We start from the raw sequence: 128,445 nt of genomic DNA on the forward strand, positions 1-128,445 counted from the left end.
ACCGTACTTGAACCATCTCCTCTTTAAAGGCAGCCCATTGCTCTGTAACAGTTTGCTAATCTTTGATTGCAATCTCTCTGCGCCAGATCTGTTCTCACCCCACTGAAATTGGCCCTCCTCCAATTAAGTATTTTTAATCTGGATTGTTGCTTGTCTTTCTCCATAACTAATCTAAATCTTACGATACTATGATCACTGTTCCCAAAATGTTCCCTCCTGTCACTTGATACACTTGACCCACCTCATTCCCCAGAACCAGATCCAGCAAAATGCCTCCTTCCTAATTGGGCCAGAAACATACTGATCAAGAAAATTCTCCTGGCGCCCTTCAAAAACTCCTCTCCCTCTTTGTCCTTTACACTATTGCTATCCCATTTTATATTCAGATAATTAAAGTTCCTCACTATCACTACTCTATAGTTTATGCACCTTTGTAATTCTTCGCTCAAGTTGTTTTAACCAGACTCCAGAAGCTGGCTAAGCGTGTCCATCCTGAGGCACAGTGCGGCTTTCGAGTAGAGAGATCCACCATTGACATGCTGTTCTCCCTTCGCCAGCAACAGGAGAAATGCCGTGAACAACAGATGCCTCTCTATGTTGCATTCATAGATCTCACCAAAGCCTTTGACCTCGTCAGTAGAAGTGGTCTCTTCAGACGAATAGCAATGATCGGATGTCCACCAAAGCTACTAAGTATCATCCCCTCATTCCATGACAATATGAAAGGCACAATTCAGCATGGCGGCGCATCATCAGACCCCTTTCCTATCCTGAGTGGTGTGAACCAGGGCTGTGTTCTCGCACCTACACTGTTTGGGATCTTCTTCTCCCTGCTGCTCTCACATGCGGTCAAGTCGTCAGAAGAAGGAATTTTCCTCCATACAAGATCAGATGGCAGGTTGTTCAACCTTGCCCGTCTTAGAGCGAAGACCAAAGTACGGAAAGTCCTCATCAGGGAACTCCTCTTTGACGATGCTGCATTAACATTCCACACAGAAGAGTGTCTGCAGAGACTCATCGACAGGATTGCGGCTGCCTGCAGCGAATCTGGCCTAATCATCAGCCTCAAGAAAACGAACATCATGGGACAGGACATCAGAAATTCTCCATCCATCAATATCGGCGACCACGCTCTGGAAGTGGTTCAAGAGTTCACCTACCTAGGCTCAACTATCACCAGTAACCTGTCTCTCGATGCAGAAATCAACAAGCGCATGGGAAAGGCTTCCGCTGCTATGTCCAGACTGGCCAAGAGGGTGTGGGAAAATGGTGCACTGACACGGAACACAAAAGTCCGAGTGTTTCAAGCCTGTGTCCTCAGTACCTTGCTCTACGGCAGCGAGGCCTGGACAACGTATGTCAGCCAAAAGCGACGTCTTAACTCATTCCATCTTCGCTGCCTCCGGAGAATCCTTGGCATCAGGTGGCAGGACCATATCTCCAACGCAGAAGTCCTCGAGGCGGCCAACATCCCCAGCATATACACCTGGCTAAGCCAGCGGCGCTTGAGATGGCTTGGCCATGTGAGCCGCATGGAAGATGGCAGGATCCCCAAGGACGCATTGTACAGCGAGCTCGTCGCTGGTATCAGACCCACCGGCTGTCCATGGCTTCGCTTTAAAGATGTCTGCAAACGTTACATGAAGTCCTGTGACACTGACCACAAGTCGTGGGAGTCAGTTGCCAGTAATCGCCAGAGCTGGCAGACAGCCATAAAAGCAGAGCTAAAGAGTGGCGTGTCGAAGAGACTTAGCAGTTGGCAGGAAAAAAGGCAGAAATCCAAGGAGAGAGCCAACTGTGTAACAACCCCGACAACCAATTTTATCTGCAGTGCCTGTGGTCACTCTAGAATTGGCCTTTAGAGCCACTCCAGGCGCAGCTCCACAAAACACTGACCACCTCTAGGCGCTTACCCATTGTCTCTCGAGACAAGGATGCCAAAGATAGAGATGGAAGATAGTAATTTCCCTACAAATTTGCTCCTCTATATCTTTCCCACCAGTTGGTAGCCTATATAATACACCCAGTAGTGTAATGGTACCTCTATAGTTTCTTACCTCTAACCAACTAGATTCTGTCCTTGACCACTCCAGGACATCCACTCTCTCCTTAATCAATATTGCCACCCCTTCTCCTTTCTTTCCTTCCCTATCTTTCCTGAACACCTCGGGCTGGATTTTCATTATGGAGGTGGGAAACAGGAACCAGGTCTGGTTTTAAGTCTGAAACCTGCCTCTCCTGGTAAACTAATTCAAGATTGCAATTTAAAAAAAATTCTTTCAGGGGATGCAGGCGTCACTGGCAAGTTCTGCGTTTGTTGCCCATCTCCAATTGCCCTTGAGAAGGTGGTGGTGAGCTGCCGTCTTGTACTGCTGCAGTCCATCTGGTGTAGGTACATCACAGTGTTGTTAGGCAGGGAGTTCCAGGATTTGATCCCTCAACAGTGAAAGAGCAGCAATATAGTTCCAAGTCAGGATGGTGTGTGTCTTGGAGGGAAACTTGCAGGTGATGGCATTCTCATGAGTCTGTTGCCCTTGCCCTTCTAGGTGACAGAGGTCACGGGTATGGAAGGTGCTGTCGAAGGAGCCTTGGTGCGTTTCTGCAGTGCATCTTGTATATAGTATACATTGCTGCCTCTGTGCGTCGGTGGTGGAGGGAGTGAATGGTGGTGGATGGGATGCTGATCAACTGGGCTGCTTTGAACTGGATGGTGTTGAGCTTCTTGAGTGTTGTTGGAGCCGCACTTAATCTGGAGAAGTGTGTGGTAATGTATTATGTGTGGAAAACAAGGATTTGGAGTATGAATGCAATAAAAAGATGCTTACGTGTGTGAATCAACAGAGAGACCAATAGACTTTACTACAAAATAAGCCTTAATTTAGTGGTTGCCTGTCAAGAAGATTGCCCCCCTCAAATCTAAATCAGGGGACACAATCACTGACCAAAGTAAGCAAATGGACCGCTGGGTGGAACACTACCTAGAACTGTACTCCAGGGAAAATGTTGTCACTGAAACCGCTCTCAATGCAACCTTGTCTCTGTCAGTCATGGATGAGCTGGACTTACAGCCAACAAAATCGGAACTCAGTGATGCCATTGATTCTCTAGCCAGCGAAAAAGCCCCTGGGAAGGACGGCAATACCCCTGAAATCATCAAGAGTGCCAAGCCTGCTATACTTTCAGCTCTGCACGAACTGCTTTGTCTGTGCTGGGATGAGGGAGCAGTACCACAGGACATGCGCGATGCCAATATCATCACCCTCTATAAGAACAAGGGTGACCACAGTGACTGCAACAACTACCGTGGAATCTCCCTGCTCAGCATAGTGGGGAAAGTCTTTGCTCGTGTCGCTTTAAACAGGCTCCAGAAGCTGGCTGAGCGTGTCTATCCTGAGGCACAGTGTGGCTTTCGAGTAGAGAGATCCACCATTGACATGCTGTTCTCCCTTCACCAGCTACAGGAGAAATGCCGTGAAAAACAGATGCCCCTCTATTTTGCTTTCATTGATCTCACCAAAGCCTTTGACCTCGTCAGCAGAAGTGGTCTCTTCAGACTATGAGAAAAGATTGGATGCCCACCAAAGCTACTAAGTATCATCACCTCATTCCATGACAATATGAAAGACACAATTCAGCATAGCAGCGCCTCATCAGACCCCTTTCCAATCCTGAGTGGTGTGAAACAGGGCTGTGTTCTCACACCTACACTGTTTGGGATCTTCTTCTCCCTGCTGCTCTCACATGCATTCAAGTCTTCAGAAGAAGGAATTTTCCTCCACACAAGATCAGCTGGCAGGTTGTTCAACCTTGCCCGTCTAAAAGCGAAGACCAAAGTACGGAAAGTCCTCATCAGGGAACTCCTCTTTACTGACGATGCTGCATTAACATCTCACACTGAAGAGTGTCTGCAGAGACTCATCGACAGGTTTGTGGCTGCCTGCAATGAATTTGGCCTAACCATCAGCCTCAAGAAAACGAACATCATGGGACAGGACGTCAGAAATGCCCCATCTATCAATATCGGCGACCACACTCTGGAAGTGGTTCAAGAGTTCACCTACCTCGGCTCAACACTCGATGCACAATTAAACAAGCGTGTGGGAAAGGCTTCCTCTGCTATGTCCAGACTGGCCAAGAGAGTGTGGGAAAATGGCGCACTGACACAGAACACAAAAGTCCAAGTGTATCAAGCCTGTGTCCTCAGTACCTTGATCTACAGCAGCGAGGCCTGGACAACATACGTCAGCCAAGAGCGACGTCTCAATTCATTCCATCTTCGCTGCCTCCGGAGAATCCTTGGCATCAGGTGGCAGGACCGTATCTCCAACATAGAAGTCTTCTGGGCGGCCAACATCCCCAGCATATACACCCTACTAAGCCAGAGATGGCTTGGCCATGTGAGCCGCATGGAAGATGGCAGGATCCCCAAGGACACATTGTACGGCGAGCTTGTCACTGGTACCAGACCCACCGGCCGTCCATGGCTCCGCTTTAAAGACGACCGCAAACGCGACATGACGTCCTGTGACATTGATCACAAGTCGTGGGAGTCAGTTGCCAGCAATCGCCAGAGCTGGCGGGTAACCATAAAGGCGGGGCTAAAGCATGGCGAGTCGAAGAGACTTAGCAGTTGGCAGGAAAAAAGACAGAAGCGCAAGGAGAGAGCCAACTGTGTAACAGCCCCGACAATCAATTTTATCTGCTGCACCTGTGGAAGAATCTGTCACTCTAGAATTGGCCTTTATAGCCACTCCAGGCGCTGCTGCACAAACCACTGACCACTTCTAGGCGCTTACCCATTGTCTCTCGAGACAAGGAGGCCAAAGAAGAAGAAGACTCTCATCTCTGTCAGAAGGCCATGGTTTCAAACTCCTGAGGGAGTGCTACATTTCTGTAGGCACAGCCTTTTGATGGAAGCCCTTTCTGCCTGTTCAGGTTAATGTAAAAGATGCCATGGCATCTTGTGGAAAATGGAACTTCACTGTGTAAAAATTGGCTGATGCATTTGCTTTCAAAACAACATTGACTACACTTCAAAATATTCACTGGCTGTGAAGCAGTTTGGGATGTCCTGTGGACATGAAATATGTTCTATCAGTGTTACTCAAAAGAAACTGCTGGCTAGCCACAGGTGTGCCTATGACGATACCATTTTAGGCACATGCATTAATCTTTAGCAGAAAATGCCTTACATACACACATAATACAGGTAAATTTGCTTCACACATATACTTTTACTAAACGAACACCTACCTTGGGAGACCTTGAAGGTGAAGGCGTGTAGTAAGAAAAGAATAATTTGCTTAATTCATAGCCTCCAATGAAAGAATTTTGTTTTTTGTGTGTTGTCGGTACCTGATGTTGTCAAAAGCTTCCAAAGGCTCTCTGGTGCCACTGTGTGGTAGCAACAGAAATAGTTTTACTTCTGTTCGCTGCAAATTATCAAGTATTGCACTGTCTGTAGTACTGTGTCAGGACTTCACTGCCACATGGGGCCTCTGTTGTTCAGGTGTTAATTTAACCTTTAGCTAAATGCGAAAGATGCTCATTGAAGTGACCAGCACTCCTCAAGGTTTTGTGTTCTGTTACAGAAAATCCTTCAATATGATGCATTCCAATACTAACCTTTCTTTCTAATAATAAAGTAAACTTGACAGTAAATTTTATCAACAAATATAATGAGATGTATCATGCAGTGGTTACAGCTGTCACTGGAAGTAATATTAGCATATGCATACTGCCAGATGCATTATACAATAACCAACAGAGTAATTGCCTCCATTCTGCACTGTTTCTATACTATTATCATAGATTTAATAGGATTTGTTAAGGGCTTCCTAGTTGCCTTGCTCTTGAATGCACTATTGACAGTAGAAATGAGGCACAAAAGCCATGAGGGCTCCAGTTTCCATCCTAGTTCTGTGTTGAGCTGCTTGGTCTCAGCCAGTGTGATGCTGCAGCTACTCAAGGCCGTTAGAAAGGAAAATTCAGTCAGAGTTTCTATTCCTGATCGCTATTCAGAGAGTCTGCTGGAAGGTATTCATGTGTGGATCTTGGGCGAGTTATGATGCCGCCATGCTTGCACTCTATTGGTAACGAGAGCTGGATTTTCCTGATTGCAATGTTGTAAGGGCCAAACTTCTGTCAGCAACCGTAACCACACTGTGAAACTCACTCGGTTTCCTGTTCATGCTGAGATCATGGCCAGCAAGCAGAAGCCCATCAACGAACCCTTGGGATAATAAAGACAGTGCTGTGTTGTTAATGACAGGATAGGGTGATAAACATAGGTAGAGGTATCCATTAACCATAGTACAGAAAGAAACGGTTGTTTTTCAAAGAGTTGGGTACAGTTATGTCAGGAACTCTTGTTTGATTGAGGGAAGTAGCTTTGGAGTAAACAGCTACAACTGTATAGATGAGTAGACTGTTTTCAAATGATTTGGAAATAGATACATCATGAGGTCTTTTCTATGGCATGTACTTATGATGTAGGAAAAATATTGTGCATAAAGTAGTATGGTTTTCAATAGTTTTTCCAGAGAGGTTGAAAGATACCAAAAAACTGCTCTCTCTGTTCCATATACTACATTAGTATGTTCCTCCTGCTTACTCAAAATGTGTTATTGTGAACCATAGAAGTAAAGTGGTTGACTACCAAAATGTTGCAGCAGGACCAGCACTCTGGTACCCAAAGAGGCAGAAGCTACATAAAACGGACCACAGGGAGCTTTGGCTGAGGCTAACGCCTTCAGCAAGTAAGCAATTGAAAGAGAGGGAGGTCTCTATGAGCCCATCTTCCTCCATTTCCTTCAACGTGGGGCCATTTTCCACTGCTATTCCAAGTCTACTACCATGGTTTACCAGAGAGTGGTGGGAACACGAGGTAAATTTTCCAGGAACCTGGGCAGCTGCCCTTGCATCACTGACATTTGCATGTGGTGGATGTGAAAGGGACTACCAGCATTGATCACAGTAGATGTGGGGCTGTGAAATCCAGATTAATGAGGCGACAATAGGGCACACTGCCCAATATCAACCTTTTTTCACTGTTATTCCACCTAATTCAGTCTAGTTCATGCATGAAGACTACCTACTTCGATGAGGCACCAAAGGGCAGCTGTGGAACCATACTCCAGCATGAGTTGCCTTCTGGAGAGATGGGAATATTTTAGGCCATTCAAATCCAAATACTCATTAAACACTCCCACTTTTTATACATTTCTCTCACCCCAACTACATTACAATTTGCACATTTCTGCATTACATGATTATAGAATCATAAAATGGTTACAGCACAGAAGGAGGCCATTCAGCCCATTGTGTTTGTGCCGGTTCTCTGCAAGAGCAACTCACCCAGTCCCACTCTCTGGACTTTTCCCCATAGTCCTGCAAATTTTTCTTATCCAATTCTCTTTTGAAAGCCATGATTGAATTTTTTTCCATCACACACTAAGGCTGTGAATTCCAGATCCTAACTACATGCTGCATAAAAAATGGTTTTCCTGATATTGCTGTTGCTTCTTTTGCCAATTTCTTTAAATTGGTGTCCTCTGGTTTGCGATCCTTCCGCCAACGGGAACACTTGCACTGTCCAGACCCATGATTTTGAACATCTCTATCAAATTGCCTCTTAATCTTCTCTTCTCCGAGGAGTAGAGCCCCAGCTTCTCCAATCTATCCACATAACTGAAGTTCCTCATGCCTGGAACCATTCTTGTGAATCTTTTCGGGACCCTCTTTATTGCCTTCACATCCTTCCTAAAGTGTGGTCCCAGAATTGGACACAATACTCCAGTTGAGGCCGAAGCAGTGTTTTATACAGGTTTATCATAACTTCCTTGCTTTTGTACATAATGCCCCTACTTATAAAGCACAGGATCCTGAATGTTTCTCAGCTTGCCCTGCAACTTTCAGTGATTTGTGCACATATATCCCCAGGTCCTTCTGCTCCTGCACCCCCTTTAGAATTGTACCCTTTGTTTTATATTGCCTCTCCTTGTTTTCCTACCAATATTAATCACTTCACACTTCTCTGCATTAAATTTCACCTACCTCTTGTCCGCCCATTCCACCAGCCTGTCTATGTTTTATTTATTTAGAGATACAGCACTGAAACAGGCCCTTCGGCCCACCGAGTTTGTGCCGACCAACAACCACCCATTTATACTAACCCTACAGTAATCCCATATTCCCTACCTACACTAGGGGCAATTTACAACGGCCAATTTACCTATCACATGCAAGTCTTTGGCTGTGGGAGGAAACCGGAGCACCCGGGGAAAACCCATGCGGTCACAGGGAGAACTTGCAAACTCCACACAGGCAGTACCCAGAATCGAACCCAGGTCCCTGGAGCTGTGAGGCTGCGGTGCTAACCACTGCGCCACTGTGCCGCCCTCACTGCGACTGAAGCAGTCCATGGGACATCTTGCCTCAGAGGGGCGGAAGTCACGACTGCAGACAATTAATTGACGTTTATCGCTGTCCTCCTCACAGTTTAGAATACTTCCAAGTTTTGTGTCATCCGCAAATTTCAAAATTGTGCCCAGTACACCCAAGTCCAGGTGATTAATATATATCAATAAAAGCAGGGATCTTAACACTGATCCCTGGGGAATCCCACTTCATACCTTGCTCCAGTCTGAAAAACAACTGTTCACCACTACTCTCTGTTTCCTGTAACTCAGCCAACTTCGTATCCATGCTGCCACTGTCCATTTTATTCCTTGGGCTTCAACTTTGCTGACAAGCCTGTTATGTGGCACTTTATCAAATGCGTTTTGGAAGTCCATGTACACCACATCAACTGCATTACCCTCATCAACCCTCTGTTAACTAATCAAAAAACTCAAGCAACCCTCAACAAATCTGTGCTAACTTCCCTTAATTAATCTACATTTGTCCAATTATCGTTTCTAAAAGTTAAAATCCAATTCTATATCAGAGTCTAATTGGCCTTATAAATAAAATTCAGTTAATAAGTCAGTTTCTGTACTATTGAGCTCTTTTTCTGTTGGGCAAATGAGATAGTATAACGCCCTTACCTTGTTATTTTATCAGTAATGTTGGCCAGAATTTAACACTGAGGCAGGAAAGCTGGGGGCGAGCCCGCCTCCCCGGCTCTGGAAGTCATGCTGCTATTTTGTGTGGCTCAGGCAATTAATTGTCTGCAGTCGTGACTTCCGCCCCTCTGAGGCAAGATGTCCCATGGACTGCTTCAGTATCTGAGGAGTCGCAAATGGTGCTGAACATTGTGCAATCACATATAACAGAGTTTCCTTTGGTTGCAGAAAGTGTGTGGATAACCATGGCTCTTTATCTGATAAGACCAGACCATTACTCTTGCTCCAGTGTCGAGTTTAAAATTGTTGATATGTCTGTTGATATATATATATCTGCAGACCAAAATGCCTAATTCAGATCATTGATCTCGACAAGAAAGTGTTTCGATAGCTCTCTTGCAGGAGTTTGTTTAACTTCGTTAATCACGCTATTCTTGAATGCTTTTTCTTTAGAACTTGAGGGAGTCGAGAATTGTTTTGGCATATTTTACCAATGCCCTCTTTTCCTACAGAGGAAACATTCTGCTCTATTTGCAGGACGCTGCTTGCGCCTGTGGGTACTTTTGACGCCACATCACTGGCAGGGTTTAATGGTGTCTTTCATTTCCACCCCCCCACCCCGTCCCTCCTCTCCAGCGTATCTTTTTTCCTAGTGCTTCTTTTTCAGCCCTCTGGTTAAGGAACTACACAGTTGCTAGAGGTTTCCTGAACCAAGGTCTTTCTTCACCTCACAGGATTGCTCTATTGCTCTTCTAGATTTCTGCTTGTCTCACCAACTGAATAGCTTTGTCCATGGTGTTGTTTTCTTTAGACTGCAAAAAATCTGATAGGGATTCATCAGCAATACGATCTCTTATCAATTCTGCTTTAAGGTCTCCATATTCACATCCTTCAGCTAGCCTGTAAAGGTCATTGATAAAAGCATCGACTGTTTTGCCTGGTTTCTGGACCCTTTTATTGAATATTGCTCTTTTTTAAATCTTATTGCTCCGCAAGTTGAAATTAGAATCAAAAGCTTTTAAAACTTCGTCAAATTTGACAGATATCTCATTGTCTGGCAATCCCATCATCTGCTATAGCCCCAATAGAATACAACAGTGTATTCACTTGCTCTGCTTCAGACTGATTGTCCAACTTAGATGCAATGCTGTATCTGAGAAATCTTTTTTGCCAGAGCGATCAATTTTGGGTTTGATTTGGTCCTGCCATGTGTCCTAACCTCTCTGGAACTGAGAACTTAAGATCCATTACTTAAATTTATTCTACTTACATATTTAAGCTTTTCCCTCCAGTATCAGAAATTTCCTTCAATTTTTCAGCTCCACACTGATTCCCGCTATGGCCAACATTTCAGTCTTCGAAATCCCGTGGCTAGACTAAGGTTTAATTTCCTCCTTGTATGAAACTCTGTTTTATGGTGTTACTGCTATACTCCTTTAATTCCCTTCTCGTGGAGAATCGAGTAATTGCAGCCTTGTTGCTTGCTTTTTTTTTTCCGCTGCGGCGCTACATGTAATGGTGTGACCTCAGATCGGCCCTCACTAAGGATGTTGCTTGTACTGCCTGCCTAGTGCTGTTAGGGATGAAATTTTTTAACGTTTTTCAGGGTTGCTCACCAGATCCTGGAATGTTGCTTGGTTCTCCGACTCGAAGTCTGCGATCGCTGGACCGAATTTATACAGCCAATTCCCCGACTTTATGTCTGTAGGTCTTCCAGAGCCTCTCCTTGAGTTCTGCAGTTTTTTGGTGCTTTTTTCAGGTCAAGCCTTTTCAACTAGCTGCTTCAAATTCTTCTTGGTGATCTCACCACTGATCACCATGTTATATGTTTGTTCAGTACGCTGCCACCTTAATTAGTCTAGCTAGAGAGATTCTTTAACCTGGAGTAGTTGAAACATTAAACTTTACTACATTATAACTATTCACACTTCACACCAGTCTGTATGATTCCTCCAAAGCCACGCTGCATCTATCTTTGAGTCTCTCTCATATGTGTTCTCTTACATCATCATGGTAGGAGGTATTCTTTACACTCTTTCAATATTAACCCTATTAGATGCTTATACGTGCCCGATCAGGAGGGCCACCCTCCACAGCCCGCAAGGATGCCACCAAGTATTACTGGACAACCTCCTCAGGTAGTGAAGTGCCCATCCGCCACTGGTAAAATTAATTGGCCACTTAAGAGCCTCAATGGCCTAAAGGCAGGCAAGCTGCCTGCCACTTCAGGGGTGGGTAGATGACAGGCAAGGCGCCCCTGCCCCCTCCGCCTCTCAACCCACACCTGGGGGGTGGGGGGTGGAGGGAGTGGTGTTAAATTCCACTCGTTGTTCTCGTTACACATAATCACTATTCCACCAGTGAAATCTTTAATTATAAATATATCAATCTTTCTGTACCATACAACTCCAGCTAATTACCCCATTCTACAGAAACTTTAATTAAAATGATCACATTTACTTAGATGTTTCTCTTTGGCAAACTAACTTTTGTCCTTGCACCCATTATCAATGATTACAGCTGTCTGAAATTTAGGAACCAGCATGCAATTGCACACCTTTAATTAATTCCCATATTAAATAGGTGATTACTTCACACTGAAAGCCAGAGCTCTCGGGCCAGTTTCAATTCAAACGTTGTGTGGTCACTACTTTAAAATTGAATACTTCCCTACTTAGCAAACAAAGGCTAAAAGCTAACATTATTTCAAATAAAGAAAAATCGATAGCACTATTACATCAGTACACTTCAAGTCAGTGTGATTAACCCTTTCGTTACGTGGGATATTACAAACTGAATCAGTGGGCTGGATTTTATCCGGCCAGTGGGAGTGGGAGTGAAGGGTGTGGAGTGAGGGGGAGGGTGAAAAATTGTGGTGGACACACTCACCCGGAAATCCAACGTTGTGATGTCGGTTCCGGATTTTGTCAGTGGTGGAATGCTCCAAGGCGGCGTTGCCACCACAAAACGCCAGGACTGCAATTTGAATTGGTGAACAGCTAGTTAGAATGCATTTGCATTGAATTGAAGCCAATTTCACAGGGGGGTTTCAAATTTAGTAAACGGCACATGGGGATCACACGCCTTCAGTTTCCCGGCCGTTTAAATGTGGTGGCACCGAGGAGAGGCCTCGTGGCAGCCATGTGAACAGTGGATAAGGGAAGAGGTGGGAGCGGAGGCCATTGTCAGCCTGTGGTGCTGGGCTCTCTGCAAGAGTGGGAGCAGTCTTGGGTGCAAGGGTGGCCGCAGTTTCGAGTATTGAGATCTCTGCAAGAGTGTACATTGAGGGACATTAGCATGTCTTCAGAGGGGATCTTCAGAGGGGACTAGCAACAGGAAGGTCTCAAGGCAAGATCACTTCTCCAAGGACAGCTCTTGGGAGGAGCAGAGATCAGCTGGCATGGGTCTCATATACCAAGACTTTGTGGACCCTCGTGCTGCACAGAAATGGCTCAGAGGAAGGATCTGGCTGGGCATGCCCATGAAGCTCCAGTAGGTGAGTGGCAGCAGCCAGCCACATTAGGAATGGTCTATCTGCGCCAGAGAATGTACCGGACTCGCCTCAACTGCCTGCAAGTGTCCAAGTGGCAGTGCCAGCGAAGACCACAGCTGTCCAGAGAGGCCATCACTGACTTATGCACCATGCTACAGGACAAGCTGCAACCCATGGGCATCAGTGTACACACAATGCACGGCCGTTAAAGTCACCGTGGCACTCAACTTCCAAGCCTCTGGCTCTTTCCAGGGATCCACTGGGGATATGTGTGGGGTTTCCCAGGCAGCAGTCCACCGCTGCATCAAGGAGGTGACCAATGCCATGTTCAAGAGGGCTGATGACTCTGTGTGGCACTGAACCGACCCTGGTAGTCAGGCAGAGAGGGCAATTGTATTCAATGCCAACACTGGATTCTTCTAGGTGCAAGGTGTCATCGACTCCACGCATGTGGCCATCATGGCTCCCATGGACCAGCGAGCCGCCTTCCTCAACAGGAAGGGCTTCCATTCCACCAACATCCAATTGGTCTGCGATCACTGAAAGCGCATCCTGCAGGTCTGTGCCTGCTGCCCGGCAAGCAGCCATGATGCCTACATACTTCGACAACCCAGGTGCCACAGCTTTTCAGGCTGCTCACTCGCCTTCATGAATGGATTCTTGGAGACAAGGGTGAAGATATGGCTACTCACAAGTGTAAGGGACCCTCACACTGCAGCAGAGGAGTGATACAACACCTGTCACGGGTCCACCCGAGCAACCACTGACCAGGCCATCGGGCTGCTGAAGATAAGATGCTGGTGCCTCATTTGATCTGGTGGAGCCCAGAAATCTGCCCCAGCGACGGTCTCGTGTATCATGGTGGTCTGCTATGCTCTGCATGATCTAGCACAACAGAAGCAGGAGGCCTTGCATGAAGAGGACATGATTGATCGCCATTTCCTCATCCGATGACGAGGATGTGGAGGTGGCTACTGAGCAGACAGCGCAGGATCTTGCATGGCATGGATGTACTCCTCCATTGTCCACTCATGGCCACACATTGCCACTGGCAGCTCCACCAGATGTTGCCTTACCTCTCTCTGCAACTGCAGCATGTTCTGTGCTGCTTTCACCTCAGGCTCATCATCAGCCTGCGGTGCAGCATAGGCCTGGCCATCCACAGTCTCCGACTGTCAGTGGCCTCCGCTGTCACAGCCTCCGTCAGCTGCTTGGGCGCGTGTGTGGTGGTCTCACCAGCTTGTGACCCTGAATCTAAGCCCCAGCGCATGCCCACCGACATGAGAGTATCTGTTCTGGTGAAGGGTGCAGGGGAATGATGTGAAGGTGCATCCTCTGACTGTTCCCCTTCCTCAGAGGTTGACGGCTGGCCCCCTGGGCCAGCGGTTGAACTTGCCTCCGAAGTGCCACGACCTGCATGACAGAACACAAACATTTGTGGTTTAGGTTGTTCAGATGTTCTCATACTAACCATAGTGATGTGGATCTTCAGAAGTGGGGTAGAGCACACATGAACGCAATATCTCCTCACTTTCTTGTGCGGACACTCTAGTCTCACCATCAGCAATTGCGTGGATGCCTGGGCCCCCACAGGCTCCAGGGCCTCCTCCTCTGCCGGATTCAGAGCATGCACATCAGGGATCCCACTGCCAGTTCTTGATGTCTCCCTGGTGTTATAGGCCTGTTTTGCCTACAAGTGGAAAGAGGGACACAGTTAGACCTCACACGAAGAGCAAAGGAACACTGATGCTGGTGAAAGGCCCTCATCCCCTGATGGGGTCTCCCAAATAGCTCATACTCGTGCCCACTCTTTGGTGACTTAATAGGGGTGAGCTCTGAAAGAAGGTGGTCTGCTGCTGAGATGTAGCCATGCATCTGACAGGATGTGCTGATCCCTTACCCCCTTGTCACCACCTTTATGGTCACTCCCTCCCCATGTTGCGCTCCTTCCTGCATAACCGCATGCAAGCCCCAAAGAGCTTCTAATAATTTCTCCACAGTAACTGCAATTATTTCTTACCATCATGTCACTTCTTACCTTTGTGCCAGCTATCTTACTGGGTCCAGTTGCTAACTGGGTCCAGTTCCTAATACTGACAACATAGGAACATAAGAAATTGGAGCTGGAGTAGACCATACAGCCCCTTGAGCCTGTTCTGCCATTTAATAAGATCACAGTTGAACTTCTACATAAATTCCACTTTTCCACCCTATTCCCATATCCCTTTATTCCCAGAGTGCTCCAAAAATCTATTGATTCATTTATGAGGTGCTTCCTGAGTGACGCAACGTAGAAAGGTAAGTGGCTCCACTCTCAGCATTTCTTACTACACCCATGCTGGTTGAGTGGAAGCCTGACCCTTTTTGAGGGCCAAAATCAGCATCATTGATTTATTTCCTTAATTTAAGTAAGGTCCCTCACAAGAACACAAGAAATAGGAGCAGGAGTAGACCATATGACCCATTGAGCCTTCCCCGTCATTCAATACAATCATGGCTGATCTTAGGCTTCAAATCACTTTCTCGCCCACTTGCCATACCCCTTGATTCCCTGAGAAACCAAAAATCTTTCTATCCCGGCCTTAAATGTAATCAAAGATGGAGCATCCACAACCCTCTGGGGTAGAGAATTCCAAAGATTCACAACCCTTTGAGTTTTTTTTTATGCATTCATGGGATTTGGCATCGCTGGTCAGGCCAGCATTTTATTGCCCATCCCTAATTGCCCTTGAGAAGGTGGTGGTGAGCTGTCTTCTTGAACCGCTGCAGTCCACTTGGGGTAGGTACACCCACAGTGCTGTTAGGAAGGAAGCTCCAGGACTTTGACCCAGCAACAGTGAAGGAACAGCGATATAGTTCCAAGTCAGGATGGTGTGTGACTTGGAAGGGAACTTGCAGGTGGTGGTGTTCCCATGAGTCTCCAGCCCTTGTCCTTCTAATTGGTAGAGCTTGCAGGTTTGGAAGGTGCTGTCTAAGGAGCCTTGGTGCATTGCTACAGTGCATCTTGTAGATGGTACACACTGCTGCCACTGTGCGTCGGTGGTGAAGGGAGTGAATGTTTGTAGATGGAGTGCCAATCAAGCGGGCTTCTTTGTCCTGGATGGTGTCGAGCTTCTTGAGTGTTGTTGGAGCTGCACCCATCCAGGCAAGTGGAGAGTATTCCATCACACTCCTGACTTGTATTTTCTCCTCATCTCAGTCCTAAATGATCGGATCCTTATCCTGAGACTGTGCCCCGTGTTTCCCCAACCAGTGGAAACAATTGCTCAGTGTCTACCCTTTCCAGCCCCTTCAGAATCTTGTATGTTTCAATGAGATTGCCTCGCATTGTTCAAAATTCCAGAGAATATAGGCCCAATTTACTCAGCCTCTCATCATAGGACAACCCCCTCCTCCCAGGGACCAATTTAGTGAATATTCGCACCTCCAATGCAAGTATATTCTTTCTTAAATGTGGAGACCAAAACTGCACACAGTATTACAGATGTGGGCTCACCAAAACCTTGAACAATTGGAGCAAGACTTTATTCCTGTACACCAATCCCCTTGCAATAAAGGCCAACATGCCATTTGCCTTCTTAATAGCTTGCTGTACCTGCATGGTAACTTTCTGTGTTCCTTGTACAAGCATACCCATGTCTCTTTGAGCATCAACACTTATAAGTTTCACACCTTTTAAAAACATTCACTTTTCTATTCTTATGACTAAACTGAATAACTTCAAACTTCCCTACATTATACTCCACCTGCCATCTTGTTGCCCACTCACTTAACCTGTCTATATCTCTTTGTAGCCTCTTTGTGTCCTCCCTACAGCTTACCTTTCCACCTACCTTTGTAACATCTAAGCAAACTTAGATGCATTACTCTCTGTCTCTTCATCTAAGTCATTAACATATATTGTAAATATCTGAGGCCCCAGCTCTGATCCTTGCGGCACTCCACTTTTCACTGCCTGCCAACTTGAAAATGCCCCGTTTATGCCTTTCTTTGCCTCCTGTCCAAGAATCAATCCTCTATCCATGCTAGTGTAAGTTGAGGGTTTGCCCCAGTACCCAACAAGTATCCCATGATCCTCATACGCCAGTCTCCCCTTACACTAATATATTACCCCCAACTCCTTGAGCCCTTATCTTGCCTATTAACCTTTTGTGTAGCACCTAATCGAATGCCTTTTGGAAATCCAGGTATACTACATTCACTAGCTCCCCTTTATCTACCCTATTAGTTACATCCTCAATAAACTCTAATAAAATTGTCAAACAGGATTTCTCTTTAGTAAAACCATGTTTACATGTTCGAATCATACTGTGCTTTTCGAAGTGCATTGTTAAGACTTCCTTAATAATATATTCCAGCATTTTCCCAACGACTGATGTTAGGCTAACTAGCCTGTAGTTCCCTGTTTTCTCTCTCCCTCCTTTCTTGAAAAGCAATGTAACATTTGCCAACTTCCAATCTGATGGGACCATTCCTGAATCTAAGGAATTTTGGAAAACCATAGCTAGTGTATCCACTATATCTGCAGCTTTATTATATTTTATATTTAGAGATACAGCACTGAAACAGGCCCTTCGGCCCACTGAGTCTGTGCCGCCCAACAGCAACCCATTTATACTAATCCTACATTAATCCCATATTCCCTACCACATCCCCTCCATTCTCCTACCACCTGCTTACACTAGGGGCAATTTACAATGGCCAATTTACCTATCAACCTGCAAAAATCTATTTAGGTTTTGATGATCTGTATACTGCCCCACTATTTCTTTTACCTGTATCTCCAAGAGTACTTTTCTTCAGAAGGGTTATTTCAAAAGTTTTTCCAAATGTTCAAGGATAGCTGGCCTTTCAAGGCCAGAGGTATCTGTGTGTAGAATATTTTGCACAGACCTATATTCTGGATAATATAGATGAATTTTACTGGAAAAATATTTTCCACTTTTTGGCTTTGTGAAGCGTATGTCAGAATTTAGCTCTGCAACACTTGTCTCAGTATATATGGTATGTGATTAGCTTCATGAACATCTTCAGTTAATGCATTTTCTTATTACCATCTACCTAAAATTAAAATTGTTGATTTTCTTTTCTGGTAAACAGGACCCTTAACTAAAGGAGCAACACTCATTTTTGAATATGGAAAATTGCACGGTTTTGTGAAGGGTAGGTCGTGCCTCACAAACCTTATTGAGTTTTTCGAGAAGGTGACCAAACAGGTGGATGAGGGTAAAGCAGTGGATGTGGTGTATATGGATTTCAGTAAGGCGTTTGATAAGGTTCCCCACGGTAGGCTATTGCAGAAAATACGGAAGTATGGGGTTGAAGGTGATTTAGAGCTTTGGATCAGAAATTGGCTAGCTGAAAGAAGACAGAGGGTGGTGGTCGATGGCAAATGTTCATCCTGGAGTTTAGTTACTAGTGGTGTACCGCAAGGATCTGTTTTGGGGCCACTGCTGTTTGTCATTTTTATAAATCACCTGGAAGAGGGTGTAGAAGGGTGGGTTAGTAAATTTGCGGATGACACTAAGGTCGGTGGAGTTGTGGATAGTGCCGAAGGATGTTGCAGGGTACAGAGGGACATAGATAGGCTGCAGAGCTGGGCTGAGAGATGGCAAATGGAGTTTAATGCGGAAAAGTGTGAGGTGATTCACTTTGGAAGGAGTAACAGGAATGCAGAGTACTGGGCTAATGGGAAGATTCTTGGTAGTGTAGATGAACAGAGAGATCTTGGTGTCCAGGTACATAAATCCCTGAAAGTTGCTACCCAGGTTAATAGGGCTGTTCAGAAGGCATATGGTTTGTTAGCTTTTATTAGTAGGGGGATCAAGTTTCAGAGCCATGAGGTCATGCTGCAGCTGTACAAAACTCTGGTGAGACCGCACCTGGAGTATTGCGTGCAGTTCTGGTCACCGCATTATAGGAAGGATGTGGAAGCTTTGGAAAGGGTGCAGAGGAGATTTACTAGGATGTTGCCTGGTATGGAGGGAAGGTCTTACGAGGAAAGGCTGAGGGACTTGAGGTTGTTTTCGTTCGAGAGAAGGAGGAGAAGAGGTGACTTAATAGAGGCATATAAGATAATCAGAGGGTTGGACAGGGTGGATAGTGAGAGTCTTTTTCCTCGGATGGTGATGGCAAACACGAGGGGACATAGCTTTAAGTTGAGGGGTGATAGATATAGGACAGATGTCAGAGGTAGTTTCTTTACTCAGAGAGTAGTAGGGGCGTGGAACGCCCTGCCTGCAACAGTAGTAGACTCGCCAACTTTAAGGGCATTTAAGTGGTCATTGGATAGACATATGGATGAAAATGGAATAGTGTAGGTCAGATGGTTTCACAGGTCGGCGCAACATCGAGGGCCGAAGGGCCTGTACTGCGCTGTAATGTTCTAATGTTCTAAAAGTCTTTGGCTGTGGGAGGAAACTGGAGCACCCGGCGGAAACCCACGCAGTCACAGGGAGAACTTGCAAACTCTGCACAGGCAGTACCCAGAACTGAACCCAGGTCACTGGAGCGGTGAGGCTGCGGTGCTAACCACTGCGCCACTGTGCTCCTCCTATCTCTTTTAGAGCCCAAGGGTGTAGGCCATCAGGTCCTGGGGATTTGTCAGATTTTAGTCCTTTAAGTTTCTCCAATAACTTATTTCTGCTGATACTAATTTCCTTAATTTCCTCACTCTTTTTAGCCCCTAGATTACCGTCTCGTTCTGGTATGAAACTGTGTCTTCTGCTGTGAAGACAGACACTAAATATTTGTTCAATTCTTCTGCCATTTCCTCATTCCTCACAATAATTTCTCCTGTCTCTGCTTCTAAGGGACCAATGTTTACTTTAGCTGCTCTCTCCCTTTTTATATACCTATAAAAGCTCTTACAATCATGGCTTTTATATGCGCAGGTAATACTTATTCGCCAGGGATAGGTGGTAAATCTGTAGTGCAGCATCTCTTACAGGACTGAAAGGGAGTAGCTTATTTAGGTAAAGGCTGACTGCTGTTGAAAAGAGACTGGAGGTTTTCAAGAACTGCCCCGTTTATTGAAGGGAGCCTGGAGATCCCATTGGAAGAGGTGGTGATTGGCAATGTCACCATTTTGAAGCTGGGCATTCCTAAGTGCTGCTTTGAGGAAAATTGGGCCTTACAAGTTGAGTATCAATCTGACACAGTTTTGGAATTGCAACGGTGCTAAACTTGTGGGATGTAAATTGGATATTAAGACCCAAACTGACACTAAAATGAAGTGGAATGAGACTCTCTCCAACAGGCTTATGGCACGCTTGCCGTCATCGGCCGAGGCATTGTGTACAAGAGTTGGGACGTCATGTTACAGTTGTACATGACGTTGGTTAGGCCGCTTTTGGAGTACTGTGTGCAGCTCTGGTCGCCGCACTACAGCAAAGATGTGATTAAGCTAGAGAGGGTGCAGAAAAGATTCACAAGGATGTTGCCTGGTTTGGAGGGCTTGAGTTATAAAGAGAGATTGGATAGGCTGGGTCTGTTTTCCATGGAGCGAAGGAGGCTGAGATGGGACATGATAGAGGTATATAAAATTATGAGAGGCATAGATAGGGTAGATAGCCAGAGGCTGTTTCCCATGGTAGGGGTGACTAAAACTACAGGGCATAGATTTAAGGTGAGTGGGAGGAGGTTTAAAGGGGATCAAAGGGGTAAATTTTTCACACAAAAAATAGTGGGTATCTGGAATGAGCTGCCTGAGGAGGTGGTGGAGGCAGGAACAGTAGCGACATTTAAGAGGCATCTGGACAGGTACTTGAATGAGCAAGGCATAGAGGGATATGGAATTAATGCAGGCAGGTGGGATTAGTATAGATAGGCATTATGGTCGGCATGGACACGGTGGGCCGAAGGGCCTGTTTCTATGCTATACAACTCTATGACTTTACATCACTCTGATGTCAGGTCAGGCCCTGTCACCAATTGAGGTTAAATTTACTATAACTGCAGCATTGGTACTTCGGTATCAAGTGAACCCACTTTACACAAATACTAGTAAAAAAAAAGTTGGTAGTTTTTTTCAGAATGTTTCCTTTTAATTTTTTTCATTGATAGATTTAGGCATGTATGAAACATGTTATTCGCTCCTGCAGTGCTGAGCTTAGATACGATTACTCACACGTTATGGTCTGTTTCCTATGTCACATTTGCTACCAAATGTCATGGCTCAATAAAAAGTGGTAAATTAGCATATTTTGTCTAACTGACAACTAGACATTGTTGCCCCAAGCAGTAAATTACTTTGCTGTAATGTAAATGACACAATGCCTGCAGCTCAGTAGTGTACACCCTCTGTGTTTTTAATGTTTACCTTTAAAAATACATTATTACAGGAACATGCAGAATGGCTCTCATTGAGATTGTTCATAGTTCATTGCCTTATTACCAATGAATATTAATGGCTTGCTCTCCCTGGCTAGTATTAGTGAGCTGCATGTTAAATGCTTTATATAATTTTGTCCACATAATAACATCATGTCTTAGCTGAGCTTTGTTAAATCTAACAGTGAGATTAATGGTGTGAATATTAATTACAGCATGTTCAATGGTTAATTTGAAATTAATTTATTGCCTACCTTTAGATGTAAAATCCTATTTCAGTTTATTTTCATTATTAGCTGTCCTTGTTCTTGATGGATTGTTTAATATCTTAGATTTGCTGTCTTTACTTCTCACATTAAATAATGGAATTACATACATCAATATGCAAGGATGTGCAAGTGGCAACACCTGTCTCCTAGTCCAGAGTTAAGTATCAACAGGCTTGCTTTAGAGTCTCTTCTAATATAGCAAGTCAAATTCAGTCCACATAGACAGGATTAAAATATCTCCTTCTGACAGCTATTAAAGCTTGCATGTGAAACAGTCTTAACACAGCTCTCATGGGATCCGCCTTCCAAACACAAAGTAGACCATAATTCGGTACTGATGGTGCAATTGCAATCAGACAGTGTATTTGGATAGTTAGTGTTGGACATAGAAATTGTGCATTAGTGTTGTGAGAGCAGAAGCACTTTGTAGGTGATTAGGAAGACTTCTGCCCCTTCCAGAGAAATGGTTACTTTTGGTTCTGACAGACCACTTGGTTGCAAGCCTCATCACAGTTGTGATCCAGATCTTGATGCAAGATCAGTGCTGTATCTCTAATCTAATCTAAGAGTTGAATGCCAAAGAGGTTGCTGCCCTTGACATCAAGGAAGCATTCAATTGAACATATCACCAAGGATCCGTAACAAAGTTGAGGTCAATGAGGATCAAAGTGAAAAACGTCCAGTGGCTGGAATCAAAACTGACACAGATGAAGGTTGACAAGGTAGTTTCAGCTGCCAGGAAGGAGATCACTGTAGGGGTTCCTTAGATCAATATCTCAGCCCAACAATCTTCAGCTGCTTTATCAATGACCTTCCCTACATCATAAGGTCAGGAGCGGACTGTTCTGCTCTGTTCTCAACTTCTCCAGAACACAAGAACACAAGAAATAGGAGCAGGAATAGACCATATGGGCCATCGAGCCTATTCTGCCATTCAATACGATCATGGCTGATCTTAGGATTCAACTCCACTTTCCCATCTGCTCGCCATACCCCTTGATTTCCTGAGAGACCAAAAATCTTTCTATCTCAGCCTTAAATGTATTCAACAATGGAGCATCCACAACCCTCTGAGGTAGAGAATTCCAAAGATTCACAACCCTTTGAGTGAAGTAATTTCTCCTCATCTCAGTCCGAAATGATCAGCCCCTTATCCCGAGACTGTGCCCCCGTGTTTTATATTCCCCGACCCCAGCGAAAATAATCTCTCAGTGTCTACCCTATCCAGCCACTTTAGAAACTTATATGTTTCAATGAGATCACCTCTTATTCTTATAAACTCCAGAGAATACAGGCCTAATTTACTCAGTCTGTCATCATAGGACAACCCCCTCATCCCAGGGACCAAGCTAGTGAACCTTCATTGCACTGCCTCCAATGAAAATATATCCTTTCTTAAATGTGGAGACCAAAACACAGTATTCTAGATATGGTTTCATAAAAACCCTGTATAATTGTAGCAATACTTCCTCATTCCCATACTCCAATCCTCCTGCAATAAAGTTCAACATGCAATTTACCTTCCTAGTTGCTTGCTGTACCTGCATGATAACTTTCTACATTCCTTATACATGCACACCCAGGTCTCTTTGAACATCGACACTTACAAGTTTCACACCTTTTAAAAAATATTCTGCTTTTTTATTCTTATGACCAAAGTGAATAACTTCACACTTCACCACATTATACTCCATCTGCCATCTTGTTTCCCACTTACTTAACCTGTCTGTATCTCATGGCTGCAAGGTGACCAGGGATGGGAAATGACAGTGGAGTTGTATTGCTGGTTAAAGAGGAAATTAACGCAATAGTGAGGAAAGATGTTAGCTCTGACAATGTGGAATCTGTATGGGTAGAGCTGAGACACACTAAGGGGCAAAAAACGTTAGTGGGGGTTGTATATAGACCCCCAAACTGTAGTGGTAATGTTGGGAATGGCATTAAACAGGAAATTAGAGATGCATGCGATAAAGGAACATCTGTAATTATGGGTGACTTTAATCTGCACATAGATTGGGCAAATCAAACTAGTCACAATACCGTAGAGGAGGAATTCTTGGAGTGTATACAGGATGGTTTTCTGGACCAATACGTTGAGGAACCAACTAGAGAACAGGCCATCCTAGACTGGGTATTGTGTAATGAGAGAGGAATAATTGACAATCTAGTTGTGCGAGACCCCTTGGGGATGAGCAACCATAATATGATAGAATTCTTCATCAAGATGGAGATTGACGTAGTTGATTCTGAGACTAGAGTCCTGAATCTTAGTAAAGGAAACTACGAAGGTATGAGGCGCGAGTTGGCCATGATGGATTGGGAAATGTTACTTAAAGGGATGACGGTGGAAAGGCAATTGAAAACATTCAAAGAGCGCATGGATGAACGGCAACAATTGTTTATTCCTGTCTGGCGCAAAAGTAAAACGGGAAAGGTAGCCAAACCATGGCTTACAAGGGAAATTAGAGATAGCATTAGATCCAAGGAAGAGGCATACAAATGTTCCAGAAAAAACAACAGACCTGAGGATTGGGAGCAGTTTGGAATTCAGCAAAGGAGGACCAAGGGATTGATTAAGAAGAGGAAAATAGAGTACGAGAGCAAGCTTGCTGACTGTAAAAGTTTCTTTAGGTATGTGAAGAGAAAAAGATTGGTGAAGACAAAAGTAGGTCCCTTACAGTCAGAAACAGGGGAATTTATTATGGGGAACAAAGAAATGGCTGACCAACTAAATGTATACTTTGGTTCTGTCTTCACAAAGGGGGACACAAATATCATAGCAGAAATGTTGGGGAACACAGGGTTTAGTGAGAGAGAGGAGCTGAAGGAAATCAGTATTAGTAGAGAAATGGTGTTGGGGAAATTGATGGCATTGAAGGTCCATAAATCCCCAGGGCCTGATGGTATGCATCCCAGGATACTTAAGGAAGTGGCCCTAGAAATAGTGGAAGCATTGGTGGTCATCTTCCAAGACTCTATAGACACTGGAACAGTTCCTACAGATTGGAGGGTAGCTAATGTAACCCCATTATTTAAAAAGGGAGGTAGAGAGAAAGCAGGAAATTATAGACCAGTCAGCCTGATGTCAGTAGTGGGGAAAATACTAGAGTCCATTATCAAAGATTTTATAGCAGAGCACTTGGAGAACAGTGGTAGAATCGGACAGAGTCAGCATGGATTTACGAAAGGGAAATCATGCTTGAAAAATCTACTAGAATTTTTCGAGAATGTAACTAGTAGAGTTGATGAGGGGGAGCCAGTGGATGTGGTTTATTTGGACTTACAGAAGGCTTTCGACAAAGTTCCACATGAGGGATTAGCGTGTAAAATTAAAGCGCATGGGATTGGGGGTAGACAATTGGTTGGCAGATAAGAAACAAAGAGTAGGGATAAACGGGTCTTTTTCCGAATGGCAGGCAATGACTAGTGGGGTACCGCTGGGATAGATGCTAGGATCCCAGCTATTCACAATATATATTAATGATTTAGATGAAGGAACTAAATGTAATATCTCCAAATTTGCAGATGACACAAAACTGGGTGGGAGGGTGAGTTGTGAGGAGGATGCAGAGAGGCTTCAGGGTGATTTGGACAAGTTGAGTGAGTGGGCTAATGCATGGCAGATGCAGTATAATGTGGATAAATGTGAGATTATCCAGTTTGGTAGCAAAAACAGGAAGGCAGATTATTATCAGAACGGCGAGAAACTGAGAGATGGGAATATGCAGCGAGACCTGGGTGTTCTCGTACACCAGTTGCTGAAGGTAAGCATGCAGGTCCAACAGGCGGTAAAAAAGGCAAATGGTATGCTGGCCTTCATAGCGAGAGGATTTGAGTACAGAAGCAGGGATGTCTTGCTGCAATTATACAGGGCCTTGGTGAAGCCACACCTGGAATATTGTGTGCAGTTTTGGTCTCCTTATCTGAGGAAGGATGTTCTTGCTATAGAGGGAGTGCAGCGAAGGTTTACCAGACTGATTCCTGGGATGGTGGGACTGACGTATGAGGAGAGATTGAGTCGGTTAGGATTAAATTTGCTGGAGTTCAGAAGAGTGAGGAGGGATCTCATAGAAACCTATAAAATTCTAACAGGACTTGACAGGGTAGATGCAGGAAGGATGTTGCCGATGGTGGGGGAGTCCAGAACCAAAGGTCATAGTCTAAGGATACGAGGTAAACCATTCAGGACTGAGATAAGGAGAAATTTCTTCACCCAGAGAGTGGTGAACCTGTGGAATTTGCTACCACAGAAAGCAGTTGAGGCCAAAACATTATATGTTTTCAAGAAGGAGTTAGATATAGCTCTTGGGTTTAAAGGGATCAAAGGATATGGAGCGAAAGCAGGAACAGGTTACTGAGTTGGATGATCAGCCATGATCATAATGAATGGCGGAGCAGGCTTGAAGAGCCGAATGGCCAATTCCTGCTCTTATTTTCTATGTTTCTACCCTCCCCCAACTCTTTTTCCGGTACATTGATGACTGTAACTGTGCCGTTTCCTGCTTCTGCCCCGAACTGGAAAACTTTATCAACTTTGCTTCTAATTTCCACCCTTCTCTCACCTTTACATAGTCCAACTCCGACACTTGCATTCCCTTCCTCGACTTCTCTGTCTCCATCTCTGGTGATAGGCTGCCTACGAATGTCCATTATAAGCCCATTGACTCCCACAGCTACGTCGACTACACTTCTTCACACCCTGCCTCCTGTAAGGATTCCATTCCATTCTCCCAGTTTCTCCATCTCTGACGCATCTGCTCTGATGATGCTACCTTCCATGACCGCTTCTGATATGTCTTCCCTTTTCCTCAACCGAGGTTCCCCACTGTGGTTGATAGAGCCCTCAACTGTGTCTGGCCCATTTCCCGCACCTCTACCCTCATCCCTTCCCCGACTCCCAGAACCACTTGTCCTCACTTTCCACCCCATCAGCCTCCATATCCAAAGGATCATCCTCTGCTATTTCCGCCACCTCCAGCGTGATGCCACTACCAAACGCATCTTCTCCTCCCTTCCCCTGTCATCATTCTGAAGGGATTGTCCCCTCAGCGACACCCTGGTCCACTCCTCCATTACCCCCACCACCTCATCCCCTTCCCATGGCACCTTCCCCTGAAATCGCAGGAGGTGTAATACCTGCCCATTTACCTCCACTCCTCACTATCCCAGGCCCCAAACACTCTTTTCAGGTGAAGTAGCGATTTACTTGTACTTCTTTCAATGTGGTGTACTGTATTCGCTGCTCACAATATGGTCTCCTCTACATTGGGGAGACCAAACGCAGACTGGGTGACCGCTTTGAGGAACACCTCCGCTCAGTCCGCAAGCAGGACCCTGAGCTTCCAGTTGCTTGCCATTTCAACACTCCCCCCTGCTCTCATGCTCACATCTCTATCCTGGGCTTGCTGCGGTGTTCCAGTGAACATCAACGCAAGCTCGAGGAACAGCAACTCATTTACCAATTACACTACAGCCTGCCGGACTGAACATTGAGTTCAATAATTTCAGAGCATGACGGGCCCCTCATTTTACTTTTACTTTTAGTTATTTTTCTCTTTTTCCTTTTTAAAATTTTTTTTTGTGTTTATTTTATTCTATTTCATCTTAGTTTGTTCAGTTTGCTTACCCACTGTTTTTTTTACATGTTTGTACTTGCGGCTGTTCAATTTTCAGTCCATTAACACCCTATCTGTACTAATGCTTTGTCTTTCAATACACTCTTAACATATTGTTTGCCTTTGCTCCACGACCTTCTGGTCAGCTATTCTGTGACCTTGTCCTATTTACACCTTCTCCTTTGGTATCTCTTGCCCCACCCCCGGTTTACTTCCTTATAACCTTTTACATTTCTAATATTTGCTAGTTCTGAAGAAGGGTCACAGATGCTGCCAGACCTGCTGAGTATTTCCAGCATTTCTTGTTTTTATTTCAGATTTCCAGCATCTGCAGTATTTTGCTTTTATTCTATGTTTCAATGTTTCTTTGCAGCCTCTTTGTGTCCTCCCCACAGCTTACCTTTCCACCTACCTTTGTATCATCCGCAAACTTAGATACATTGCTCTTTGTCTCTTCATCTAAGTCATTAATATAGATTGTAAATAGCTGCTTGCCAACTTGAAAATGCCCCGTTTATGCCCACTCATTGTTTCCTGTCTATTAACCAATCATCTATCCATTCTACTAGACTGATACCTGGAATGGGCGGGCTATCTTATGAGGAAAGATTGGAAAAGCTAGCCTTGCATCCACTGAAATTTTGAAGAGTAAGAGGTGACTTGATTAAAACATATAAGATCCTGAAGGGCCTTGACAGGGTGGGTGTGGAAAGGATATTTCCCCTTGTGGGAGAATCCAGAACCAGGGATCACCCATTTAAAACAGAGATGAGGAGAATTTTTTTCTCTCAGAGGGTCAGGAGTCTTTGGAACTCTCTTCCTCAAAAGGCAGTGGAAGCAGCATCTTGAATATGTTTAAGGCAGAGGTAGATAGATCCTCAATAAGCAAGGGGGTGAAAGACTATTGGGGGTAGGTGGTAATGTGGAGAAATCAGTTCAGCCATGAACTTATTGAATGGCGGAACAGGCTCGAGTGGCCGAATGGCCTACTCCTGCTCCTAATGCGTATGTTCATATGCTCATATGTAATATATTAACCACAACTCCATGAGCCCTTATCTTGCCAATTAACCTTTTGTGTGGCACCTTATCAAATGCCTTTTGGAAATCCAGGTATTTTCTTCTTTGGCCTCCTTGTCTCAAGAGACAATGGGTAAGCGCCTAGAGGTGGTCAGTGGTTTGTGAAGCAGCACCTGGAGTGGCTATAAAGGCCAATTCTAGAGTGACAGACTCTTTCACAGGCCCTGCAGATAAAATTGGTTGTCGGGGCTGTTACACATTTGGCTCTCTCCTTGCTCTTCTGACTTTTTTCCTGCCAACAGTTAAATCTCTTTGACTCACCACACTTTAGCCCCGCCTTTATGGCTGTCCGCCAGCTCTGGCGATCACTGGCAACTGACTCCCACGACTTGTGGTCAATGTCACAGGACTTCATGTCGCATTTGCAGACGTCTTTAAAGAGGAGACATGGGTGGGTCTGATACCAGTGACGAGCTCGCTGTACAATGCGTCCTTGGGGATCCTGCCATCTTCCATGCGGCTCATATGGCCAAGTCATCTCAAGCGCTGCTGGCTCAGCAGGGTGTATATGCTGGGGACATTGGCCGCCTCGAGGACTTCTGCGTTGGAGATACGGTCCTGCCACCTGATGCCAAGTATTCTCCGGAGGCAGCGAAGATGAAATGAATTGAGACGTTGCTCTTGGCTCAATTCAAATCCAGGTATACTACATCTAATAATGAAGCAACCTGTACCAGCTACAGTAAACACATGGCAGGTATGACCTGCACCACATCAGTGCCGAAAATGATAATTCAAAACATGGAAATGTCCATTCACAGAATCACAGAATTGTTACAGTGCAGAAGGAGGCCATTCAGCCCATCATATCTGCACTGGCTCTCTGAAAGAGCAATGCATTTAGTGCCACTCTCCCGCCTTGTCCCCGTAACCCTGCACATTATTTCTTTTTGTATAACTGTCTAATTCCCTTTTGGATACTTCAATTGAACCTGCCTCCACCACTCTCAGGCAGTGCATTTCAGACCTTAACCACTCGCTGCGTGAAAAAGTTTTTCCTCATGTCACTTTTGGTTCTTTGACCCATTACTTTGAATCTGTGCCCTCTTGTTCTTGATCCTTTCATGAGTGGGAACAGTTTCTCCCATTCTACTCTGTCCAGACCCTTCATGATTTTGAATACCTCTATCAAATCACCCCTCAGCCTTCTCTTCTCCAAGGAAGACAGTCCTAAATTCTCCAATCTATCTTCATAACTGAAGTTTTTCATCTCTGGAACCATTCTCATGAATCTCTTCTGTACTCTCTCCAATGCCCTCACATCATTCAGCTCTCCCTGATTTTTAATGGCACCACCATTGCCAAGTGCTTACTCCATCAACATCCTGAGGGTCACCAGAAACCAGACGTTTAACAGGACCAACCATATCAACATTGTGACTTCAAAAGGCTAGACAAATATTGGGTACTTCAATGATGAACCATTCAGCTCCTGACCGCTGAATGCCTCTTTATGATCTACAAAGTTCAAGTCAGGAGTGTGATGGAATACTCACCACTTGTCTGGGTCGGTAATGTTGCAACAACACTCTGTAAGCTCAATACCATCCAGAACAGTACAGCCGCTTGATAGGCACTCCACCTACTGGATTCAATAATGATCACGGGTGCACTGTGACAGCAGTTTTAAAATCTACAGTATGCACTGCAGCAATTCACTGATTTTACTTCGACAGCAGTTCCCTGTCTCACATCCTCTACTACTGAGAGGGATGATTAGCAAGACTATGGGAATATCATCATCTCCAAGTTCCCCTCCTAGTCACAAACCATTCTAACTTGGACATATACTGCCATTGAAGGGTAAAAATTCCCTACCACCTTGGGAGCACAAAGACTGCAGCAGATCAAGGAAAAGTCCCACTTCAGGAGAACTAAGAATGGATAATTAATGCAACTTTATCAGTGTTTCTCACATACTGAGGGAAAATTTTTAAAATGACACTTATTTTCCTCTACATGTTTATGTCACATTGCTGGTAACGTGGTAAAAGAACTTTTCTCACCTTCACTTTCTTCCTTTATTTTTTTGATAAATAATAACAGAATAGTCTTGAAAAATGTCCTCAGATTTTGGCCCGGATTTTGCAGTTGTAATGACAGTGAAACTGTCAGCATTCGCTGTCATTACTCTGTGAAATCAAAAGTAACCTCTGACATTTGCACATACATAGTTAAAGGCAAAAAATTCAGAAGTTGCTGTTAATGATTCCCCGCTCCTCCACAGGGTGCACTGTTGAAGTCCTCAGAGATGGAAATCTAAGAAATCACTTGAATTAACATGAACTTCCAGTTTTTACATTATTATGTTCATGGAAAAAATCCTTGGAAAAGTTATGGTTTGTTGAATGAGCTGTAACTAGGTTTTTAATGGCTTACTAATTCATAATTACTGCTGGACAATCTCTCTGGCCCTGAAAAACTATTTTCATATTTCTGGAATGTAAAATTTCTTTATTATGATAAAACATTGCACAGATTTTTAAAGTAATTACTTTTTTGCAAATTTATGATATTTCATCTTCCACTTTAATGCCATGTATATGTTTCAATTATTTTGTTCTCTGTAAAACGATTAAAAAGTGAAGGATGATCATACTTTTTACTTCCTTGCTTGCTGCCTGTGATAATTCCTTAATGTGACTGGTTGCTTCACCTACTTGACATCTCTATTGCTGGATTCCTGAAATCCCTTATAACTGGCATCAGAATGAAAATAATATTGGGAAAGATGAAATCCACACCACAGACATTGCTAGATTTGTGGGCAGTTTTTTTCAAAGTCAGCGGTGAGTGCCATCACTTCGCCACTGACCTCAAAATCCAGGCCATAATTTTAGTAGTTTGTCTGTACGGATTGCAGTTATGTCTTATTAATATGGTGGTAAAGTAACTACTTGTTGCAGCTGTATACCTTCCTGATCCTATAAATGACTCCATTTTACAGGCCATTTGAACAATTCGGCCTGTGTGCAGGTGCTAGCTCTTTAATTGGAGCTACCTCCTGTAATCCCATTTCTCTTCCCTTTCCCACAATTCTTTTTTTATTCTTACTTTTCAAACAATTATCCAATTCTATTTTAAATGTTATTAAATCCTGAATTTTGGTGGGGGCGTTGTCCAGGTCTGCCCCCAAATCTTTGGTGGGAGATCAGTGGAACACCTGGAGAAACTGTGTAAATGACTGTTTTTAGCTAATTGGCACTGTTTCTCTGGGAGTTCACAAAATCTTCTGTTGAAATTATGGAAATCTCACTTGAAAATTTCAACTGACCTAGCAACCACAATGTTTTTTGGGAGAGTTCCATATTTTTACGACCTTTTATGTGAAAAAGTGCTTCCTGATGTCACTCCTAAATCGCCTCGCTCTAAATATAAGATTATGGCCCTTGTTCTGGATTCCTTTATCAGATGAAAGAGGAGTTGAGGTGTGGGACAGATCAGCCATGATCTTATTGAATGGTGGGGCAGGCTTGAGGGGCTGAATGGCCTACTCCTGCTCCGATTTCTTATGTTCTTATGTATTGGATTTCTGCTTTTACCTGGGCCTGTATGTCTGCACTTAAGTGGTAAGGATGCTGTTTTATAGGAAAGGATTCCCTTACATCCACATCATGTGTGGCTAAGGTTGTACATCCTGGCTTGTCCTCACTGGACTCTTTTAAATGCGGTGAGTAGCCTTGTTGTTCTGCATCTAAATACGAAAGCATTGTGTCCAATCTTCCTAGCAATTCCATATTAGCTAACCGGATAGTCGGAAGTTCAATTTGAGATTTGTCTGGGCCTCCTTCTGCCTCATCCTCACTATCCCTTTCATTCTTAACTGTCCCTATTACCTGACATATCTGTACTTGGTTATCCTTCTCCCTGCGATAATATTGCTTTAACGTATTGATATGACACAGTCGACTCATTTTTCCGGCGATCTGGGTGTCAATCAAATAATTTACCTTACCAATTCTTTTGACCACTTGAAGCAGACCACTGAACCATACGTTTAATGGTTCACCCTATAAAGATAATAATACTAACATTTCATCCCCTGGTTGAAATGTTCGGGTCTTTGCATACTTGTTGCCCATCTTTTTTCATAGTGGTTTGGGATACTTTAAGGTGTTTCTGAGCCACATTGCAAGCTTTCGTGAGCGGTTCCTGGAGCATGGATACTTAGTCTAGTACAGAAGATTCATCGCTCTGTGCTAAAAACCTTTCTTTGATTAGTTTTAGAGGACCTTTTATCTCATGTCTGTAAACTAATTCAAAAGGACTAAACCCCGTAGACTCATTGGGTGAATCTCCAGTGGCAAATCAAAGAAAGTCTTTATCCCAATCATGGGGATATTCATGACAGTATGCTCTAATCATTGTTTTGAGAGTTTGAGCCTTTCTAAAGCTCCCTGTGTCTGTGGGTGATATGCGGAGGACTTTAACTGTGTGATATCCAACTTACCCATAACATCTTGAAATATCTTAGACATAAAATTGGAACCTTGATCCAATTGAACTTCAATTGATAATCCATATCTCATAAAGAACTGGGTTAACTTCTGTACTACTACCTTAGCAGTAATTGTCCTGAAGGGAATGGCCTTTGGGAATCGAGTGGCCATATCCATGATAGTGAGTATATATCTGTGTCCTGCTTTTGTTTTTGGCAAGAGTCCGACACAGTCTATCAATACCCTACTAAATGGTTCTCCAATAACTAGTATGGGAATTAGAGGTGCCGGTTTTATGGCAGGTTGCGGTTTTCCCACAATCTGTCACGTATGGCCTGTTTTACAAAACTGCACCAGGTCCTTTCTACAACCTGGCCCGTAATAATGTTAACTTATACGCAATTTGGTCTTCCGGATGCCCATATGCCCTGCTATAGCAATGTCATGTGCTATCCTTAATAATTCCTGGCAATATTTAGGTGGTACCACTATCTGTCAAACAACCATCCATTCTTCGTCTGCAGGTCTGTGAGGTGGTCTCCATTTCCTCATCAGAACCCCAGCTTTAACATAATAGCCTTCTGGAACTCCCTTTGCCTCAGCTTCTGTCAGAGCTGATTGTGCTACTTTATTAAACTCTGGATTAGCTTGTTGTGCTGTGATCAGAGAAGATTTGTTAAACATCTCAATTGGATTAACTGAATCCCCAAAGAAAGTTTCAGATATTCGGCTATCTGTCTGTGGTGTCAATTTTACCTCCGACATTGGAACTTGTTTAGTCATTGCTCGGGTTACTACACATGAAGGAAATATTCCTGTAACTTTTTCCTGTAACTGTTCTGTTTATTTAACTTCACTTAGTTTCTCTGTGGCTACGGGAGAAACTAATACTTTCGTTCCAGCCAACTCATTCCCTAGCAGTAGGTGTGGGAAAATGGCGCACTGACACGGAACACAAAAGTCCGAGTGTATCAAGCCTGTGTCCCCACTACCTTGCTCTATGGCAGCGAGGCCTGGACAACGTATGTCAACCAAGAGCGACGTCTCAATTCATTCCATCTTCGCTGCCTCCGGAGAATACTTGGCATCAGGTGGCAGGACCGTATCTCCAACACAGAAGTCCTCGAGGCGGCCAACATCCCCAGCTTATACACACTACTGAGTCAGCGGCGCTTGAGATGGCTTTGCCATGTCAGCCGCATGGAAGATGGCAGGATCCCCAAAGACACATTGTACAGCGAGCTCGCCACTGGTATCAGACCCACCGGCCGTCCATGTCTCCGCTTTAAAGACATCTGAAAACGCGACATGAAGTCTTGTGACATTGATCACAAGTCGTGGGAGTCAGTTGCCAGCGATTGCCAGAGCTGGCGGACAGCCATAAAGGCGGGGCTAAAGTGTGGCGAGTCGAAGAGACTTAGCAGTTGGCAGGAAAAAAGACAGAAGCACAAGGGGAGAGCCAACTGTGTAACAGCCCCGACAAACAAATTTTTCTGCAGCACCTGTGGAAGAGTCTGTCACTCTAGAATTGGCTTTTCTAGCCACTCCAGGCGCTGCTCCACAAACCACTGACCACCTCCAGGCGTTTACCCATTGTCTCACGAGACAAGGAGGCCAAAGAAGAAGAAGAAGGTGAATTCCATCTAGTGGCAAACTATGGACAACTCCTATAGTTACCGGACCAGACATTAAGGGCTCAATTTTACCAGCCCCTTGTCTTCAGGGGTCGTGGCAGGGTAAAATGCTTGCGGGAGTGGCCTGCCATGACCCACGACACCAAGAAGGCCCTGCCACATACTACCGGTAGCAGCAAAGCCTTGGTGCGACATCCCTGCCACCAAGTGGTGGGGCCTTCATTTAAATATTAAAATTAGTGGAATAAACATGCAGATTAACCTACCTGGTCCCAGTGGCTTCAGGTCGATAACCTCTGGAGTTCTGAGGAAAGACACTGTTGGAGAGGGGGGAAGGACAGAAATTATCAGGGCGGGAGGGGTGGGGGAGCGGTGAAAGCTGCTTTAATTGGTTGCGGGGATGGTGGGAAGGGGTTTAGGATCAAAGGGAATAAAGTGCGGGAGGTAAAGGACATGAGTGATAACTCACATGTTTGGGGGATATAGGGCAAAGAATTAACTGTTTATTCATTGGGGGGGGGGATGGGAGAGGGGATTACAGGTGTGAACAGATTTTTATTTCAATTTGTAAACAAACCTGTCCCTTTAAACATTTTAATTGCTTCTGAGGGCTTGAAGCCCTTTAAAAATGGCGGCGGTGTCTACTGACAAATTGACCTATTGATTCCTATGACTGTTGCCTTTAGGACATCAATTCCTGGTGATGAATTCTAAAATTCACTCATAGCCGAAACTAATCTTCTAGCACTTCCCTATCCTTGCAGGATCTTTCTGGTCCTCTTCAGATAAGCCAGAGGTGTTGATTCTGCATAACTCCTCATTTCCAACTGCTATCAATATTTTCACAGTCTGCTTTTCTGGTTCTACAACCACTTGGTCTGTGAAGCATAACTGCATTTTTTGTTTAAAAAGTTTGAACTCAGATAGGATATCGATGACCTTCCAGTTTACACTGGGAAATTTGATATCCATCTTTCTGCTTTGTATTTAACTTTGTTCAGTTCTGTGTCTGCCTGCAGCATTGTATTTATTATGACTTTTCTGTTTATGGTATGAAACTGGTTTGAAAACTTGTTCTATTAACTCTGCTGTTTCCCCTTTAAGAAATTCTCTTTTGTTTAGACTAGCTGCTTTGATGGAGAATAACAGTTGCTTGACAGTATTGTCTGTTTATTTTGTTTTTAGCACTTCATCTTGTATGTTTACACAGCTTTCAATAGGCAGTTCAAGGGCTTTCCCCTTTGCTTTTTTTTAGAGCTTGTTTATTTTCTTCATGCTTGTGTGGTTTAATGATTTTTCTTTTAGCTTGACTGCTTCAATGAAGACTCTGCAGTGCTCAAGGTTTCCTATGCTTTTTGTTTTGGATGCCTCCTGTAATGGCGCCGACCTCGATCAGCTGAGAGACGAATTGGGTTTTCCCCGTTTTTTTTCTCTCCCACGGAGATTTTAAATAAATAATTTTTCAAGTAATACAAAGCTTTTTTTTAAACCGGGATTCCTTGACCGTCAGCAAAATGACTCATCGGATCACAGGAATTTATTTGCTGCCTGTCATTCAGTGCTCTGTCTCCCACAGCTGGAGGTACGTTTTTTTCTTCTTTCCACTGTTTGAGCCAGTATTTCTTTCACTCTTTTCAGGTACTTGTTTTAAAGTTTCTTCACTGGTTTGCTGTTTTGCCCGTGGTCTTCAAAGTTATAGTTGGTATTTTCACCACAGCTGCCACCATGTCATGTGTTCTTTGTGTTATATGAAGCAACACAATGAGGTATGTGGATTCTAGTGCCTTGAAGATCTCCAACAGGTTTATTAACAGCTAAACTAGTGTTTACAATACAGAGCGGCACAGTGGCGCAGTGGTTAGCACCGCAGCCTCACAGCTCCAGGGACCCGGGTTCAATTCTGGGTACTGCCTGTGTGGAGTTTGCAAGTTCTCCCTGTGTCTGCGTGGGTTTTCTCCGGGTGCTCCGGTTTCCTCCCACAAGCCAAAAGACTTGCAGGTTGATAGGTTAATTGGCCATGATAAATTGTCACTAGTATAGGTAGGTGGTAGGGAAATATAGGGACAGGTGGGGATGTTTGGTTGGAATATGGGATTAGTGTAGGATTAGTATAAATGGGTGGTTGATGTTCGGCACAGACTCGGTGGGCCGAAGGGCCTGTTTCAGTGCTGTATCTCTAATCTAATAAATTTACAGAACCTTTGTCTAGGGTGCTACAGTTGCAGGGTGATGCTGGCTTCTAGTCACATGACCACATCCTGGTACTTAGCTCACTAGCATACTGAGTTCTTAAAGGGTCATCACTCTTGAGGCAATCATACAACAACTAATCTATTCTCATACATGAGCAAAATCCCAAGGATGCTGGAAATCGGAAATTAAAAACAGAAAATGCTGGAAATGGTCAACAGGTCTGGCAGCATCTGTGGAGAGAGAAACAGAGTTAAAGCTTCAGGTCGATAACCTCTGAGTTCTTAGGAAAGGTTATCAACCTGAAATGTTAACTCTGTTTCTCTCTCCAAAGGTACTGCCAGACCTGCTGAATCTATGCTCATTCACTGTCTTGGCCTTTCTTATTCCCTTTTTTAATCTCCTCTGTACTTTCTATATTCAGCTTGCTTCTCTACTGTATTATGAACATTACAATTGTCATAAGCCTCCTTTTTCTGTCTCATTTTAACCTCTTTTTCTTTAGCTTTGGATGCCGTATCTTTCCCCCTCGTGGGAATGTGTCTACTTTGTACCCGAATCATCTCGTCTTTGAACACCTATCATTGTTTAATTAGCATTTTGCCTACCAATTATTGATTCCAATCCATCTGGGCCACATCCCTTTGCAACTCACTGAAGTTAGCACTTTTCCAGTTAATTATTTTTACACTTGATGGTGCCACTCTCATTCTTGCTGAGACATGTTCCACCTGCCTCTCTTTATTCCCCAGAACTAGATCCAGCACTGCTTCCTTCCTTGTTGGGCTGGAAACACTGATCAAGAAAGTTCTCTTGTACGCATTTCTGGAATTTTTCCCCAATTTGCCTTTACACTGTACTATCCCAGTTTATGTTAGGACAATTGAAGTCCCCCATTACCACTAATCTGTAGTTGTTGCATCTTTCTGTAATTTGCTTGCAAATTTTCTCCTTTATGAAACGGTGTGCAGATTGCAAGCTGAGTGTGGAGATTCGAGTTTGGTGAGTGGCGATTTTGTTGAAGGAGTGAGGAGGTGTTCCATTTTTCTACTTTTTTTCCCAACATTTTAACCCTCCAGTATTTGTTTTTTGCTTCGGTGCAGTGGAAAGAGCTGGTTGGTGAGTAATTGGTAAGCTATTCTACTTATAATAAATAGTCTGTAAAGTTAAGGTATGGCAGGGCAGCTCGGCCAAGTGGAATGTACAGCCTGTGGCATGCGGAAAGTCATCGACACAATTTGTGTCCTAGACAAACACATCTGTAGGAAGTGTCACCTGCTGCAGGAGCCTGAGCTCCTGGTTTCAGAACTCGAGCGGCAGCTGGAGTCACTGTTGTGCATCCGTGATGCGGAGGACTACGTGGATAGAACTTTTAGGGAGGTGGTCACACCGCAGGTTAGGAGCATGCAAGCAGATAGGGAATGGGTGACCGCCAGGCAGTCTAAGAGAACCAGGCAAGTAGTGCAGGAGTCCCCTGATATGATCTCACTCGCTAATTGTTTTTTTCCATTTTGGATACTGATGAGGGTGATGGTTCCTCAGAGGAGTGCAGTCAGACCCAAGTTTGTGGCACCATAGGTGGCACAGCTGCACAGGAGGGGATGAAAAAGAGTGGAACAGCAGTAGTGATAGGGGACTCGGGGGAACAGACAGGCAGTAAATGTGACTCCAGGGTGGTCTGTTGCCTCCCTGGTGCCAGGGTCAAGCATGTCACGGAGTGGCTGCAGGATATTCTTCTGGGGGAGGGTGAACAGCCAGAGATCGTGCTCCACATTGGTACCAATGACATAGGTAAGAAGGCAGATGAGGTCCTGAAAGCAGATTTTAGGGAGCTAGGAAGGAGATTAAAAAGCAGGACCTTAAAAGCAGTAATCTCGGGATTGCGTCCTGTCCCACATGCAAGTGAGCATAGGAATAGAAGAACTGAGCGATTGAACACGTGGCTGGAAAACTGGTGTAGGAGGGAGGGCATCAGATTTCTGAGACATTGGGACTGGTTCTGGGGCAGGTGGCACCTGTACAAGAAGGATGGGTTGCATCTTAGCAGGACTTAGAAGCTCTTACCTTCCGGGAGTGGAGTGGAGCGGAGCGAAGAGGACCTGTGGGGAGAACGCCGAGAGCGGAGCCTATAAATCCAACCCGAGGATTGAGGCCCAGTCTCTTACCTTCCAGGAGCGGAGTGGAGAGGATCTGTGGGGAGAACACCGAGAGCGGAGCCTATAAATCCAACCCGAGGATCGAGGCCCAGTCTCTTACCTTCCGGGACCGGAGATGAGCGGAGCGGAAAGGAGCTCTTCCAGCGCATCGGAGTTTTGGAAAAAAAAAGCCAACAGTGACGTCAGATGAGAGCTGCAAGGTGAGTGGTTGGGTGAGTAGCAGCTGTTAGTGCATTTAAATATCTTTCAAAAAAAAAGGGGAAAGATTTTTTTGTTGAAAAAAAAATCTCTGGTGATAAGGTGAGTACTACTAAAGTGTTTTTTTTTAAGGACTTTAGATTGAAGTGGGTAGAACAAGGCCCCTAGTGTAATTAGTATTTTTTAATTGAGGAAGTAACTAATTAACCTACGGGTAAGTCATGGCAGGAGAGCTCAGCCCAGTGATATGCTCCTCCTCCACTATGTGGGAAATCAGAGATGCTTCCAATGTCCCTGACATGTGTGCAGGAAGTGTATCCATCTGCAGCTACTGGCTACCTGCATTACGGAGCTGGAGCTGCAGGTGGATTCACTGTGGACCATCCGTGATGCTGAGGACATCGTGGATAGCACGTTTAGTGAGGTGGTCACACCGCAGGTAATGGCTACACAGGCAGAAAAGAGATGGGTGACCACCAGACGGAGTAGTAGGCGCAGGCAGGTAGTGCAGGAGTCCCCTGTGGCCATCCCCCTCTCAAACAGATATACCGCTTTGGAGACTGTTGGGGGGATGACCTCCCAGGGGAAAGCAGCAACAGCCAAGTTCGTGGCACCACGGAGGGCTCTGCTGCACAGCAGGGGAGGAAAAGGAGTGGAAGAGCTATAGTGATAGGGGATTCTATCGTAAAGGGTGCAGATAGGTGTTTCTGTGGCCACAAACGAGACTCCAGGATGATATGTTGCCTCCCTGGTGCTAGGGTCAAGGAAGTCTCGGAGTGGCTGCAGGACATTCTGAAAGGGGAGGGTGAGCAGCCAGAGGTCGTGGCCCATATTGGTACTAACGACATAGGCAGGAAGAGAGATGAGGTCCTGCAAAGTGAATGTAGGGAGTTAGGCAGAAGGTTAAAAAGCAGGACCTCTATGGTTGTAATCTCAGGATTACTCCCTGTGCCACGTACTAGTGAGGGTAGGAATAGGAGGATAAGGCAAATGAAAGCGTGGCTGAAGAGCTGGTGTAGGCGAGAGGGCTTCAGCTATTTGGATCATTGGGATCTCCTCTGGTGCAGAGGTGACCTGTACAAGAAGGACAGGTTGCATCTGAACTGGAAGGGGACCAATATCCTTGCGGGGAGGTTTGCTAGTACTACTCGGGAGGGTTTAAACTAGTCTTGCATGGGGATGGGACCCAAAGTAGTAGTCTCTCCGATGAGATAGTTGAGGCAAATGTAGAGGTTAAAGCAAGCAAGTCCAGTAGGCAGGCTGGGCAGGGACAGGGGCAGGACAGGGAGAGTGGAAGGTCTGGTAGGCTAAACTGCATTTACTTTAAGGCAAGAAGCCTTACAGGTAAGGCAGTTGAACTAGGAGCATGGATCGGTACATGGGATTGTGATATTATAGCTATTACGGAAACGTGGCTGAGGGATGCGCAGGACTGGCAGCTCAATTTTCCGGGATACTGATGCTTCCGGCGTGACAGAGGTTGAGGTAAGAGAGGAGGACATCACGACAGTAGTTAGAGAGGATATCCCGGGGGGAACGTCCAGCAAGGCCATATGGGTAGAACTTAGAAATAAAGAAAGGGGTGATCACTTTGATGGGATTATACAATAGGCCCCCCAATAGTCAGAGGGAATTGGAGGAGCATATATGTAGGGAAATCACAGATAGGTGTAGAAATTATAGGGTTGTAATAGTAGGTGATTTTAACTTCCCTAATATTGACTGGGAACTGCCTTAGTCCTAGGGATCAGATGGGGAAGAATTTGTTAAGTGTGTCCAGGATAATTTTCTGAAGCAGTATGTGGATGGCCCTACTAGAGAAGGGGCTACACTCGACCTCCTCTTAGGAAATGAGGCTGGGCAGGTGGTTGATGTGTCAGTGGGGGAGCACTTTGGGACCAGTGACCATAACTCTATTAGCTTCAAGATAGTTATGGAAAAGGATAGGACTGGTCCTCAGGTTGAAGTCCTAAAATGGGGGACGGCTAATTTCGATGGCATCAGACAGGAACTCTCAAAAGTTGGGAGAGGCTGTTTACAGGTAAAGGGACGTCTGGCAAGTGGGAGGCTTTTAAAAGTGAGCTAGGAAGAGTTCAGGACTGGCATGTTCCTGTTAGATGGAAGGGCAAGGCTGGCAAGTTTAGGGAACCTTGGTTGACGAGGGATATTGAGGGAAAATTTCTTAAGGGAAAATCATGTTTAACTAACTTGCTGGAGTTTTTTGAGGAGGTAACAGAGAGGGTTGATGAGGGCAATGCTGTTGATGTGGTGTACATGGACTTTCAAAAGGCGTTTGATACAGTGCCACACAACAGACATGTGAGCAAACTTGTACGGACAGCAGCAACATGGATACAAAATTGGCTGAGTGACAGGAAACAAAGAGTAGTGGTTAATGGGTGTTTTTTGGGCTAAAGGAAGGTTTGTAGTGGAGTTTCCCAGGGATCAGTGTTGGGACCCTTGCTTTACCTGATTTATATTAATGACCTAGACCTTGGTGTACAGGGCACAATTTCAAAGTTTGCAAATGATACGAAACTTGGAAGCATTGTGAACTGTGAGGAGGATACTGTAGAATTTCAGAAGGACATAGACAGGTTGGTGGAATGGGCAGAGAAATGTGAAGTGATTCATTTTGGTAGGAAGAACATTGAGAAACAATGTAAAATAAAGGGTACAATTCTAAAGGGGGTTCAGGAGCAGAGGGACCTAGGTGTAGATGTGCATAAGTCATTGAAGGTGGCAGGACAGGTTGAGACAGTGGTTAATAAAGCATACAGTATCCTGGGCTTTATTAATAGGGGCATAGTGTACAAAAGCAAGGAAGTTATGTTGAACTTGTATAAGACACTAGTTTGGCCTCAGCTGGAGTATTGCATCCAGTTCTGGGTGCCACACTTTAGGAAAGACGTGAAGGCATTGGAGATTGTACAGAAAAGTTCATGAGAATGGTTCCAGGGATGAGGAATTTCAGTTATGAAGATAGATTGGAGAAGTTAGGACTGTTTTCCTTGGAGGAGAAGGCTGAGAGGTAATTTGATAGAGGTATTCAAAATCATGAGCGGTCTGGACAGAGTAGATAGAGAGAAACTGTTCCCATTCGTGAAAGGATCGAGAACGAGAGGGCACAGATTTAAAGTATTTGGTAAGAGAAGTAAAAGTGACATGAATAAAAAGCTTTTCACGCAACGAGTGGTTAAGGTCTGGAATGCGCTGCCTGAGAACATGGTGGAGACAGGTTCAGTTGAAGCATTCAAAAGGGAATTATATGAAAGGCAAGAATGTGCACGGTTACGGGGAGAAGGCGACGGAATGGAACTGAGGGAATTGCTCTTTCAAAGAGCCAGTGTGGACACAATGGGCCGAATGGCCTCCTTCTGCACTGTAACGATTCTGTGAGTCGTCTCGTTCCCAACTCTTTGGAGGCCTATAGTACACATCCAATAGTCAAACAGCTCCTCCAGTTTTCTTCTAACCAAATAGACCCTTCAACTACTTTATCCCTCTTCAGTGTCTTTGATCAATTCCGTCACCCACCACCCCCCCTACCTGTTCTCATTTCTTTTCCTTCCATATCTTTCCTCAATACCGTACCTAGGATATTAAGTTCCTAATCCTCCACTTCTTTGAGCCAGGTCTCTTTTATTGCCATTATATGATAGAGCCTGCGTGTCTCTCTCTCTCCCCCTCCCTCTGTGTTTAACGCATTAACCCCCATCTGTCTCTTTCCTCCCTATCTGTTTCTCTCTTGCACTCTTACCGTTTTGCTCTCTCTCAATCTCTCTTTTTCTCCCTCTGTCTCTTCATTAATTTTCTGCATCTAAAAAATCTGTTTCGGTCGGCCTCATTGTAAAAGCACAAACCCTAGTTGAGTGCTGACCGCTGATGGGGATCCCACGGCTCCGCTCCTCACTCCGCCCGCTGCTATGCTAACCATGTTACTGGTTCGAATCCTACTCAGTTATGATGATGTCTGTCTTTGATGCAAAAAAAAAGCCACATGATGCACAACATAAACCCAACACCTAAGATACTGCACGACCCGAAAATAGCTAAGACAGTTGTGCAAAAGACAGGAAGATACTGCGCAAATAAACACTGGATCAACTTATGTCAAGATATCCAAACTGCCTGTGATAATGGTAATCTACGAGCTATGTATGAAAGGATCAAGAGGATGCTTGGCCCTACCATCGCCAAAGTTGCTCCCCTGACGTCGGCAGATGGTGAAGTACTCACCAACAGAAGTAAATAGATGTCCCGCTGGGCTGAACAATACTGAGCTGTACTCCTGCGAGTCGGATATCTCCCAGTTCACGCTTGACGCTGTCCTGCAGATTCCTGTCATGGATGAGTTAGATGAAGAACCCTCATCACTTGAGCTCAAGAAGGCCACAGACCGCCTAGCGAAAGGAAGGACACCCGGCAACGACGAGATCTCAGCCGAACTGCTCAAGCACAGAAAGTCCCATCTATCACCATGCCTTTATGACCTTCTTCTTCTCTGCTGAAAGGTAGGCTCTGTTTCACAGGAGATGCGTGATGCAAAAATCATTACACTATTCAAAAACAAAGGCGACACTGGAGACTGTAACAACTACAGGGGGCATCTCACTCAATCTTCATGGGGAAGGCCTTTGCTAGGGCCATAGTTAAAAGACTCCATCTACTTGCAGACCGAACGTACCAGGAAGCACAGTGCGGTCTCTGTGCTGGCAGATCTACTGTGGTAGACATGATCTTCTCTATATGCCAGCTACAAGAGAAGTGTAGGGAACAGGGTATACTTCTTTACCTTACTTTAGTAGATCTCACTAAGGCATTCGACAGCAGAGCAGGGCTCTACAAGATTTTGGGGACTTAAGCATCAAGAAAACCATGGTCATGGAACAAGGTGTTGTATCTCCGTTCCTGATCACACTAAAGACCACCCCACTGGAAGTGGGTTAGCAAATTCTGCTACCTCAGGTTCACGATGACAGACAGTCTGTCCCCTGATGCAGAGCTTGACACATGCATAGGGAAAGCAGCTACCACCTTTGGCCAACTCCCAAAACATGCATGGAATAACACCAAACTAAACCTTAGGGCCAATCTGATTGCTTATGTTCTCACTCAATCTTCATGGGGAAGGCCTTTGCTAGGGCCATAGTTAAAAGACTCCATCTACTTGCAGACCGAACGTACCAGGAAGTACAGTGCGGTCTCTGTGCTGGCAGATCTGTAGCCTGTGTTCTCAGCACCTTGCTGTATGGCTGTGAAACATGGGCGACTTACAGTTACCAGGAAAAGAAGCTCAATAATTTCCATCTTCGCTGTCTACGGCACATTCTGGGTATATCCTGGCAGAGCAAAATCACAAATGTGGCAGTCCTCTCAAAGGCAGAGCTCCCAAGTGTGTTTGCACTAATCAAAAATAGGCAGCGTTGGTGGATTTGGTAAGTCCACAGGATGGAAGACAGGCATATACCCAAGGACTTTCTGTATGGTGAGGTAGCCAGGGCCAGGCAACCAGTGGGGAGCACAAAGCTCTGCTTCAAGAATGCCTGAAAGTGTGACATGAAGGCCCTAAATATTGACTATTGCACCTTGGACTCACTAGCTGGCGAAAGAGGGAAATGGCAACACCTCTTGTGGACTGGTATGCGCCACCATGATGATCAGTGGCTACAGCAGCTTGGCAACAGGTGCCAACGCTGAAAGCAACAACCTAAAACGTCACCTAGCAGCTTTATACACGGCACTTGTGACAAAATCTGCTTCTCAAGGATTGGCCTTCACAGCCATCAGCAAACGTGCACCAAGAGAAGAAACCCCACCTAAATGGATTATTTGTTGCGTGTCCATCATCTCTCATAGATGGAAGGATACCAACATGATAGTCCCAGGTGGCGACGTATGCCTGCAGCTCACCAACCTTGTTTACCACACACAATGCATTTATGTACGTGCACTCCAAACCTATCTTACCCTGCTTCTCAATTGCCTCCTGTCTGATCTCTCCTATTTCTGAACTATTCTTTACTTTAGTGCTATTTGCCTCACCCAGTCCTCTGTACACCTTGGGCTGAATTTTGTTGAGATCCCGACGTCGGGCTTCATGGCTGGGGGATGGAAGATTGTTGAGGCAGATGTCTGCCACGGAGCCTGACGTAGGATTGCTGGGCCCAATCTTCCCGGCAGCGCGAGGCTCCGTGGCGGCCCTACCCTGCCGCTCGGCGATGGGACCCGACTTTAAATATTTAAATAAAGGACATGAATACATTAACATATCTTTCACTGCAATCTTGCCGGCTGTCCGTGATCTTGCGTGCAGCGGCCGGCACTCACGTACTTTCACTTTCTCGTTCAGGGAAAGCTGGCGTCACTGAGGTGGTGAAAGGGGAACTTAGGATTTTTGGTGCAGTCAGGGGGCAGGGGTGGGAACAGGGTCAAATCTGCATGTGTAGTGTAGGGGAGGGGGGAAGGGGTGACCTCTGCACTTTATGTAGTTGGCGGGGGCAAAGGTCACATATTAAATAGAAGTGTTTTTTTGGGGGTTAGGAGAACGGGCCAGCCATTTATTTTCTTTGCATGGGCAGGGGGTACAGGCAAAAAATCAATTCACGTTGTTTTTGGGTGGGGGTGGTGGGGTACAACCTTCAACTGTGCAGGTCTGGCAGCCCTTTAAAAATGGCGCCAGCTCCCGGCAGCAGGAGAATAAAATTCAGCCCCTTATTATTCCTAATGTTTCATCCTGGTGCCCCTCCCCTTCTAATGGAATCTTTAATGGACCTTTGTTGGCACAGGTAGGAATGGAACCAAAGCAGATTAATTGCACAAAAATTGATCATAAAAGAGAGATGATGCAAGAAGCTTGAGTGATCAACTGTGTTGATCATGGAGGGGTGATCAAGGATGACAGCACACCATAGGCATAAAGAGCATTGTTGGTGAATTTGACGAGGGCATTCTGCAGAAACTAGATTAAAGGGATTTGAAGAGAGAGTAATGGAAGAGATCTGCAAGGAGATAGGTAGCGATACACATTCAAGGACTTTAGAAGGAGAAGAGAGATAGAAATAAGGCGGTATTTGACAAAGATGGATCAGTGGGAATATTTTTGGGATGAGATCATGACATTCGTTTTGAAGGACAGGAAAAGAACCAATGTCAGGGTACAGAAGGTTGGTGATAGGTAATTGTTGTTATGACCGAGGAAGGAGGAGTGCACCGTTTATTCTAGTTCCATTTCTCCACAAGTCACAACATATATTTAAATTTTCCCACTTACCGATATGGTTAATCCTATACTCTATTTTTTCCCAGAATAAAAGGCATTAACCAGGTTTCTTTGATGAACAAAATTATCAGTTCATTATAAACCAAGTCTTACCCAGTAATGACGTAAAGCATAAACACACATTGAAATATTAAAGTTCCTTTTTTACCTTTACCCCTCACACTCATACACACACCCATACACCAGTTTACTGGGAAAATAAAAGGGATTTTCGTTCAGAGCTCTGTTACAGACAAAAAACCCCACTTGGGATGAATACTTGCTCATTCTTGAAGAAAACAGTAGATGAGATATGTTGTGTTTCAAAACTGGCATGCAGTCTAGCCTCCAAGTACATGTAGACGGGTCACTGGGATCTTTCAGAACAGTTCTTTCTGGCAGCATTGAGAATTAATTTAGCAGGCTTTTCTTCAAAGACAGAAGACGAGATGAGTTGCCACAGTGGACTTCTCAGGGTCTTTTAGAGAGGTGCTGGAAAGCTGAGCTGGGTTGTGGTCTTCTCTCCTTTGGGAATTCTCTCCTTCTTCTGCAGGCTTTTTTAAAGAGATGGAACAGTCTGGGCTGAGCTGGGATTCTGACCTATCGGGGGCACACAATTGACACTTCTCTGCACACATCTTTTACAGTTACCAGGGTTTCTGTTCTAGTTTTAGCTTGAGTCAGGTGACAACCAATAAATGTTGTTGCCCAACTAATTCTTTCAGTATCCTCTTGATGACCCTCTTGAAAACAAAACTGGTCTGACATTTCTTCGGCTTGACTATGAATTCCTCAAAAAAGTTTTTTTTTGAAAAACAGAAGCACTTTCATGACATTGTGTAATGAGGTGTTAAATTGAAAGGGGGTCAAGAGGACAACAGATGTTATGTTGGAAGGGGGCGGGGGTGGTGGTGGTGGTGGTGGTGGACTGGTTGAGGGCCTGACAGAGAAATAGAGGAAACGTTACATTAATGGTAATGAGGTTGGCACAATGACATGGGCCAAGGGACGTCCAGGGAGGGAGAGGAGGCAACTGAATGGAGGATCTTTGAGATGAAATAATTGAACAGCTTCTCATTTTGTGTTGGAAATGAAATTGGGAGGAACAAAGTACGGGGTTTAGAGAAGTAGTTTGTTGTCGACAAGATGAACATGGGACTTTCCTTGCCCACCTGCAGCAATGGAAGGGTTTGGATCTGGAGAGGGTCGCTAAATCCATGGTCACAGCCTACTTAACACCAGAAGGAACAAGAACGACATTCCCGGGAGAAGATAGTATTGTTCCACTTCCGAGTCAATTTGAGCCTTAACATATTACTTATAATCCAAGTTTAAAATCATTGTGAAACCAAAACCACTTGCCACCGACGTAAACTTATGTGAATGCACACCTAAGGAATATAGTAAGGAAATATTGTAAGTGAATCTGTGATCAGATTACACAAACTGACACAGATTGTAAACCGGTCTAAGTGCAGGATCCATCGATATTTTTGACAGATAATTTAGTAGGCTTCATTTGTTTCAATACGAACGAGGAATTGCACACTATTTATGGTCACGCCCTCCTCAGGTGCTGCTGACCTCTGGCTCCGGGTTCAAACTGCCCGCCATCCGGGGGGGGGGGGGTCAGAGGTCAGGGGTTAGTGCTGGGTGAAATAGTTCCGGGAGCGGATGGCGGCTCGTTTCCCCTTCGTGCGGAGGATGGGGCCCTTCACTTTCATCGGTGAGTGCTTGATGGAGAGAAACAGAGAGTCCCGGGCTGGGGGACATTTTATCTCAGTGGGAATGAGATCCGCAGCTCCAGCGGCGGAGGCCGGGCTTTGGGCGGAGCTCATCCGCTTTCCAGCTGCTCAGGTCGCCGGCGGAGGCTCCTCACTGTTTCAGTCAGTATCCCAGCGACAGCTGAACCTGCTAAGGATTGGTGACATTACCCCAACCTGGCTCATTAACCAGCGCGGAACCTCGACAGCTCAGCAACCCCCCCGCCCCCCCAAATTCCAGCATCAACTGGAGGATTTCTGATTTTGCTTTACTCAGACATGTAGTCCAGATGTTGATTACTCTTTAGGACATCAGTTCTGAATACTGCCCTTTATCTGTTTAAGCCATGTTTATTTGCCCTACTACCATGGTTTTATTTAGATTTAGATTTTTTTCCCGTTTCGGGATGTTGGTAGCGCTGACAAGTCTGTATTCCGCCACCTCCCCACGCCCGCCCCATCCCTATTTGTGCCGGGAGGAGGTGGTGGTGTTGAGGCCTTTCTTGAACGGCTGCAGTCTTTGGGGTGAAGGTGGTTCAAAATTAAAACCAAAAAAGTGCTGGAAGTGCTCAGTCGGTCTGGCAGAACTGATTCATCTGGTTCATTTCTGATGAAAGGTCACTGACCTGAAACGTTAATTTTGCTTCTCTCTCCACAGATGCTGCCAGACCTGCTGAGTATTTCCAGCATTTTTGGGGGGGTTTATTTCAGATTTCCAGCATCTGCAGTATTTTGCTTTTATATTAAAGAGTTCCAGGATATTGACCCAATGACAATGAAATGTGTCCAAGTCAGGGTAGCATGGGACTTGGAGGGAACTTTGTGGTGATGGTGTTCCTTGACATTGCTGATCATGTCTGTCTTGGTTTGTGGTAGAGCTCACATGGGACAGAACCGCTGTCAAAGTAACCTCGATTAGTTGCTGCAATGCAACCAAAAGATCATATATGTTAGAAACAAAAGTCATGTAAAAACAAAGACTAGACAGTAATGTAAACAGAATGGTTTAAATTGTGTTCTTGAAAAGATTGGCAGAGATGAGAGGGCCCCATACTGTTACGTCCCATCATTGCTTTCCCCCTAGCCATAGCTTTGTGGGTAATGGTGTTGGGTAAGGAGTTCCAAGATTAAAATCAAAAAAGTGCTGGAAATACTCAGCAGGTCAGGCAGCAGCTGTGGAGAGAGAAGCAGAGTTAACGTTTCAGGTCAGTGACCTTTCATCAGAACTGATCATCTGGTTCAGTTCCCATTAATGCAGCTGATAACATTACAGAAAGATGAATTTCAGGACCAAGGATATTGTACTGTAAAGATAGGCAGATGGAAATGGCTAGGTAGAAAAATATTAAGATTAAATAATTATTAAAATTCAAACAGGCTTTGCATTACAGCATAGGGTAGTGCGAGAGCAGGATATTACTACAGTATAGAAAGCAGCATATTCCTTTAGAGCAAGCATCAAAGGTTGTTTACAACAAAGCTATAGCTAGGGGAAAAGCAATGATGGGAAGGAACAGTATGGGGCCCTCTCATCTCTGCCAATCAGTTCAAATAACTGGGTGGTCATCAGCCATTAGGTAGTGTTGCATCCAGCAGGAAGAAAGCCATAAAGAAAATGGTATGAAGAGGGGTGCCATGTTTGTACTTGGCTAGAAAGAGGTCTCTCTCTTTCTTCAAAGCCCGGTGGTTTGAATAGGCGTGGAGACGTCATCTTCAGGGTTCCTCATTAAATCTACACACACACAAGTTTTAGACGTTAGGCTAATGTGTGCTGATCTTTTAGGTTGTTTAAGATTATTACTTTATTAATAAATTAAGTGAATTATCAGACGTATTGCTGTCTCTAGCTTTATGAATCTTTAAGGGGTAAAGGACTTATCCAACAGTATGCTGATGATGGAGGGAGTGGATATTGAGGCCAGTGGTATAATATCTTAAACTTCTAAAGGATCCCCTTCAGTCACCCTCTTTTTCAAGACTGAAAAGTCCTAGTGTTCTCTAATTATCCCTCATAGTTCGGTCTCTTAATGCTGCAGAGTAGCTTTGTTTTTGACTATATTGCTTGCTCCCAAGGCTAGAATAATTCCTTGTGGCAAGGTATTAAAACTCAATACATACTCAAAGTGTGGGTTAACTTTAGATTTGTAACAGTTCAGCATTCTACGTGACATTTTAAACCAAAATGAGTGGATGCCTTTCCCATAAGCGCAATTTGACATGCCGACGAACTAACTGGATGGAAAACCACATGGATACAACCCTTTAGCAGCAAGCAATTTTGAAGGCAAATGTTAGCCATTATTGCAAGAGGATTTGAGTACAGGAGCAAAGAAGTCTAGCTTCAATTGTATAGAGCATTGGTGAGGCCGCACCTGGAATATTGTGTACAGTTCTGGTGCTCTTGCCTGAGGAAAGATAAACTTGCCATAGAGGGAGTGCAGCGGAGGTTCACCAGACTGATTCCTGGGATGGTGGGATTGTTCTTTGAGGAGGCTGGCCTAATTCTCTTGAGTTTCAAAGAATGGGAGGTGATCTCATAGAAACTTAGAAAATTCTTAAAGGAATACACAGGGTAGATGCAGAAATGTTGTTTTCCCTGGCTGTGGGGTCTAGAACAAGAGGGAGCAATCTCAGAATAAAGGGCAAGCCATTTAAAACTGAGATGAGGAGAAACTTCTTCACTCAGAGGGTGGTGACTCTTTGGAATTCTCTGCCTTAGAGGGTGGTGGAAGCTCAGTCACTGAGTAAGTTCAAGACAGAGATTGATGGATTTCTGATTGCTAATGACATCAAGGGAAGTGAGGATGATGTGGGAATATGGTGTTGAGGTAGACGATTGTCGATGGTCTAGAATGGCGGGGCAGGCTCGAGGGACTGAATGGCCTACTTCTGCTCCTATGTTCCTATGTTTAACCAGAACTGAAATGCTGGAAACTGTGACTTGGTGCAATGCTGTCCTGGATTTAGTTTGGATCTGTCAAATGCTATTCGTTAGAAGGGGAGTCTCTCATTTTGGTTTTGATGTCCATCACCTTAGAAAATGGTTAAATGGTTGTGCTATCTGTGTCAGCTCTAAAATGTCTCTATTGCTTCCAATGTTGATAGCTCTGTATCTTTGAATATGTGGAGTATGTGTGATATACTGTATAACATGCATTTGTAGTTTTGTTTTGCACATATTTACAAATAATTCAACTGGGCCCAAATTGGTAAAAGTAGTCCATGCGCTATTGAGCCATGCAGATCTCACAATTGGATCCTGGGGGGGAAGTTTTCCCTGACAAGGAGTCCTGACATCATCCTGTCCTTTCCTGGGTTTCACCAGGCAGGATTGAAGGCGAGCAGGGAACTCCTTTGCAGCTGTTGGGTAAGTAATTAAAATATTCAAATAGGCCATTAAGTACTGTTTCAACCCTCAATCCTGACTTTCAACAGCCAGGGCACCTGTTTTCCGATTTGTCAGCAACTCGCCAGGGTGACCGAGGCCCAATTTATGCATAGTAAGATCCCACAAATAGTAATGTGGTAATGACCAGATATTCTGTTTTAGTGATGTTGATTGAGCAATAAATATTGGCCAAGACACCAGGGAGAACTCCTCTTTGAAGAGTGACATGAGATCTTTTATGTCCACCTGAAAGGGCAGACATTAACATTATATGCGAAAGCTGGCACTTCTGATAGTAGTGCACAGAGTGTCAACTTAGATTTTTGCACTCAGGTTTCTGGAATGGGACTTGAACTTGCAATCCTCTGATTCAAAGGTGAGAATGCTAATAACTGAGCCACAGCTAACACCTCAGATTGAGACCTTGTGCTTCCTAGTGACTGGCCAAATAGGGACATTGACAGAAGTCTTGTTGCAGATTGACATATTCTCAGCTTGAGAGTGTGTGTGGAGGCATCTGAAGAAATACAGAAATGGATTACAGTAGGAAAAAAGTATGCGAGGAAGAATTTATAAATTGTCATGGTGCTTCTAACAAATGAATAGCATCCAGGACGGGTTGCATCTAAACTGGAGGGGCACTAATATCCTGGCTGCAAGGTTTGCTAGCGTCACTCGAGAGGGTTTAAACTAGTGTGGCAGGGGGGTGGGAACCAGAGCAGTAGGACAGCTAGTGAAATAAATGAGGAGGACATAGTAAATAAGGCCAGTAGGACTAAGAGGAAGAGCAGGCAGGGAGATGTTGCTGAGCACAGCGGGACTGGTGGTCTGCAGTGCATTTGTTTCAATGCGAGAAGTATAACAGGTAAGGCAGATGGACTTAGAGCTTGGATTAGTACTTGGAACTATGATGTTGTTGCTATTACAGAGACTTGGTTGAGGGAAGGGCAGGATTGGCAGCTAAATGTTTTAGGCTTTAGAAGCTTCAGGCGGGATAGAGGGGGATGTAAAAGGGGTGGGGGAGTTGCATTACTGGTTAAGGAGAATATCACAGCTGTACTACGGGAGGACACCTCAGAGGGGTCATGCAGCGATGCAATAAGGGTGGAGCTCAGGAATAGGAAGGGTGCAGACACGATGTTGGGGGTTTACTACAGGCCTCCCAACAGACAGCGGGAGGTAGAGGAGCAGATATGTAGACAGATTTTGGAAAGATGTAAAGGTAACAGGGTTGTGGTGGTGGGTGATTTTAACTTCCCCTATATTGACTGGGACTCACTTAATGCTAGGGGCTTGGATGGGGCAGAATTTGTGAGGAGCATCCAGGAGGGCTTCTTGAAACAGTATGTAGATAGTCCAACTAGGGATGTGGCCATTCTGGACCTGGTATTGGGGAATGAGCCCGGCCAGGTGGTCGAAGTTTCAGTGGGGGAGCATTTCAGGAGCAGTGACCATAATTCCATAAGTTTTAAGGTACTTGTGGATAAGGATAAGAGTCGTCCTCGGGTGAAGGTGCTAAATTGGGGGAAGGCTAATTATAACAATATTAGGCAGGAACTGAAGAATTTAGGTTGGGGGCAGCTGTTTGAGGGTAAGTCAACATCTGACATGTGGGAGTCTTTCAAACGTCAGCTGATTAGAATCCAGGACCAGCATGTTCCTGTGAGGAAGAAAGACAAGTTTGGCAAGTTTCGGGAACCTTGGATAACATGGGATATTGTGAGCCTTGTCAAAAAGAAAAAGGAAGCATTTGTCAGGGCTGGAAGGCTAGGAACAGTTGAAGCACTTGAGGAATATAAAGACAGTAGGAAGGAACTTAAGCAAGGAGTTAGGAGGGCGAAAAGGGGTCATGGAAAGTCATTGGCAAACAGGATTAAGGAAAATCCCAAGGCTTTTTATACATATATAAAGAGCAAGAGGGTAACCAGGGAAAGGGTTGGCCCACTCAAGGACAGAGAAGGGAATCTGTGTGGAGCCAGAGGAAATGGGCGAGGTACTAAATGAGTACTTTGCATCAGTAATCACCAAAGAGAAGGACTTGCTGGATGATGAGCCTTGGGAAGGGAGTGTAGATAGTCTCAGTCATCTCATTATCAAAAAGGAGGTGGTGTTGGGTGTCTTGCAAAGCATTAAGATAGATAGGTCCCCAGGGCCTGATGGGATCTACCCTAGAATACTGAGGGAGGCAAGGGAAGAAATTGCTGGGGCCTTGACAGAAATCTTTGCATCCTCATTGGCTACAGGTGAGGTCCCAGAGGACTGAAGAATAGCCAATGTTGTGCCTTTGTTTGAGATGGGTAGCAAGGATAATCCAGGAAATTATAGGCCGGTGAGCCTTACATCAGTGGTAGGGAAATTATTAGAGAGGATTCTTCGGGACAAGATTTACTCCCATTTGGAAACAAACGAACTTATTAGCGAGAGGCAGCATGGTTTTGTGAAGGGGAGGTCGTGTCTTACTAATTTGATTGAGTTTTTTGAAGAAGTGACAAAGATGATTGATGAAGGAAGGGCAGTGGATGTTATCTATATGGACTTCAGTAAAGCCTTTGACAAGGTCCCTCATGGCAGACTGGTACAAAAGGTGAAGTCACACGGGATCAGAGGTGAGCTGGCAAGATGGATACAGAACTGACCCAGTCATAGAAGACAGAGGGTATCAGTGGATGGGTGTTTCTCTGAATCGAGGAATGTAACTAGTGGTGTTCCGCAGGGATCAGTGCTGGGACCTTTGCTGTTTGTAGTATATATAAATGATTTGGAGGAAAATGTAGCTGGTCTGATTAGTAAGTTTGCGGACGACACAAAGGTTGGTAGAGTTGTGGATAATGATGAGGATTGTCAGAGGATACAGCAGGATATAGATCGGTTGGAGACTTGGGCGGAGAAATGGCAGATGGAGTTTAATCCGGACAAATGTGAGGTAATGCATTTTGGAAGGTCTAATGCAGGTGGGAGGTATACAGTAAATGGCAGAACCCTTAGGAGTATTGACAGGCAGAGAGATCTGGGCGTACAGGTCCACAGGTCACTGAAAGTGGCAACGCAGGTGGATAAGGTAGTCAAGAAGGCATACGGCATGCTTGCCTTCATCGGTCGGGGCATAGAGTATAAAAATTGGCAAGTTTCATGTTGCAGCTGTACAGAACCTTAGTTAGGCCACACTTCGAATATTGCGTGCAATTCTGGTCGCCACACTACCAGAAGGACGTGGAGGCTTTGGAGAGGGTACAGAAGAGGTTTACCAGGATGTTGCCAGGTCTGGGGGGCATTAGCTATGAGGAGAGGTTGGAAAAACTCGGATTGTTTTCACTGGAACGACGGAGGTGGAGGGGCGACGACTTGATGGAGGTTTACAAAGTTGAGTGGCATGGACAGAGTGGATAGTCAGAAGCTTTTTCCCAGGGTGGAAGAGTCAGTTACTAGGGGACATAGGTTTAAGGTGCTAGGGGCAAAGTTTAGAAGGGATGTGCGAGGCAAGTTTTTTTTACACAGAGGGTGGTGAGTGCCTGGAACTTGCTGCCAGGGGAGGTGGTGAAAGCAGATACGATAGCGACGTTTAAGAGACATCTTGACAAATACATGAATAGGAAGGGAATTGAGGGATACGGTCCTCGGAAGTGCAGAAGGTTGTTGTTTCGGCAAGCATTAAAATCGGCGCAGGCTTGGAGGGCCGAATGGCCTGTTCCTGTGCTGTACTGTTCTTTGTTTTTTTGCAGTCTTTAGAAAGTGTTAGTCTTGACAAGTGGAAGGAATGTGTATTTTCGGTTGGGTTGGTTCCTATGATGATACTCAATGCTATGTGGGCCAATTCATGAAAACTTGTTAATGTGCTATAATTCTGAATATGTGCAGAAATCTCATAGAATCATTCACAGTACAAACATAAATACCTCTGAACATCTTTTTTAATCATAATAGATCTTGCATTATTTTAAATGTAAAATAATTGACTTTTATTTTCTCAGATTTTCCTTTTGCTTTTGTGTGTAGCCTTTTATTTGTCTATATTTTTGTTGCTGTTTATTTTCTGTTGATCTCTTCAAATTCTTTTATACTTGATTTCTTTTTAAACAGATATTGGCATAAATCTGACAGATCCTATGTTTCGTGGGATTTATCGTGGTACTCAAAAACATCAAGGTAAGTCTTGGCATGTAACCTACAGCGTCTTCATGTTATATTCAAAGAATAGGACCATCTAAACTTTTTGTGAAATGTTGTTTATCTGTTTGTGCATAGAAGCCTAATATGTTTAAAGTGTTATTTTGATTGGATGCTATTGAACCATGAAATTTTATGTATGAACAGTAAGCTAACCTTTTGGTCCCTTTTAATGGGCATTCATAGTGGTGGTGAGATAATAAGCTCCAATTTCATATTAGTTTATTGACTTGCTGAAAGGAGAAAAGTGGTGGGATTTAGGATTAAATGTACCATTGGCATATCCAGGAATTGCCACTTCAGATGATCAGGGATAAGAATTTTCAGTCACTTAGTAGACTTCTAGCTATTTGCTTTTGGGATGTGGTTGCCTGTGAACTTTTTTGGTTCAGTGAGAATAAAGGGAAAGCTGATGCAGTTCTGGTATGCTGGCACTAATATTCTTGGAGTGACCTCTAGTGGTAGTAAGAGTATCCTAACTCCTTCTATAGGTTTATCTTCAGTAATTCATGCTTACTTGCAAATCCTAAATTGACATGACTGTTAGCAATAGCTTGTTTTTTTTTTAAGGCGATAATAACCTCATTCAAATATTCTGCATTAAAAGAACAGTTTACACAAATTGGGGAAAAATACTGAAAATATGAATTACATCCAGTGTAAAGGGCAGCCATAAAGACAGGGCTAAATTGTGGCGAGTCGAAGAGACTTAGTAGTTGGCAGGAAAAAAGACAGAGGCGCAAGGGGAGAGCCAACTGTGCAACAGCCCCAACAAACAAATTTCTCTGCAGCACCTGTGGAAGAGCCTGTCACTCCAGAATTGGCCTTTATAGCCACTCCAGGCGCTGCTTCACAAACCACTGACCACCTCCAGGCGCGTATCCATTGTCTCTCGAGATAAGGAGGCCCAAAAGAAGGCAAATATAAAACCGCCTCTTTTAAATGCTGCCTGGTTAGCTGTGCATTCAGCTGGATTGTTTCTACAAGATTCTTCCAGATAATCTGGATATTCAAGTAAACCTACAATTTGAGCTGGTATTGCCCAGCTTTCTGACATTAATTGTACGAAATATGCCTGCTGAACAAATGTACCACATGCTGTTCGGGTGTTCACTCACCAGAGTCAGGGATTCATCATTAAAAGAGTCACTGCATTTTGTTTACTGTACAGAAAAAGTGCTCCGGAGGGAGATGTACTCATTTCTTTACAATTAGGCTGCATTTGGTGATGCTGCAACTACAGAAGGCGCACTTCCTTATGCAGGCTGGTAAGAATCCTGCAATTTAATGGCATATTCTGTATGGTTTGTGTTATTGTAATTGATCCCTAATAATTGATCAAATTTGTCTCATCGCGAGATTTACTTTCTGCCCAGGGCTGATTTAAAAACAGAGGTCAACTCAGGGAAAAATTGAACTCCTCTCAGCACTAATTCATATACCAAATCGACGAGGAAAACTGTGCATGTGCGGCAAATGTGTGCATGCGCAAAGATGCCAAAGGCACCTGCAAGTTGGTCGTGGGAGATATTAGTGTTTTAATTATCTCCCAGCTGGTCATACAAAAGGTGGCATAGTGGTTATGTTACTGGACTGACAATCCAGCGATCTGGACTAATGATCTGGAGATATCAGTTCAAATTCCACCATGGCAGCTTGGGAATTTAAATTCAGTTCATTAAATAAATCTGGAGTAAAGAGCTAGTTATCAGTAATGTTAACCATGTAATGACTGGATTGTCATAAAAATCCATCTGATTCACTAATGTCCTTCAGGGAAGGAAATCTTACATGGTCTGGCTTACATGTGAATCTTACCCGGTCTGACTTATCTGTAATTCCAGCAATTTGGTTGAATCTTAACTGTGCTCTGAAATGGCTTGCCACCACCTTTTCAAGGGTAGTGCGGGAGCAGGCTTCGCCAGTAACTCACACATCCTGTAAGCGAATAAAAAATAGATCACCTTTGTTTCAGCTAAAGATTGGATAGATAAACAAATAAAAAGATAACGGACTTGCTGGAAATCTGAACTAAAACCAGAAAGTACTTTTAAAAAAATTTGTGTGGCAGTGAGCTGCCTTCTTGAACGGTTGTTGTCCTTGGGGTGTAGGTACAGTACAGTACTGTTAGGAAGGGAGTTCCAGGATTTTGACCCAGTGACCATGAAGGAACGGCAATATAGTTCCAAGTCAGGATGGTGTGTGACTTGGAGAGGAACTTGCAGGTGGTGGTGTTCCCATGCATCTGCTACCTTTTTGTCCTAGAAATACACAGCAGGTTAATCATCTGAAAAGCCAGGCTAATGTTTCAGATATGGGCTTTTCATCATCAGAATAGATGAAGGGTCTACCATAAAACATTAGTCTATGTTTTCATTTTTCAGATGCCTGTGGGCCTGCTGTGTATTTCCAGCATATACTGGTTTTATCCTTCCTTAAAATTCTTCTTTGCTGTCCTCTTCACTTCCTGATTTCTATGCTTTGCTGCTGCATTTCTTCTATCTAGTTTATCCTTTAAATTAAGCTTTATCTTTGCCTATTTGTCTACTTAACAATAACTGCATTTCATAATTTATTGCATGTGAGGTGCCTTGAAACATTTTTGAGAGAAGATAAGCTGCTTCTTAAATGCAAGCCTTTCCATTTCTAGTTGCCTCCCCATCACCTGAAAAATGATTAAAGGATTAAGGTTCTGAAATAATTTTGAAGTCTGACAGGAGGATAGAAGAAAAGGAAAAGTGAAGAAAATAATATTTATTCAACTGAGTGTTGAAAGAGTAAAAATTAGAGCGATAAAGCAAATTGGGACAAATTCTAGAAATACATCGCATCTCTTGAAAAAAAACAAAGCTGCATACTTTATTTGCAATTGCTGCTCAATGTGTGGCCAAGAATCCAGATAGCCAGCAACTTGGAGCCTCCAGTATTTTGAGAAATTATAAGGTCTTCGCTTCTTATTAACTTATATTATTAACTTAATTACCTCCTGTATTAAAAACATTATTTAATTACCAGGACCTTTGGACAGTCAAAGCACCTGATCACTTGTCTTGACTGAGAAGTTATAGACACAGAATCTGTTTGTGCACTCTTACAGATGATTTTTTGGATGTAGTACAGAGAGCTGTCAAAACTGGAGTTCAGAAGGTAAACAAAATTCTCTTTATGTCAAGGAGAAAAGAGTTTTCAAAATATTGTTTTTTTAAATCCTATTTGCATACTGTTTTGAATATTGGGACAAATTAAGATTGAGTTACCAGATCACTTAGTAAAGTTAAAGCAAATCCTAAAGGAATACACTGAATTTTGGAATACCTGGTCAAAATATAGCAACAGGCCTCAACTGCTAAAACTGTACAGTGAGTGAATTGCAGCAGCTGGGACACAAATTGTGTTTTGGGTATCAAAAATCTGAATATTCTGTTTTCCATTAAAATGTGGGCTAAGTATCAGCATTTAAAAAAAATTTTTTTTACTTGTATCTTGTGTAAATGCCCTTTTCACTGGTTGTGCTTGGTGATCTAGTTGTGTGTTGAGTCTGAATTATAATTTAAAGTATTTGGCACTTGTGGTATGCTGCATACATTTATTATGTATTAGATCCCACAGGAAATCAGATTTGGTTAATTGTCTGCCATGGAATGCAGTGAGCACAGAATTCATAAGAATTGTATTGAAAATTATTCTCGTATCTTAGTTTAGTTTAGAGATACAGCACTGAAACAGGCCCTTCGGCCCACCGAGTCTGTGCCGACCATCAACCACCCATTTATACTAATCCTACACTATTTCCATATTCCTACCACATCCCCACCTGTCCCTATATTTCCCTACCACCTACCTATACTAGGGGCAATTGCTAATGGCCAATTTACCTATCAACCTGCAAGTCTTTGGCATGTGGGAGGAAACCGGAGCACCCGGAGGAAACCCACGCAGACACAGGAAGAACTTGCAAACTCCACACAGACAGTACCCAGAATTGAACCCGGGTCGCTGGAGCTGCGAGGCTGCGGTGCTAACCACTGCGCCACCCAATATCTCTCAATAATTATTTCCCATCATAGTGACAGGATAACAGTCCGGTTTCCTAAATGTTTTGTTTATATTCTGTAAGTCATTTGCATGTTTAAAAATACAGGTTTTCCTCCAGACAAGTATAAATGGGTAAAATTGTTTAAAAAAGTGCACATTGTACATTTAATCTTTGTCTTGGCTAATATTTTTTCTTTCCTTCAGTTCATGATTACAGGAAGCAGTTTGCAAGATAGTACAGATGCACTGGAACTGGCAAAGACAAGTGGTAAGTTAAGAAACCTGTTCTGCTGCAATATTTCTCTTGAAAATGCACCACGGATGTATTAATCTTGTTGTAGAATTCAGTGTAAATTTAATTGCTGATTTAATTTATTCTTTAGATTTAAACTGTTCTAAGGAACAATTCTCTTGTCTTTGGCCTCCTTATCTCGAGAGACAATGGGTAAGCGCCTGGAGGTGGTCAGTGGTGTGTGGAGCAGCGCCTGGAGTGGCTATAAAGGCCAATTCTAGAGTGACAGGCTCTTCCGCAGGTGCTGCAGAAAAATTTGTTTTCGGGGATATTACACAGTTGGCTCTCCCCTTGCGCCTCTGTCTTTTTTCCTGCCAACTGCTAAATCTCTTCGACTCGCCACACTTTAGCCCCACCTTTATGGCTGCCCGCCAGCTCTGGCGAATGCTGGCAACTGACTCCCACGACTTGTGATCAATAGGGTTATGGAAAATATGGAACAGCTAATTAATTTGTGGGTTTTGAACTGTGAATTAAGATATGTTCCTTACCTCTATACACTTCTGATTCCCCTTTACATTTACAATATGGAAAAATGTAGTGCACCAGAATTTCTGCATAATTTGAAAGGTTCAAACTTAAATTGTAATTCTAATATTGCATTTTGTCTGCCATCAAGCCTGATAGCAATTTGACAAAACATGAAAATAATTTGTGCTCAAATCGACCATTAAGTGTTGAATCTTATCTTATTTTGGTTATATATTTGTTTCAAAAGATTTTTTATGTGAAATCAATTCTACTGAAATGGAATGGGTGCTGTGGCAGCTTTAATATACTATACATTTGAGTTTTCTCTTAGAAACTGAGACTTTGAGGAATGCCATTGTTACCATATTTTCCTCAATACCGATAGCCCATTTTAGATGGACAATTCTAATGGATAGGCCATCTTCCTAGCTGATGTGTGCAGGTCAATGATGTGTGCCAGCTTGGCTCATTTGATAGTATTTTTCTCTCTAACTGCGTGAGGAGTGTTTGGGTTTGAGTCCGCTCCATGGTTTGAGTACGTTTTCCGGGCTGACACTGTATACCAGTACTGAGGAAGTGTTGCACTGACAGAGATGTTGTCCTTTGGATGAAACATTAAATTGAGAATGCCTGTTCTGGTCATTCATATTCTAACCCTTGGGACTATTTGAAGAGGCAGGAAATTCTCATGTTCTCTTGATCAAAACTCCTCCCTTAACCTACACCAACAAAAAAATAGATGAACTCACTCACCTCATTGCTATTAATGGGATCTTGTTCTGAATGAAATGTCTGCCTTGTTTACCTATCTATTGGTCATTGTAGTTCAAAGTATTTCATTATAAAACAGTTACCTCAAAGCACTGCAGAGAGATGTTCCAAGATGCTATTTCAATGCAAATATTTATTTTTCTTTCTAATTGTAAAGGTGCATGTAACATGCCAATATTATTGGAAATATACAGAAGTGCTGCTACTGCTCTTCATTGATAACCTCACAATTATGTTAGTGATGTGATTTATTTGCCTGAAGGAATATCAGAAAAATATTTGCAAATAATAAGTGTCTAATGGCGAAGTACCATTTTTGTATAGTGCTGTGGCTGTGGTGACCATTAAGTAACTATTTGTTAAAATTGTAAATTTAGGTATTCAGTTTGAAGAATGATGTGTATTGAAATATGCACTTTGGTTAAGGATGCCGCTTTACTGCTGTTTTGCCATCAGTATGAAATAGTCATGCACAGATGTGAATAGTAGTATGACTTGTGTATTAAAAAAGGAAAGTGCTGGAAATACTCAGCAGGTCAGGCAGAAGCTGTGTAGGGAGAAAGAGAGTTATCATTTCTGGTTGATGACCTTTCCTCATAACTAGAAAATGTTAGATATAGCATGTTTTAAGCAAGTACAGAGATGGCATGGTGAAGACAGAACAAAGACGAAGATCTGTGATCGGGTGGAAGGCAGGAGTGATTAAATATCTATATTTATTTTATATTTTTTTTATTTAGAGATACAGCACTGAAGCAGGCCCTTCGGCCCACCGAGTCTGTGCTGACCCAACAACCACCCATTTATACTAATCCTACATTAATCCCATATTCCTACCACATCCCTACCATTCTTCGACCACCTACCTACACTAGGGGCAATTTACAATGGCCAATTTACCTATCAACCTGCAAGTCTTTGGCTGTGGGAGGAAACCGGAGCACCCGGCGGAAACCCAAGCGGTCACAGGGAGAACTTGCAAACTCTGCACAGGCAGTACCCAGAACTGGGCCCGAGTTGCTGGAGCTGTGAGGCTGCGGTGCTAACCACTGTGCCACCCATATCAAAAGGGATGATGGTGCAAGACAAACGGGATTGGTAGCAGGACAAGTAAAGAAACAAAAGTTGGTTCTGGAGGAGCTGTTAATGGCAACAGCAGAATCATAACGAGCACCTGCTGTCCAATAAAATGGGAGCAGTGGTTATGATCTGAAATCGTTGAACTCAGCGTTGAATCCAGAAGATAGATGAGGTTAGTGCAGTTGATGTGGTCAACATGGATTTTAGCAAGGCTTTTGACTAGGTCCCACATGGCAGGCTGGTTAAAAAATAAAATCCCATGGGATCCAGGGAAATGCAGCAAAGTGGATACAAAATTTTTTCAGTGGCAGGAAACAAAGGGTAATTGTTGACGGGTGTTTTTGTGACTGGAGGGCTGTTTCCAGTGGTGTTACGCAGGGCTCAGTACTGGGTCCCCTGCTTTTTGTGGTATATATTAACGATTTGGAAACAAATGTGGGGGGCATGATCAAGAAGTTTGCAGACGACACAAAGATTGGCCGTTTGGTAGATAGCGAGGTGCCAGCTATAGGCAACGGGAAGATATTGATGATCTGGTCAGGTGGGCAGAAAAGTGGCAAATGGAATTCAAACTGGAGAAGTGTGAGGTGATGCATTTGGGGAGGTCAAACAAGGCAAAGGAATACATGATTAATGGGAAAATACTGAGAGGTGTGGAGGAAGTGAAAGACCTTGGAGTAAGTGTCCACAGATCCCTGAAGGTTGCAGGACAGGTTGATAGGTGGTTAAGAAGGCACATGGAATCCTTTCCTTTATTAGCCAAGGTATAGAATATAAGAGCAGGGAGGTTATGCTGGAACTGTATAAATCATTGGATCGGCCACAACTTGCGTACTATGTGCAGTTCTGGTCACCTCATTACAGAAATGATGTAATTTCACTAGAGAGGGTACAGAGGAGATTTAAGAGGATGTTGCCGGGGCTGGAAAAATACAGCTATGAGGAAAGAGTGGATAGGCTGGGGTTGTTCTCCATGGAACAGAGAAGGCTGAGGGGTGATCTGATTAAAATGTACAAAATTTTGAGGGGCCTGAATAGAGTGGAAGTGAAGGGCCTATTTACCTTAACAGAGAGTTCAGTGTCTAGGGGGCATAGATTTAAAGTGATTGGTAGAAATATTAGAAGGGCGATGAGGAAAAGTTTTTTTTGCCCGGAGGGTGGTGGGGGTCTGGAACGCACTGCCTGAAAAGGTTGTTGAGGCAGAAACCCTCAACTCATTCAAAGGAAGTCTGGATATGCACCTCAAGTGGATTATCTGCAAGGCTACAGACCCCAAATGCTGCAAGGTGGGACTAGAATGGGTGAAATGTTTTTTGGCTGGCATAGACACGATGGGCCAAGTGGCCTCTTTCTGTGCAGTAAACTTTTTATGATTCTAAGACTGTAAAGTACCTAATGGGAAGATAAGGTACTTCTGTTGAGCTTCATTTGGGACAGCCAGGGGACAGAGAGATCAGAGTGGGCTTGGGGCAGAGAGTTAAATGGAAAGGGACCGAAATCTCAGGGTCACACTTGCAGACAGAATGAAGGTGTTCAGCAAAGTGATCACCTTGTTGATCTCCCCATTCTAAAGGAGACCACATCGTGAGCAGCAGATACTGTATACTAAACTGAAAGCAATGCAGGTAAATTGCTGTTTCATTGGAAGGGTCAATGGGGTCCTGAATGGTGAGAAGTGAGAAGGTGAAAGCCCCCTTTTTCAGGTTCTTTACTTGCCTAAAAACTGTTAAATCTCTAACATTTTCCACTTCTGATGAAAGGCACTAATCTGAAACATTAATTCTGTTTTTCTCTCCACAGCTGCTGCATGACCTGCTGAGTATTTCCAGCATTTTCTGTTTTTATTTCAGATTTCCACCATCTATGAACATACGAATTAGGAGCAGGAGTAGGTCACTCGGCCCTTCGAGCCTGCTCTGCTACTCAATAAGTTCATGGCTGAACTGATTACTCCACATTTCCACCTATCCCCGATAACCTTCCATCCCCTTGCTTATCAAGCACCTATCTACCTCTGCCTTAAAAATATTCAAAGACTCTGCTTCGACCGCCTTTTGAGGAAGAGAATTCCAAAGATGCTTGACCCTCTGAGAGAAGAAAATTCTCCTCATCTCTGTCTTAAATGGGTGACCCCTTATTTTTAAACAATGACAGTATTTTGCTTTTTTTTTTATGACTTGAATGACAATTCCTGACCTGAAATTTGAGTGCACTAAAGCAAAACGGTACATGATGCACTCTGAAATGTTTTCACCTCTAGTTTGCATCAGTTGTGGTATATCATTTGATTTCTATAAAGTTAAATTTCAAAAGTACCCAGAGGATCTGGTGGACATCCTGGGAATTTCAAAAAATTTGATGAGAATGTCTTTAATTTTAAGAAAGCAGGAACTCATTTAACAGTGAAATTAAACATTAGCAAGTTTGCCAAGTGGAATTCTGCGAATGAAATAAATAACAAGAAAGAAAGTCTTGCATTTATATATGCCTTTCATGACATCAGCACATCCCAAAGTGCTTCACAACCACTAAAGTAGTTTTTGAAGTGCAATCACTGTTAGAGCAGCATGCAGCATAGCTAGTGGATACTGGTTTCAGGTTGTTAACTGCAGTATAATTCCAGCCGAAGAACTTGCTAAAATACATCCTTACTTTGCCGAATAGGAAAAGATACAAATCGGATGCAGAATCAAACTGACTTAGAATTTTAAAAGCTCTTTATACTCAAACAACTCTCATTAAAGATACAAGAAGTCCAGGAAGCCGGTGATTAGCCTTTTTAAAAATTTGTTTCATGGGATGTGGGTGTCGCTGGCCAGGTCAGCATTTATTGCCCATCCCTAATTGCCCATGACAAGGTGGCGGTGAGCTGCGTTACAAAGAACAAAGAAAATTACAGCACAGGAACAGGCCCTTCGGCCCTCCAAGCCTGCGCCGATCCAGATCCTCTATCTAAACATGTCGCCTATTTTCTAAGGGTCTGTATCTCTTTGCTTCCTGCCCATTCATGTATCTGTCTAGATACATCTTAAAAGACGCTATTGTGTTCGCATCTACCACCTCCGCTGGCAACGCGTTCCAGGCACCCACCACCCTCTGCGTAAAGAAATTTCCACGCATATCCCCCCTAAACTTTTCCCCTCTCACTTTGAACTCGTGACCCCTAGTATTTGAATCCCCCACTCTGGGGGGGAAAAAGCTTCTTGCTATCCACCCTGTCTATACCTCTCATGATTTTGTACACCTCAATCAGGTCCCCCCTCAACCTCCGCCTTTCTAATGAAAATAATCCTAATCTGCTCAACCTCTCTTCATAGCTAGCGCCCTCCATACCAGGCAACATCCTGGTGAACCTCCTCTGCACCCTCTCCAAAGCATCCACATCCTTTTGGTAATGTGACGACCAGAACTGCACGCAGTATTCCAAATGTGGCCGAACCAAAGTCCTATACAACTGTAACATGACCTGCCAACTCTTGTACTCAATACCCCGTCCGATGAAGGAAAGCATGCCGTATGCCTTCTTGACCACTCTATTGACCTGCGTTGCCACCTTCAGGGAACAATGGACCTGAACACCCAAATCTCTCTGGACATCAATTTTCCCCAGGACTTTTCCATTTACTGTATAGTTCACTCTTGAATTGGATCTTCCAAAATGCATCACCTCGCATTTTCCCTGATTGAACTCCATCTGCCATTTCTCTGCCCAACTCTCCAATCTATCTATATTCTGCTGTATTCTCTGACAGTCCCCTTCACTATCTGCTACTCCACCAATCTTAGTGTCGTCTGCAAACTTGCTAATCAGACCACCTATACTTTCCTCCAAATCATTAATGTATATCACAAACAACAGTGGTCCCAGCACGGATCCCTGTGGAACACCACTGGTCACACGTCTCCATTTTGAGAAACTCCCTTCTACTGCTACTCTCTGTCTCCTGTTGCCCAGCCAGTTCTTTATCCATCTAGCTAGTACACCCTGGATCCCATGCGACTTCACTTTCTCCATCAGCCTACCATGGGGAACCTTATCAAACGCCTTACTGAAGTCCATGTATATGACATCGACAGCCCTTCCCTCATCAATCAACTTTGTCACTTCCTCAAAGAATTCTATTAAGTTGGTAAGACATGACCTTCCCTGCACAAAACCATGTTGCCTATCACTGATAAGCCCATTTTCTTCCAAATGGGAATAGATCCTATCCCTCAGTATCTTCTCCAGCAGCTTCCCTACCACTGACGTCAGGCTCACCGGTCTATAATTACCTGGATTATCCCTGCTACCCTTCTTAAACAAGGGGACAACATTAGCAATTCTCCGGTCCTCCGGGACCTCACCCGTGTTTAAGGATGCTGCAAAGATATCTGTTAAGGCCCCGGCTATTTCCTCTCTCGCTTCCCTCAGTAACCTGGGATAGATCCCATCCGGACCTGGGGACTTGTCCACCTTAATGCCTTTTAGAATACCCAACACTTCCTCCCTCCTTATGCCGACTTGACCTAGAGTAATCAAACATCTGTCCCTCACCTCAACATCAGTCATGTCCCTCTCCTCGGTGAATACCGATGCAAAGTACTCGTTTAGAATCTCACCCATTTTCTCTGACTCCACGCATTACATTCCTCTTCTGTCCTTGAGTGGGCCAATCCTTTCTCTGGTTACCCTCTTGCTCCTTATATATGAATAAAAGGCTTTGGGATTTTCCTTAACCCTGTTTGCTAAAGATATTTCATGACCCCTTTTAGCCCTCTTAATTCCTCGTTTCAGATTGCGCCTACAATCCCGATATTCTTTCAAAGCTTCGTCTGTCTTCAGCCGCCTAGACCTAATGTATGCTTCCTTTTTCCTCTTAGCTAGTCTCACAATTTCACCTGTCATCCATGGTTCCCTAATCTTGCCATTTCTACCCCTCATTTTCACAGGAACATGTCTCTCCTGCACGCTAATCAACCTCCCTTTAAAAGCCTCCCACATATCAAATGTGGATTTACCTTCAAACAGCTGCTCCCAATCTACATTCCCCAGCTCCTGCCGAATTTTGGTTTAGTTGGCCTTCCCCCAATTTAGCACTCTTCCTTTAGGACCACTCTCGTCTTTGTCCATAAGTATTCTAAAACTTACGGAATTGTGATCACTATTCCCAAAGTATTCCCCTACTGAAACTTCAACCACCTGGCCGGGCTCATTCCCCAACACCAGGTCCAGTATGGCCCCTTCCCGAGTTGGACTATTTACATACTGCTCTAGAAAACCCTCCTGGATGCTCCTTACAAATTCTGCTCCATCTAGACCTCTAACACTAAGTGAATCCCAGTCAATGTTGGGAAAATTAAAATTTCCTATCACCACCACCCTGTTGCTCCTACATCTTTCCATAATCTGTTTACATATTTGTACCTCTATCTCACGCTCGCTGTTGGGAGGCCTGTAGTACAGCCCCAACATTGTTACCGCACCCTTCCTATTTCTGAGTTCTGCCCATATTGCCTCACCGCTCGAGTCCTCCATAGTGCCTTCCTTCAGCACAGCTGTGATATCCTCTTTGACCAGTAATGCAACTCCTCCACCCCTTTTACCTCCCTCTCTATCCCGCCTGAAGCATCGGTATCCTGGGATATTTAGTTGCCAATCATGCCCTTCCCTTAACCAAGTCTCAGTAATAGCAATAACATCATACTGCCAGGTACTAATCCAAGCCCTAAGTTCATCTGCCTTATCTACTACACTTCTTGCATTAAAACAAATGCACCTCAGACCACCAGTCCATTTGCTTTCATCATCTGCTCCCTGCCTACTCTTCCCCTTAGTTACGCTGACTTCATTATCTAGTTCCTTACAGGCTTTAGTTGCTACCTCCTTACTGTCCACTGACCTCCTCATTTGGTTCCCATCCCCCTGCCACATTATTTTAAACCCTCCCCAACAGCGTTAGCAAAAGCACCCCCAAGGACATTGGTTCCAGTCCGGCCCAGGTGTAGACCGTCCAATTTGTAATAGTCCCACCTCCCCCAGAACCGGTCCCAATGTCCCAAAAATCTGAACCCCTCCCTCCTACACCATCTCTCAAGCCACGCATTCATCCTGACTATTCTTTCATTTCTACTCTGACTATCACGTGGCACTGGTAGCAATCCTGAGATTACTACCTCTGAGGTCCTACTTTTTAACTTGGCTCCTAACTCCCTAAATTCTGCTTGTCGGACCTCATCCCGTTTTTTACCTATATCATTGGTGCCTGTGTGCACAACGACAACTGGCTGTTCACCCTCCCCCTTCAGAATGTTCTGCAGCCGATCTGTGACATCCCTGACCGTGCACCTGGGAGGCAACATACCATTCGGGAGTCTCGTTTTCGACCACAGAACCGCCCGCCTATTTACTCCCCTTACAATCGAATCCCCTATGACGATAGCCCTTCCACTCTTTTTCCCGCCCTTCTGAACAGCAGAGCCAGCCACGGTGCCATGAACCTGGCTACTGCTGCCTTCCCCTAGTGAGCCATCTCCCTCAACAGTCTCCAAAACAGTATACCTGTTGTGGAGGGAGATGACTGCAGGGGACACCTGCGCTGCCTTCCTGCTGTTTCTCTGCCTTTTGGTCACCCATTCCCTTTCTCCCTCAGCAATCCTAATCTGCGGTGTGACCAATTCGCTAAACATGCTATCCACTACCTCCTCAGCATCGCAAATGCTCCAAAGTGAGTCCATCCGCAGCTCCAGAGCCGTCATGCGGTCCAACAAGAGCTGCAGCTGGACACGCTTCCTGCACATGAAGGAGTCAGGGACATCAGCCGTGTCCCTGAGCTCCCACATTGAGCAAGAGGAGCATAACACGGGTCTGAGATCTCCTGCCATTTTTAATCTTAAGCTTAACTTAGTCTGAAACTTAGATAAATGAAAAAGGAACGAAAGGTTTTTACCAATCACACGATAAAAAACAAAGTAGAAAAAGCCTTACCTTATCTACATACCACTGAGTCCTTTTTTTTTGGTTAGAGGAGGAGGGCGGGTGGGAGACACTACCCGTGTAGTGTCTCGGGTTCAGAAACTGCCCAAATATATAGGGTTTTACTTACCCAGCAGCCCCTTGGTCCGCCGTAAACAAAAGGAAATTAAGTTTAATCTGAAACTGACCATCCCAGCTGCTCACTCGCTTGCACTCTCTGCTCCCGAATAAGCTGCGTTCTTGAACCACTGCAGTCCTTGTGGGGTAGGTACACCCACAGTGCTATTGGGAACGGTGTTCCAGGATTTTGACCCAGTAACAGTGAAGGAACGGCCATATAGTTCCGAGTCAGGATATTGTGTGGCTTGGAGGGGAACTTGCAGGTGGTGGTATTCCCAAGCATCTGCTGCCCTTGTCCTTCTAGGTGGTAGAGGTTGCGGGTTTGGAAGGTGCTGCCTGAGTAGCCTTGGTGTGTTGCTGTAGGACATCTTGTGGATAGTACACATTGCTGCCACTGTGTGTCGGTGGTGGAGGGAGTGAATATTTGTGAACGGGGTGCCAATCAAGCAGGTTGCTTTGTCCTGGAAGGTGTCGAGCTTCTTGAGTGTTGTTGGAGCTGCAGCCATCCAGGCAAGTGGAGAGTATTGCATCACACTCCTGACTTGTGCCTTGTAGATGGTGGAAAGGTTTTGGGGAGTCAGGATTCCTAGCCTCTGACCAGCTCTTGTAGCTACTGGCTACTCCAGTTCACCTTCTGGTCAATGGTAACCCCCAGGATGTTGATAATGGGGGATTCAGCAATCATAATGCCGTTGAATGTCAAGGGGAGATGGTTAGATTTTCTCTTGTTGGAGATGGTCATTGCCTGGCAGTTATGTGATGCAAATGTTACTTGCCACTTCTCATCCCAAGATTGGATATTGTCCAGGTCTTGCTGCATTTCTATACGGACTGCTTCAGTATCTGAGGAGTCGTGAATGGTGCTGAACATTGTGCAATCATCAGCGAACATCCCCACTTCTGACCTTATTGAAGGAAGGTCATTGATGAAGCAGCTGAAGATGGTGGGCCTAGGACATTATCCTGAGGAATTCTTGCAGTGATGTCCTGGAGCTCCGATGATTGACCTCCAGCAACCACAAGCATCTTCCTTTGCGCTAGATACGACTCCAACCAGCAGAGAGTTTTCCCCCTGATTCCCATTGACTCCAGTTTTGCTGGGGCTCCTTGATGCCATACTCGGTCAAGTGCTGCCTTGATGTCAAGGGCAGTCACTCTCACCTCACTGCTGAGTTCAGCTCTTTTGTCCATGTTTGAACCAAGGCTGTAATGAGGTCAGGAGCTGAGTGGCCCTGGCGGGACCCAAATTGAGCGTCAGTAAACAGGTTATTGCTGAGCAAGTGCCACTTGATAGTACTGTCAATGGCACCTTCCATCACTTTACTGATGATTGAAAGACGATGATGGAGAGCACCCTTCTTGAACTGCTGCAGTCTATGTGGTGTTGGTCCACCCACAGTGCTATTAGGGAATGAACAAAGAACAAAGATAATTACAGCACAGGAACAGGCCCTTCGGCCCTCCAAGCCTGTGCCGATCCAGATCCTCTCACTAAACATGTCGCCTATTTTCTAAGGTTCTGTATCTCTTTACTTCCTGCCCATTCATGTATCTGTCTAGATACATCTTAAAAGACTCCATCGTGCCCGCATCTACCACCTCCGCTGGCAATGCGTTCCAGGTGCCCACCACCCTCTGCGTAAAGAACTTTCCACGCATATCCCCCCTAAACTTTTCCCCTTTCACTTTGAACTCGTGTCCTCTAGTAATTGAAACCCCCACTCTGGGGGAAAAAGCCTCTTGCTATCCACCCTGTCTATACCTCTCATGATTTTGTACACCTCAATCAGGTCCCCCCTCAACCTCCGTCTTTCTAATGAAAATAATCCTAATCTACTCAACCTCTCTTCATAGCTAGCGCCCTCCATACCAGGCAACATCCTGGTGAACCTCCTCTGCACCCTCTCCAAAGCATCCACATCCTTTTGATAATGTGGCGACCAGAACTGTACGCAGTATTCCAAATGTGGCCGAACCAAAGTCCTATACAACTGTAACATGACCTGCCAACTCTTGTACTCAATGCCCCGTCCGATGAAGGAAAGCATGCTGTATGCCTTCTTGACCACTCTATTTACCTGCGTTGCCACCTTCAGGGAACAGTGGACCTGAACACCCAAATCTCTCTGGACATCAATTTTCCCCAGGACTTTTCCATTTACTGTATAGTTCACTCTTGAATTGGATCTTCCAAAATGCATCACCTCGCATTTGCCCTGATTGAACTCCATCTGCCATTTCTCTGCCCAACTCTCCAATCTATCTATATTCTGCTGTATTCTCTGACTCCCCTTCACTATCTGCTACTCCACCAATCTTAGTGTCGTCTGCAAACTTGCTAATCAGTCCACCTATACTTTCCTCCAAATCATTAATGTATATCACAAACAACAGTGGTCCCAGCATGGATCCCTGTGGAACACCACTGGTCACACGTCTCCATTTTGAGAAACTCCCTTCTACTGCTACTCTCTGTCTCCTGTTGCCCAGCCAGTTCTTTATCCATCTAGCTAGTACACCTTGGACCCCAAGCGCCTTCACTTTCTCCATCAGCCTGCCATGGGGAACCTTATCAAACGCCTTACTGAAGTCCATGTATATGACATCGACAGCCCTTCCCTCATCAATCAACTTTGTCACTTCCTCAAAGAATTCTATTAAGTTGGTAAGACATGACCTTCCCTGCACAAAACCATGTTGCCTATCACTGATAAGCCCATTTTCTTCCAAATGGGAATAGATCCTATCCCTCAGTATCTTCTCCAGCAGCTTCCCTACCACTGACGTCAGGCTCACCGGTCTATAATTACCTGGATTATCCCTGCTAGCCTTCTTAAACAAGGGGACAACATTAGCAATTCTCCAGTCCTCCGGGACCTCACCCGTGTTTAAGGATGCTGCAAAGATATCTGTTAAGGCCCCAGCTATTTCCTCTCTCGCTTCCCTCAGTAACCTGGGATAGATCCCATCCGGACCTGGGGACTTGTCCACCTTAATGCCCTTTAGAATACCCAACACTTCCTCCCTCCTTATGCCGACTTGACCTAGAGTAATCAAACATCTGTTCCTAACCTCAACATCCGTCATGTCCCTCTCCTCGGTGAATACCGATGCAAAGAACTCGTTTAGAGGTCCAGGATTTTAACCCAGCGACAGTGAAGGAACAACGCTGTATTTCCAAGTTAGGATGGTGTATGACTTGGAGGGGCACTTGCAGGTGGTGATCTTTCCATGCATCTGCTGCCCTTGTTCTTCTCGGTGGTAAAGGTCACGGGTTTGGAAGGTGCTGTCAATGAACCCTTGACGAGTTGCTCCAGTGCATCTTGTAGACAGTGCACACTGTTGCCATTCTGCACCAGTCGCGGAGGCGGTGAATGTTTAAAGTGGCTCCCAACTTTCCAGCCTTTGGACCTCTATTGACCATGACCTTCAGCTCAATCACCTCCACTTATAGTACCCTTGTCCCTATTAAAGTCATTACTCTCTCTCACTGGACATTCCCACTGGTACAACCTTCATCTCTGCTCCTTTAAGTCCAAGGGCACAGATTTGAATGTTTATGGCAGATAACTGGTTTAGCCATTCATTGCCAGAACCATGTAAAGCACTATCACGTCATGCTCTCCTCAGCCTAAACTGCTCACTATTCCAAGATCATCCTGGAACGCAAAGATAACCAACAGCTTCTTTTCACTACAAACTGTCGTCTTCAACCCATCTCTGCTGCTGCCTCTACCCTGACTTCCAACAAGTGTGCGGAGCTCATGAACCTCATTGTCACTAAGATTCATCCGTTCAGCTGCCTCTGCTGCTTCCCTCCCTTCCTCTAGCCAAACTTCCCTGAATGTTCCCATCCCTGCCCTAACTCTGAACTCACATCTTTCTCTGATTTCTCTTCTTTGTCCCTTCATACCCTTTCTGAGATCATCTTGTAGATGATGCCCACCTCCTGATCCCTCAAACCTGTTCTCCACAAACTGCTGACTACCAGTTACCCTCTTGGCTCCATGTTAGATTATCTTGTTAACCATTTTCTCTCCTCGGGTACTGTTTTCCCCTCTCCATCATATATTGGCACCTTCGCCCCCATCCTCAAAAAATCCATCCTTGATCCTTCTGACCTTGCAAACTACAGCCCCATCTCCAACCTCCCTTTTCTGTCAAGTCCTTGAATGGGCTGTTGCCTCCCAAATCCGTGCCCATCTTCCCCACAACTTCATTTGAACTGCTTCAGTTGGCTTTTGCCCCTGCCACAGTGTTATTAAATGGTGCTATTAAACAGAATTATTAGAATCCTAATTGACAGCCTATGTGACTGTGACAAGTGTAACTCTGTCTCCAAATCCTTCTTGACTTGTGTGCAGCCTTTGACATGGTTGATCACACTGCGCTGCTCCAACACCTCTCCTCCATCGTCCAGCTGGGTGGGACTGCACTTGCCTGGTTTCATTCTTATCTATCCAGTCATAGCCTAAGAATCACCTGCAATGACTTTGCTTCCGTCTCCCACACCATTACCTCTGGAGCCCCTCAGGGAACTATCCTTGGCCCTGCTTCCTTTTTCTCAGCTTCATGCTGTTGGTGACATTATTCAAAAACACGTCAGGTTCAACATGACAACACCTCTCTCAACCCATGTACTGTCTCTGAGTTTTTGCCCTAATTGTCCGACATCCAGTCTTGGATGAGAAGAAATTTCCTCCAACTAAAAATGGTGAAGATTGTAGCCGTTGTTATCTTCAGTTCCTCCCACAAGCTCCATTCCCTAACCACTGGCTTCATCCCTCTCCCTGGACACTGTCTAAAGTTGAACCGGACCCTTTGTAACCTTGCAGTCCTATTTAACCTTGAGATGAAGCTCCAACCACAAATCTGCTCCGTCACCAAGACCAGCTACTTCCACCTCTGTAACATCGCCCTTCTCTTTCCCCTTACCTCGGACTGTCTGTTGAAAGCCTCATCCATGCCTTTGTTACCTCTAGACTTGACTATTCAATGCTGTCTGGCTGGCCTCCCACTTTGCATCCTCCATAAACTTGAGCTCATCCAAACCTCTGCTGCTTGTGTTCTTACTCGTGCCAAGTCTCATTCATCCATTGCCCCTGCACTCGCTGACCTACATTGGCAAGGCCTCGGTTTTGAAGTTTTCAGCATGTTTACATATCTCTTCAGGGCCTCATTTCTTGCTATCTCTGTAACCTCCTAAGACATTCTGAGATTTCTATGCTCCTCCAATTCGGGCTTCTTGTGCTTCCCCGATTTTTAATCACCATTGGTGGCCGTGTCTTCAGCTGTCTGGACTGTAGGCTCGGAGTTCCCATCCTATGCCTCTTTGCCTCTCTATCTCTTTCTCCTCCTTTAAACGCTGCTTAAAACCTGCCTCCTCGACAAAGTTTTTGGTTACCTGTCCTAATATCTCCTTATGTTGTTGTCAAATTTTGTTAATTTTTTTTATTCCTTCGAGGGATGTGGGCATCACTGGCTAGGCCAGCATTTCTTGCCCATCCCTACGTGCCCTTGAGAAGGTGGTGGTGAGCTGCCTTCTTGAACCGCTGCAGTCCATGTAGGGTAGGTACACCCACAGTTCTGTTAGGAAGGGAGTTCCAGGATTTTGACCCAGCGACAGTGAAGGAATGGCAATATAATTCCAAGTCAGGATGGTGTGTGGCTTGGAGGGGAACTTGCAGCTGGTGGTGTTCTCCTGTATCTGCTGCCCTTGTCCTTCTAGTTTGTAGAGGTCGCGGATTTGAAAAGTGCCGTCTGAGGAGTCTTGGTGAGTTTCTGCAGTGCATCTTGTAGGTGGTACATACTGCTGCCACTGTGCATCTGTGGTATATGGAGTGAATGGGGTGTCAGTCAAGTGGGTTGCTTTGTCCTGGATGGTGTTGAGCTTTTTGAGTGTTATTGAAGCTGCAGTTATCTAGGCAAGTGGAGAGTATTCCATCACGCTGCTGAATTTTTTTTATTCATTCATGGGATGTGGGCGTCGCTGGCTTCACCAGCATTTATTGCCCATCCCTAATTGCCCTTGAGAAGGTGGTGGTGAGCTGCCTTCTTGAACCGCTGCAGAAAATGTGAGGTAGGTACACTGACAGTGCTGTTGGGAAGGAAGTTCCAGGATTTTGACCCAGCGACAGTGAAAGAATGGCGATATAGTTCCAAATCAGGATGGTGTGTGACATGGAGGGAAACTTGCAGGTGGTGGTGTTCCCATGCATTTGCTGCCCTGGTCCTTCTAGTTGGTAGAGGTCGCAGGTTTGGAAGGTGCTGTCTAAGGAGCCTTGGTGTGTTGCTGCAGTGCATCATGTAGATGGTAGATAGATCATCCCCACTTCTGACCTTATGATGGAGGGAAGGTCATTGATGAAGCAGCTGAAGATGGTTGGGCCTAGGACACTACCCTGAGGAACTCCTGCAATGATGTCCTAGGACTGAGATGATTGACCTCTAACAACTACAACCATCTTCCTTTGTGCAAGGTATGATTCCAACCAAGGGAGAGTTTTCCTCCGATTCCGATTCACTCCAGTTTTGCTAGGGCTCCTTGATGCCATACTCACTCAAATGATGTCAAGGACAGTCACTCTCACTTCACCTCTGGAATTTAGCTCTTTTGTCCATGATTGAACCAAGGCTATAATGAGTTCAGGAGCTGAGTGGCCCTGGCAGAATAAAACAGCATCTATGGGCAGGTTATCACTGAGCAGGTGCCACTTGATAGCACTGTCGATGACCCCTTCCATCACTTTGCTGATGATCGAGAGTAGACTGATTGCGGTAACGGCCGGGTTGGATTTGTCCTTTTTGTGGACTGGTTCAATAATGTTCCAATGAAGCACCTTGGGACGTTTTACTATGTTAAAGGTGCCATATGAATGCACGTTGTTATAGTTATATATACCTTGATAATTCCCTATGTTATTTTAGAATAACGCCTTAGTGGAATCGCCCCTTAATCTCCTCATCGCCAGGGAATATACCCTAGGTTTACAAAGTCTCTCTTGTAGTCATGGTGTATGGTTCTATGCAAAATTTGTTGCTGATTTCTATTTTATGCCGTTGCTTCACAGATACTTTCTACAGTACAATTGGCTGTCACCCCACACGCTGTGGTGAATTTGAGCAGAATAATCCAGAGCAGTACCTGTCTGATCTGAAAACACTGACCACAGAGAACAAAGGGAAAGTGGTGGCCATTGGGGAGTGTGGTTTGGGTAAGTTTAAGAAATGATTCCTGTTATGTTACAGGGTTGTTTTTGGCCTATTTTCTAATGGAACAGGCTGATAGCAGTTTTAGTAAGTGGACAGTATGTGAGGCTTATGATAGTACTAATGTTACTGATCCTTGTTATTTTTACTTTTTATAGATTTTGACCGATTGGAGTTCTGTCCTAAAGAGATTCAACTAAAGTAAGTGTTTAATTTTTTTTCTTCCCACAGACCACTTGAGCTACAGTGATCCTGTTCTTAGCCCAAATTCCTTTCTTAACCATAGACTATGGATAGCTACTACTATCTAATGTTCCTATAGTGATAGTAATGGCCAAACAGTAGTTAGAAAGTAATGAAAAGTCTCTGCGCTCAGAGATAGCAATCACTAGTGTAAGACTTTAAACAATTTTTGTTACGTCTATATTGTTCTCGCAAGCCAGTTATTTCTGATAATGTGCAATTAGCCTATTGGCCTCTGTGATGAATTGCCCAGATTTCTTTCAGAAAGGTATCATGACGTAAGTGGTCTCAGTTTTTTTTTCTTGCATTTGCAATTTTGGATAATGTCTTTTGCTGGATGATGCAACAACTTTAGCTCCATTTGTCAAGAACTTTGTTAAAATGAGGGCCTTTGGTCCAAAATAATTAAAGGTTATTTGTAAACCTTGTGTAGATCTTGGCCAGGTTAAACAACAAATATTTTTTGATTAATGCAAGTACAGAAAAGTAGATCATCACTGGTTTTGTGGGATTAATTTCAAAGAATAAAAACAGCTATAAAAGGAATATCTTGACAAACCAGGAATAAAGGCTGCAGGTAAAAGTTCAGAAATAAATGATTATAGAATAAAGCCCAGAGGAAATCATTGTCACTTGGTACACCAAGTACTGAGTTAACTTAATTTGTTAGCAATTTATTTATCAAGCCAAATTTTATTTAAATCATAGCTCCATGGTATTCTAAACAGGTTGGTTAAGAGAATAATGTAAGACATAAGTGCAATGTTGTAACTGAAGATGTGAAACATAGGTCACCAGCTCTAATGTGAAAAAGTATTCCCTTCATCTTAGGCATAATTGCTTGTATACAGTGTTTGCTGCTGACCAGTAATAGCAATCATTCTGGTTGGATAAATGAATTGCTATTAACTGTCCATTCTGACATCAAAACAATATTACTTTCTAACCCTGACTATTTTCTGTGTATATGATGCAAAAGACAAGCATTTGTTTCATAATAAGCCTACGTGATCGGAGATATTGGCCTCGGCTTTCTGTTCCTGTTCCTGTTCCCTCTCCGTTACTTTTTATTGAGAAGCATCTTTTTCTTTTGGCACCCAGCTCAAAGCAACTTCTCAACACTCTAGGATATATTGAACTTTTCTGTCATATCATTGAATAGCATAGGTAAGTTGACTTTAAGACCTTAACAGATAGCTGCTTTTTTTTTTCCTATGAACTGTTTTTCCTTAATTGATAAACCTTAGTATTGGAAATAATAAGATTTTTTTTTTTCTTTCAGATACTTTGAAAAGCAGTTTGACTTGGCTGAAGAAACTAAATTGCCCATGTTTCTACACTGCAGAAATTCACATCCAGAATTTTTAGGTATGATTGAAACTCCGCCATCTTATATCAAAATACTGGTTCTTCAATGGTTAAATGTTTCCCATAGTGTAATATTGGCCCTTACATACTAGAAAGGTTCTAGTTTGATCAGTGATGAATTAGCTGATCTCAACTAGGGTAGAAGTGGGATGCTGCAATTGACTCTGTGTTCTCCTAGCATTGAGAAGGGAAATGTCAGTGACAATTCCCTCTCCCAAGTGCTTGCTGACACCCCTACTGGATGTGTGTGGATGTTGATTACAGGCAGGACCAGGCTTGGCTATGATGCTGAAATAGTCCGCAATTGTTTCCACAACAAATAAAATTCATTTTTCTCTGAACCTTGAATGTATTGTAGAAAGTTTTTCAGCATGTATTATAGAAATGGAAATGAGAATAAACAAAGCTCCCAAAATGCATCTCTTTCATTGTTCCCTTCATTTCATCTTCATATTCTGTCATTAAACTTTCTTCAGCCAGAGTGGTCATGGCTTCAATTCTTCTTGGCTGATGCGCTTCATCATTGACTAGTTGACAGAGGTTTCACTTCTGGTGGGTAGTAATCAGTGTTTGATTTAATAGCTTTCCAATAAAATGTTGGTACTTCAACTATAGAGATAATCTAAGTTGTATGATATGTGGAGGAATACAGATATCTGGGGTAAGAAGTTCAGATGTTGTCACACATGCTGATTTCTAATTATGAAATGCTTGTATCATTGTATCAACTTTTATTTTTAAAATGTGCTGTAAAATTCATTGGGATTATTTTATTCACCAAGGCTCTATTCAATTGTAGCAAGACTTATTTACTCCTGTACTCAATTCCGCTTGCGATGAAGGCCAACATACCATTTGCCTTCCTAATTGCTTGCTGCACCTGAATGCTAGCTTTCAGTGACTCATGAACAAGGACACTCAGGTCCCTTTGGGCATCAACACTTCCCAACCCCTCTCCATTTAAGAAATACTCTGCCTTTCTGTTTTTTCTACCAAAGTGAATGACTTCACACTTATTCCCATTATATTCCATCTGCCATGTTTTTGTCCATTCACTTAGCCTGTCCAAGACCCTTGAAGCCTCCTTGCATTCTCCTCGCAACTTACATTCCAACCTAGTTTTGTGTCATCAGCAAATTTGGAAATATTACATTTGGTCCCCACATCCAAATCATTTATGTAGATTGTGAACAGTTGTGGCCCTAGCACTCATCCTTACAGTACCCCACTGGTAACTGCTTGCCATCCTGGAATGACCCATTTATTCCTACTGTCTGTTTTCTGTCTGTTAACCAATTCTCAATCTATATCAGTGTATTACCCCCAATCCCTTGTGCTCTAATTTTGTTTACTAACCTCCTGTGTGGGACCTTATCAAAAGCTTTCTGAAAATTTAAATATACCACATCCAACAGTTCCCCCTTATCTATTCTGCTGGTTACATCCTCAAAAACCTCCGACAGGTTTGTTCCCTTTCATAAATCCATGTTGACTCTGCCCAATGTTACCATTATTTTCTAAGTGTCCTTTTTTCACATCCTTTATTATAGATTCTAGCATTTTCCCTATGACTGATGTTAGACTAACAGTTCTGTAGTTCCCTGTTTTCTCTCTCCCTCCTTTCTTAAATAGTGGGGTTACAACAATTGCCACCTTCCAATCTGCAGGAACCATTCCAGAGTCTATAGAATTTTGAAAGATGACCACCAATGCATTTGCTATCTCTACAGCCACCTCTTTCAACACTCTGGGATATGGATCATAAGGTCAAGGGGATTTATCCATTAATTTCTCTAGTACTAATATTAATATCTTGCAGTTCCTCATTTACACGAGTCCCTTGATTCTCAAATTATTTGAGAGGTTTTTAGTATTTTCCTCTATGAAGACAGAAATGCTTAGCTTCTCTGCCTTTTCCTTATTCCCCATTATAAATTCTTCTGACTCTGCTTGTAATGGATTCACATTTGTTTTTGCTAATCTCTTCCTTTTTACATACCATAGAAGCTTTTACAGTCCGTTTTTCTGTTTTTCGCTAGTTTACTCTCATTCTATTTTCCCTTAATCTTTTTCTTGGTCCTCCTTTGCAGAATTCTGAAATGCTCCCAATCCTCAGGCTTTCATTTTTTTTGGACAACTTTTTACACCTCTTCCTTTGTTGTAATACAATTCTTGATTTCGTTCCATAGCCACAGTTGGAACACTCTCCATGCTGGGTTTTTTTGCATTGTAAACTATGAATTAGTTCTTTAAATGTTAGCCATTGCCTGCCTACCATCATAACTTTAATGTAGTTTCCCAATCCACCATGGCCAATTTGCCACACATACCTTCATAGTCTCCCTTGCTTAGATTTAAGACCCTAGTTTCTGATTGAACTACATCACTTTCAAACTTAATGTAAAATTCTATCATATTATGATCACTCTTTCCTAAAGGCTTCTTCACAACAAGATTATTCATTAGCCCTTATTCATTGAACAATACTAGATCTAAAATAGCCCATTCCCTTGTTGGTTCCTCAACGTACTGCCCTACAAAACCATCTCGTATACGTTCCAAGAATTCGTCCTCCATGCATTAGTATGTTTACCCAGTCTGTATGTAGATTGAAATGCCCCATGATTATTGGATTACCTTGTTCCACGCACCTCTAATTTCCTGATTTATACTGTGATTTACTTACCACTGTTCTTTGGTGGCCTGTAAAGAACTCCGACCAGTGTTTTCTGCCCCTTGCTGTATCTTAGTTCCACCCAAACTGATTCGACATCTTGATCTTTAGAACTAATGCCCTCTTTAATTAACAGAGCTACCCCACTTCCTTTTCTCAGCTTCCTGTCCTTCCTGACTGTCACGCACCCTTGGATATTCAGGTCCCAGTTTTGATTTCCTTGTAGCCCTGTCTCTGTAATGGCTGTCTGGTCATGCATATGAGTTTCTATTTCAGCATGTTTTATTGTGAATGCTGTGGGCATTCAGACACAGAGCTCTTAATTCAGTTTTTTTAAACTATTTTTGTAAACTTTGGCCCTATCTGCTGGCACACTCTTAAGTTTGCAAGCACTGTCCCTTCCTGCCATACTCTGATTATCATTGCCTTTATTGCTACTTTGATCTATAACCTTGCCATTTCCCTTTAATTTACTCAATCTTTCACGACATGATCCCTTCACCAGCCCCTCTCTACTTCCCTGGCTATATGACTCACTAGAACACTAGTCCCAGCACTGTTCAAGTGAAGGAATGTTCCACTTGAGTGGAAGAAGAGGATCGCAACTTCACAGGACTCTGGGACACAGCAGGGTAAGTATGTGGCAGCAAAGCAGAAAGTGATGGGGAAACTCAGCAAGTCTGGCAGCATCTGTGGAGAGCGAAGCAGAGTTAACTTTCAGGTCTATGAACTTGGACCTGCTGAGTTTCCCCAGCACTTTCTGCTGCCAGATTGACAGCAGCCCCACTCTTCAATCGTGAGGTAAGTATTTCTTTGACAGTTGTCAGGAAGCAGGAGCTGCGCTAAATGTCCCGCCTCTCCCCACGTAATATTGGGGGGGGGGGGGGAGGTGGGGTAGGTTGAGTGTCACAGCGATGCTAATGAGCCCCTGCGCGTAATATCGCGGGGCCTCTGTGGCGGCCGCTCAGTGCGGGCAGGCCGCCGATGTGCAGCGCGCTATTAAAATTCAGCCAGTACAAAGTAATTGTTTAGTTTCTCCACCATTTCCCCATTCTCCATTGTAAATTCCCTTGTCTTTGCCTGTAATGGACCCACATTTGTCCTTGCTAATCTTTTCCTTTTCACATACCTGAAGAAACTTTTACAGTCTGCCTTTATGTTTCTCACTAGCTTGCATTCATATTCTGTTTTCCCTTTCTTTATCAGTTTCTTGATCATCCTTTGCTGGATTCTAAATTGCTCCCAATCCTCGGGCTTACCCCTTTTTCTGGCAACCTTTAAAAGTCACTTCCTTTGATCTAATGCAATCTTTAACTTCTTTTGTTAGCCCTGGTTGATTCATCTTTCATGTTGTGTTTTTGTGTCTTAGAGGAATGTATATTTGTTGTAGACCCTGTAATACTTCTTTAAATATTAGCCATTGCCATCAAAGCTTTTAGTGTATTTTCCCAATCCACCATAGCCAACTTGCCCCTCATACTTTCATAGTTTCCTTTGTTCAGATTTAAAACCCTAGTTTCAGAATGAGCTGTATCACTTCACAATTAAATTTCACAATTTGTCATGGTCACTGGGTTGTTAGTCCAGTATCATAACCACCAAACTACCATTGCCATCCACTGGAGTCAGCCATGTTTCTAATTTTCCTAATAGACAATGGTTCTCAACTGGTCCAACAGCTTGTATACTTCGTCACATTACTCCATTTCTACATTGTCAATCACTACTGAAACTACAACTTCTGAGCTGTGTTGTTCACAGATATGTGCCTTTAGTTTTTCAATTGTCTTTTGGTGTCCGAACTATATTTGTTGTTTTTTTTCTACTTCTGTTTCCGTGGTTTTCTGTATCCTTCAGCGCAAAACTCTGTTTCTGAAAAGTGAGATACTTCAAGTAATCTTTTGAGAAAGTTGATAGCCCTGAATTTGCTGTAATTGTTTAATCATATTTTGCAGTGAAAGTTGTTGCAAGTGAGAGATGGAAACAGAGTCTGTGATCTGATTGAACAGGGCAAACAACTGTGTACCTCCTTAGCCAATCAAATTGAAGGATTGCAAAACAAACCATGCAAAGTCTGAACAAGGAAGTGCAAGTTAGAATAGTGAATTCACTGTCAAATCAGTATAGAAAGAAAGTAACAAAATACATTTTTAAAAAACTTTTTATAAAATCTCTTAACAGCAGTTAAAACCTGAAAGAATGGGACCCCAGACTTGGAATAGTTAATTTTCAGTGCCAGTGAGTTTTACTGGCAGTAACTAACATGCATCACATCATTAAAAGGGTACTTAGACTGAAATCGGCAAGGCTGACTTTCTGTGGCAAGTTTAGTTTGTATCTACTGTGCAAGTACAGGAACTTTGTGTTCAATGCATTTGATTGTTGAGTCAGACAGTGAGATGTTGTTTACATGAAGCTAACAGTGGAGAGGCGCATTTCGAACAGCAACTTTTGTATCTTTGTGTTTTAACTGCCTTCCCCTGAAATTGCTGTGCAATTTGTGCATACGTAATGGTGAACACAGTTAGTCTCACCGTTATTTTGACAGAGAATTCGGGACATTGTTTCTGCACCAATAAGGTGAGAACTTGGTACTCCTAACACTCTAGTGCTTACAACAATGAACTCAAAAATCATTTAATATACATTGGTTGTAAGAAACAGGCAGAACAATGCAGCAAACCAAGCATGATAAACCCAGCAACGAAAGGTCAGTCAGTTCAACCTCTGTGGTGGGAAAGATTTTAGAAACAATAATCTGGGACAAAACTAACAGTCACTTGGACAAATGTAGATTAGTTCAGGAAAGCCACCATGGATTTTGTTTTAAGGGCAAGTCGTGTTTGACTATCTTTCTTGAATTTTTTGATGAGGTAACAGAGATTGTTGATGAGGGTAAGGCAGTTGATGTGGTGTACATGGGCTTCCAAAAGGCATTTGATAAATTGTCACATAATAGGCTTGTCAGCAAATTGACAAAGTAGATGGGGAGAAACGGTTCCCAATGGCAGAAGAGTTGAGAACCAGAGGACACCGATGTAAAGTGTTTGGCAAAACAACCAGAGGCGACATGAGGAAAACCTTTTTACTTAGCTTGAGAGTGTGGTGGTGTTAGATTCAATCATGGCTTTCAAAAGGAATTGGATAATTTTGTGAAGAGAAATTTGCAGGGCTAGGGGAAAAGGCAGGCGAATGGGTCTAGCTGAGTTGCTTTTAGAGAGCCAACATGCATGTGACTGGCCAAATGGCCTCCTTCTGTGCTGTTACCATTCTGATTCTATAAACAACTCATGCCACACCAGTTCATTCACAGTGGCACCAGCAAACTGAAATCAAAAAGTTACTTCTTTACCTAGCATGTGAGCTAGCCAGTGAAAATAATGAAACCCCTGGACTTTCATTGCCAGAAACTGCTCATCAACTACAGTGCATTGGGAAATTGAACCAGAAGTTACTGTTTGAATTGTATTCTGTAAGGCTACTGCAAGCTGGATGAAATGTTAAACTGGGTTGCATTTGTGGGGCATAGGTTGAACAGTGTAGACATAGTAGTTGTTGATCTGAGTGCATTTAGTGTTGGCATGTAGTGATATTTGTGGGACATTGGTACGGTATTACATTTGTGGTAAATTTTGTGCTGGGAAATGGAAATCATCTTGACATCTGTGTTGCTTTATTAATGCAATATTTTGCTGTTTTGTAATACTTGAGCAAAAGTCTTTAAAAAAAAACCACAAGATTTCCTGAAGCTGGCAAAATATGTAACTGTACAGAAATCACTGGAACTCAAGTGGTCAGCTGCCTTCAAGTTACCAATCAGCTGTGGTAGACTGCTAAATAATTGTGTGCTTTATAACAAAAGTGTGGAAGGACTGGAATGACAATCTTTTTCTGTTATATTTTACCTTTCTCCATTAAAATAACATTACTGATTCCCTCACATTAAAATTATTTTTTGTTCCTCTTCAGTTTTATTGACCCATGCTGACTTCTTGGACAATAAGGACAGGCAGGCTATCTGATCTCTGGCATCTGCCAGCGTTGCAGTGTACTTGTCAAGTGGAGTTTGTTTCAGCTTCGGTACTGATTTGCTCTTGGTATTAATTTACTTTGTCATCTTAGAGAGGTGTCTCACCTACCTGTGAAAACCTGACTAAGTGGCTAAGTTCAGAGCATTTGGGAATGAAACCCACTTGATTTCTTTACCTTAATTTTTGTTTTCTCTACTATGATTTTTTTTTAAAGTTAATTTTTTACAGAATCATATAAACAAATAGTAAATCCTTTCTGATGCCGATGTCTCGGGTTGAGCAAAATACACTAGGTGTGATCTGTAATAAAATTCGTAACCTTTTCAACTGCTTCATTTGTAGATATAATGAAGAGAAATATGGACAGATGTGTTGGAGGAGTGGTAAGTCTAACTAATGCTTATGTCAATCTATTTGGCTCATTATAGAGAATTAGGAATTTAATTTTCACAATGCACTCTTTGTGACATGAACTTACTCTACAGCTATAGTTCAGGAATTGCGTAGAAAGACTCCAAACCAGTAAAGAGGTTTACTGATTTTAATTAAGTGGTGGAAATGTAAGGTCCATGTGAATGATAAATATAAGGATACACAAATATCACACATGGGGTAAATTTTTGTCTTCATTGCATGGGCAGTAATGTGACTGAGTGGATTGCCTATTATAAAAATCAATGGAATCTGAATCTGGTGAATTCTGTACATGTGATCCACTCTGGCAAATTACCACCTATGTGGTGAAAGCGAAAATTTACCCATTGGACTTTGGAATTGAACCACCATTGCATTAAAAACAAACATTGTTGGCTAAGGTATGTTAAGTATTGGATCATGTAAAACAAAAGAATTTGCATTTGTATAGTGTCTTATTGCCTCCTCAAGGGGCTGGATTTTACCAAGACCTCGACTTCGGGCTCTGTGGCGGGGGTGGGGTGGAGGGTGTGGGGGGGCGAAAGATGGCACCGGCAGCAGTCTGCGACAGAGCCCAGGTCGAGAGGGCCTGGTCTGATCTTCCAGGCGGCGGCGAGGCTCCATGGCAGCCTCCCCACCACTGGGCGATGGGACCTGGATTTCAGTATTTAAATTAATTACGTGCATAAATTTAAATGGACATACCTGCAATCTTGCGGGTCCACTATGACCTTTGGCTTGGTGGCCGGTACTCCCACGCCTTCAATTTCCCTTCTGGGGAAAGGAAGCGTGACACTGGTGAGGAGTGGGGAGGTGGTAAGATTTTCAGTGCGATGGAGGCCATGGGGTCAAATAAACATAATGGAAGTAGGGGATGGTGGGAAGGGGTGAACTTCAAACTCTGTGTAGTCTGGGAGGGGGAAGGTCAGATTTGAAAGTTGTGTTTTAGTGAGGGAGGGCAAATAGTTAAGGTAATTGTTATTGACGGTTGGGAAAGGAGTGTTAGATATTTATTTAATAAATCGGGGTTGGTTGGGTGTGGGCTGCCCGGGCTATTCAAATGAGCTGCTGTGTGTGAGCTCAGCAGCGAGATCAGCGGCGGGCTTTTAAAATCCAGCCCTGAAAGCGCTTTATGATTGATGAATTACTTTGCAGTGAAATGACTGTTGTTATGTAAGCAAATAGTTGTAGGACAGCAAGGTCCTACAAAAAGAAAATAAATGAATGCCTAGGTAATTTGTTTTTGTTAGTGTTGCTGGAGAGAAGAGTGTTGGCAGAGTTTAACATCTCATTTGAAATTCGGCATCTCCATCAATGCAGCACTCCCTCGGTACTACACTAGAGTGTTATCCTAAATGTTGTACTCCAATCCATAGTGGTATAAAATACAGATGTCTCCTTAAAGTAATGTGTGAAAATCCTTTCTCCCCCTAAATTTGATACAGGCCATATCTGATATTTTCCACTTCTGGCAGCCCACAATTTCAGCTCCCCATTCATTTTTAATGGATAGAAAATTGTGGACTGGAGAGCACACAGTGACAAAGCTCTGGGCCTCTTGTCATTTAATCTGTGTATTTTATTCAATACTCTGATCCTTTTGTTTGCCTGGGTCTTATTTATTCTGTCAAACCTTTACGTATCTTACATCACCTTTGTTTTTTCTCAACTTCTTGTTCTCTCCAACTCCCTTTCTGTATTGATCCTCAGTCTGCCTCTATAGATTGTATTTTGGTTTTCTTTTCTTATTCTTTAAACTTTATCAGATGACATGTGGATCACCTGCCCCAATCTATGTGACCTTGCAGAATGCTTAAGTTGTCAAAGCTGAAACCTGATTGGAGCCTTGGCCAATGTGGTCAGTAGGTGCAATCTTGGTGCGTTAGCTGATGCTAGGATGGAAAATTTAGAGTAACAAATAATCAAAAACTTATTTATCATATTAACTATCCTACTTAAAATTATAATTTCTTCTTTGGCCTCCTTATCTCGAGAGACAATGGGTAAGCGCCTGGAGGTGGTCAGTGGTGTGTGGAGCAGCGCCTGGAGTGGCTATAAAGGCCAATTCTAGAGTGACAGGCTCTTCCACAGGTGCTGCAGAAAAATTTGTTTGTCGGGGCTGTTACACAGTTGGCTCTCCCCTTACGCTTTTGTCTTTTTTCCTGCCAACTGCTAAGTCTCTTCGACTCGCCACACTTTAGACCCGCCTTTATGACTGCCCGCCAGCTCTGGCGACTGACTCCCACGACTTGTGATCAATGTCACAGGACCTCATGTCATGTTTGTAGACGTCTTTGAAGCGGAGACATGGACGGTCGGTGGGTCTGATACCAGTGGCAAGCTCACTGTACAATGTGTCTTTGGGGATCCTGCCATCTTCCATGCGGCTCACATGGCCAAGCCATCTCAAGCGCCGCTGACTCAGTAGTGTGTATAAGCTGGGGATGTTGGCCGCCTCGAGGACTTCTGTGTTGGAGATACGGTCCTGTCACCTGATGCCAAGTATTCTCCGGAGGCAGCGAAGATGGAATGAATTGAGACGTCGCTCTTGGCTGACATACGTTGTCCAGGCCTCGCTGCCATAGAGCAAGGTACTGAGGACACAGGCTTGATACACTCGGACTTTTGTGTTCCGTGTCAGTGCGCCATTTTCCCACACTCTCTTGGCCAGTCTGGACATAGCAGTGGAAGCCTTTCCCATGTGCTTGTTGATTTCTGCATCTAGAGACAGGTTACTGGTGATAGTTGAGGTGATAGTTAAAATTATAATTTATTGTCTCATAAAAGCCATCACTTGATAATTAGTGGATTTTAAAAGCAAGAATTATTAAAGAGTGATTTGTAAGTTTTAAAAATCAATTTTCTTTAGGTGCACTCTTTCGATGGTACAAAAGAGGAAGCTGCTGCACTTCTAGAACTGGGTCTCTATATTGGAATCAATGGCTGGTAAGTTTTAACGTACAATTTCAGTTGTGCTTACCGTGAATTTGTGGCCTTTAAAGTACACGAAGCAATGATTTCCTTGCAGCTAAAGTCGGAAACAGATTGAAGTCAGAGCCTGCTAGTCACTTCTTCATTAAGCAGGGTCCTGTTAGCTACAAGGGGAAGGGGAACTGTAAGGCAACAACAAAAGGTCTTCAAAGAGGTACTTGACATCTCTTTGGAGCAACCAAGAGCTGTTGGAAGGATGAATTATGATGCAGCAAGTCATGAGGATTATTAGACAGATGAGCCAGGATCAGTGGGTTGTATCCATAGGGTTGTACAATTATATGAAAGTGATCCACCAATCATGGTCAGTCTAGTGCACATGACAAGCTATCTACTAGAACTGTGATGCATCGTCAGCACCCAGAGAGAACATTATTTTGAAGTGGCATATGACCCAACAGATCATAGTAAAGGACCATTTACATGGAGATTGAAACAGCCAGTGGAGTACACTAAGGACTTCGAAGATCTTAATGAACCAGTTGAGTGGGAAGAAGTAGACTTTGTACTGTGCTGCTTAGTTAACAATAGAAAAGGGGATGTGGATGCGATCCCTTTCAAATTTTTAAAGGCTGTTCTAGACATGAGGAGGGAGTGTCAGCAATGGTTTTGGAGAAGACTGCCAGGAACCACTGACATGCCTTGGAGCTGCTCTTTTGAGGCACCTGAAGACGATTCTTTTTGAGGTATTCGGCTAGGTGGTAGGAGGTTAAGAGTAGGGAGCAAAGGTTTGTTCTTTGGTGGGATGTGACCAGTGGTGTTTGCCGGGCATCTGAACTGGGGCATCAGCTTTACATCATATATATTTGTGATATATTAGATGAAGCAATAGAGAGTTGTATACCTAAGTTTGTAGGTGACACTAAGCTAGAATGGGAGAATAAGGTTTTGGAGGGACAAAGACAGACTAAGTGTGTGAACAAAACTATGGAAGATGAAATGCAATGCAGAAAGTTTGAAGTTGTCCAGTTTGGATCTGGATGTCATCTTAAATGTTTGTTTCATGTATTTCTGAAAGTATTTCACAATCCTTTTCCCAAATGGTAATGTGCTGTTCTCACCATCTTGAAAAATGGGCTAACCAGTGGGATATTGGAGTGGGTGCTTCCAAGTGTATTATTTATGACCTTGTATAAGTGTAGAAAGGACCTCAAAAGTATTTGATACCTTTTTTGATTTAATTTGATAGGCATGTATCCCAGTGGTTGCTTTTTTTATTCATTCTTGGGATGTGGTCATTGTTGGTTAGGCCAGCATTTATTCCCCATCTCCAATTGCCCTTGTGAAGGTGGTGGTGAGCCGCCTTCTTGAACTGCTGCAGTCCATGTGGGGTAGGTACATCCATAGTGCTGTTGGGGAGAGAGTTCCAGGATTTTGACCCAGCAAAAGTGAAGAAATGACAATACAGTTCCAAATCAGGATGGCGAGTGAGTTGGAGAGAAACTTGCAGATGGTGGCGTTCCCATGCATTTGCTGCCCTTGTCCTTCTCGGTGGTGGAGGTTGCAGGTTTGGAAGGAGCCTTGGTGAGTTGCTGTAGTGCATCTCATAGATGGTACACACTGCAGCCACTGTGCGTTGGTGGTGGAGGGAGTGAATGTTTAAGGTGGTAGATAGGGTGCTGATCAAGGGAACTGCTTTGTCCTGGATAGTGTCAAGCTTCTTGAGTGTTGTTGGAGCTGCACTCATCCAGGCCAGTGGAGAGTATTCCATCACACTCCTGACTTGTGGGTCGGCTTTAGGGAGTCAGGGGGTGAGTTACCACAGAAATTCCAGCCTCTGACCTGCTTTTGTAGCCACAGTATCTTTATGGCTGGCCCACTTAAGCTTCTGGTCAATGGTAACCCCAGGATGCTGATCATGGGGGATTCAGTGTTAGTAATGCCTTTGAATGCCAAGGATAGATGGTTAGCTTCTTTCTTGATGGAGGTGGTCATTGCCTGGCACTTGTATGCGACAAATGTTACTTGCCACTTATCAGCCCAAGCCTGAATGTTATCCCAGTTTTGCTACTTGCAGGCACAGACTGCTTCAGCATCTGAGGAGTTGCAGATGGTACTGAATACGGTGTAATCATCAGCAAGCATCCCCACTTATGGTTGGAGGGAAGATCATTAATGAAGCAGCTGAAGGTGGTTGTGCCGAGGACACTAACCTGAGTCACGCCTGCAATGATATCCAGGGGCTGAGATGATTGGCCTTCAGCAATCACAACCACCTTCCTTTTGTGCTAAGCATGACTCTAGCATGAGCTTTCCTCTGGTTCCCATTGACTTCAGTTTTGGCAGGGCTCCTTGTTGCCATACTCCGTCAAATGCTGCCTTGATGTCAAGGGCATCGTATTGGTAGATGCCAATTTCACCCTGAGCACAGTCCATTGGGACTGTATTACAATTTTACTATTGCTGAAATAATAACAGTGAAGTGCTTTTTACTCTTTCTCAGTCCATTGCTGAGAAAGAGTAAAAAGCACTTCACTGTTACAATTTTACTATTGCTGGAATAATAATACAACTTAAACTTGTGGTATATAACACATCCAGATAGCTTGTCATGGTTCAGAATTTCTAGGGATGCAACAGAAGGTTCAAGAAGCCCAGGTTCCAGATCTCTTCTCTCCACATTCTCTGACCAATTGCCATCTCTCCTTTCCTCTATCTCCATTTCCCGATCAGCCTTTACCTCCTCCTTGAGTCTCCAGACAACTACTGCCTTCTCATCTGCTTCCCCAAGTTCTTCCTCAGCCTCTTCCACAATCTGCTGCTGAGCAAACTCCCACTGTGAGGGCCCCTGTGCATTCTCCAAGTGCAGGATCTAATTATAAAGTAACACATATTTTTATATATATATATAACTCATAGCAATACATAGGAAATAACCCATATGTACCACAGACCAGGATTTATTTTCTTTTTAGATGTAATTCATTGCTAATGCATATTTTAATAGATATACAACTATAGGTATTAAAAATGTAATACATGCATGCATTTTCTAATTGCAAACTTCACTTCCTCTTCTCATAATTTCTGATCATAATGTTAAATGTTGCCATAAAACGTGATATTGCCAATGTAACCAGCTATATTGGGAATTCCGTTATAAATAGATTTTGGTGACACTGTAGTTGCAGGCTGTATCCAGTAGGTGCCATTATAGCTTCATCATATCCTGTAACATTGCATCCTTTGACACACCATAAGCAATGCCACAGGAGATTTGATTGTAAGATCTTAAAAAACCTTGCATATAATGTGCCATTCCTATGTTGCATTTACATCCTCTAACACTTTCTTTGTCGTATTTTCCTGATAACAATCATATTATAAAACAGCTGATCAATAACAATAATTTGCATTTATGTAGCGCCTTAAAAGCAGTAAAACATCCCAAGATGCTTCACATGAGTATTGTTAAACAAAATTTGACATCAAGCTACATGAGATATTAGGACAGATGACCAAAAGCTTGACCAAGGAGCGTCTTAAAGGAGAAAAATGACAGAGAGGTTTAGGTAGGGAATTCCAGAGCTTTGGGCCTAGGCAGCTGAAGGCATGACTGCTAATGGTGGAGAGATTAAAATCTGGAATGCACAAGGGGCTAGAATTGGAGGAGCACAGAGCTTGAAGGATTGTAGGGCTGGAAGAAATTAGAGATGAGCAGGGGCAAGGCCATGAAGGGATATGAAGATGAGAATTTCTGATGCCAGATCAGAAGCCAATATAAGTTGGTGAGCACAGGGGTGATGGGTGAACAGGACTTAGTGTGAGATAGGATACAGGCTGCTGACTTTTGGATGAACTTAAGTTTATGTAAGGTGCAAGGTGGGTGGCTGGCCAGGAGTGCATTAGAATAGTCAAGTCTAGAGGTAACAAAGGCATAGATGAGCATTTCAGCAGCAGCTGAGTGGGGTGGAGGCAGGGGATGTTATGGAGGTGGAAATAGGCGGTCGTGGTGTTGTAACAGATAAGTGGTCGAATGCTCATCTTGGGATCAGATAGGCACCAGGGTTGCGAACAATCTGGTTCAGCCTCAGACTGTAGCCAGGGAGAGGAGCGGAGCAGACTTGTGGGGAGAACACTGAGAGCGGACCCTGTAAATCGAACCCGAGGATCGAGTCCCAGTCTCTTACCTTCCGGGAGAGCAGTCCAGGCACGCCGGAGTTTGAAAAAAAAGTCAACAGTGATGTCACAGGAAAGCTGCAAAGAGATTGGTTGGTGAATAACTGCTGTTAGGGAATAGCTCTAAATAGCTGGCTTAGTAACTAAGGTAAGAAAGGTTTTAGTTTTTTTAGTTTTAGTTTTAGAGATACAGCACTGAAACAGGCCCTTCGGCCAACCGAGTCTGTGCCGACCATCAACCACCCATTTATACTAATCCTACACTAATCCCACATTCCTACCACATCCCCACCTGTCCCTATATTTTCCTACCACCTACCTATACTAGGGGCAATTTATAATGGCCAATTAACCTATCAACCTGCAAGTCTTTGGCATGTGGGAGGAAACCGGAGCACCCGGAGGAAACCCACGCAGACACAGGGAGAACTTGCAAACTCCACACAGGCAGTACCCAGAATTGAACCCGGGTCGCTGGAGCTGTGAGGCTGCGGTGCTAACCACTGCGCCACTGAGGTCTACAGTTTATTTTCATATATAGTAAATAGTGTTTTTTAGGGAGCTCTGTAGTAACGAGGACCAGGGAAGAAGGGCCCCAGAGTAATTGACATCTTCCAAAAGGTTTATTTTAAAGGGTTAAGTCATGGCAGGAGAGCTCAAAGCCTTGGTGTGCTCTATGTGGGAAGCCGGGAACAATTCCAGTGCCCGGGACAAGTATGTGTGCAGTAAGTGTCTCCAGCTGTAGCTCCTGGAAGTCCGGGTTTCAGAGCTGGAGCAGCGGCTGGGGAAACTTTGGAGCATCTGCGAGGCAGAGAGTATCGTGGATAGCACGTATAGCGAGGTGCTCACACCGCAGGCTCAGACTCCACAGGCATGAAGGGAATGGGTGACCGTCAGGCAGAGCAAGAGGACTAGGCAGGCTATGCAGGAATTTCCTGTGGCTATTCCCCTGCAAAACAGATATACTGCTTTGGATACTGTTGGGGGGAATGGCCTCTTGGGAAAGCAGCAACAGTCCAATTCGTTGTTCCACGGTTGGCTCTGCTGCACAGGGGAGGAGTAAACAGTGTGGGAATGCAATAGTTATAGGGGATTCAATTGTAAGGGGGATAGATAGGCATTTCTGTGGCCGCAAACGAGACACCAGAATGGTATGTTGCCTCCCTGGTGTTAGGGTCAAGGATGTCTCAGAGCGGTTGCAGGACATTCTGAAGGGGGAGGGTGAACAGCCAGTGGTCGTGGTACACATTGGTACAAACTACAGTGGTAAAAAAAGGGATGAGGTCCTAAAAGCAGAATATAGGGAGTTAGGAAGTAAGTTGAAAAGTAGGACCTCAAAGCTAGTGATCTCAGGATTACTACCAGTGCCACGTGCTAGTCAGAGTAGGAATAGCAGAATATATCGGATGAATACGTGGCTGAAGAGATGGTGTGAAGGGGAGGGTTTTAAATTCCTGGGACATTGGGACTGGTTCTGGGGGAGGTGGGACCAGTACAAACTGGGCGGGTTATACCTGGGCAGGACCGGGACTGATGTCCAAGGGGGAGTATTTGCTAGTGTGGTTGGGGAGTGTTTAAACTAAAATGGCAGGGGGACGGGAACCTTTGCAAGGAGTCAGAGGAGTGGGGATCAAAGATATGAACAAAAGACAGTAAGGGGAATAAGAAAAGTGATAGGCAGAGAAATCAAGGGCCAGAATCAAACAGGGCCACAGTGAAAAATAGTGGAAAGGGGAAAAGTAATGTTAAAAAGACAAGCCTTAAGGCTTTATGCCTTAACGGGCGGAGCATTCGCAATAAAGTGGATGAATTAATCGTGCAAATAGATGTAAATGGGTATGATATAGTCGGGATTACGGAGACATAGCTGCAGGGTGACCAGGAATGGGAAATGAACATCCGGGGGTATTCAGTATTTAGGAAGGGCAGACAAAAAGTGAAAGGTGGTGGAGTTACATTGCTGGTTAAAGAGGAAATTAATGCAATAGGGAGGAAGGATATTCGCTCTGACGATGTGGAATCTGTATGGGTAGAGCTGAGATGCACGAAGGGGCAAAAAACATTAGTGGGGATTGTATGTAGCCCCCCAAACTGTAGTGGTGATGTTGGGAATGGCATTGAACAGGAAATTAGAGACGTATGCGATAAAGGAACATCTGTAATTATGGGTGACTTTAATTTGATTTGCCCAATCTATATGCAGATTAGTCACAATACCGTAGAGAAATTCTTGGAGTGTATATGGGATGGTTTTCTGGACCAATACGTTGAGGAACCAACTAGAGAACAGGCCATCCTAGACTGGGTATTGTGTAATGAGAGAGGAATAATTGACAATCTAGTTGTGCGAGACCCCTTGGGGATAAGCGACCATAATATGATAGAATTCTTCATCTTCTGAGTGAGACCGGCAGCGCGCCGGAGTTTTGAAAAAACAATGCCAACAGAGATGTCACAGGAGAGCTGCAAGGTGATTGGTTGGTGAGTCACTGCTGTTAGGGAATAGCTCTAAATAGCTGGGTAAGTATTTCAGGTAAGAAAAGTTTAAAGTTTATTTCAAATATAGTAAGTTGTGTTTTTTTTTAGGGAATTCTGTAGTAATGAGGACAGGGGAAGAAGGGCCCTAGAGTAACTGATATTATTGGACATTAAGAACTTCCAGAAGGTTTAATTTAATTTAATTTGAAGGGTTAAGTGATGGCAGGAGAGCTCAAAGCCGTGGTGTGCTCCATGTCGGAAGCCGGGAACATTTCCAGTGCCCGGGACCAGCATGTGTACAGGAAATGTATCCAGCTGCAGCTCCTGGAAGCCCAGGTTTCAGAGCTGGAGCGCCAGCTGGGGTCACTGTGGAGCATCCACGAGGCGGATAATATTGTGGATAGCACATATAGAGAGGTGGTCACACTGCTGCTCAGACCCCACAGGCAGGAGGGGAATGGGTGACCACCAGGCAGAGCAAGAGGACTAGGCAGGCAGTTCAGGAATCTCCTGTGGCTATTCCCTGGCAAAACAGGTATACTGCTTTGGATACTGTTGCGGGGGGGGGGGGGGAATGGCCTCTTGGGAAAGCAGCAACAGCACCACGGTTGGCTCTGCTGCACAGGGGAGGAGTAAAAAGTGTGGGAATGCAATAGTTATAGGGGATTCATTTGTAAGGGGAATAGATAGGCGTTTCTGTGGCTGCAGAAGAGACTCCAGAATGGTATGTTGCCTCCCTGGTGCTAGGGTCAAGGGTGTCTCAGAGCGGATAGAGGACATTCTGAAGGGGGAGGGCGAACAGCCAGTGGTCGTGGTACACATTGGTACAAACAACAGAGGTAAACAAAAGGATGAGGTCCTAAAAGCGAAATATAGGGAGCTAGGAAGTAAGTTGAAAAGTAGGACCTCAAAGGTAGTGATCTCAGGATTACTACCAGTGCCACGTGCTTGTCAGAGTAGAAATAGCAGGATATATCAGATGAATACGTGGCTGAAGAGATGGTGTGAGGAGGAGCTTTTAAATTCCTGGGGCATTGGGACCGGTTCTGGGGGAGGTGGGACCAGTACAAACTGGACGGGTTATACCTGGGCAGGACCGGGACTGATGTCCAAGGGGGAGTATTTGCTAGTGTGGTTGGGGAGTGTTTAAACTAAAATGGCAGGGGGACGGGAACCTTTGCAAGGAGTCAGAGGAGTGGGGATCAAAGATATGAACAAAAGACAGTAAGGGGAATAAGAAAAGTGATAGGCAGAGAAATCAAGGGCCAGAATCAAACAGGGCCACAGTGAAAAATAGTGGAAAGGGGAAAAGTAATGTTAAAAAGACAAGCCTTAAGGCTTTGTGCCTTAACGGGCGGAGCATTCGCAATAAAGTGGATGAATTAATCGTGCAAATAGATGTAAATGGGTATGATATAGTCGGGATTACGGAGACATAGCTGCAAGGTGACCAGGGATGGGAAATGAACATCCAGAGGTATTCAGTATTTAGGAAGGACAGACAAAAAGCAAAAGGTGGTGGAGTTGCATTGCTGGTTAAAGAGGAAATTAACGCAACAGTGAGGAAAGATTTAAGCTCTGACTATGTGGAATCTGTATGGGTAGAGCTGAGACATACTAAGGGGCAAAAAGTGATAGTGGGCGTTGTATCTAGACCTCCAAACTGTAGTGTTGATGTTGGGAATGGCATTAAACAGGAAGTTAGAGATGCATGCGATAAAGGTACATCCGTAATTATGGGTGAATTTAATCTGCATATAGATTGGGCAAATCAAACTAGTCACAATACCGTAGAGGAGGAATTCTTGGAGTGTGTACAGGATGGTTTTCTGGACCAATACGTCGAGGAACCAACTAGAGAACAGGCCATCCTAGACTGGGTATTGCGTAATGAGAGAGGAATAATTGACAATCTAGTTGTGCGAGACCCCTTGGGGATAAGCGACCATAATATGATAGAATTCTTCATCAAGATGGAGAGTGACCTAGTTGATTCTGAGACAAGGGTCCTGAATCTTAGTAAAGGAAACTACGAAGGTATGAGGTGCGAGTTGGCCATGATGGATTGGGAAACGTTACTTAAAGGGATGATGCTGAATAGGCAATGGCAAACGTTTAAAGAGCGCATGGATGAATTGCAACAATTGTTTATCCCTGTCTGGCGCAAAAGTAAAATGGGACAGGTAGCCAAACCATGGCTTACAAGGGAAGTTAGAAAAAAGCATTAGATCTAAGGAAGAGGCAAATAACTTTTCCAGGAAAAACAACAGACCTGAGGATTAGGAGCAGTTTAGAATTCAGCAAAGGAGGACCAAGGGATTGATTAAGAAGGGGAAAATAGAGTACGAGAGCAAGCTTGAGGGGAACATAAAAACTGACTGTAAAAGTTTCTTTAGGTATGTGAAGAGAAAAAGATTGGTGAAGACAAATGTAGGTCCCTTACAGTCAGAAACAGGGGAACTTATGGGGAATAAAGAAATGGCTGACCAACTAAATGCATTCTTTGGTTCTGTCTTCACAAAGGAGGACACAAATATCATACCACAAATGTTGGGGAACACAGGGCTTAGTGAGAGAGAGAGCAACTGAAAGAAATCAGTATTAGTAGAGAAATGGTGTTGGGGAAATTGATGGGATTGAAGGCTGATAAATCCCCAGGGCCTGATGGTATGCATCCCAGAGTACTTAAGGAAGTGGCCCTAGAAATAGTGGATGCATTGGTGGTCATCCAAGATTCTATAGATTCTGGAACAGTTCCTACAGATTGGAGGGTAGCTAATGTAATCCCACTATTTAAAATGGGAGGTAGAGGGAAAACAGGGAATTATAGACCAGTCAGCCTGACGTCGGAAGTGGGGAAGATTCTAGAGTCCATTATCAAAAATTTTATAGCAGAGCACTTGGACAACAGTGGTAGAATCCGACACAGTCAGCATGGATTTACGAAGGGAAATCATGCTTGACAAATCTACTAGAATTCTTCAAGCATGTAACTAGTAGAGTTGACGAGGGGGAGCCAGTGGATGTGGTTTATTTGGACTTTCAGAAGGCTTTCGACAAAGTCCCACATAAGAGATTAGCGTGTAAAATTAAAGCGCATGGAATTGAGGGTAGTGTATTGCGATGGATAGAAAATTGGTTGGCAGACAGAAAACAAAGAGTAGGAATAAATGGGTCTTTTTCCGAATGGCAGGCAGTGACTAGTGGGGTACCGCAGGGATCGGTGCTAGGACCGCAGCTATTCACAATATATATTAATGGTTGAGGTGAGAGAACTAAATATAATATCTCCAAATTTGCAGATGACACAAGACTGGGTGGGAAGGTGAGTTGTGAGGAGGATGCAGAGAGGCTTCAGGGTGATTTGGACAAGTTGAGTGAGTGGGCAAATGCATGGCAGATGCAGTATAATGTGGATAAATGTGAGGTTATCCACTTTGGTAGCAAAAACAGGAAGGCAGATTATTATCTGAACAGCTATAAACTGAGAGAGGGGAATATGCAACGAGACCTGCATGCAGGTACAACAGGCGGTAAAAAGTCAAATGGTATGTTGGCCTTCATAGCGAGAGCATTCGAGTACAGGAGCAGGGATGACTTGCTGAAATTATACAGGGCCTTGGTGAGGCCACACCTGGAATATTGTGTGCAGTTTTGGTCTCCTTATCTGAGGAAGGATGTTATTGCTATCGAGGGAGTGCAGCGAAGATTTACCAGACTGATTCCTGGGATGGTAGGACTAATGGATGAGGAGAGATTGAATTGGTTAGGATTATATTCGCTGGAGTTCAGAAGAGTGAGGGGGGAATCTCATCGAAACCTATCAAATTCTAACCGGACTTGACAGGGTAGATGCAGCAAGGATGTTCCCGATGGTGGGGGAGTCAGAACCAGGGGTCATTGTCTAAGGATACAGGGCAAACCTTTCAGGACTGAGATGAGAAATTTCTTCACCCAGAGTGGTGAGCCTGTGGAATTTGCTACCACAGAAAGCAGTTGAGGCCAAAGCATTGTATGTTTTCAAGAAGGAGTTAGATATAGCTCTTGGGGCAAAAGGGACCAAAGGATGTGGGGGGAAAGCGGGAACAGGTTACTGAGTTGGATGATCAGTCATAATCATAATGAATGGCCTACTCCTGCTCCTATTTTCTATGTTTCTATGAGAGAGTTGTGGTCAATGACAAGGGAATGGAGTTTGTGGCGAGGACCAAAGACAATGGCTTTAGTCTTCCCAATATTTAGTTGGACTCATGCAATATATCCACTGACCCACGTGAGCAATGCTATTGGGAGATCTGCTAATTTTTAAAATCTTATACGATTAAAAGTATCCCTTATTGGCATATTAATGATTTGCATACCAAAAAACAGTGATTGGGTCTCATCACAGTATCTTGCTTGCTGACTCTTTTGTCCCTTTTTTTTTTACTGATTGTTTTGAATGAGGGGAATGGGTCAGTAATTAGAAACTGAACTGTCAATATCATGGCACCAATAGTGAGAAATTGCAAGATGACTAAACTACTCTTGTTAGTTTATAAATACTAATGTTTCAAGTACGTAGATCCTGAACAGGATTTATTGTTGAGGATTGGAGCAGCATTTGTGTGTCAGCTGTGGCTCAGTTGTTAACACTTTTGCCTCTGAGTCACAAGGCTCTGGGTTCAAGTCCCACTCCAAGGCTTGAGCACAAAAATCAACGCTGACACTCCAGTGCAGTACTAAGGGAGTGCTGCACTGTTGGAGGTGCTGCCTTTCACATGAGACATTAAACTGAGGCCCCATCCCCTTGCTAGGGTTGATGTAAAAGACCCTGTTGCGCTGTTTTGAAGTAGAGCATGGGAGTTTTCCCTGGTGTTCTAACCAATGTTTATCCCTTAATCAACCAAAATAGATAATCTGGGCACTATCACATTGCTGTTTGTAGGTGTTTGCTGTGTGCACGCTGGCTGCCATGTTTTTTGCATTACAACAGTGACTACACTTCAAAAAGTACTTCATTGCCTGTAGTGCATTTTGAGATGTCCGGTGGTCATGAAAGACACTATATAAAAGCAAGTCTTTCTTTTTTTTTCTTTTCTATTTGACTGACTATTTTTTAATGCAAGTTGTTGCTTATGATAGGATGAGAATCATGCTTGAGAGAAGTTATCTTTTTGTCTTGTAAAATCTGCTGTTATGCTAGTGCCTTATTACAAGCCAGCATGTCCACATCCCACGACAGAATAAAAAAAAAACTTTGTTTCAAATAGTTCATCACAGGTTCTGAATCAATTTTCAACAATTTTTCTCATCGCAGCCATTCCCGATTTTTATCCATTTCTCCTCTAGCTCTGAAGATTAAAGGAAAAACTTTCTCGTCCCCTACCTCATCCATCTTAGTTGATGTTCAAAATTAAAGGGAATTTTTCCACTCATCATCCACCAGACTGATAGATCTATTGCAGATGATGGAGATTTTTGAAAGTCCTATGCTAACACCTTCATTTGCACAGATTTATGACGTTCAAAAGATTTTCAATAATTGCAGCCTTAATTCTTGGATACACTTTTCATTATAGGGATGGGCAATAATTGCTGCCCTAGCCAGTGACGCCGACATCCCATGAATGAATTTAAAATAAATAATTAAAAATGCAATTTAATAAATAAAGTTACACAGTTGATGATTCTACGTTATGCAGGCAGCAGCCAGTACAATAAATGTAGATTGAGAACAGTAATTTACAGATACATAGATTGTTATAATACGAGCCTATTCTCATTGTAATTAAAATTTCTAAACTTTTAACAAAGATAATCAGTATCTTGCCAGTTAAAGTGAATAAATGTAACCAACCACAGTTTAATAAAAACAAACCTTTTACTTTGTATGGAGCTCAAATTTTCTTTCAGCTTTACTTTTCAAAAAAAAATTCTTTAAAGGCAGAAGCAATTGAAATACTCAGATATACATTGTCATGACTGCTTCTGTTCCTTCACTGCTCATTCTTTTTGCTGTTCGAGTTGGTAAGTGTATTTATTGTGAATAATTGACGAATGAGTGACTGGGAAAATTCAAGTGGCATATTGATCGAGTAGATTTGAGTTAATAGATTGGTATGATAGAGAACATGTAGAAATAGAGGAAGGCTGGTGGAGAAGGAGTTTAAGAACCAGTAATGTTAATTATATTGATATAGCAGCATTCACGAAATAATTTGAAACATTTGGGCTGAATTTTATCAGCGTGCTACGCTCCGCAGTGGCGCACTGTGAAGTCGGCAGCCTTCCGACACTGAAGTGTCGCCACGTAGCCCCCACAATATTGCGCGCGGGGGCTCATTTAAATGGAGGGGGCGGAGCAGCCGCTCCTGATAACGTAGAGGGGGCGTCCGCCGTTTCCTTGACAACAGCGTCCAACGCCATTTTTAAAGGGTTTCAAGCCCTTCAGGAGAGATTTAAATATTTAAAGATGCCAGTGTCATAAAAAAGTCGATAAAAGTTTAATTTAACTTTGATTCCCCCACTGAGTCCTCAATACATAAATTGACCTTTCCGCCCAAAAAACACTTTTTGAAATTCCGAACATTCCCTCCCAAACTTCAGTATCTTTGCCCCACAACCAATAGGAATAGTTTTCTCCCTTCTCTCTCCCCACCCTGATAATTTTATTCCTCCATCCTCCCCACCAATGTCTCGCCTCGGAACTCCAACGGAGTTCCAAAGGTGTGCAAGTTGCAGCCGGTTAGCCGTAAAATTGGCGTGGGACAGCCGGCGTTGGAAGGTAAGTTCATTTGCATGTTAATTTATCTAATTTCAATATTTTAATGAAGGCCTTGCCACTTGGCGGCGTGGGGGCTGCACCGAGGCCTCGCTGCATCCGCTAATATCCAGCAGGCCTTCTAGCCGTCGTGGGTCGTGGCGGGCCACTCCCACTAGCATTTTACGAGCCTTCCCGCCACGACCCATGGCGTCAAGGGGCTGGTAAAATTCAGCCCATTATCCCAGTTAAATGTAAAATCTAGCATATTTCTGAACGAATAATTGGTTTACAATTCTTAATACTGTATGTATTAAGTGCAACTTTGATTCTTTCAGCTCCTTAAAAACGGAATCCAATCTTGAAGCCATGAAATCTATCCCAAGTGAAAGGCTGATGATAGAAACTGGTAAGTTATACTTCTACAGTTATCCAAGATGTAAAGTTTGGATCTAGGATAGACCAACAATAGGACACTGAATTTCTATTCGGAGAGCTTGGTATAAAAATTAGTTGACATATTTTCTGTACCGCCCTCTAGACCTGTGTTCTTTTTAAACTAAATTTATTATAATCCTGTAATTCTATGCATACAAGAGCATGGCTGAAAAGGTAGATGACAAACAGAACTGGAGCCATTACGCAGCCTTGCTTGGTCCCATTGGTGACATAAAAGGCATCTGATAAGGCACCATTCTGCATCACATTGGCCATCATGCCGTCATGAAATGAGCAGATGACCCTGATCATCTTCTCAGGGCAGCTGTATTGGTACAGCAGCTTCCACACACCTTCAAGGTTTACTGTGTTGAAGGCCTTGGTCAGGTCAACAAACACCATGTTCTGTTTGTGGGACTTTTCTTGAATTTTATGCGCCGCAAAGATCATGTCAATCGTTCCTCGTCCACCACGAAAGTTACACTGTGACTCTGGGTACACAGTCTGTAAGATGAGTGACAATCCTGCTGAGAATAACTCTTGCCATCTACTTTTCGGCCATGTTCTTGTATGCACTCAAAGATTTCGACATAGGCGTACACATTCAGTTCAGAAGAGATGGCAAACTCTTCAATCTGTGAAAACTCAAAACTCCCACGAAGAACAGCTACTAAGTGAACTCTCATTTGCTAACAACTGTGCTCTCATAGCACACACTCCAGAGGACATTCAGTTGCTTGTTGACCGCTTTGCCTAAACGCCAGAACATTTCGGCTCTACAAGTCTGAAAAAGACAGAGATTCTGTACCAACCTCCCCCGGCCACATACTTCAAGGCCCCATAGTCACAATCAACAATACACCCCTGAACTCATTTCAGAAGTTCTGCTACTTTGGGAATATCCTCTTCAACAACACCATGTTGGATGATGAAATTGCCCATTGGCTGGCGACAGCAAGCTCAGTATTTAGCAGGCTTATACATAGTCTTTGGAGAGAGCATGGAGCCTGTCTCAGAACAAAGACTGAAGTCTACCAGGCAGCGGTTCTCACATCACTTCTCTATGGCTGTGAGGCATGGACAACCTACTGGCATCACATAAGGCAACAAGTTGCATTCCACCTTCCTTGCTTAAGATCTGTCTGCAACATCAAGTGGCAGGACAATATCCGTAACACCAAAGTTCTTGCAAGGTGCCACATACCTGGCATTGAGAGCATGCTCATGAGAGCTTGGCTTCATTCGGTCGGCCATGTGGTTTGCATGGAGGATTTCCGCACACCATAGGCAGTATTCACGGGAACCTGCACCATAGGACGTCTCAAACTTAGATACAGGGACATTCCGAAAGCCAATCTCAGAGCCTGTAAGTTGGACCCTACTACATGGGGAAAAAACAACCATGCACAGATCCAAATGGAGAAGTCTCTGTCGCAGGCAATCTCAACATTTAAGGAGAACAGAGTCAGGGCCCTACGGGACAAGCGAGCACATTGCAAGGCCAGTGCCAACACCCACCCGTCCAACGGTGACTTCATATGCAATGTTTGCAATCATATCTGCAAATCAAGATTTAGTTTCACATCACATACAAGGCGACACCAACTTAGATGGTGAACAACCAGTCTCTTTGCTGAACACTCATCTGTCAAAGCAACAGGAGAATCCTTCATCAATCCTGCAATTTGGTCTCTTAGACTGTAGAGATTGGGTATAATAATTCATCAGAAAAAGTGTAGTGCTAAAAACTGCTGGATAGATTAGATTAGAGAGATTAGATTAGAGATACAGCACTGAAACAGGCCCTTCGGCCCACCGAGTCTGTGCCGAACATCAACCACCCATTTATACTAATCCTACACTAATCCCATATTCCTACCAAACATCCCCACCTGTCCCTATATTTCCCTACCACCTACCTATACTAGTGACAATTTATAATGGCCAATTTACCTATCAACCTGCAAGTCTTTTGGCTTGTGGGAGGAAACCGGAGCACCCGGAGAAAACCCACGCAGACACAGGGAGACCTTGCAAACTCCACACAGGCAGTACCCGGAATCGAATAGCTAATGTAATTCCTATATTTAAGAAGAGGGACAGAACATGCCCAGGGAATTGTAGACCAGTTAGTTTAACATCGATAGTAGGAAAAATAATGGAATCCCATTAGGGAATAGAAGAACAAGTAAAATACAAAATATAATAATGAATAGCCAGCATTGATTTCGAAAGGGAAAATCTTGCTTGAATAGCCTTATTTTATTTTTTGAAGAGGTAACAGATAGAATAGACAATGGCAATGCTGTAGATGTAATTTATCTGAATTTTCAAAAGGCCTTTGATAAAGTGCCCCATAATAGATTAATGAGTAAGGTCAGAGAATATGGAGTCAGAGGACAAGTGGCAGGATGGCCAGCTAGCTTCAAGACAGAAGCAGATAATGGGAGTAAAGGGTGGCAAAAGGTGGGAAGTGGTTTTCCACAAGGATAAGTGCTGGGACCACTGGTGTTCACAATTTACATTAACAATTTGGACTTTGGAATCAAAAACAATTTCTAAATTTGCTGATGACACCAAATTTGGGGAGAAGCCAATACTGAGGAAGACTAACAAATTACAGGAGGACATTAATAAACTTGCAGAATGGGCAAATAATTGACAAATGAAGTTCAACACCGATAAATGTGAGGTAGTACCTTTTGGTAGGAAGAATAAGGAGGTTGCTTATTACTTGTGTTATGACCAGGTGAGAAGGAGTCTAGGGGTTCCCTCTCAGCCTTTTCCTGGTTTAACCGTAACCGGGTTTAATTTTAAAACACTGTTTTTAGCTCCCTCTTAGTGAATCCTTGTTCATTGCTCCAATTGTAAGGCAAAGAAATCAAACAGGTTTCCTTGCAGCGAGGCAATATGGGTGGAGCTCAGGAATAGGAAGGGTGCAGTCACGATGTTGGGGGCTTTCTACAGGCCTCCCAACAGCCAGCGGGAGATAGAGGAGCAGATATGTAGACAGATTTTGGAAAGATGTAAAGGTAACAGGGTTGTAGTGGTGGGTGATTTTAACTTCCCCTATATTAACTGGGACTCACTTAGTGCTAGGGGCTTAGATGGGGCAGAATTTGTAAGGAGCATCCAGGAGGGCTTCTTGAAACAATATGTCCAACTAAGGATGGGGCCGTACTGGACCTGATATTGGGGAATGAGCCCAGCCAGGTGGTTGAAGTTTCAGTAGGGGAGCATTTCGGGAACAGTGACCATAATTCCATAAGTTTTAAGGTACTTGTTGATAAGGATAAGAGTAGTCCTCGGGTGAAGGTGCTAAATTGGGGGAAGGCTAATTATAACAATATTAGGCAGGAACTGAAGAATTTGGATTGGGGGTGGCTGTTTGAGGGTAAATCAACATCTGACATGTAGGAGTCTTTCAAATGTCAGTTGATTAGAATCCAGGACCAGCACGTTCCTGTGAGGAAGAAGGATAAGTTTGGCAAGTTTCGGGAACCTTGGATAATGCGGGATATTGTGAGCCTAGTCAAAAAGAAAAAGGAAGCATTCGTAAGGGCTGGAAGGCTAGGAACAGACGAATCCCTTGAGGAATATAAAGACAGTAGAAAGGAACTTAAGCAAGGAGTCAGGAGGGCTAAAAGGGGTCATGGAAAGTCATTGGCAAACAGGATTAAGGAAAATCCCAAGGCTTTTTATACGTATATAAAGAGCAAGAGGGTAACCAGGGAAAGGGTTGGCCCACTCAAGGACAGAGAAGGGAATCTATGTGTGGAGCCAGAGGAAATGGGCGAGGTACTGAATGAGTACTTTGTATCAGTATTCACCAAAGAGAAGGACTTGGTGGATGATAGTCTCAGTCATCTCATTATCAAAAAGGAGGAGGTGTTGGGTGTCTTGCAAAGCATTAAGGTAGATAAGTCCCCAGGGCCTGAAGGGATCTACCCCAGAATACTAAGGGAGGTAAGGGAAGAAATTGCTGGGGCCTTGACAGAAATCTTTGCATCCTCATTGGCTACAGGTGAGGTCCCAGAGGACTGGAGAATAGCCAATGTTTTTCCTTTGTTTAAGAAGGGTAGCAAGGATAATCCAGGAAATTATAGGCCGGTGAGCCTTACGTCAGTGGTAGGGAAATTATTAGAGAGGATTCTTTGGGACAGGATTTACTCCCATTTGGAAACAAACGAACTTAGCGAGAGGCAGCATGGTTTTGTGAAGGGGAGGTTGTGTCTCACTAATTTGATTGAGTTTTTTGAGGAAGTGACAAAGATGATTGATGAAGGAAGGGCAGTGGATGTTATCTATATGGACTTCAGTAAAGCCTTTGACAAGGTCCCTCATGGCAGACTGGTACAAAAGGTGAAGTCACACGGGATCAGAGGTGAGCTGGCAAGATGGATACAGAACTGGCTCTGTCATAGAAGACAGAGGGTAGCAGTGGAAGGGTGCTTTTCTGAATGGAGGGATGTGACTAGTGGTGTTCCGCAGGTATCAGTGCTGGGACCTTTGCTCTTTTTAGTATATATAAATGATTTGGAGGAAAATGTAGCTGGTCTGATTAGTAAGTTTGCGGACGACACAAAGGTTGGTGGAGTTACGGATAGTGATGAGGATTGTCAGAGGATACAGCAGGATATAGATCGGTTGGAGACTTGGGCGGAGAAATGGCAGATGGAGTTTAATCCGGACAAATGTGAGGTAATGCATTTTGGAAGATCTAATGCAGGTGGGAAGTATACAGTAAATGGCAGAACCCTTAGGAGTATTGACAGGCAGAGATATCTGTGCGTACAGGTCCACAGGTCGCTGAAAGTGGCAACGCAGGTGGATAAGGTAGTCAAGAAGGCATACGGCATGCTTGCCTTCATCGGTTGGGGCATGGAGTATAAAAATTGGCAAGTCATGCTGCAGATGTACAGAACTTTACTTAGGCCACACTTAGAATATTGCGTGCAATTCTGGTCACCACACTACCAGAAGGACGTGGAGGCTTTGGAGAGGGTACAGAAGAGGTTTACCAGGATGTTGCCTGGTCTGGAGGGCATTAGCTATGAGGAGAGGTTGGATAAACTCGGATTGTTTTCACTGGAACGACGGAGGTGGAGGGGTGACATGATAGAGGTTTACAGAGTTATGAGCAGCATGGACAGAGTGGATAGTCAGAAGCTATTTCCCAGGGTGGAAGAGTCAGTTACTAGGGGACATAGGTTTAAGGTGAGAGGGGCAAAGTTTAGAGGGGATGTGCGAGGCAAGTTCTTTACACAGAGGGTGGTGAGTGCCTGGAACTTGCTGCCGGGGGAGGTGGTGGAAGCAGGTACGATAATGACGTTTAAGAGGCATCTTGACAAATACATGAATAGGATGGGAATAGAGGGATATGTTCCCGGAAGTGCAGAAGGTTTTAGTTTAGGCAGGCATCAAGATTGGCGCAGGCTTGGAGGGCCGAATGGCCTGTTCCTATGCTGTACTGTTCTTTGTAAAGGTAGAAGTTTATTAATCTTAAACTCTAATCTGGTTAATGGCTACGAATATGCTACACGACAACGCTAGCATGCATACGCGATAAACACACGCAGATAGAAACAGAAAAAGTAGAAGGAATAAAGCGGAAAAGGTTGAGGCAATATCTGGTAGTTACAGTCCTTTAAGTTCAATGTGGAGTCTTTGGTTGCCGATAAGTCTTGCAATTCGTTGGGGCCCGGTTCAGGCTTCAACTTGTTCCGATGTAGGACTCTTTTCTGTCTTGAGGTTTATGTGTCTTCCGTGGGTCCAGTGGCTTGGGAGAAGCGAGAGAGAGACTTCCTAGTTCCAACTTCAGTTACACACTGCCTTCTGATCCTTTCTGTGTGGCACAATTCAAAAAATCCCAGGTTGCCCAGCAGGTTAGTCATGTGACTAGCTCCTTATTTGGAACACTCCTGCACGGTTTGTGGATTGTATTACCTTAGCAGTCTCTGGATTGCGCTTCCTTACACCTTCAATATCTGGTGATCAAAATCCATTTGTGTTAATTGGAGCAGGAATAGTCCTTTGTCTCCACAAGCAGCATCTCTTAGTCTGCAAATGTCCTTCCAGTCCAGTGTCTGGTGATCTTCAAACAAGTCATTTCTTCACTCCAGCAACAGTTTAAAATCAATGTTCATATGACAAAATTAATATGCCTCATTCTTGGCAGTTGGGGGTCTGCATGACACTTGGAAGGTGCAAGTCTCGGTGGGGTAGCGGAACAAAGGGATCTCGGAGTACAAATACACCAATCACTAAAAGTTGCCCTGTAGGTTAGCAAGGCCATTTTTTTTTTTAAATAAGCAAATCAAACACTGGATTTTATTTCTAGAGGGATAGAATTGAAGAATAGGGAGGTTATGCTAAATCTGTATAGAACCTTAATTAGACCATACTTAAGTACTGCGTACAGTTCTGTCACCATATTATAGAAAGGATATAGAGGCACTAGAGAGGGTGTGGTGAAGATTTGCAAGGATGATACCAGAAATGCGTGGGTATACATATCAGGGAAGGATTAATGGGCTGGGTCTCTTTTCTCTTGGGGGGGAAAAAGGAAGGTTGAGGGGCCTTTAAAATTATGAAAAGTTTTGGTAGAGTGGATAGAGAGAGAATGTTTCCACTTGTGGGGAAGAGCATAACTAGAGGCCATCAATATAAGATAGTCACAAAGAAATCCAATAGGGAATTCAGAAGAAATTTCTTTACCAAAAGAGTATGAGAATGTGGAACTCACTACCACAGGGAGATGTTGAAGCAAATAATATAGATTAATTTAAGGGAAAGCCAGATAAGCATATGAGGGAAAAGGGAGTAGATGGGTACGATGATAGATTTAGATGAGGAAAGTTGATTGTAGACTCGAGTTGAGCATAAATGCCGGCATGGACTGGTTGGGCTGAATGGCCTGTTTCTGTGCTGTATATCCTATGTAGTCAGTCGATAGAGCTGGCTAGAAAGTATTTGATACCTTATACTGGAATCTGATCTGGAACAGGTAAAATTTCAATGGCAAGCCAATTTGAGTTCATAAATGCTTTTTATTTACAGTAATAGCTACAGATAGGTTGTTTCACAATGCAGAGTAGCTAATATTGATTCATTTGCTTTTTGGCATTTAACTGCTGGATGTGCAGAAGACTGACACAGACTGACACATATTGCCCTTACTACCTGAACTATTGCCAAAGTAAAATTACTGTATCCTTACTGTGGTAATAGTTACAAAAATTTCTGTGTTCATACTGTTTGGACAATACAATAACACTGTTGCATTTTTCTTGCCTGTTTTCTCTCTATCTCCTGCATGTATTGATTTTTGATTGGGGTGAAGTTCTACGCCATTCACCCTCCAGTACTTCACCGATGTGGCCATTATTCAAGTGTGAGTTAAGAAAATGAGCATCAGCATGCTGTTCAACTGCAGGAGCATTACAATCCTGTCCTTTCCCATGAAATCAGATAACTCGGCAAAGACTGGGGATCAAATCTGGAACCTTCCTAGGCTTAATGGCTCAGCTATTTTTCAAGTAAACTCACTGAGCCATTGTGAAGAGCCATTGTGTCAGTTTTCTTCCACTAATTTTCACTACTTCTCTCCTGAGGCTGTGCCTCATGCTGGAGTATGGTTCCCTGAATTTCTGACAGCTGTCATTTTTATTGTGTCAGTACCAGTACCAGCAGACTATTTTTTACCAATTGGGGGTTGTGCCCAGTTGTGTCCTGAGTGAAATCAGCTAACGAAGCAGACTTGAAAGATTCTGGGCACTTTCTAAATTGTACAGCTCTGCACATATTGCCCTTACTACCTGAACTATTGCCAAAGATTGCAATTTGAATTTTTGGTAAATTTTTGTGCTTATTAAAACAGGATGGCAGTAATGAAATGGTATGTTAGTCTTTATTGCAAAGGGGTTGGAGTTCAAAAGGAATTTCTGCTGCAATTATACATAGAGCTTTAATGAGACTTCACTGGAGTACTGGGTGCAGTTTTGGTCTGCTTATCTAAAGAAGGCTGATTTCTGGGATGAGAGGATTGTCCTATAAGGAGAGATTGAGTAGAATGTGCCTATACTCTGGAGTTTAGAAGAATGTGAGATGATCTCTTTGAAATCTATAAAATTCTTAGAGGGCTTGAACAGGGTAGATTCTGAAAGACTGCTTGCCCTGCCTGAAGAGTCTAGAATTAGGGGTCATAGTCTGAGGATAAGGGAGAGGCCATTTAGGACTGAGATGAGGAGAAATTTCGTCACTCAGAGGGTTGGAATTCTCTACCCCAGAGAGCTATGAATGCTCAGTCGCTGAGTATATCCGACTGAGATTGATAGGTTTTTGGACACTAAGGGAATCAAGGTTTATGGGGATAGGGTGGGAAAGTGAAGTTGAGGTAGAAGATTAGCCATGATCTTATTGAATGTCATTGCAGAACAGAGGGGCTGTATGGCTTACTCCTGCTGCCATTTCTTATGAAGAATAGAAGTTATTGAATTCAGTATCAGCATTGAGCATTCTTAGGCCAAATATATTAAGGGTTGGCTGCAGTACAGAGCTCTTTCAGAAGGGCCCCAACAATACACCACAACAACCACAAAAGGGCACCTATTACTGCTTCTTTATGGTTGAATTAGAGGCAAACTCATTTCATATAGCATATTTATTATTAGCAGAAGAAGCTTAGGGTTGGTTTAAACCCAGGCCCCAGAAGTGAAAAGATCTTTTTCACTAACCGTTTTTTTAATTAAGTGTCTGGATTAGAAACTGAGAAGATCTTGTACTGCGCAGATGTTTGTTTGGTTCTAGCTCTTTTAAGCCTTTCATGTAATTATTTATTTATATTCTTTCTTTGAAAGATGCACCATGGTGTGGAGTAAAGACCACACATGCAGGTGCTAAATTTGTGAAAACAACCTTTCCAACAAAGAAGAAGTGGGAAGAGGGATACTGCCTAAAGGACAGGAATGAACCGTGCCATATTATGTGAGTACCGAGTAGAATTCCCACATAGCTGACTCAAATGCTCAACATGTTTTGTGCCTGTGCATTTATCAAGACTATCTCAAGATGATTATTGCAAATGAGAGACCATTAGGGGCATATTTTCAACATACCGCATATACTCGAACTTAATGTGTGAACAAGAAACAGTTATTCAGCATGCTCCATTAGTCAGATTGTATTTGACATTCAGTTGCATTACTTTGTTTCTGAGTTGGGGAATATATTTAGTTTCCTTCCCTGTGCTTCATCCAAGGTAGAATGCAATGCACTAGGCATAATTGGTTCACAAGTTGCTAAATCTACAAACAAGAAGTTATTTCTGAAGTTCACTTTATAGTCTCTGTAATGTAAAATGATCTCTAATTCTTAAAGTATCATTCTCTGATCCAGGGAATCAGGTACACAGCTACAAATTGGGGACAGGTACTCAAAAAAAAAAATTAAAAAAAATTAAAAAAAAAAAATTTTCAGCTGTTCAGTGCATGCCAATTTTCCTGATTTAATAGAGAATTTTTCTATCTATCATACAAGTAATGTGAACATGTACACTTCTTTAGACACCTTTATTCCTTCCTCCTATGTTCCTTTTACTACACTTGCCTCCTCACCTAAATTAATTCTACCTAAACTTACCTTTGCGTCTTCTCAGCTCTTAGTTCCAATGAAGGTGGTACTGCCTGATGTGTACTTGGCCTCTTGCGTCACCTGGCTCAGCTCAGCTCCAGTTCCTACAAAACAGCCCCAGCACTTAAGCAGGTTCCCTGTCTTTCCCCTCCCTGTACTATGCTGCCCTTCTCATCTTTTCCTGACTATCGTCTCTTGCTGCTCCTACTTCATACGAACATAGTAAATACGAACGTACGAATTAGGAGCAGGAGTAGGCCGTTTGGCCCATCGAGCCTGCTCCGCCATTTAATAATATCAAATGATCTGATTGCGGCCTCAGCTCTAACTTTCCTGTCTACCCGCTATAACCTTTGACTCCTTTGTCAATCAAGAATCTAACTATCTCAGCCTTAAAAATATTCAATGACCCTGCCTCCACTGCTCTCGGGGGAAGAGAATTCCAAGAACTAATGACCCTCTGAGAGGAAAACATTTCTTCTCATCTCCATCTTAAATGGGAGACCCCTAATTTTTAAACTCCCATAAGGAGAAACATTCTCTCAGCATCCACCCTGTTAGGACCCCTCAGAATCTTATGTTTCAATAAGAACACCTTGTTCTTCTAAACTCCAATGGATACAGGCCCATCCTTTCTTCATAAGATAACACCTTCATCCCAGAAATCAGTCGAGTGAACCTTCTCTGAACTGCTTCTAATGCAAGTAAGGAGATCAAAACTGTATGCAGTGCTCCAAATGTGGGTCTCACCAACACCCTGTACAGCTGCAGCAAAACTGCCCTACATTTATATTCCATTCTCCTTGCAATAAATAACAACATTCCACTTGCTTGCCAAAGTGGACAAGTTCACATTTTCCCACATTATACTCTAAATCTTTGCCCACTCACTTAACCAATGTATATCCTTTTGTAGACTCTTTGTGTGCTCTTCACAACTTGCTCTCCTACCTATCTTTGTGTCATCAGCAAATATAGCAACCATACTTTTTTTTTTATTCGTTTGTAGGATGTGGGCATTACTGGCTAGGCCAGCATTTATTACCCATCCCTACATGCCCTTGAGAAGGTGGGTGAGCTGCCTAACCACTGCAGTCCTTAGGGTGGAGGTACACCCACAGTCCTGTTAGGAAAGGAGTTCCAGGATTTTGACCCAGTGATAGTGAAGGAATGGCGATATAGTTCCAAGTCAGGATGGTGTGTGGCTTGGAGGGGAACTTGTAGGTGGTAGTGTTCCCGTGCATCTACTGCCCTTGTCCTTCTCTGTCGCGGGTTTGGAAGGTGCTGTCTGAGGAGCCTTGGAGAGTTACTGCAGTGCATCTTGAAGATTGTACACACTGCTGCCACTGTGCATCGTAGCGAAGGGAGTGAATGTTGAAGGTGATAGATGGGGTGCAAATCCAGCGGGCTGCTTTGTCCTGGATAGTGTCGAGCTTCTTGTGTATTGCTGGAGGTGCGCCCATCCAGCTCTCCAAGTGGAGAGTATTCCATCACACTCCTGACTTGTGCCTTGTAGATGGTGGAAAGGCATCAGGGAGTCAGGAGGTGAGTTACTCACCACAGAATTCCCAGCCTCTGACCTGCTCTTGTAACCCCCAGGATGTTGATAGTAGGGAATTCATGATGGTAATACCATTGAACATCAAGGGGAGATGGTTAGATTCTCTCTTGTTGGAGATGGTTATTGCCTGGCATTTGTGTGGTGCGAATGTTACTTGCCACTTATCAGCCCAAGCCTGGATGTTATCCAGGTCTTGCTGCATGTGGACACGGGCTGCTTCAGTATCTGAGGAATCACAAATGGTGCTGAACTTTGTGCAACATCAGCGAACATCCCCACTTCAGACCTTATGACGGAGGGAAGGTCATTGATGTAGCTGCTGAAGATGGTTGGGCCTAGGACACTACCCTGAGGAACTCCTGTGACTGAGATGATTGAGCTCCAACAACCACAACCATCTTCCTTTGTGCTAGGTATGACTCCAACCAGCGGAGAGTTTTCTCCTTGATTCCCATTGACTCCAGTTTTGCTAGGGCTCCTTGTTGCCATATTCGATCAAATGCTGCCTTAATGTCAAGGGCAATTGCTCTCACCTCATCTCTGGAGTTCAGCTCTTTTGTCCATGTTTGGACAAAAGCTGTAATGAGGTCAGGAGTTGAGTGCTTGTATGTAAAGATGCCATGGGAAGAAAAGGGAGTTTTGGGGGTGATTGAGGAGTGGACCAGGGTGTCGAGGAGGGAACTGTCCCTTTGGAATGCTGAAAGGGGAGAGGAGGGGAAGATGTGTTTGATAGTGGCTTCATGCTGGAGGTGGCAGAAATGGCGTATGATGATTTGTTGAATACAGAGGCTGGTGGGGTGGACAATGAGGACAAGGGGAACCCGATTGTGATTCTGGAAGGGAGGGGAAGTGGTGAGAGCAGAAGTGCAGGAAATGGAACGGACACATTATTGACATTGTGGCTCTGTCAACCACAATTGAGGGGAGACCTCGATTGAGGAAAAAGGAAGACATATCAGAAGGGCTAATATGAAAGGTTGCATCATCAGAACAGATGTGACGAGACTGAGAAACTGGGAGAATGGAATGGAGTTCTTAAAGGAATCTGGGTGTGAGGACGTCTAGGCACGGTAGCTGTGGGAGTCAGTGGGCTTCTGGTGATTGTTGGTTGATAGCCTAGCTCCAGAAATGGAGACCGAAGTCAAGGAAGGGAAGAGTTGGAGATAGACCATGTGAAGATGAGAAAAATGTGGAAATTGGAAGAAAAGTTGATAATATTTTCCAATTCAGGGTGAGAGCAGGAAATGGCAGTTATACAGTCATCAATGTACCAAAAAAAAGAGGTGAGGGAGGGGCTCGAGTAGGACTGAAACAAGAAATGTTTCACATATCCCACAAAAAGGCAGGCATTGCGAGGACCCACGTGGGTATCCATAGCAACACCTTTTATTTGGAGGAAGTGAGTAGAGTTGAAGGAGAACACAAAATCTGAGTATAGGTTTAGAAATTTATAGTTTTCCAATATTAACAGTCTCTCATTACCAATTATATTAGTCCCTACTAATTCATTTTTCCTTCATAGTCAAGTATTGGAGATAATGGCTGCTGTGCGAGAAGAGGACGCACGTGAACTGAGCAACACTATGTACAATAATACTGTGAAGTTGTTCTTTCCTGATAGTTGATCAACAAGCAGATCATTCTGATCAATTTGTTTTAAATTGAAACAGGCAGCTGGCAATAACACTCATTTTCAGGGGTACTACTCCCTAATTTATTTTGTTGTTCATACTGAATGTTGAACTCAATGCATGAGCTACTATAGAGTCGATGTGAATTTACCCTCACGATTGCCATACGTTTTCTGTTAAAAGTGAGTGAAATGTGCTCACTTTGGTCACATGGGAAGATCCTTTTCAAAAGTTGCAATTTAGATAGGAGGGAAAAATTAACTGTACCTGAGATGCATCGATGGCAGCTTCCCTCCAGTGCCTACCTGAACTGTCCAAAAGTATAATTAAACTGACATAATATTCACTAAAGTACCTTAAAGTGGGATTTTAAAAACTATATAGTACTTCAATGTACAAAATCAGCATATTGTATTGTTGTATTATAATCCTGATTGCCTATAACTTTATTGTAATACATCTCTGCCACAGAGATCAGTATTGAGTAGATATTTAGCTCTTATTATGTAAAGAATAAAATGGTCCAGGATAAATTATGGTTGGCTTGTTTGGTTTGGAGCAGGATGCATGGCATAGTCCAGAACAAACAAGGGACTATTACAATTCTATCTGATCACTTTTAGCGAATACTGGACATGCACATATATGCATTATGATCTTAAGATGTATTGTAAAGCCTCATGCTGAGCAGACTGTTGTAATTTAAGATTGTGGATATATGGATGAAGATGTTATGTCACAGTTTTGTTCTAGTCCCCAATGAGACAAAAATATAAATGGTTGAAGAAGATGTAGAACAATGCAGTTATCATGTTGTATAAAATCCATGTTAATGTCCTGACATTGTGACAAATTTACTTCTGGTATCTTGATGTATGGGAAAGTATTACTAGATTAATATGATAATCATTTGTTTGAAAATAAAACTCTTGTGCTTAACAATGAAGCATTCCTTTGTGCTCAGTATCTCTTAAAGTTGCATGTTCCACATGTTCAATCAAAAATACAGTGACATTTTGAAACAATGTTTTTTGATATTATCGATAGGCACCATATAATTGCAAGTTCAATTACATTTATTAGAAATGTCCCAAAGAGCTACATATACAATGGACTGCATTTTGCTCTCAATGGTGAACAAAGGATGCCAGCTGTTCATTGCACTTGCTATGAGATTTTGCACTGGAACTTACTATAAAATCAGTGCGTAGAAAAGGTGCAGCACCGTCTACAGGGGATCTGTGTGAACAAGGCAAAAAGTTCTTTAATCAGATTGTAGAATTGTTAATGAGCAGCACAGAGTCTGAACCAGGAAATGCCAATTAGAATATTTAATTCTATGTCAATTAAGCAGGTACTACAGAAAGCAAAATCAAGAGGGAAAGCAAGGTTGGATTAAGAGATAAGGATAAAATTAATGAAGTAAAAGTTTAAAATAATTGCAGATTTTTTTTTAAATCTCCAAAAATTGAAATCTGAAGGAATAACAAGCCACATTTGTTAAAATTAATTTTCAGTGCCAGAAAAGCTGTTTGACAGTAATTAAGACTTCTCACACTAGAAAAAGGGTACTTACACTGGAATGGACTGGTGAGTTTACTGGGTATATATCACGCAAATACAGCAACGTCACATCATTCCATGTATTTCATAAGTATCACGCTGAGAGACATCAGCTTCTGGAGGAGCAGGGCAAGTTGGAAAGCAGTTTCCAGATTTCCGTGTCGAACTGTGTGCGCAGTCATGGGAAGTTCCTGTCCGATGTGAAACTCGAGTAACGATGAGTGATGCTAGCTGCATGTTATCTCTGCAGCAAAATCTGGTCCATTAACAAATAAATACAGTGAAGACAAACAATTTAGCATAATCCTATCCTATGAACAGCAATCAACACATTTTTACAATTATATTAGGCAAAAAAGAGGGTGGTCAGGAGCAATGTGGGTCTCTTGAAAACTGATAGTAATATCAATGAAAAGGAAATGGTGGACATGCTTAATAACTTTGTGTCTGTATTTACAGTAGATGAAGAGCATGCTGGACGTCCCAAGAAAATTAATATTGAATCTGGAACCAAAATTAATGGAAACAAAGTAGCAGTAATTAAGAAAATAGTGGCATTAGTGACAAATCCCCAGGTCCACATGGTTTTGATCCCAAGGTTTTAAAGGAAGGTGAGAACATTGCAGATGCCCTAACTATAATCTTAGAAAGTAGAAAACATAGAAAAATAGGAGCAGGCATAGGCCATCCACCGTTCAAAAAAGATCATGGCTGATCGTCTAATTCAGTACCCTGTTCCCACTTTCTCCCCATATCCCTTGATCCCTTTGGCATTAAGAAATATATCTGTCTTCTTGAATATATTTAATGACTTGGCCTCCACTGCCTTCTGCAGTGGAGAATTCTGCAGGTTCACCATCCTCTGAGTGAAGAAATTTCTCATCTCGGTTCTAAATGGCATACCCCGTATCCTGAGACTGTGACCCCTGGTTCTGACTCCCCAGCCAGCGGGAACATCCTCCCTACATTTAGCCTCTCTAGTCCTGTTAGAATTTTATAGGTTTCTATGAGATCCCCTCTCATTCTTCTAAACTCTAGTGAATATAGGCCTAGTCGACCTAATCTCTCCTCATACATCAATCCTGCCATCCCAGCAATCAGCCTAGTAAATCTTCTTTGCACTTCCTCCATGGCAAGAACATCCTTCCTCAGATAAGGAGACCAAAACTGCACACAATACTCCAGATGTGGTCTCACCAAGGCCCTGTATAACTGCAGTAAGACATCCTTGCTCCTGTACTCAAATCCTCTTGCAATGAAGGCCAACTTACCATTCGCCTTCCTAACTGCTTGCTGCACCTGAATGCTTGCTTTCAGCGACTGGTGTACCAGGTATCGTTGTATCTCCCCCTTTCCCAATCTATCACCATTCAGATAATGATCTGCCTTTCTGTTTTTACAACCAAAGTGGATAACCTCACATTTATCCACGTTATACTGCATCTGCCATGCATTTGCCCATTCACCCAACTTATCCAAATCACATTGGAGCCTCTTTGCATCCTCCTCACAGCTCACATTCCCCCCCAGCTTTGTGTCGTCTGCAAACTTGGAAATGTTACATCTAGTTTCCTCACTCAAGTCATTAATATATATTGTGAATAGCTGGGGCTCAAGTACTGATCCCTGTGGTACCCCACTAGTCACTGCCTGCCACCCGGAAAAAGACCTGTTTATTCCTACAAACTGTTCTCGATTCAGGAGCTGTTTGTTTAGATTGGAAAATTGTACATGTCACTCTGCTATTTAAGGAAGGTGAGAGAGGTGTTATGATCCCCATGGAGATCAACAAACCAAAAGAACCAAATTTACCGAATGACCACAAATGGACAAGATTTCACTTTTATAACTTTTACTTTAGCAATCAAACCAAAATCAACATAGATTAAACCAGAATTAACAGACAAATCACTGACTGTTACACATTAACTATCAGATAGAACAAGGATAGATCTCATGGATTTTCTGGGCAGTCCACTCAGCATATACGGCACCAATTACAGCCACAAAATTATTCAAAGCTCTGAACTTCCTCGGATAGATCCCCAGCTCCTTTCTTCCAAGATGCAGCCACCGATTCTCATCCGATAGTAGTTCCCCTTCAACCCAAACTCCCAAAATGGCACACTTCTCCAGAACCTTCTCAACTCTGCTTATGTCAGTCTTGATGGCATGGATCTACCAGTATTACCTTTATCTGAGCCCTTCAGTGGTAATCCTTTGCACTGTACGGCTGGTTCTGGTTAATCAGTTACTTTAAGTAACAGAAACAGTTCCTGAATCCAGCCTTCACTTTCTTCAACAAACACAAGAAATGCTGGAATCACTCAGCAGGTCTGGCAGCATCTGTGGAAAGAGAAGCAGAGTTAACGTTTCGGGTCAGTGACCCTTCTTCGGAACTGACAAATATTAGAAAAGTCACAGATTATAAACAAGTGAGGTGGGGGTGGGGCAAGAGATAACAAAGGAGAAGGTGCAGATTGGACCAGGCCACATAGCTGACCATAAGGTCACGGAGCAAAGGCAAACAATATGTTAATGGTGTGTTGAAAGACAAAGCATTAGTACAGAATAGGTGTGAATACACTGAATATTGAACAGCAGCAAGTGCAAACCTGAAGAAAAACAACCTGAAAAAAACAGTGGGTAAGCCAACTGAACAAACTAAGATGAAATGAAATAAATGCAAAAAAAGATTGTAAAAAATGTAAAAAGGAATGTAAAAAAAAGGAAGAAAAAATAACTAAAAATGAAAGTAAAATGGGGGGCTGTCATGCTCTGAAATTATTGAACTCAATGTTCAATCCAGCAGGCTGTAGTGTGCCTAATCGGTAGATGAGATGCTGTTCCTCGAGCTTGCGTTGATGTTCACTGGAACACTGCAGCAATCCCAGGACAGAGATGTGAGCATGAGAGCAGGGGGGAGTGTTGAAATGGCAAGCAACCGGAAGCTCAGGGTCCTGCTTGCGGACTGAGCGGAGATGTTCCGCAAAGCGGTCACCCAGTCTGCGCTTGGTCTCCCCAATGTAGAGGAGACCACACTGTGAGCAGCGAATACAGTATACTACATTGAAAGAAGTACAAGTAAATCGCTGCTTCACCTGAAAGGAGTGTTTGGGGCCTGGGATAGTGAGGAGAGAGGAGGTAAATGGGCAGGTATTACACCTCCTGCGATTGCAGGGGAAGGTGCCCTGGGATGGGGACGAGGTGGTGGGGGTAATGGAGGAGTGGACCAGGGTGTCGCGGAGGGAACGATCCCTTCGGAATGCTGACAGGGGAAGGGAGGGGAAGATGCGACTGGTAGTGGCATCACGCTGGAGGTGGCGAAAATGGCGGAGGATGATCTTTTGGATATGGAGGCTGGTGGGATGAAAAGTGAGGACAAGGGGAACCCTGTCACGGTTCTGGGAGGGAGGGGAAGGGGTGAGGGTAGAGGTGCGGGGAATGGGTCGGACACGGTTGAGGGCCCTGTCAACCACAGTGGGGGGAAATCCTCGGTTGAGGAAAAAGGAGGTCATATCAGAAGCACCGCCATGGAAGGTAGCATCATCAGAGCAGATGCGTCGGAGACGGAGAAACTGGGAGAATGGAATGGAGTCCTTACAGGAGGTAGGGTGTGAAGAAGTGTAGTCGAGGTAGCTGTGGGAGTCGGTGGGCTTATAATGGATATTGGTAGACAACCTATCCCCAGAGATGGAGACAGAGAAGTCGAGGAAGGGAAGGGAAGTGTCAGAGATGGACCATGTAAAGGTGAGAGAAGGGTGGAAATTGGAAGCAAAGTTGATAAAGTTTTCTAGTTCGGGGCGGGAGCAGGTGCTCTTCCCAGCACCGCTTCACTTTCTTCAGCCTGCCTGCACTCCACCCCTGTGTGATCTGAGCTTGGATGGCTCTGTGTCTTTTTTATCTGGTTCCAACCAGTATCAGTTTCAGTTTTAGTTTCCGTATCATTTAGGGTCTGTCTCCAAAAAAAAATGAGCTTTGAAACCAACATTCAACAAGTCATCTGTCCAGATAACAGTTGGCACACACTCCCCCATTGGTCCCACAAATTGCAGATTCCATCACACCATGGAATTATAGACCTGTTAGCCTAACAGCTGTTATTGGGAAACTACTAGAGTCTATAATTAAGGATAGGGTGACCGAACACCTTGAAAATTTTCAGCTTTTGAGAGAGCCAGCATGGATTTGTAAAGGGCAAGACATGCCTGTTGAACCTGACTGAAATTTTTGAAGAGGCGATTATAGTAGTAGACAGGGGAATGTCTATGGATGTTATTTATATAGACTTCCAAAAGGTATTTGAAAAAGTCCTTCATAAGAGACTGTCGGCTGAAGTTGAATTGAAGGCAAATTATTGGCCTGGTGAGAAGATTGACTAAGTTGCAAAAGACAGAGAGTAGGTGTACTGGGCAGATACTCTAATTGGCAGGATGTCCCACAAAGATCTGTGTTGGGCCTTCAACTATTTGTTGTATTTATTAATGACTTAGATGATGGGATGATAAGACAGCCATATGTCAAAGTTTGCTGTTAACACAAAGATTGTAAGTGTAGACAGAAACATAAAATTACAGAGATATTAATAGATTGTGAATGGGAAAACTGTGACAATTGGATTTCAATGTAGGCATTGAAAATTCCATTTTTATCTATCTAATCTGAGCCAAAGAATCACCTGCAATGGCTTCGCTTCCCATTCCTGCACTGTTACCTCTGATGTCCCCTAAGGATCTATTCTTGCCCCCTCCTATTTTTCATCCACAAGCTGCTCTTGGTGACATCATCTGAAAACACTACCAGTTTCCACATATACGCTGACAACACCCGACTCTACCTCACCACTGTCTCCCTTGATCCTTCCACTGTCTCTAAATTGTTGGACTGCTTGTTCAACATCCAGTACTACACTGGCCTCCAAAGCACTGCTGCCCGTGTATGACTTGCACTAAGTTTCATTCAGCCATCAACCCTGTGCTCACTGACCTACACTGGCTCCTAGTTAAGTCAGGCCTTGATTTTAAAATTCTCATCCTAGTTTTCAAACCCCTCCATGGTCTTGCCCCTCCCTCTCCCTCATCTCCAGCCCCACAAACCTGCAAAATATCTGCACTCTTCTAATTCCAGCCTCTTGAGCATCCCTGATTTTAATTGCTCCATCATTGTTGGTTGTGCCTACAGCTCCAAGGCTCTAAGGTTTTGAATTCCCTCCCTAAATCTCTGCCTCTCTTTCCTCCTTTAAGATGCTCTTTAAAACTGACCTCTTTGACCAAGCTTCCCTAATACATCTCCTATGTGGCTTGGTGTCAAATTTTGTTTCATAACACTCCTGTGAAGTGCCTTGGGACATTTTACTACATTAGAGGCAAAATGTTGAAGATAAGTGTGAGGTCATTACTTTGGACCGAAAAAGGATAGATCAAGGTAGTTTCTAAATGGTGAAATGCTAGAAATAGTGGAGGCCCAGAGAGACTGTAGGGTCCATGTACATAGATTATTAAAATGTCATGGAGCAAAGACAGGTATGGAATTAGGTCACAGATCAGCCATGATCTCATTGAATGGCAGAACAGGTTCCAGGTCCTAATTAGATGAATGATGAGATTTTGATTAGGACACCATAAAAATTCCCTCCTTTTATTGTACCATGTGATCCTCAACATCCACCTGAACCACAGGAACAGACAATATCTTGGCTTAATGACTCATTTGAAGAATTACATCTGACAATGCTGCAGACCCTCAGTATCACACTGATGTGCCAACCTAGGTCCTGGTGTGGGACTTGAAAACATAAGCTTTCAACTCAGGTCAGAGTGGTGCCAACTGAGTCAAGCTGGTACTTATAAATTTGCTGGTTTTTGTTGTTTTTTGTACAAGCACTAGACTAGCAAATAGTGTACTGCTTGTTTCTGGTATCTGAATTAATATCCTGTTTTTCTTTACCTGGCAGTCTAGTTAATTAAGGAGCTAAGGGAAAACTTAGTGGATGATCCATCTTGGCCTCCTCCTGAGATTCCCAGCATCACAGATGTCAGTCTTCAGCCAATCTGATTCACTCCACGTGATATCAAGAACGGCTGAAGGCATTCTGGAAATTGTACTGAAGACTTGTGCGCCAGAACTCGCCGCGCTCCTAGCCAAGCTGTTCCAGTACAGCTACAACATTGGCATCTACCCAGCAATGTGGAAAATTGCCCAGTTATGTCCTGTGCACAAAAAGCAGGACAAATGCAACCTGGGTGGCTTAACTGCACATGGGGGTACAGGAAAGACCGGAAGAGCCATAGTGATAGGTGTTTCAATAGTCGGGGGAACAGACGTGTTTATGTGGCTGCAGATGTGAATCCAGGATGGTGTGTTGCTTCCCTCGTGCCAGGATCAAGGTTATCACTGAGAGGCTGCAGAGCATCCTGAAGGGGGAGGGTGAACAGCCAGCAGTCATGGTCCACATCGGAACCAACGACATAGATAGAAAGAGGGATGTGGTCCTGTAGTCATAATTTAGGGAGCTAGGTAAGATATTTGCTTAGCAAGCAGGACCTCAAAAGTAGTAATCTCCAGATTACTCCCAGTGCCACAAGCAGCTGAGTATAGACATAGAAGGAAAATGACAGATGAATGTGTGGCTGGAAAGATGGTGCAGGCGGGAGGGCTTTAGATTCCTGGGACATTGGGACTGAATCTGGGGGAGAGGGGACCTGTACAGGCAGGATGGGTTGCAACTGAAGAGAGCTGGGACTGAATTCCTTGCGGGACGTTTTGCAGTGCTGTTGGGGAGGGTTTAAACTAGTTTGGCAGTGGGATGGGAAAATCAGAAATGAAAATGGAAGGCAGAATATTACTGGATGAGGCTGGAAGACAGAGGAAACAAAGGTTAGAAAATAAAAAAGAGTTTGGCTCAAGGGTATCTATTTCACTGCAAGGAGTGTAGCAAATAAAGATGCGCTGAGGGCACAGATAGACTTGGCAGTATGATATCATAGCTATTACAGAAACATGGCTTAAGGAGGGACAGGAACAGGGTTTTCAGATGCGATAGGGAGGGGGATAAGAAAGGAGGGAGAGTGGCAATTTTGGTCAAAGAAACTATTAACAGCTGTGAGGAGGGATGATATGTTGGAAGGTTCATCAAATGAGGCCATATGGATTGAGTTAAGGAACAAAAAGGGGCAATCACACTGCTGGGAGTGTACTATAGACCCCCAAACAGTCAGAGGGAGATAGAAGAGCAGATATATAGTAAATCTCTGAGAAGTGCAAGAAAAATAGAGTCATTGAGAGATACAGCACTGAAACAGGCCCTTTGGCCCACTGGGTCTGTGCTGACCAACAACCACCCATTTATACTAATCCTACATTTAATCCCATATTCCCTGCCACATCCCCACAAATCTCCTACCACCTGCCTACACTAGGGGCAATTTACAATGGCCAATTTACCTGCAAGTCTTTGGCTGTGGGAGGAAACTGGAGTACCTGGCAGAAACCCACGTGGTCACAGGGAGAACTTGCAAACTCCACATAGGCAGTACCCAGAACTGAACCTGGGTCGCTAGAGCTGTGAGGCTGCAGTGCTAACCACTGTGCCACCCCATAGGGTGTAATAGTAGGGCATTTTAACTGCCCTAATATTAACTGGAATAGTTTTACTGTGAAAGGAATTGAGGTGCATTCAGGAGAATGTTTTTGCCCAGTATGTATCAAGTCCAACAAGAGAGGGCACAGTTTTAGACTTAGTTTTAGGAAATGAAGATGGGCAGGGGAAGGAGTGGCAGTGGGAGAGCATTTTGGTGGTAGTGATCATAATTCAGTCAGTTTTAACATAATTATGGGAAAGGACAGAGATAGAACAGGAGTTAGAGTTCTCAACTGGAACAAGGCCAATTTTACTGAACTGAGGAGTGATTTAGCGAAAGTGGACTGGAAACAGCTACTTAAAGATAAATCAGTGTCAGAGCAGTGGGAGGCATTCAAAAGGGAGATTCAAGCAGTTCAGAGTAAACATGTTCCCACAAATCTAGAGCCACATGGATGTCAAGGAGCTTACAGAGTAAGATAAGGCAGAAAAGGAAAGCTTATGTCTGACACTGAGAACTCAATACTACAGAAAGCCAAGAGGTGTATTGAAAGTGGAGGGGTGAAATCGAAAAGGAAATTAGGAAAGCAAAGAGAGGGCATGAAAAAATATTGGCAAGCAAAATCAAGGAGAACCCAAAGATGTTTGATCAATACCTTAAGAGTAAGAGGATAACTAAGGAGAGAGTAAATCTCATAAAAGACAAAAAAGGTAACCTTTAATAGCGGAAGGTTTGACCATCATTTTCCAGTCCTCACTAGATTGGAGAACTGCTAACGTTGTACCTCTGTTTAAAAAGGGAGTGAGGGATAGACCGAATAATTATAGGACAGTCAGTCTAACCTCAGTAGTGGGCAAATAATTGGAATCTATTCTGAGAGATAGGATAAACTGTCACTTAGAAAGCCACAGGTTAATCAAGGATAGTCAGCATAGATTTCTTAAGGGAAGATCTTATTTGACAACTTGATCGAATTTTTTGAAGAAGTAACAAGGAAGACAGATGAGGGCAGTGCAGTTGATGTGATCTACATGGATTTTAGCAAGGCTTTTGACAAGGTCCCACATGGCAGACAGGTTAAAAAAATAAATTCCCATGGGGATCCAGGGAAATGCAGCAAGGTGGATACAAAATTGGCAGAAAACAAAGGGTAATTGTTGACGGCTGTTATAGCGACTGGAGGGCTGTTTCCAGTGGAGTTACGGAGGGCTCAGTACTGGGTCCCCTGCTTTTTGTGGTATATGTTAACGATTTGGATGTAAATGTAGGGAGCATGATCAAGAAGTTTGCAAATGACACAAAGATTGGCCGTGTGGTAGATAGCGAGGAGTATAGCTGTCCGCTGCAGGAAAATATTGATGGTCTGGCCAGATGCGTAGAAAAGTGGCAAATGGAATTCAACTCGGAGAAGTGTGAGGTGATGCATTTGGGGAGGTCAAACAAGGCAAAGGGATGAATATTGGGAAAATACTGAGAAGTGTAGAGGAAGTGACGGACCTTGGAGTGAATGTCCACAGATCCCTGAAGGTAGCAGGACAGGTCGATAAGGTGGTTAAGAGGGCATATGAAATCCTTTCCTTTATTAGCCGAGGTATAGACTATAAGAGCAGGGAGGTTATGCTGGAACTGTATAACTCATTGGTTAGGCCCCAACTTGAATAGTGTGTGCAGTTCTGGTCACCTCATTACAGAAAGGATGTAATTGCACTAGAGAGGGTACAGAGATTTACAAGGATGTTGCCAGGACTGGAAAAATGCAGCTATGAGGAAAGATTGGATAGGCTGGGGATGTTCTCCTTGGAACAGAGAAGGCTGAGGGGAGATCTGATTGAAATGTACAAAATTTTGAGGGGCCTGGATAGAGTGGAGAAGGGCCTATTCACCTGAGCAGAGAGATCATTGACTAGGGGCATAGATTTAAAGTGATTGGTAGAAAAAATAGAGGGGAGATGAGGAAAAACTTTTTCACCCAGAGGCTGGTGATGGTCTGGAACTCACTGCCAGAAAGGGCAGTTTAGGCAGAAACCCTCAACATTCAAAAGGAGTCTCAAGTGCCGTAATCTGCAGGGCTACGGACCAAATGCTAGAAGGTGGGATTAGAATGAGTGGATCATTTTTCGGCTGGCACAGACATGATGGGCTAAGTGGTCTCTTTCTGAGTCTTAAACTTTCGGTGATTCTATAATTTCCGCCCTGTCCATTTAATACTTTCTTTCTTTGGGCCTCCTTATCTCGAGAGACAATGGATATGCGCCTGGAGGTGGTCAGTGGTTTGTGAAGCAGCGCCTGGAGTGGCTATAAAGGCCAATTCTGGAGTGACAGGCTCTTCCACAGGTGCTGCAGAGAAATTTGTTTGTCGGGGCTGTTGCACAGTTGGCTCTCCCCTTGCGCCTCTGTCTTTTTTCCTGCCAACTACTAAGTCTCTTCGACTCGCCACAATTTAGCCCTGTCTTTATGGCTGCCCGCCAGCTCTGGCGAATGCTGGCAACTGACTCCCACGACTTGTGATCAATGTCACACGATTTCATGTCGCGTTTGCAGACGTCTTTATAGCGGAGACATGGACGGCCGGTGGGTCTGATACCAGTGGCGAGCTCGCTGTACAATGTGTCTTTGGGGATCCTGCCATCTTCCATGCGGCTCACATGACCAAGCCATCTCAAGCGCCGCTGACTCAGTAGTGTGTATAAGCTGGGGGTGTTGGCTGCTTCAAGGACTTCTGTGTTGGAGATATAGTCCTGCCACCTGATGCCAAGTATTCTCCGAAGGCAGCGAGGATGGAATGAATTGAGACGTCGCTCTTGGCTGGCATACGTTGTCCAGGCCTCGCTGCCACAGAGCAAGGTACTGAGGACACAGGCCTGATACACTCGGACTTTTGTGTTCCGTGTCAGTGCGCCATTTTCCCACACTCTCTTGGCCAGTCTGGACATAGCAGTGGAAGCCTTTCCCATGCGCTTGTTGATTTCTGCATCTAGAGACAGGTTACTGGTGATAGTTGAGCCTAGGTAGGTGAACTCTTAAACCACTTCCAGAGCGTGGTCGCCAATATTGATGGATGGAGCATTTCTGACGTCCTGCCCCATAATGTTCGTTTTCTTGAGGCTGATGGTTAGGCCAAATTCATTGCAGGCAGACGCAAACCTGTCAATGAGACTCTGCAGGCACTCTTCAGTGTGAGATGTTAAAGCAGCATCGTCAGCAAAGAGGAGTTCTCTGATTAGGACTTTCCGTACTTTGGACTTTGCTCTTAGACGGGCAAGGTTGAACAACCTGCCCCCTGATCTTGTGTGGAGAAAAATTCCTTCTTCAGAGGATTTGAACGCATGTGAAAGCAGCAGGGAGAAGAAAATCCCAAAAAGTGTGGGTGCGAGAACACAGCCCTGTTTCACACCACTCAGGATAGGAAAGGGCTCTGATGAGGAGCCACCATGTTGAATTGTGCCTTTCATATCGTCATGGAATGAGGTGATGATACTTAGTAGCTTTGGTGGACATCCGATCTTTTCTAGTAGTCTGAAGAGACCACGTCTGCTGACGAGGTCAAAGGCTTTGGTGAAATCAATGAAAGCAATGTAGAGGGGCATCTGTTGTTCATGGCATTTCTCCTGTATCTAACGAAGTGAGAACAGCATGTCAATTTAATACTATTGGCTTCAATATTGCCAACAAGCCGATTATGTGGCATTTATCAAACATCTTTTGAAAGTTGATGTACACATCAACTGCCCTTTCCGGTAGTGCATTCCAGAACTCAGTAACTACCCTCATCAACCCTTTCTGTTACTTAGGTTTCACAGTGCTCCCTTAAATTTGGAAGCTGAAAGGGTGATATAATCGCCGTTATCAAAGGAGTTGATCGTTTCACTTGATCTGCCCTATTTCCTCCGGTGGTGGCGCCGGGTGGGGGCTGCGGTGCGGGGGTGGCGGCGGTGGAGGCCAGAACAAGGGGGCAGAAACTTAAAATTAGAGCCAGGCCGTTCAGGGGTGACGTCAGGAAGCACTTCACACAAAAGGGAGTGGAAATCTGGAACTCTCTCCCCCAAAAAGCTGTGGAGGCCAGGAGCCAGTTGAAAAATTCAAACCTGAGGTCGATATTCAGGATATTAAGGGCTGCGGAAACAAAGCCGATAAATGGAGTTATGTTACACATTAGCCACGATCTAACTGAATGAAGAAACCACTCCTCCGATAGTACGGAGGGAGCGCCGCACTGACCGTCCGCCAGTGCAATGCTCCCTCAGTACTGACCCACCGATAGTGTGGCATTTCCTCAGTACTAACCCTCCGACAGTGCGGCATTCCCTCATTACTGACTCTCCGATCGTATGGCGCTCCCTCAGTATTGACCCTCCGATAGTGCGGCAATCTAATTGATGGTGTATCAAGATCCAGGGGGCTGAATGGCCTCCTCCTGTGCCATCAGGTGTAATCACACAGTGCCAGCTGCTGCCACAGTTGCAAGAGGGAGCCTTTCCTTGAAGAGAAGGCTGAGAGGTGATTTGATAGAGGTATTTAAAATCATGAGGGGTCTGGACGGAGTAGATAGGGAGAAACTGTTCCCACTCGTGAAAGGATCAAGAACAAGAGGGCACAGATTTAAAGTATTTGGTAAGAGAAGCAAAAGGTTGGGAATGCACTGCCTGAGAGTGCAGTGGAGTTCAATTGAAGCAATCAAAAGGGCATTAGACAGTTAAATGAAAAGGAAGAATGTGCAGGGTTACGGGGAGAAGGCAGGGGAATGGAACTGAATGAGTTCCTCTTTCAGAGAACTGGTGCCCACAAGATGGGCCGAATGGCCTCCTGCACCGTAACGATTCTGTGATTCTGATCAGTCTACTCTTGATCATCAGCACAGAGACGGAAGGGGTCATCGACAGTGCTATCAAGTGGCACTTGCTCAGTAATAACCTGCTCAGTTTGGGTTCTGCCAGGGCCACTCAGCTCCTGACCTCATTACAGTCTTGGTCCAAACATGGACCAAAGAGCTGAACTCCAGAGGT

At 43.8% G+C, this 128,445-nt stretch overlaps 1 protein-coding gene and 1 long non-coding RNA gene across 5 annotated transcripts; one reads left to right on the forward strand and one right to left on the reverse strand.

Annotated features, from left to right (window-relative positions):
* The first annotated feature begins 47,368 nt into the window (after positions 1-47,368).
* Positions 47,369-115,245, forward strand: tatdn1 (TatD DNase domain containing 1). Of its 4 annotated transcripts, XM_068031740.1 has the most exons (13): positions 47,435-47,457; positions 54,960-55,025; positions 56,218-56,314; positions 58,144-58,193; positions 59,286-59,349; positions 75,841-75,984; positions 76,138-76,180; positions 77,505-77,590; positions 84,638-84,678; positions 87,579-87,655; positions 101,378-101,448; positions 110,336-110,462; positions 114,191-115,245. In XM_068031740.1, exons 3-13 carry the CDS (start codon positions 56,275-56,277, stop codon positions 114,291-114,293), a joined length of 846 nt encoding a protein of 281 aa, XP_067887841.1. In that variant the 5' UTR covers positions 47,435-47,457; positions 54,960-55,025; positions 56,218-56,274; the 3' UTR covers positions 114,294-115,245. The 4 variants fall into 4 exon arrangements, with proteins under 4 accessions (XP_067887840.1, XP_067887842.1, XP_067887841.1 ...); XM_068031739.1 differs by lacking the exon at positions 56,218-56,314 and having other exon boundaries at positions 47,369-47,457; XM_068031741.1 differs by lacking the exons at positions 56,218-56,314; positions 58,144-58,193; positions 59,286-59,349 and having other exon boundaries at positions 47,369-47,457.
* Positions 115,246-115,461: 216 nt separating this feature from the next.
* LOC137369566 (uncharacterized) lies at positions 115,462-118,200 on the reverse strand. Its single transcript, XR_010974970.1, has 3 exons — positions 118,054-118,200; positions 115,876-116,118; positions 115,462-115,538 (listed from the first exon to the last, which is right to left on the reverse strand). It is a non-coding gene; the product is annotated as an uncharacterized lncRNA (long non-coding RNA).
* Between the last annotated feature and the right edge of the window lie 10,245 nt (positions 118,201-128,445).

Source organism: Heterodontus francisci, chromosome 5, assembly GCF_036365525.1.
Source record: "Heterodontus francisci isolate sHetFra1 chromosome 5, sHetFra1.hap1, whole genome shotgun sequence".
NCBI lineage: Eukaryota > Metazoa > Chordata > Chondrichthyes > Heterodontiformes > Heterodontidae > Heterodontus > Heterodontus francisci.

Bases quoted from the DNA above. Each gene is read 5' to 3' on its own strand.
- tatdn1 (XM_068031739.1), top strand. From the start codon at position 47,406: ATGGCGGCTCGTTTCCCCTTCGTGCGGAGGATGGGGCCCTTCACTTTC. The intron at 101,449-110,335 runs GTAAGTTATACT...TTTCTTTGAAAG, and splicing joins AAGGCTGATGATAGAAACTG to ATGCACCATGGTGTGGAGTA. The intron at 110,463-114,190 runs GTGAGTACCGAG...TTTCCTTCATAG, and splicing joins AATGAACCGTGCCATATTAT to TCAAGTATTGGAGATAATGG.